The 121,896-nt window shown below is 42.6% G+C and overlaps 1 protein-coding gene and 1 long non-coding RNA gene across 12 annotated transcripts; one reads left to right on the top strand and one right to left on the bottom strand.

The window, feature by feature from the left end:
• Nucleotides 1-229: 229 nt before the first annotated feature.
• Nucleotides 230-101,190, bottom strand: USP31 (ubiquitin specific peptidase 31). Of its 9 annotated transcripts, none has more exons than XM_042922923.1 (18): nucleotides 100,031-100,252; nucleotides 98,605-98,738; nucleotides 74,792-74,929; nucleotides 73,472-73,560; nucleotides 73,288-73,380; nucleotides 72,590-72,725; nucleotides 71,334-71,441; nucleotides 70,183-70,327; nucleotides 63,616-63,796; nucleotides 60,124-60,235; nucleotides 59,416-59,510; nucleotides 57,624-57,701; nucleotides 56,909-57,038; nucleotides 52,036-52,155; nucleotides 49,331-49,556; nucleotides 43,969-44,127; nucleotides 42,373-42,525; nucleotides 37,306-40,237 (listed from the first exon to the last, which is right to left on the bottom strand). In XM_042922923.1, exons 4-18 carry the CDS (start codon nucleotides 73,540-73,542, stop codon nucleotides 38,670-38,672), a joined length of 3,375 nt encoding a protein of 1,124 aa, XP_042778857.1. In that variant the 5' UTR covers nucleotides 73,543-73,560; nucleotides 74,792-74,929; nucleotides 98,605-98,738; nucleotides 100,031-100,252; the 3' UTR covers nucleotides 37,306-38,669. The 9 variants fall into 9 exon arrangements, with proteins under 9 accessions (XP_042778863.1, XP_042778857.1, XP_042778859.1 ...); XM_042922925.1 differs by having other exon boundaries at nucleotides 99,950-100,034; XM_042922920.1 differs by lacking the exons at nucleotides 98,605-98,738; nucleotides 100,031-100,252 and adding an exon at nucleotides 100,564-101,190.
• Nucleotides 100,277-112,682, top strand: LOC122210305. 3 transcript variants are annotated; one of them, XR_006197998.1, is made up of 4 exons: nucleotides 100,277-100,374; nucleotides 103,734-103,808; nucleotides 104,810-104,942; nucleotides 112,416-112,682. It is a non-coding gene; the product is annotated as an uncharacterized LOC122210305 (long non-coding RNA). The 3 variants fall into 3 exon arrangements; XR_006197996.1 differs by having other exon boundaries at nucleotides 103,734-103,813; XR_006197997.1 differs by lacking the exons at nucleotides 103,734-103,808; nucleotides 104,810-104,942.
• The last annotated feature ends 9,214 nt before the right edge of the window (nucleotides 112,683-121,896 follow it).

The raw sequence follows: 121,896 nt of genomic DNA, 5'->3' as shown, positions 1-121,896 counted from the left end.
TAAAAACTTGAAAAAAAAAAAGAAGCATATGGGGAAAAAAAACTATAACCATCCTGATAGAGGTATAGTGTAGTATCTCATTGTGATTTTAATTTGCATTTCCCTAACAGCTACTAATGTGAACACCTTTTCACATGACACTCACTGACTTTTACAAAGATCAAACTTGAGAAAGTTTACTTGCCTGTTAAATGGAGATAATAACGATAATAGTACTTACCGCACAGAGATGCTGTGAAAGTTCTCACGAAGCACCTAAGAAGTGACTGGCACGTAAGTATTCAAGAAACGTTAGCTGTTAAATTTCCTGTAAGAGAAGGATTAATAACATAAGCTTCAGAAGCAAGCAGAATCTCATTCTACTATAGCTGAGAACCCCATCCTGAAAGTCACTTTATTTCTCTATAAAATGGGAGGAATAACACTGCTTCCTTATAGGGTTGCCATGAAACTCAAATAGATACCACATGCAAGGCACTTACTATAGTACCTAGCAAGTACTTAACTTGCTTTTCCCTCCAGTATTCAGTCGTTCTGATGCCCCAGTGAAGCCCCGTCTCCCTAACAGACTCTTCATGTCTCTTTTACCATTGTTTTCCCTCAGTCCTCCAGGGTCATTCTGCTGGGGCTGAGTAGGGGGAATCCTAGTAACAAACCCTCCCATTACTACCCCAGGGCCCTCCACTGCTCCAGGAGAAGAAACAACAGATTTGGCTGGGGAGCTGGGTGAAATCACATTTATCTAAGACGCTTCCAAATGAAAACTAGCATTTGTACTTATTGCATTTCACCTCCAAATTTGATTACATTTCTCTCCCGCTGTAAATCTGCCTTCCCTTCTGCCAACTTATTATTAAAGCTGGGACAGAATTGGTGGAGTGATACGTAAAATTTCCATCTTGGCTTTGACATTCCAGGAAGTTACAAACCAATTACAGCTGCTGAGCCTCAGGCCCTCATGACTCACAGAGCACAGCAAGGGATTGGAAGAGGCCAGAGCGGAGACGTGAAGGAGATAGTGAGTTGGAAATCAAAGGTCAATTAAAATAAAACAGTCCATTTTAATTTGAATGTCTTGCTTATATTCACATTCCTTTCCCATAAATGAGAAAGTAAATGAAGCTTGTTCATTTGTGTGGGTGTGGTGTGTGTTTTTCGAGGACAATGAGGGCTTTTGAAATGGTTTCAGAGTCTCAAAGATTTGAAATTTGAAATGTCCCAGGGAGAAAACATACAATCTGGTGGCCTGCCCAAATGTCAGCATCTCTTTGGTAGCTGCCTGACAAAGAGCCATCAGCACTAGCCTTAGGGCACATGGGTCTAATGTCAGCAGGTCCAGCTTTGGGAATGGGCACTTCTGTTTCTGAGCCCTGACTCTACCACAGAACAGCTGTAGGAGGTTGGCCAAAGTGTGAGCAACTTCTCTGTGCCTCTATTTCCTCATCAGTAAAATTAAGATAATTCCTACCCCTGCTGGTTATTTTAAAGATTAAGATAAATCATGTAGCCAAGGTGTCAGGTACAGTGCCTGGTCAGGTGTTCAATGTTATTCCCTCTCTTCTTGGAAAGTGGACCTGAAGCCCAGCCAGATGTGTTCAGGTAACTACAGTTTAACTAGACCTTACCATAGTGGTGTGCATCTCCCTGGTGGGGCTTAGGTTCCAGGACAGTCGGGCTTTTTTTTTTATTATTATTATTAAGTTTACTTATTTATTTTAGAGGGGAAGGGGCAGAGAGAGGGAGAGAATCCCAAGCAGGCTGGCTACTGCCAGCACGAAACCCCATGTGGGGCTCTAACTCTTGAATCATCAGAGTTGAAGTTGAGTCGGGTGTTTAACCAACTGAGCCACCCAGGCGCCCCCTGGGGAGCAGTTGGTTTTAATGTCCTTCATGTGGACTGCTTAGTCCTGTTCCTCCCCTAGAGGCAACTGGTTGGTGGGGTTCAGCACCAAGGACAGCAGGGAGGCTGCTAAGGCCGGTTATCACAGAGTTCCTGTCAGCTCAAGGCTCAGACTTCCTATGAGCTGTACAGCTGATGCGGTGTGAGGCTGGAGTCTTATGGCTCTGGCCTCATCATTTGCTTCCAAGTTCATAGTTCTCTTCTCCAGTTCAGGGCAGGGATTCCACTAGAAGAAATTCCCAAGCTTTTTCTTTTGGCGCTGCTCTGTCTGCAGGCATGGTGCTGGAACTGGAAAAGTGAGATAAAAGCTAGCAGGGAGAACTAAGAGAGGGTATTACCCATGGTAACCTAGGACAGTGTAGCTTGGGTGGAGAACCAAAATAATTTTTGAGAAGAGCCAAGTTGGTATGAATCTGAAGGATGAGGACCAGAGATAAAGGGGAGAATGTGTAGCAAATTCAATAGCCAGAAAAAAAAAAATCAAGTCCAAAATGAGGTGAGGTATGACAAATGGATCAAAGTGGTTCAAGAATAAGACCACAAAGAGTAACTGGGCACCAGAATGCCCTTTATAGGTGATGCATAGAACTTGAAGTAGAAGGTATAGCATTTTAGAGGACCTGGACCAGACTGGTGGAAACAAAAGATAGAACACAAAAAGAACAGAGACCAGCAATGGAGCAGAGCCTGGAGTGGTGGGTGAGGAGCAGTGCAATAGTAATGATTTATTTTCCTTTTCCCTTCTTCCATTGACCTTTCCTGGGACATTGAGAAAAATTCTAGCAAAGGCGGTGTTGATGGGGATTGTGGGTGTTTCCAAAAAATGAGGCAAGAAAGGGGGTGTTTCCCCACTGCTTCCTCTTACTTGCCATCATGCCCCCACCATTGTCTTAGCCAGGGAAGACAGTAAGGAAAAGTCCCAAATTAAGTCACAGTATGCACATAGAGAGGGCTCAAGATCAGCCCTCCAACTGAGGGAGGGCATGAGGTTATTGGCACCAGCCCAGAATTGGAAGGCGAAAAAAAGCAAATCAATATCCACACATAACACACCTCTGCCTGGCAGCAATCAGCACCTGTTAATTCATTTGCAAGTTTTGGTTCCAGAGAACACCTGCTCCTCTATTCCCCAAGCATCTGATGTTGTTCTTGAATCCAGAATGCCAGCTTCCCAGGGAGGAGCAGAGACACCAACAAACACAGCTGGCAGAAGTCACCCAGCTGGCCCTCTCTCTTCCTCCCTACCCTGTATGTACCTTTGCTAGTGAGGCCAACCCCCAAACTGCTCCATTCCCTCTGCCCACAACTGAGACACGCTCTGTAGGAATCCCAGGTATTCTTGTGTCCTGTTTGCCAAGGATTTTACCTGGCTAATGCTCTGAGTGATCAGGTGGGGGCTTCAGGCCAGTGGAAGGGAAATCAGAGGGTACATCCCATCTACCTCCTGGACTTCTGCCTAGGCCTCTCTGTCTCTGGTTGTTCTCCTCCAAGATCTGGAAAAACCTTGAAAAAGTATTTGTCTTTTCTTTCCATATCAGTGGTCCTAGGACCAGCAGCAAATTTAAAATGCAAATTCTTAGACCCCACACCAGACTACTAAAACAAAAACTCTAGGGATGAGCTTCAGTAATCTGTTTAAATAAGCCTCCATAAAATTCTGATGCACACTGGCATTTGAGAAACCCTGTCTACAGGAATCACAGGAAGAGGATGTCTAAACTTCCACCATGGGCAATTGTTCTCTTGTTCACTCACCCCAGTGGGTAGAATCCTGCATTAGTTCGAATTTTCTCTTACAACAAAAAGTCTGTATTGAATGTTCTTTTGTATACATCTTCATGGACTCACGCAAGTATTTCTGTAGGGCACATTCTTAAAAAAGGATTTGATGTACACCTTCAGGTGCTGATAGATATGCCAAATGGACCTAAGAGGTTGCAACAATTTGCATTCCCACCACTGAAAAAGGAAGGGCATGCATCCTCCACAGTCTTTCCAGCTTTAACTGTGTATTCTCAATGTTTTCTTTTTTTATTTTTCCAATCTGAGAAGTGAAAGTGATATCTTGTTTTGATTTGCATTTCTTTAAGAGTGAAATTTAGCATCTTTTCTTATGTTTATTAGCCATTTTAGCATAGTGCTTTTTTGTTGTCTCTATTTTCAGCAGCCAACATGCATAACTTGTATGATAAAAAACAATAGAAAAATGTTCCTCTTCTGCAAAGTGCTTTGCAATCTCCTGAAGGAGACTGATAGGAGTTTAGGGTTGAGTGTAGGGTGACCAACTGTGGTGGTTTGTGGAGATGTGTGGGAGTTTCCCAGGATGTAGGATTTTCAGTGCTAAAACCAGGAAAGTCCCCAGCAAACTAGACAGAATGAGTTGGTCACCTAGCTGAGTGATTTTCTCAGGACATCACATAGCAAACCATCAGCCAGCCTGAGGGAAGCCTCCCAGACCCCTATCCCCAGTCCAGGGCTCCTTCTTCTCTCCTAGGTACCTCTCATGAAGGAAAAGAAATAGACACAATGTAGTTTGTCAACAGGACTTGACAATCTCTCCTGACAGGAAGCTCCTTTTGCTCATTTACCTCTTTTAAATATTTATTTGAGAGAGCACAAGCAAGGGAGGCACAGAGAGAACAGAGGACCTGAAGTGGGCTCTGCACTGAGAGCAGTGAGCCCAAGACGGAGCTCAAACTCACAAGCTGTGAGATCATGACCTGAGCTGAAGTTGGACATTCAATCAACAACCAGGTGCCCCTTGCTCATTTACCTCTTAAACCCAGCATTAATCACAGAGCCCAGCAAAGAGTTGGTAGCTAGAGTTACACTAAAGGCATTATCACAAGATTGAGGAGAAGACTCTCAACACTGCTGTATCCTGATCACACAAAATTCAAATCCATCCAATGATTTTTAAAGGAAATGTAGTTGAAGGACCATGGGCTTTAAAGTGGACAGACTTGGGATTTAATCATCCCAATCCAATCACTTGCAAGCTTTATACCCTTGGAAAATCCCCCTCACCCTCAGTTTTCTCATCTCTAAAATGGGACAAATAATACCTACATCATAACAGAATGGTTGAGACATGAGGAAGATATGAGAAGGCAAAAAGGATAGATTATTCTTTCTCTTGAAAAAAATAAAACTTCAACTGAGTAAATTTTAAAGATCTCATTAGCTTTATTCCACAATTCATGAAGTGGGCAACATCCAGTCAAGCAGATAGAAAGGAACTCTGAAGAGGGGAGCCCGGTGGCCCAGTCAGTTAAGTACCCTACTCTTGATCTCAGCTCAGGTCTTGATCTCAGGGTCATGAGTTCAAACTCCACGTGGAGCCTACTTAAAAAAAAAAAAAAAGAAGATCTGAATTGCTACACAAGGCAAGAAATTCTATAGACAGGAGGGAACAGGAAGAAGGAAGTTAAAAAAGGTGGGTTGGTTATTGCAAGGTTACTTTCCTTTAGGGGATGTAAAGGGCTTGTCATGCAGATTACCTGACTCATGATGATCAGGCTATTCAATGGTTTAAGGTTCCCTTTCTGGGAGAGCCAAAACTGTAATTAAGTTAAGCCTTAATTTGGTGGAGTGGGACTTAGCATAAGTGACTCCATTTGGGGTATGCTGTCTTGTCTTTAACACTCTCAAGGTGGAAGGAACCAGCACTGGAAAGGCTCGCCCAGTTGCCACTAGAGAAGGAGGGGCATCTGCTTCAGGGCTCCGCACTAAAGCACCCCTAAAGCACCGGGGGTCAAGTGAGGCCTTAAATACAGTCTATGCTTTCCTTACCAAAGCACATTCCCTGGTTCAGGGCTGAATGTGCCAGGGGAAAGGGACACATTTTCCTCTAAGAAGCCTCCCATTGCCAAGCTGTGTGGCCATGGGGTTGTGTCCATGTACCCAGAGGGGGCACATCTTGCAAATCCACTCAAAGGCATTATATAAGCTAGCAGCAAGCCTGAGCTGTACCACCCCTGCACTACTGTGGCCCCTCAGATCGCTACTACCCCTCAGAACATGGAGGACAGGTTCCTATGGATCCCATCCCCGAATCAGGCTTACCCTGACAGGTCATCTGAAGAGCAATCTTCTGTCCATTATGAATCACAAATCATTTGCAAAATAGGAAGCTGCCTAAATGCTGGCATGAGCTCCCTGTGAATTGCTGTATGAGGCAGATGGTTGCCAATTAAGGTAGGACTCGGCCATCATGGATTCAGTAGGGCTTCAAACGGGGTGCCTCAAACAGGCTTTGTTCACGCGCCGAGGCTCCAGCTCTAAATGCTGAAGCACCTTTGCCCTGGCCTGCCCTTGTTGTTTACAGAGCTGACAGAAGCCCAGCTGTGGATGTTCAGGGACATCTTTGGGCAGAATACCAAGCCTCGCAGCAGTCAGCCCCTGTTCAATTAAGAGAAGAGAGGACTGATAAATGTTCGGTTTACTTGCATCCCCTCCAATATCCAACACAAGGGAGAGAATAATCTAATATATTCTGAAATAACTTAGACTCATTAAAATCGAAAAGAAGAAAGAAGGGAAGAAAGAATTCTGCAGCAATGAGCTGACACCGAGAACAGGGATTTGGTGATTTCGCACAACAAGCCAAAGATGGGGCTCAGAAAAGACAGGAAACCCACTCAGGATACTTAAAAGTATGACCGCTCAGCTAGCTAGCTAACCAACTAACCAGACAGGCAAACCAGGACCAGGAGATCAGTCTCAAACACCCTGTGAAGTGAGGATGGATGGTTGAGTTCTGTTCTCAATGTTAAACCCGAATGAATTATCCTGGAGGAGGGAGAACTGCTATCAATTAAACAAATAATATGCTGATAAAAGAGCTGTGTGATAATAATAATTAAGCACATTTATTCAGATGCTGTACACACATTTCATGCCCTCTGTTCAAGACATAGGCTCCTCATCTGTCACAGTCACACAGACATGATGTACGTACTTGCTCTGATGCCAGCAGATACAAAGCCCCTCTCCCTTGGCACGCACACCACTCATCCGAGACCACCTAGGGAAAGGGCCTCCACACGCAGACCCCACATGCACCTTCATCCATTCCCCCGCCTCAGAGCCACACATACCAGTGGCCAGCCTCTTCATGCCTAGCAAGGTGATGGAACATTCTGCAAAGCTGGTGGGGTCACTTTACTCCTCAGGAAGGTGCCACCTCCTGTGGCCTTGTGTGGCCCCTGGCTTGGGTCATGGCACTGCAAGCACTGCTCTGCTCCCCCTAAGGGTGTAAGGACCCCGTTGACCTGAGGCTCCAGGTTGGCCATCCACAAGTCAGTACCTGTGATCTATCCTAGGCTGTGAGGACCCGGGGAAGACACAGGAAGACACCCACTTCTGTCCTCTGGGAAGTCCTGCTGCTCTGTTCTCTGTAAAACAGAGAGTTATAAATGCAGAAGGAACCAGCCAGACTGGGGATATAAACAAGGGCAGCTGGCTGGGTGGCCCCCTATGAATGAAGCCCTAGGCTCCATTTAAAGAAGACAGATGCTGCTCAAGCCCTAGATTATAAGAGAAGCTAGAAATAGGATTTTCAAATGAACGCTCCTCATTAAAAAAAAAATGCTATCAGGACACATGGGTGGCTGTCAGCTGAGCGTCTGACTTTGGCTCAGGTCATGATCTCAATGTTGATGGGTTTGAGCCCCACATCAGGCTCTGTGCTGACAGCCCAGAGCCTGAAGCCTGCTTTGGATTCTGTGTCTCCCTCTCTCTCTGCCTATCCTCTACTCATGATCTGTCTCTCAAATAAATAAATAAATAAATAAATAAATAAAATGTTGAAATGAAAAAAATAAATTTTAAAAATGCTATCAAATTCTTTAAATCTCCCCTTTTCCAAGATAAAACAAATCTATTTGCAACTTGGTCTGTTGTCCCAAATATCTGGTGAATTATAGCTTTTGCTGTACTTGAGGATGCTGTTTTGGTTAGTCTTCATCATCAACAGCTCTTCTGGTTATTGCACGTGTGCAAAAAATTCATAGTCACAATGTTTCTGATGGGGCTTTCCACACATGACAATTGTCTTGGACCTCAGCACAGAAATAATTTTCATGCTAACCTGTGCTCCTTCTAGAGTTTTCTTTTTCTCTACCCTCAGTGTACCCACCTGTACCCTGGACTCACACAATGGTTTTAGCCTCCCTGCAGCTTATAGACACAGATATCTTGAAGGGACCCTATGCTACTTCAAGGAAGAATCTAATACTACTTGTTTGAATAACACAGACCCATATGGAAATACTGCTTCTCTGGCCATATAAGCATAAAATTCTGTACTCCCAAAAGAGATGATATCCAAAGCAGAGAAAAGAGCCAAAGCTTTGCAACACACCCACCTGATTTTGGACCTTAGTTCAGCTACTTAACCACCTGTGCAACTTGGCCAAGTTACTTAATGTCTCTGAGACTTACTTTCCTCATTGGCTAAACTCAGGCTATTACTATTAATCTCATTGAATTACTGTAGAATAATTTATCCATTCATTCCTCATGTATTTATTGAGGGCCTACTATGAGCCAGGCACTGTTCTAGGCACCAGGGATATAGTGGCAAGTCACTGTAAAGTTCTTGCTCTCTTGGGACGTATTGGTCAGTGGACTGGGTAATATGTAAAGGGCTAGCACAGTGCTTGGGATGCAACAAATACCCCATGGTTTTCTCTCTTATTTCCTGATCACTTTCTCTCTGTTCCCCAGTTGAGAAGACCTTGGCACTGGGGCCGGAGCTATCCATCTCCTTGACCAGACTTTGGCCACCATTCCTTAACCCCCCACTCACAGCTCCTTTGCCCACAGTGCACCCCCTTAGACATTTGTCAAAAACCTGAAATCTTCTAATGATCCTCTCTCACTGCATACATGAAGAATAAAATGACTGAATTATTTAGGATATCAGTTCAGCTGTTATAAGAGAGGGACCCAAAATAATAGTGGCTTTAAAAGTTAGAAATTAATTTTTCTGTCATAAAAAATCTAGATAGGCAGTCAGTGCATGGCATGGTGTCTGCATAATCATCCAGATACTAGGACCCTTCTATCTTGCTGCTGTGCCTCCCTCATTGCATGGCTTCCATCTTGTGGCCCAAGATGACTGCTCCAATCATCACAACCACATCACAGACAGTAGAAAATGGAAGAGAAAGTGGGAAGGTGTGCCCCTTTTTCTGTAAGAGCATAACTCAGAAGGTGCACCCAATGCTTATCCCCACATCCCACTGGCTAGAACTTAGATCCATGGCCATGCTCAGCTAGCTGCAAGAGAGGCAAGAAAACACAGTCTTTGCCAAAGAGCCATGTGTCTTTCGGACCCGCTGCAGGGGGTGAGGAGTTGAAATCTGCTTACAGCTGTTAACCTCTGCACTGACCTCATGGTAAAACAGATGTTGATGAATGATGGGGCCTTTTACACTGTACAGGATTTGTTGATTGTCATCCACCCAAAGAACCTTCTCAAACATTTGTAATACAGAAGGTCCAAAGAAGAGCTTGACAAGTTAGGGGAATTTCTAAGGAAGGTGGCCTTATTAAGTTCCAAAAAGCCTTCTAGGGTGGCATTTGCTTTTTCTGTTCACAATACAGTTCTCAGTTTGTTAGGCTGAAATATTGTCCAGACTCTGACATTGGACCCATTTCTGAGGTGGACTTACCGAAGTAAAGGCTGGTATGGAAGTTGTAATTTCAAAGCATTCATTTACAATGAGAAATACAATCTTTCATTCAAGCCCAATGGCCAGCACCATCTTTACGGTAGAGAAAGCCACACGGGAAGCCAAACTATAACCAGAAGTTTGCCGATGGGGGGGGGGGGGAATGAATTTGATTAACCTCAAGTGTAGTAGCCACGTTGAGTTTGGCCAGAAGCCAGGGCCTCTGGCTTCTCATTCATCTGCTAAATGTCACCATGGGTGCTCAAGAGAAAGAATACTGTAGGCAAAATCACACTTTGTACTGAAAGGCTTGTGTCCCAAATCTAAACCGTGTGGCCCATTTTAGAGGCAGGCCAAGGTCCTACTCCAGGGTAAGCAATTCTTCCTCCCTGGCCTCTTCTATCACATTGACTGCTTGATTTGGGGGCTTGTGGAAGACCCAGAGACACAGCACTCAAGTTCCCCTTCAAAAGAAGCAAACTGCCGTGGCAAGAATACGAATAACTGACAGCCTCCATCCGGCAGCTCCTTCCAGGTACTTAGATTTGAACCAAGGTAACCCTTTTTGTGGGTTGGTCCTTGGCCAAGACTGAGAAGTATGGCAGTCCTAGGGGCTGGTCATTTCTGTCCAGTGCAGGACTCCTCTAATGGGCAACCTGGGCTCTGGAGTACCCTATACTCTGGAACTCCCCTGGGATTCTGGACATTCTGGAGAAGAGACAGGAACTCCTTGAGAGGAACCAGACATTGAGAGGATCCAAGGAAGAGGTGACCTGGGCTTGCCTCTCTATATCCCCAGAAGGATGTGCCGGTGTCTCGGCTGCAAAGACTCACACCTCAGTGATGAATAGTGTCTTTACTCCAAAGTCCTCTGCTGTGATTGTGGTGTCCTGAGCAGGTATTTTTCCAGTTTCAGTGAAGCAATTCCTTCAAGAAACAGTCTAATGTTATTTCCAAATCCTCAAAGCTGGGTAACCAGGGGGATTTTATTAGACATATTTATTCTACAATCCAGCATCTCACAAGACATCCAGAAGCTTCTTTTAAGCTGCCTCTCCTGCCTCCCAGGCAGAATTCTCATGTTGCTTCTCAGACATTAAAAATAAAATGAAAAAGCTCCTGTTGTGCAGGATGAAACCTTCTTAGCTGAAAGGTTCCTGCTTCCACCCCAGCCAGTTGGTAGACATGCCTGTCTTCCACCTCCTTCCTGTCTGTGTAAGTCCCCTTGTGGCTGGGAGCCTTTCTCTGCCATGGTCAAACCGACTTTCGATCTGCAAGGCTGAGGCAATGGTTGAAATGTAACGCAAAACTACCCTACTTATATTTTCATTTCTATTAGACCTTTATAATGATTCCTTATTGAACTGAAGCTTAAATGGCTAAAGACTGATCATAATAGAACATTTAATTGTTTACTTGTCTAACTCTCTCAGCCCTAATTAAATATTGTTTTTTCACTGAGCAGCTTACATGGTGTTTTTTTCCTGTCACTGAAGAGAGCAAGGGGGCTGAGGCAGAATTCAGATGAGCCCATGCTCACTTGGTGTTCTCATCCTATTCATTTTTCATCCAACAGTGAGGAACAGAGCCCTCTGGAGGGAGAATCACAGAGTTCTGGGGAACAAGCTTTTGGACATGATCACACGCAGGTCCTCAGAGAGGAAGAAGGCGGCTGAAGAGGAGTTACCAGAGACCATGTCACCCTGTGGGGATTCCTAGAGGGGGTGTAGGCTCTGGGTGTTAAAGGCTGGTGTTGGAGCCACTCCAGTTACCTTTCTTCACACGCCCCCTTCTCTCTGCCTATGGTGTCACCTCCGTGCCATCACCCAGGTGCACACCACCCTCCCCTGTCACCAGATCATTACAGAAGCCTCTTGACTGACCTGTGTTTATCCCAGCTTCACTACAATCTGCTTCCAGCACAGCAGCAAGAGGTCTTTCATGTCCCTCTCCATCTGAGGACCCTCCAGTGGCTCCCAGCTCACTTAGAAGAAAGCCAGGGTTCAGACCACAGCCTCCAACCCACTGTTCCCTCTAACCTCGCCTCTTAGCGTTCACCCTTTGCTTATTCAGCTCCAGCACTACTGACCTCCTCAGATATTCTTCACATGCTTCCTCTTTAGGGCTTTTCACTTGCCATCCCCTCTACTGGAACAGAACTCTCCTGGAAACTTGCGGGGTTCACTCCCTCATACCTTTATCCAAATGTCATCATTCAATGGGGCCTCTACCCCTTACATACTCCCTAGCCTCAATCTCTGTCTTATTTTTCTCCATAGACTTTACTACTGACATACACTTTAGTTCACCTACTTATTTTGTTTACTGTTGATCCACCTTACTGGGATATTAGCTCTAGGAGGGCAAGGATTTTCCTCTGTTGTTTTCACTGCTGAATCGTCAGTGCCTAGAAAAATGTCCAGCACTAATTAGGTGTGCAAATACATATTTTTTTGAGTGACTAGAGTACATAAATAAATGTAAACATGCATAAATGAATGAATAGGCATTCATTTCTGGCCATGAATCTCAATGGCCAGAGTCTACTCTAGGCCAGAAGCCTGGATGTATCTGCACTTTGCATTCTAGGATTCTGGGCATAAAGGAATCTTCCAATGGGAGATGGCGATGCTAAAGGCAGAGTGAGATCCAGAGCTCAGAATGAGCCCCAGCCTTCCAGCCATAAGTGCTGATTTAAGCCTAGGGCAACATGATGGAGGAGGAGGGGATGTGAACCTGAGTTCAAAAAGGCCCGGCTTCACAGCATGAGAAGGGACAAGCTGACTCAAGGAGCTTCCCTGGAGGCATCAGATAAAGACAGTTCAGTGAGTAGAGAAGGCATCATTGTGAACACCCCTTGAGTCTGGGGATGCTCTGGGAGCCTGGGGATGGTTTTGGCTGTTAGAGCCCAGAACAATCCAGGAAAATTTTCCAGAAGGAGAAGAGGGGAAGTTGGCTACCTAGGACCATGTCCTTTGTATAGGACTGATTCATAGAATCATGGGGCCAAAGTCAATGACTGAGACACATCCCTCTCCAAAGACTTTTGGAGAGGGGAGTTCCATTTATCCCCTGTTCGCCAAGTCTGGGGTTTCAAACTTCTTACAAAAAAGTAGTATTTTTCCATGAGACTTCAACATTCGAGAACCTCAGTGAGTTCAACCTGACACTTATTTATTCATCAAATTTTCAAGGTACGCACATTTTACATTTTGACAGTTGTGTCAATCCTCCCACCAGAAATATTGTACCAATTTATATTGTCTGTTTCTCATGCCTTACATTGAGTATCTATCTCTTTCTACCTGCTTTGAGGGGAATCATATTTCTCAGAGACTTGTCTACTTGATTTATCCTTCCAAAGTTCTGGTCCTTGATTTGATTAATCAATTCCACAGACTTTTTGCTTTGTGATTAATGTAGGCTCTTATCTTTATTAATTTCTTCCACTTTTTATTTTGCTGTTCATTTTCTAGCTTATTTTGAATTCTTAATCCAATTATTCTCAATATTCCAACGTTTAAGTATATTTATTTTAGCAGTATCAGCTTTAGATTATGAATCTTTACTAAGAATAACTTTAGTCCCATCCCGGTATGTATTTTTATACAGTGGTCTCATCATCTTAAATGTCTAGTCTGTCTTTTCAGTATCGATTTCCACTTTGACAGAGGAGCTATTTTTTATTTTGTTTAACTTCCAGATGGCTATCATTTATCTTAATTTAGGCACAGTCTTGCTATTAATGTGATCAGGAAATATAGTTTGTAAAATTTTAATTTGGGGATTAGTTGTGGATTTCTTTGCCTGTGTACGTACGTTGTATCAGTCAGGATGGGTTAGGTTAAGCTGCAATAACAACTAAATATTCTCAGTGCCTTAACTAACATGGGTAAGCTGGGTGTTCTTCTCATCATATCCATTTAAGGACTGGAGCGGATAGAGGCTCCACTTTGACACCTGCTTCCATGATCACAGGGGCAAAGAAAAGAGAACCTGGCTCTTAAAGCCACTTCTGTGTTCATTTCATTGGCTGAAGGAAGTTTAGATGCCAAGGTTCCACACAGCATGGATGTCTTAACCTCCCAAGGGAGGAGGACTGAGTATTTGTGAATAAACATTCTATCATATGCATTCAACAGATACTTGTAAAGGACTGTGGAGACACCTCCTACTATATACCAAAATTTGTCATAGACTTTGGAATCCTAGCAGATATTGTCAGTTGATGTCCTGCCTCCCCTTTTCATCCTTGACCCTCCTTTTATCATCCACTTTCCAGCCAGAGGAGGCCATGTGACCCAGATGTAAGTGGAAGTTGGTGAGGTTCCTAGGAAAGCTTTTTTTTTTTTTTTTTTTTTCTTTTTTAAGCTTTTGTTTTTCTGATGTTGGTGCTGCCTGGTCTTCTTCCTCCTTCTTCCTGTCTTGAGTGCTAATGTTGAGAAAGGCCAAGAGAATGCCAGAAACATTTGCCTTGACATTGTTGAGCATCTGAACCAATGTCAGCATCTGCCTACTCACAGATTTCTCATATGAAGAAAAAAGTAGCCTCGTGTTTGTATAAACCACGGTGGTTGGGTTTCTTGTTACTTGCATCTGAAAGCATTTCTGAGTCATAAAAAAATTCAGCATGTAAACAAGACAATTCCCATCTTCAGTGAGTAATAATCCATTAGAAGTATTGTTATGAAATTATAGAAAGTATGTTCATTGGTCTCTGCCCCCAGTTCCTGCACAGAACTTCCAAAAGCCTTGTAATTTCCTAACTGATCAGAGCACTAAGAGCTTCTTTTGTTCCAATATTTGATATTTGATCCCAGTTCCTGACACAGTTCCTAAATTCCCTGGAATTTCCTGGGTGATAGCAGTGCCTTTTGTTTTAATGAGAAAACTCTGGATGGGCTAATGGGTGGCCCCTGGATGGGGTCTGGTTACTAGAAAGACCGTGATTAGAAGCTTGGGATTTTCAGCCCTACCACCTCTCTCTGTGCCTTGCCCCTCCGACCATTCTCCACAGAGGAAAGAGGGATGAAAACGAGCCAATAGTTGTTCATGCCAACGTGATGAAGCCTCCATAAAAATCCAATAGCACAGGGTTTGGAGAACTTCCATGTTGGTGAACAGGGTTGGTGAACCCTCCCAGAACTTGCCCTATGTATCTCTTCATCTGGATAGTCATCTGTATGCTCTATCACCCATAATCTTTGTAAATGTAAATAAGTGTTTCTCTTAGTCCTATGAGCTGTTCTAGCAAGTAACTGAATTCAAAATGGGGGTGGTGGTGGTCATGGGAACCTCTGACTCGCAACCAAGTCAACAGAAATTGTGGGTAATCTGAGGACCTACCACTTGTAAATGGCATCTGAAGTGGGGGGCAGTCTCGTGGGACTGGGCCCTTAACCTATGGGTTCTGTGCTACTCCTGTTAGGGTCAGAATTGAATTGAATTGTAAGATACCCAGCTGGTATCATGGAGAATTTCTTGGTACCAGGGGGCAGGAGGGGAACACAACACATCTGGTGTTAGAAGTGTTGTGAGTGTGGTAGTTGTGTGAGAGTAAAGGAGAAAGTCACAAGAAGAGTGCGTTTTTCCTACTCATCTGTGGACAGCTGAAAAGAATGCTAAATAGGTATTCTAAATATGTAAAAGAATTTATATGGTCCCAGATTATCAAAGGTGTTCAAATATATGCTAGGAGACAAAGTAAGATTGTCAAAATGTTGATAATTGTTGCACAAAGAATCTATTTTTTCCCAAAACATATTTTTCTCAATTATTATAGGTGCAACAACCACACTAACAATTACTTAGCCAACTCTAATTTTCACTGGTATCAGTGATTCACCACTGTTATTTTTATAACAGCTTTATTGAAACTATAATTCACATACCATATAATTTACCAATTTAAAATGTACATAGTTTTTAGTATATTTGCAGAGTTGAGCAACTATCACCACAATCTATTTTAGGATATTTTCATCACTCCAACAAGAAACTCTATATCCTCTTAGGAGTACTCCTTATTTCATCCCAACCTCCCCCAACCCCTCCTGCCCCTCCTCCATCCCACTTCTGCCCACAGCCCTAGGCAACCACTAATCTATTTTCTGTTTCCACGGATTTACCTATTCTGGACATTTCATATAAATGGAATGATACATACATTAGGTGGTCTTTCAAGATTAGTTTCTTCCACTTAGCATGTTCTCACAGTTCATCCATGTTGTAGCACAAATTGGTACTTCATTTCTTTTACTCCCACTTATCCCATTGTATGAGTATACCACATTTCTTCATCCATTCACCGGACATTGCATTTTTTTCCTTTTTTTATATGATGAATAATGCTGCTACAAATATTCACGTACAAGTTTTTGTTTGAACACCTGTTTTTGATTCTTTGGGGGTATATACTTGTGAGTGAAATTACTGGATGTTTAACTTTTTGAGGAACTTCCAGGCTGTTTTCCAAAGTGGCTGCACCCTTTTACATTTCTACCAACAGCGTATCACATTCCTATTTCTCCTATCCTCTCCAGTGTTTGTTATCATCTGTCTTTTTTATTTTAGCCATTCTAGTAAGCCTAAAGTGGTATCCTGTTGAGGGTTGAATTTGCATTTCCCTGATGACTAACAATGTTGACATCTTTTCACATGTTTATTGGCCATGGGTGTATCTTCTTAGACTGAGTTTTTTGCTCACTTTTTAAATTTTTTTAAAAATGTTTTATTTATTTTTGAGAGAGAGAGAGAGAAAGAGAGAGAGAGAGAGAGAGAGAGAGAGAGAGAGAGTGGGGGAGGGGCAGAGATAGAGAGACACAGAAGCTAAAGCAGGGTCCAGGCTTTGAGCTGTTAGCACAGAGACAGATGTGGGGCTTGAGCCCACAAACCATGAAATCACGACCTGAGCCAAAGTTGGACGTTTAACTGACTGAGCCACCCAGGTAACCCTTTTGCCCGTTCTTAAATTGAGTTATTTGTTTTTGCGTTTTTGAGTTGTAAGAGTTCTGTATCTATATTAGTACAAGTTTCTTGTCAGAAATATGATTTGCAAAAATTATCTCCCATTCTATGGGTTGTCTTTTCACTTTTCAACTATGTCCTTTAAAGCACAAACATTTTTTAATGTTTACTTATTTTGAGAGAGAGAGAGAGAGAGAGTGCATGAGTGGGGGCAGGAGCAGAGACAGAGGGAGAGAATCCCAAGCAGGCTTCATGCTGTCAGCATAGAGCCTGACGTGGGGCTTGGTCTCACGAACTGTGGGATCATGACCTGAACCGAAATCAAGAAATGCTTAACTGGCTGAGCCAGCAAGGCACCCCAAAGCACAAAATTTTTAAATTTTGATAATGTCAATTACCTGTTTTTTTCCTTCTGCTGTGTTTTTGGTGTCAAGGCCACAAAGATTTACATCTATGTTTTCTTCTAAGAATTTAATAGTTTTAGCACTTAACATTTAGGTCTTTGATCCATTTTGAATTAATTTTTACATATGGTGTGAGGTAGAAGTTCAACTTCATTCTTTTGCATGCAATATCCAGTTGTCCCCACACTGTTGAAAAGACTGTTCTTTCTCCCACTGGGTTGTCTTGATGCCTTTGTTGAAAATCAATTGGCTATAAATATGATGGTACATTTCTAGATTTTCAATTCTATCCCATTAATCAATATGTCTTTCCTTACACTAATACCACACTATCTCGATTACTGTAGCTTTCTAATAAGTTTTTAAATCAGGAAGGGTGAGTTCCCCAACTTTGTCCTTCTCTTTAAAGATTTGCTTTGGCTATTTTGGGTTCCATAAATTCCCATATGAATTTTAGCATCAGCCTGTCAGTTTCTGCAAAGAAGCCAGCTGTGGTTTTGATAAAGATTTCATTGAATCTGTAGATCAATTGGAGAAGCGCTGCCATCTTAACAACATTGTCTTCCAATCCACGAGTCTGTTTATTTAAATCTTGTTTAATTTCTTTCAATAATGTTTTATAGTTTTAGTGTACAAGTTTTGAAACTCTTTTTTAGTTAAATGTAATTAGTATTTTATTTTTTGATGCTGTTGCAAATGCAATTGTTTTTTTTTGGGGGGGGGGTTAGGTTTATTAATTTATTTTGAGAGTGAGAGTGCATGAGTGGGGGGAATTCAGAGAGAGAGAATCCCAAGCAGGCTTAGCATTGTCTGTGCAGAACCCAACGCAGGGCTCGAACTCAAGAACCATGAGATCATGACCTGAGCTGAAATCAAGTCAGATGCTTAACCAACTAAGCCACCCAGGTGGCCCGGAATTGTTTTCTTAATTTCATTTCCAGTTTGTTCATTACTAGTGTATAAAAATGCAATTGATTTTTGGATATTGATCTTGTATGCTGCAACCTCATGGAACTCATTTATTAGTTCTAATCATCTTTTAGTGGATTTAGTGGATTCTTTAGGATTTCTACAGACAAGACCATGTCATCTGCAATTAGAGATAATTTGACTTCTTCCTTCCAATCTGGATGCCTTTTATTCCATTTTCTAGCCTGACTGCCCTGGCTAGAACCTTCAGTACAATGTTGAATAGAAGTGGGGAGAGTAGACATCCTTCTTGAAAAGGATGAAAGGGAGAAAACACTTTCACCAGTAAGTATAATGTTAGCTGTGGAGTTTTCATAGATGTCCTTTTTCTATGAGATTGAGGAAATATACTTCTATTTCTAGTTTGTTGAGTATTTTTATAATGCAGAGATGTTAGCATCTATTGAAATGATCATGTGGCTTTTGTCCTTCATTCATATAGTATATTAAATTAATTGACTTGAATATTCAACCAACCTTGCATTGCTTGGATAAATCCCACTTGGCCACAGTGTGTAATCCTTTATATACTAGTTTTTGTTGAGGATTTTTGCATCCATATTCATGAGGTACTAGTCCCTAGTTTCCTTTTCTTGTGATGTCTTTAATTTGTTTGACTATCAGGGTAATATTAGCCCTACTGGATGAATTGCAAAGTGTTCCCTCCTCCTTTGCTTTTTGGAAAGGGCTGGTATTAATTCTTCTTTAAACGTTTGGTAGAATTAACCAATGACATCTAGGCCTGGGCTTTTCTTTGTGGATAATTTTTAAAATTTTACTAACTCAATCTCTTTACTTGTTCAGAGTCTATTCAGATGTTTTACTGTTTCTTGAGTCAGTTTTGGTACATTCTATCTTTCTAGGAATTTGTCTATTTTGCCTAAGTTGTCTAATTCATTGGCTACAGTGTTCATAGGATTCCCTCATAATCTTTTTTATTTCTGTAAGGTTGGTAGCAATATTGTAAGAAGGAAAAAACTCAGTTTCTCTTCCCAAACCTTTTACTACTATTCTCAATACTTCACATGTAACACCCAAATGAGGGAGAGTTTTCCCCACACCAAGTAATCCTCTAGTTCTCTGTGCATACCAGTGGGATGCCCTATAATTTCACAGCTCTGACACCGTCTACCTGGTGTTAGTACAGGCTGCAGAGGCTAAGGCTGTCCCTCGCCTCTACTTCAGATACCAAATGCACGTCCATTTTGTTACCTGTTCTTCTGGCCGACTGACTATAAATCAGAGGTTCCCACAACCCCCTCCGAAGGTCTGATAATTTGCTAGAGTGGCTCACAGAATTCAGCAAACAGTTTATTTACTAGATAACCAGTTTATTACCAAAGGATACAACTCAGGAACAGCCAATGGGCAGAGATGGATCGGGCAAAGCTATGTAGGAAGAGGCAAGGAGCTTTCATGCCCTCTCCAAGCACATCATCCTCCCAGCACCTCTGTCTTCACCAACCAGCTTGGAAAGCTCTCCAAGCACCATACTTTATTATATAAAAAAATTTTTTTGAATGTTTATTTTTGAGAGAGAGAGAGCGTGAGCAGGAGAGGGGCAAAGGAGAGGGAGACACAGAATCTGAAGCAGATTCCAGGCTCCGAGCTGTCAGCACAAAGCCCGACACGGGGCTCCAACCCATGAACCGCGAGATCATGACCTGAGCTGAAGTAAGACACTTAACTGACTGAGGCACCTCCAACCACTGTACTTTAATAAGGATTTTTATGGAGGCTTCATTAAGTAGGCATGATTGATTAAGCATTGGCCATTGGTAATTAACTCAACCTTCTCTGGTCTCTGAAAGTTGGAGGTGCGGCTGAAATTTCCAAATCTCTAAGCATAGGTGGTTCCCCTAGCAACCAACAACCCACTCCTTCCTCAGGGGCTTTCCCAAAATCACTTCATTAAAGTAAACTCAGGTGTGGTTGAAGGGGCTTCTCATGAATAACAAAAGACACTCCTTTCACATTAGGAAATTCCAAAGGTTTTGGGAGCTCTGTGCCAGGAACCTGATGAAGACCAAATACATATTTCTTATAATCAATCATAACATCACAATGTCCTCTTTTTCATTCTTGATTTTAGTAATTTGAATCTTTTTTTCTTGATTAGTCTAACTAAAGATTTGCTAGTTTTGTTGACTCATTCAAAATGCCAACTTTTGGTTTTGTTGATTTTTCTCCATTATTTCTCTAGTCTCTGTTTTACTAATTTCTGCTGTAACCTTTATTATTTCCTTCTGCTTGCTTTCGGTTTACTTTGCTCTTCTTTTCCCCGAGTTTTAATATCTTTTTATACATAGAATTTATAAAAATCCACAAAACATCTCCAAGTGCAGAACTTTTTTTTTCCCCAATTAATCCTAAGCATAAATCAGGAAGTCTTTTTGATATGAAAATTTAAGTATTCAGGTCAAGCAAATTTTCTTCTTTTCTTTGATTATTTCTTCCCCTCCATCTACTTCATTATGTATTTCTGGAACTCCTTTTACATAAGTATTGAATAATTTGATCTAGTTTCATATCTTGGATTTTATGATTTTTGTCCTTTTTAACCAAATTCTAGAGGAATCTGTTGATAAAGCCTTTTAATTTATTCATCTGATGATGCTATTCCATTTTTTAAAATCATGCTTTCTATCTCCAAAATTCCTTTTGCCTCTCTGATGATACCTTTCCATAGGACCCTGCCTGTGTTTCCATTATCCCTCCCCCAGAATCTCACAGCAGCCCAGGGCTTCACCGTGTGGCCCCTGCTCTGAGTCCTGAGGACACTCCCCCTCTTGCACTCTGAGGAATTCCTGCACGTGTCCAGAGACTTTTCTCAGAAATAGGTGAAGGTAGTTCAATGCCAGGAGCTGAGAGTGAGCTTCATAACGACTCCTCATGTTGATGGACTGTGAGATCAAAAGGAGAAGTAAAATTCTACCTTGTTTGATCATTAGATTGTCTCACTGACCTCAGTTGCAGAAAGTTGAGGTAAACACTCCCCTTGGTTTATGGCATATTATCATATTCAGTCTGTGAAAAGCCTTCTTTCATAAATAATTGAAAGTTCCTTCTCTTATTTATGCATTTAGTTATTCCCCTCGCCTCCACAATAACCCCTTCCCCAAGGGGCTACCTGGCAGGTACTGATCACACACAACAAGGTCCCCCCTCCATCCCTACAGGTTGTGAATGCAGACTCCAGGCGGCACTGAAGGACCCACCCACACACACCCTCCTAGATCTCAGAACTTGTCCCTTGGATCGTCCTGTACTCCCTGGCCCTTTTCTCTATCCTCTCACTGATTCCACAGATGTTATGGGGTTTAGGGAGGTTGGAAGTGGGGGAATCCTTCTATCGTTTTTGGCAAACCTTCTCAAGATCACGGGTTTTGGGGGGTACAACCCTACCCCCACACTGAGCTCTCCTCTCTCGCTGTCTTGACGTCTCAAGTGTGAAGGGACGATGCTTTTATTTGTAGGAGTGGTATAGAGCTTTCTCTTTGGTTTAAGCCAGGACACTTCAGAAAGATACTGGAAGAGAGAAAGAGTCAGACACACAGCTTTAAATTGTTATCTGTTCTGTAAAAATCCTTTTCTCCAGCTTATTCCTTTGCTTGCCTTATGAGAGGAAAAGTCTAAATCACAAAAACCAAAATGACACTAGATTTCTCTTCATTTCCAGGGGGAAAAAAGCCACTCATGGGTAATATTGCTCTCATTCTTCTGATAGACCTGAGCAAAGTAGAAAAATACAAATGTTTCTCTATGAATAATGCGAATCCAATGAAGTTATTCAGTTAATGCTTTCTTCCCACTTGACTGCAAGCCACATGGAAGCAAAGAGCACACTGGGTTTGCTCAACACTCTGTCCCAGTGACTGGCACACTGTGGCTGGCGCACAGTAGGTGTTCAATAAATATGTGTTGAATGAATGAACAAATCTTCAAAGGCTAGGTCGCCAAATGGAATCTACAGAGAAAATGAAAGCCTCCATCAGGGCCATATTTTGATCCAAGAAACAGGGCACAGAGTCTGACCTCAGATCATTGCTTCCTAACAGCAGGGAGACAAGGGGGTCAAGGAATAACATCCCCCGGCCCTGGCAGGCTTTGGACAGCGACCCGAGAACCTGAGGCAGCTGAGAGCCAACCTGAGGGTGAAACAGGAGCCAAAGGGGTGTGTGAAAATCACAACTGTGATACATGCTGTTAATCAGAGGTGTGTGGAACTAAAGAAGCGTTTGGTGGTGATGCTGGAGAGGACGGACTTGGCCACAAGGAAGACTTTTGTGGTACTCGAGAGGAGACGAACACAGATCACCGAGGTGGAAAAGACATGGGAAGATCCTCCCACTCTTTCCTTCTTCTTCTCCCCTCCTCTTTCTACTCTTCCCCTTCCTCTTCCTAGAATTCTGGTGTGTGCCAAAGTTGGTGCCAAAGGAATCATACGTTAGTTAGAGTGGAGGCTATGCCACTGAAACAAACACTTAACAATGAGGTGACTTCAATAAAATAACAGGCTTTTCTTCTCTCTCACACCGTAGTCCAGAGCCGCTGGACTGCACTGCCCTCCCTCACGTGTGGCTTCGGTTCTGCTGCAGGAGCCACCATTTCCCAGCCGACAGGAAGGGGAAAGAGAGGAAGCAGGAGGTCAACCTGCTTCCTTTTAAAAGATGTGATCCAAAAGTTGCATGTATCCCGTCCTCTTACACCCTCCTGGCCAGAATTTAGTCAGAGGACCACACCTACCTACAGGCAGGCTGGGAAATGCGGCCTCTCGCAGGGTCAAGAATAGAACTGAGGACAATTGCCAGTTTGTCTTGCAGAGAACATGCACATTAACCCAGGGAAATAAACTCACTTCTCAACGTCTCCTAACACTTGCCTAAGTGTTGGCAAAAGTTTCTATTTCACGGGCTAGAGCAGGAGACCTGACGGCCCAGCTAGCCCCAAACCACAGTGAATGATCTACCTCAGAGTTTGTCCAAACTCCAGACATTTTGGAACCACCTTCACAATTTTTGCCTTATCTGTCATCCTGTACAAAATCATGTCGTAGCCCTTAGGGCAGAGGTGCACACACCTTCCTCCTGCAGATTCTCTGGACTCACTCATCACCTCCTCACTAGCTCAACAGGTAAATGTGTTGTAGGGAGCCACAAAAACACACTGCTACCCAGGCTTCACCTCAGATCAATCAGAATCTCTACGTGAGGCTTTCAGACTTCAGGAATGCTTTTTTAAAAACTCCCCAGGGGATTCTAATGTGCAATGAGGAAAGAGATCCAGTGATTGAAGATTATTACTAAATTTCCACAGAGGGCAGGAAAGCTTCATTCCTTTCTCCTTCGTAAGAAGACAGTGCCATGCTCACCCCCAGCTGGGGTCAGAGTGCTTCATCTAATAACCCTAAAATCACATTTATACTCATGCTTGGGGGGAAGTGAGGCGAGAGGGATTTCTTTTTTCTTTTTTCTTTTTTTTGGTGGGTCAACCAGACAGAAGAGGATGTACATTTTCCCAAGGCCATTCAACAAATCAACAAGCTCCTAATGCTCGCTCCACAGCTCCAGCCAGATGACCTTTTTGATGTGGCTCAAGGCTAGGTCAGGGAGTTCCATGCCCTGCCCTGACCACTCACCTTGGATGAAGGTCAGGGAAATAATCATCACTAACCCAATTAACACCAAGCACCAGACTTCTTTCTAGACACAAAGAGACACAAAAAATGTTTAAAAATGTACCCAAGGCCTCAAAGTTTTAGGAGGTGGTAAAGCTGGGACTTGAACCCAGGCAGTCTGGCTCCAGAATCCATGATTTCAAAACTGCTCCATTAGACCATCCCTACTGCAGGAAGGAGGTGGCTCTTCCCACCCCTATGACCACAGGTCAGAAAGAAGCCAGTGTGAGATTAGGAGTGGGCCAACATCTGTGGAGCATCTACACATGCAGGAAAACATCCATCTCTCTCACGCAGGTTCGGAGGCATCACACATTCGACCCTCCCCTCCCTGTCCTCTTGCACACCTGTCCCCCATGTAATCCCACCCTGGAGCCTGTTTAACATGTCTCTGCCCTAGCCTGCTTTCTGAGAATCCTCTGGGGGGCTGCCTTCTTTCTGCTTCCGTGAGCCCAGGGGGGCTCAGCAAAGACTGGGAAACAGGTCACCCAGCTCTGACCACAGCTACTTCTGCTCCCATGGGGGTGAGAAGGAGACAGCACATGCCAGACACACGGCCTGAGCTACTGCATAGAGACTGGGTTTCTGTCCTCAGCTCGCAGGGAGGCTCTGGCTGCTGAAGCCCCATTAGCCCGGCCCCACAGGCTTAGGAGAAGGCGTTCAGGGAACATGAGAGTGGTTGTTAAGTAGAAAGTGCCACGCATGTCGCCCCTTTGTTATTCCCTTTCTGCACTGTCACTCTGACAAGCTCTGCCTGACACAGGGGCATTAATTTTTCATGCCACCCTGCCACAGACACACAGATTTGTTTGGAGCGATGATAAATGAAATGCAAATGTGGCTGGGAGGCCAGTGCCGAGATGCCGAGACTACGGGTCACATCGTGCTCCCGCCTCATCCTCCTGTCCCCAGGACGCCTCCAGCCGCTGCTTTACATTTGCTACATCCTGTGGCTCCGCGGAGCAAAAGGTGACTGCTGAGGAGAGGGAATACAATATTCTCGGCGGGTAGCAGGAAAGTTGATTAAGAAAAATCCACTCCCTCAATACAGTTTCTGATCTCGTGTTTATCTTCATTTGAACCATCCTGGGTAGATGTGTTTTAATTGCAAGCCACTTCCATTCCTTTTCCAGAAGCAGGCAGGGCATAAATTATAAAATAAATAAATGATTAAGAAACATCTAATTATTATTATTAGTTTCTTACTTGAAGGTGCTTCCAAGCTGCTTCTTATTAAAGTCATTCATCAAGGAGCCACCGTGCCCTTTCTGGAGGCGCTGCTCCCAGGACCGGTGCAGGACTCACTGCCTCCCGCAGCACGCGGTGCTTAATAAACACGGAGAATATTGATGGCCGTGAATTCCTCCCTCAGCCGAAACTCCAGCATGATGGATCGATGCTTCCTGAAGATGGCGGATATTTCTCCGGCCATTCATCAGCCCTACCACAAATACAGGTGTCAGCCTGAGCAGACGTCAGCCTCTAACTGCGTCCTCCAGAGCACACGCACAGAGAAAAGCCCGCATTTCCCACACAGGGACCTCATCAATTTTGCATGTGCTGCAGTCCCTTGACTTATTAAATATTTATAACAATGTCATTATTTACCAAACAAGCTACCAGGCTGCGCCCAAGGCCCCCAGAGCCAGACGCCTGAGTGTTAGGGGCAGGGACCTCCTTTCAGTGTCCCTTTGCCTCGGGAGAGCCTTTTGAGTAGAGGGAGGTGGAACAGCAGACAGGTTTCTCTGTCCTCCCTCAAAAGTGCATCTGTAAGGTCTCTCCAGGCTTTCGAGAGGGAACAGGGCCAGAGATGTGTCACCCTGCTGGAGACCAAGGCACAAGAAAGCTAAGGATGTTGCAAAGCTGGGAATTCCCCAAACAGGGACCTGCATTTGTCATTCTGCCATCCTGCCAAGATGTCCTCACTGTCGCCCTGATTCACTCTCTAAGTCACTCTCTGATTCCACAAGCGAGAGCTCTAATGCCTCCAGGTAATGGCTGATTATGTCTCCAGGCAAGAGACAAAGAACCTCATTCATTCCACAAATATTTACTGAGATTTCCAAAGATTCTGTTGCAAGGCATTGCCTCCGGGGCTGGGCTGCCTCCCCACACTCACTCCCCCAGGCCTCTTCTCTGCCAGAGCCCACCCATGTACCCTCCCAAACACTGGGGAGAAATGTCAGACACCTCCTTCAATTTTCCTGCAACTTGGTCATAGGCAGGTAACCAAGATCCTAGTCAACAGAAGGAAAGGATTTTTAGAGGGGCCTGGGAATGGTCTCTGGGAAACATTCTTACTGGTCAAGAGACCTAGAGAGAGGTCCCACCTTCTTTACCTGGATGTTGTCAAGCCTCTGCTTGACAAGTTTATGCTTATTAAAGGCCAGATCTGGGGATGAAGGCCACCAGGCTGAGAATGGCAGACGGCACAAGAACCTTGGTCCTTTATGACACCAATGAGGTGTTGATCCAACCCCCTGTACCTGCCCTGCTTAGGGACTTCTTATGAAATTGGGTTTTTAAAATGCCTTTCTTTTGCCATTAGAACACCACAGTAATAAAAATTGTCGCAGGCAAGATCCACTGACAGATGTTAAAGTTTGGAGAGTTGGCCAAAGTCTGAGGAGATAGTTGCCTGGTTTACTAGTATCTCTCCCAAGACATTTATTAAGTACACAGGGAAAATTAGTAATTTTACAGTGGAGAAATCTGAAGACATCACCTTGACCAAGTGACCAAAGTTCTGATATCACCGGTAATGACTCATCAATATCAAGTACTCCCTACGATGCACTGAGAAGGGCATATTTCTTTTGTGACATTCTTGCCAAAAAAGCCCCGCAAAGCCTCAATCTAATTGTGACTATGCACAACAGAAATCCAAATGCAGGGACATTCTACATAACTGGCCAGTTCTCTTCAAAATTGTCAAGGTCATAAAAGACTAAGAGCTGTCACAGATCAGAGGAACCAAGGAGACATGACAATTAAGACCACTGTGGGACCTGAGACTGGACAGAAGTGGAAAAACTGGTGAAACCCAGATAAAGTCTGTAATTTAGTTAATTGTATTATACTAATGTTAATCTCTGGTTTAGAACACTGTACATGGTTACACATTATGCTAACAGTAGGTGAAGAGTATATAGGAATTCTTTGAACTTTTTTTTGCAACTTTTCTCTAAGTCTAAAATGATTACTTTATGGTTTCAAAAAAAAGGAAAAAATTGAGCCAAGGAGGTTCCCTTAAATTCTGTTACCAAAAAGCAAAACTTCCTCACTTCCTGAATTTATATAATAAAAATTACTCAGAGATTACAAAGAAAAGGACTTTATACAATCTAGGAAGGATTCTCCTTCTAGTAACTGTATTGCTAAATGTGGTTCTATATGTTGATTATTCAATTCCCTTACTATCACGTAAGGTATTGGGAGTAATAATGTGAAAAAAAAGAACGCAAGCTTTAATAGGCCTAATTCACCTCCAAGATCTACCACTCATTACCTGTGTGATCTATTTATTCTCTCTGAGCCTCAGTCTATATATGTATAAAGTTGAAATAATGGAGCCTGTGAAAAACAAATAGGGTAATGAGATAAAGAGGGCAACACTGGATACAGGGGTCCAAGGAGGACTTCCTGAGCTCCACTAGGAGAAAAAAGGACTTGTATGAATGTCTGAAGGAAGAGCATTCCTGAGAGGAAATGGCAGGTGTGCCAAGACCCTCTGTTCAAGACATTAAGAGGTGGCTTCTGTGCCTGGAAGTGAAGAAAGAATGATATAAAATGGGGTCGGAGAAGCAGACAGATTTAGGACATAATTGTGGAAGTGGATTAGGACAGGGCTTGTGAATGGAGCTGATGTAAGGATGGGGGGCTGAGAGAAAGACCAGAGTCAAGGATGGATCACTGGACTGGACTGAGCAGCTGGGGTGGATGGTAATGCCATTGACTGAGTCCTAGGATGGGATGGGAAGAGGGATCCAAAGCAACATTTAAAGAGATAATGGCTAAAAAGTTTCCAAGTCTGATTCACAAAGTACAGTATAAAAACAAATTTAAAAATGAAACTAATGAAAAACAAAGAGAAGCATCTTCAAAGCATTTAGGAGAAAAACAAACAACACACCTTCAAAGGAACAACCATGACATTAATAACTAATCTATCAACAGAAATAATAACAGCAGGATACCACAGAATGAAAAGGAAATAACATAACTGCCAACCTAGAATTCTATTCCCAGTGAAAATACCTTCCAAAAAGTAGAGGCAAAATAAAGACATTGCCAATCAAACAGAAAACAAGAGAGTGCATCATTAGCACAGGTTGAGGGGGGAGGGGGGAGAAAGAAACTAAAATGAATTCTTCAAGCAGAAGGAAAATGATTACAGGAAACACACTGAAATACAGGAGGTGACAACCAGCAATGGAAAGTGAGCGTGCTGGTACATCTAAATGAACACTGGCTTTTACGTTAGTAGCGACGTTAGTTACGGGAGTTATATATCTATGCATGTTAAATACACATGGAATTGGAATGCACAGCCACCAATAAAAAATGGTAGAAAGGGTAAAATGGAATCAAAGTGTTCTAAGACTCTGAAGGGTGAAAATTACAAAGCTTTCTCAGACTCTTATAAATCAGGAATGCATGCTGATATCACAAGGATAACCACTAAAAAAAGAAAGAGTAAAAGGATGAATAATAGCAGAGGTGAAAAACTGGAAATTAAAAAATGCTTGACTGATCTAAAAGGCAAGAAAGAAGAGAAAAAGACATAAAACAGGTGGGACAAACATCAAAAGAATAGTAAGTAGATAAAATAAAATCCACTTGTAATTAATGTAATGCATTAAATGTAAATAAACCAGTCATCCCAGTTAAGCCTCCCAATGATCATGTAGGCACTATCAGCCCCATTTTACAGGTGAAGAATTTGAGGCACAGAGAAGTTAAATAATCTGCCAAAAGCTGTCCAGCTAGGGAGTCATTCAAACCTAGCAGCCTGCCTCTGGAACCTGAGCATGTCACCCCCCTCCAAAAGCCCACCCCCCCACCCCCCTCCACCCAACACCGTTTTAGATCAGTGTTCCACAGACTGCACCCAGATTCCTGCAACAAGCTCCTAACCCAGGCTCGCTGATGCTACATCGTTGCCATGGTGACCGTGCTAAGGCACAAACTGGATCTCATCTTTCTCCTAAATTAAAAATTTCTCCTGGATTCTCATTTGCTTCACGACAAACGTAGTAGGTCAATAAAGGTCCTTCTAGATGAGACCTCTGCCAGCCTCCCTTCCCCCTCCATCTACTGCTTCCTGCCTTTTTGCCCGACATTCCAGGAAAATTGGATTCCGGGGGGTTTTTGGAAACTATAAGCAGTTTCCCCAGTCAACAATGTGTGAGCTTTGTTCCCATGACCCCTCCCCTGTAAAGCTCCCTTTAGGCTTAGTCCCTCTCTCCATCCCTATTGTTATTATAATGTAGGAATGGCACTTATTTCCTGAGGGCTTTTTCAATGCCAGGCACTGTCCTGGACTGTATGGGGAATCTTCCTATTTAACCCTCACAACTCCATGACAAGGTACTGTTCTTCATCTTCCAGATAGGAAGGGGACTCAGAATGGTTAAGTGGATTACTCAAACAAATCCATTAATTTGGATACTCACTACTATATGCCTGGCACTCTGTAAAGTACCAGGAAAAGAGCAGTGAACAAAACAGGTAAGCAAGCCACAGAGCTGAGCATATATACATGCGTACAGACTCTATGTTGCATATATATTGCACATAGACTGCATACAGACTATATATTGCATATTTATTGTTTATAGACTGATGTAGCATATATACCATTGCATATAGACCAAATATTACAAATATACTGAATACATTTTATGTTGCAGATAGACTATACGTTGCATATGTACTGCAGATAGACTGATGTTGCATATATATTGTAGACGATGTTACAGATAGACAGCACATAGACCTTGGTAGTTGGTGACAAGTTATATGAAGAAAATAAAGTAGGGAGGAGGGAGAGAACATGAAGCAGGTTGCAATGTCTTAAAACGGTGGTCAGGGAAGCCCTCATGGAGAAGGTGACATCTCAGTAGAGCCATGAAAGAGATGAGATAGTCAGGGGGTCAAGTTGGTTATGGATAATTAACATTTCAGTGCTTACCCGCCACACCATTTACTCATTGCTCTTCTCTCAAGGCATCTCCATGTTCTCATCCCTCTTCCAGCCCACTTCCTGGAATTCTGCCTAGAAGGCTTGTCTCAGAGGTGCCCTCAGGGCTCATTCCTTCAGCATTTGGGCACACAGGAAGCACTGCTAACTGAAGGAATCAGGACTTCAATTTTGAGTGCCACAGTGAAGGGGCACTCTTCCCACCACAGCCTTGTATGGATTTGAAACCCCGGAGCTGGCGCTGCCCATCCTCAGCCACCCTGCACTATCTCCACACGTGCCTTCCCTTCCCCACTCTCTGAAGGGATGACGAATCCAACACGGTCCCTGAGTCTTGGGAACTCGATCTGTATGCTGTGGGCCTCTGTGGATTCTTCCAAAGCAGAGGTGAAGTGCAGGAGAGCCTGGTTTCACTCACATCACCTTCTCACTTCAAGAAAAACTAAGCTGTTAGAAATACAAAGAGCAAGTCAAATTAACATCACATCTCTGAACGTTCATTAAGAAATGAGGTGCCAGGCCATCAGGCTTTATGACGTGATGCAAAAACCTATCGCTCTGGGAGAGAGCCCTGGTCCTCTCTCCAAGTAGCAAGTGTTGACAGGGGATGAGAAACATGGCTAAGACCAGACCAAATCAAGACTGAATTCCAGACGGTTCTAAATGAGATACACCCAACCCACCCAGAGAGAGGTGATCTCCCAGGTGACCTGGGTGGAGATGCCTGAGACCCAGGTCTACAAAAAGGAAAACCAAAACCTTCACTTGGAAGAACGCAGGAGCATGCCTCAGAAAGAGAAAAGGGACACTGAGGGTGGGGAACAGGCCTAAGCCACATCCTGCAGAGTTACAGTGGCCTAGAATCACTCTCTGGGCATACAAAAACATGTGGTCCAGGGCCCAGGGCTTTATATGCCTTTGGCTTTTTCCGGGAAGACTGACAGAGGACAGAAAGGTGTACAGGGAGACCTAATCATTCAAATTTTTAAAAATAATCTTCCAAATTCTATGGAGACAAAATGATCTTTAAATATCTGCAGAACTATTAAATCTATGTATTTCACGACATGCAAATACTTTCAGGCATAATGAAGCTTCCTGAATAATCAATCAGTGTACTACATGGTTAAACTCTCTAGAGAACCTAAAGCAAAACTTTACTATTCAAAATTAGAGAGGTTTGTAAGTGCTGCACCTCGGTTTTAGGGCATGTGGTTCACACGTGTCCTGGATTAGGAAAGGTTTCCCTGCCCTAACCCTAAATCATCATGCTGTGCTTTAGAAAACAAGATCTCCTCTATGACCTCCATTTAATAGTTTCCAGGAAAAATGATGGCTGGTGAGGTACTCATATAAACTGAAACCCCTGCTCACTGAAAATGCACTCAATTCATAATGAATAAGCATTTCAACAGTCAGGCATAGAACACACACGCACTAGACTTTTAAATTCCATTTCATGATGGTGATCTTTGGTGCCCCCAAGTGGTCACAAGTAATGTGACATCCTCAACAGGGAGTCCTGTCCTAAGGGCAGGTAAAGACCGTGGAGAACATTTTATCAGAACAAGACAGTTAAAAAGGAGGTTATCCGGGCACAAGAGAGGGCACAGAAAAGAATGGCTCCTTCACTGGAAAGCCAGACTGTGAGTTCTTGCTCGGCCCCATGGCCGAGGACAATCTGCCTCTTGGAAAAGTGGGAATAATAATCCCCAACTGTGAAAATTAAATTAACCATAGATGTGATTTTTTTTGTTTTAAAATTTTACATATAGAGTATCTATATCCTTCAGTTAACTTGCTTTTTTTCATTTAACACTACGGTTCTAAAGAGTTTTGTAGAGATCAGTGTGGTACAAAGATAATTTCTGCTTAATTTTCAAGGCTAGTCAATACCAAAAATATACATGTTGGTAAGGGGGAGAAAGAGGAATATGGCTTAAAGAGGGCGTCATGTAATAAATTTATTATATTGTTACATTTTCCACTTTTCTCTTAATTCCAACTGTATACTATATAATCAACTGCTGTTCCAGAAATAAAACGTTTTAAACATAAAAATATAAATTTTGCTTTTTAAAAGTGCATACACCTGGAATAATAAAACATACAAATAAATAACAGAAGTCAGTGACACATCTCATGCACTTGTTCTAAAATAATTTAAAATGACACACTTTTCTTCGGCCTCAAGGAAAGACATCCTGCCTTCCATTATTACCGTACAACAAAACAAGAAAATCATACAGAAATCACTACGAATGGTGCATGAACAGTACCAAAGCATTGCGTGTACAGTGACAGGACATGCAGCTTGTGGGACAACTACACAAATTCCAGTGTGACACTGAGTTCAATGAAGAAACGATTTTGGTAATGGGGCTTGAATTCGATTTTAACCAGTGGTGAGAGGCACAGTTGGTGAGCAAACCGATAGGGAACATAAACACATATCCGAAAGGCCTACAGAAGAGAACCTGAGCTTCAGAAAACACTGGATCTGCCTTCCCCTTTGATGTCATGACACCACACCACTTAGAATAGCACCTAGGAAACCATACTGCCTTTTCACCGTCGCGACAGGGAACTCTGCTTCAAGGGGCTTTGCTAAAGGAGGATTTCCAATTTGGATTTCTACTTAGATCTTCACTCCTTGAAATGTTGAAAACACCAGGTAAATTGTGTGTTTTGTTTTTGTTTTTGGTAGGCAGCATAATGCTCAACAGGATGAAACCACCTGAAAAAGCATAGCAGACTACTTTGAAGATGTTGTAAGTGCAGCTCACCACAGATCAAAAGTAAATTTCATTTGCCTCCCTAGGTAACAAACATTATTGCCACATTTTTAGATGAGTATTATTTGATTTTTTTTAATTACAAGAATAAATACTGGGGGTTACTAAAAAAAAAAAAAAAAAAAAAAAAAAAAAAAAGACTCCAAACAAAATGCTTTACAGTCATTTTAAAAGTAAAATCACTCCTGAAACTACCCTGTGGAGAAGTAGAGAATGAGCTAACTAGGAAACTAGGTGGCAGCCTGGAGTCGGCTATTTGTAATTACTACAGAAACAATTGTTCCATCAAAATCAGGACAGGTTCTCCAAGCCACTGAAGGCTTCACTTCAGCATTTTTAAACTCAGGATGACTTCCCTACTCCTCTGTGGGTCTGGTCCTGTGGCGGCATCCAGGGAAAAGGCTCTGGGAAAGATGCACACCCCACAGGGAACTCTGTCTCATCTAGCAAACTAAAGACCACCAAATCCCACCAGAGTGGCAAAAGTGCTGGGCCGCCCACAAAATGCTCCAAGCTCCCAAACAGGGCCTCAAATCAGAAAGGCTCCCTTATTTCAAACAGGATGTTAGTATCAGTAATTCTCAATCTTTTTTCCTTTCTTCTCCAACGAAACAGAGGAGTCTGAGTCACTCCTGAGTGCTTCACATGGCAGTGATTCTCACCATAGGGATGGTGTAAGCACAGTGGTTCTCAGTTCTGGCTACATATCAGAAACCCCCAAGAGCTTTAAAATGTACGGCAATTTCTGGGACCTGCCCCTATACTAATTAGATCAAAAGCTTGGGAGTGGGACCCAAGCATTTTTAAAAGTTCTCTAGATGATTCTAGTGAATGCTGGGTATCAGAATCTCAGACAAGTCATTCAGAAGAGGCTCAACAGAATCTTGGGGAAAGTACACGTATGAGACTCAAAAAGCCTCCCGAGCCTGCAATGGATCTCCCTTCCCTCCAAAATTGGGAAACACCAGTTTTTAAATGAATGTGAGATGGATCTAGAACCTCATCCACTGTAGACTGCTACCATAAGTTCCATGAGCTTATTCTTATTTTGACTAGTGGCTGGGAAGCTCCACAGCTTTCCAAAACAGCTCTAAGTCTCTACAAAAGCATTTTAAAATTGTTAGCACTATTAGAAGCCACATTCTCTCCTTGTGACCACGATAGAACCCTAGAAGATATAAAAAATTAAAATCTATAGAAAATGGCAGGTTATTTTTAGAACAAAATACTTTAGGAAAGTCTTCAGGCTAAATACAGTATATAAACCCGTGTGTGTTCAACATGTCCAATTCCACTCGTGCTTGCAAAATACTTATTTTCATACAATCTTGCCAACGATAAAAAAAAATCAGCAAAGAGAAACATGTGCAAAGCAAAACAAGAAAACACATTCATGCTCTTCTCTACTGATGATTAAGCCACATGTAAAAAATTACAAATTCAAAAATAGAGCTCCATAATCCAAGAATCGCCTTTTTTAAAATTCACATTTAGTGTACCCCACATTTTGTATTCGTTGTTTGCATAGGTGGTAAGAACATGCTTTCTGGGTTAGATGGAGGCCATGCAAAGTTGTTTTCATTACTTGGGGTGGGGGGTGTGGAAATGACCGGTCACGCTCAAATTGCAGCTGCAAAACAAACACTTTGAGAGTTGATCAAAAGGCAGTGTGAAACACTAAGTGTTCATTTAAATAAAAGCATAGGATTTCCCCCCAAAAGATGTAGTCAGGTTTAACAATTATGTACCCTTTATGAAAGTAAAGACGGACAGTCTGTGCAGGAACAGCTACTTTCTGTTTATGATACGGGCACTGTTTTGTCAGCAAGTTTTGCTCTTCTTAATTCCAAATAATACAAGTTCAACATGCCTCACAGAATATGTGTTTTATTGAAACTGTGCTTATGATTTGCATACTATCTCAAAACTCCAACCCAGAAACACTAATTATCATAGCATCCAATAATTCTAATAACCTACATAGGAAACAATAACGTCAGCTGTTCAGTAATTTGTCAGAATGAAATGTAACATCAGATGTCAATCTATTTTTAAAAACATGTTTATTTGAAATAAGTGAGCTTTGTTCACAGCTCTTCTCTGTTCCATTTTTCCTAAAGGCTGCCACTACTGCTTCCTTTACATACTGTTCCTACTTTTTAGCATGATAGCTATTTAGAGGGATGGCAATTTGTCCCCCACCCCCCAATCCCCACATCTATTTCAAACAAATGTGGATGACCAAATTCTAATGGAAAGTGATTCTGTAATGGATTTTCAACCGCTAACTCGTAGAGACAGCTCAGTCTGAAAAAGTGGATGTAAGAGTAAAATGTCTCTGAAGATGAAGAAGGGCACTTTTGGTTTCCAGAACAGGAGAGACTTGCTCAAGAGGACCACAGGCCTTGGCCGGTTCACCAGAATCCACCTGATCTTTTTGTTCGGGGGACCGTCACTCCATCTAGGGCCTCACCGGCATCCCCTGGTTCATCGGCTGTGCTCCCAGGGCTCCTCAGCTACAGCAAATTCCTGAAGCTTTCAGCTTGCCTTTATGAGCAAAGCAGGCCCTCAACGAATGTTTGCAGAATGAATGAATGAGAGAGGAAAGAATGATTGCAAGAGTTTAGGACAGCCTCACAGATAATTACAATGTTTTACCAGACCACAAATACGCCCACATCCATTTCTACTGGTCCAGCGAGGTATGACTTACTTTCAGTTAGGCTGCTTTTAGGATGGGAAAATACAAGGGCTGGGAGATGATCTTGAGATGACGTGAGCTTAGCAGTTTCTTTGTGCTTCCACGTTATATAAGAGATTACAAAGGCAAGGTGTAGGGCTGTCTTAAGGAATGGAATAGCCTCAGTGCACTGCATGTTTACAGGAAAAGAAATCAAAAATAAAGTTTTTTAAAAGCAAACAAACATTACAGAGTAACACTACTGTCAGGGATTATTCTGTGTCCACCAGGAAATGACTGCTCTAGTCAGGCCCACTCAGTTGTCAACCAGAAACCTAGGCCCACCATCCTCAACAGATGATTTTTAACCCCAAAGCAGATGTGCTTCTGTGCCAAATGCTACCAGGAAAATAAAAAGCAAAGCAAACACCAAGTCCCTAACTTACCAAACAACTGAATTGAATCAAGTAATAATTTTCCCATAAGATATTTCACACCTCAAAGAACACCTCCAAACTTCTGGGCAAATCTCCTTTCCTGTGTCTTAAAGGTTATACCTAGTAGTTGGGGATGAGATTTTCATTGTTTACCAAGCACAGAAAGAATAGCTTAAAGTTACCTTGACAATACCACAGTATTTTTCATTTAAATCTGGAAGAAGGACTAAACTCCATAGACATATAATTTACTGATACTGAAATTTTATTTCTAGATACCATAGAAAATTAAAGAAATTTGTAGAGGTGTTTTTTTGGAGTGTGTGTGTGTGTGTGTGTGTGTGTGTGTGTGTGTGCTTAAGACACTAGACATAATGGGAAATCCATTCCTGGAGGATACAAGAATAAAAATATTTGCCACGTGAAAATTAAACCAGATTCTATTAATGCTTAACTGATAACAGCCTCAGGAAAAGGTGTTATTAAAACCCTCTGTGTAGTCAAACTTTAATTCTAAGACTGTTTCAGAGCTTCAGGTAGGAGATTTCAAATGAGATTTACCTATTAAAAGAAAAAGGCTCAAATCAAACTCCTGCTACCGACGATCCCATTATTGGTGCGTCCTTTCCAGGAAATAAAAGCAACACAGAAAAACCAGCGGTGGCAAAACATTCGCAGGGCTGTTGGTGTGCTGTTGGCAGCGATAACACCACTGCAGGCAGCCAGTCAGCGGCAGTTACACTACGACAGAGGAGAGGGATGCTGCTTTAGGAACCCACAGCCACCTGCGCAGTGAAACAGGGACACCCGGTGCAGGGGCGAGTACAGGACTGAGTGCACTGGGCAACAGGCTCACATTCGATGAGATTCACAGAGCACAAGGTAACTTTCACAAGGCTGAGTATCTAAGTCTTAAATATTGCAAGGGTCTAAAATTCCAGCTACCCTCAACATAAAATGGCCTCCGGACTGGCAAGTTACCTGCTAATGCTCAAATAGCAGCAAAATAAAGTTAAGAAACCCACTGGAAATATTTCCCAAGAGGTATTTATGGGGAGAAAACAAAACAAAAGGCAGTGCAGAATTCATAGCTGTGCATGATGTGTATGTGCTCTAATTACTTCACACACAGCAATACTGAAAAGGGAGATTATAAATGGATCTGTGCACCAAGAATTCAGGAAGAACTGGAAAGTTTATGATTTTTTTTTAAAGTTAATATTTAAAAGCATATAAACTTAGCATGCTGTATCTCATGGCAAAGTGACAAATGCTATTCAAAGAGAATCAGGACCATGACTCTCCTGACATTAAAAAAAAAAAAAAAAAAATACATGGGGGAGGGGAAGGAAAAAAAAAAAAAAAAAAAGAGGTTAGAGTGGGAGAGAGCCAAAGCATAAGAGACTGTTAAAAACTGAGAACAAACTGAGGGTTGATGGGGGGTGGGAGGGAGGGCAGGGTGGGTGATGGGTATTGAGGAGGGCACCTTTTGGGATGAGCACTGGGTGTTGTATGGAAACCAATTTAACAGTAAATTTCATATATTAAAAAAATAATAATAAAAAATAAAATAAAGCCCCCCCCCAAAAAAAATAGAAAAATGGAAAAAAAAAAAAAAAAAAAAAGGCTAAGAATTTCCAGGATACCTCCAGAAAGCCTGAAGAACTATGATCTTGCTTATCTGTGAGATTTCTGTGAGGTTCCCTTGTTTTCTCACTGACAATGCCAGACGGAACATGCTCCAATCCTGCTTGTGAGTTCTGGGTAAGAGATGAAATCTTAACCACTAAGAAAAAATAAATGACTTACTGAAAAGCAGTCTGTAACTTTGCCAGGCAGATCAGAAGCACACACGTAATACTTTGTCACACATCACTCCAACACACCATCAACTGACTTTTGGCATCAGGCAACATCTTTCCTCTCCCCAAGGTATAAGAAACGTGGGCATGTGCACCCAGGGCAGCATGGAGCTGTCGGCTTCTAACACAAGGAACAAGCAACACCAGAGAAGGGAAATGGTACAAATTCTTGCATCCGGTTCAGAATCCTTTTTTTTTTTTCCAGGCCTCTTTCAAAGGTGTTAACTGCTCTACTACATTTCAAAATCCCAATGGCCTTAGCTAGCAAATTTAGAAGGAAAACAAAATTAACTAGTGACTGGCTTTCTGGCCGTCCAACTTGCCACCCCTTAGGACATCTCCAAAGAACCAAGATAGCGTGTAGTACACCATCTTTGCAGTTATAAAGGACTTCATTTCTACCTCTAGAAACTTCTATCTGTGGCAGTTGGAGAAAAGACAGTCACCCACAGGCCACCTTCTTGGTTAACCCTCTTGCTGATGCACATCCACCCTAGACTAGCTGAGTATATACCTGAGAAACATTAGTGTTAAAATATTGCCCTTCACAGAGACTGGTAGATGGGGCCAAAGTGCAGAAAGCAACAGTCTTCTCTCGGTTTGTTTGTTAGTGTCACAGTTTTTAGAGCTCCTGGTGCCACACGACAATCAGCTGTGAGGACAAATCCTGCTCAGATGAAACCCAAGTCAAATAACTGATCTCTCTACAGCACACACTAATGACAGCTTAACTGGTTCACAGGTTTCCAAACCCTAGTGTCCAACGAAAGTCATTAGAGTTCTCTAGAAAGAAATATGTACAATTGCTAAAGGGACCGCCCAGGGTCTCGTCTACAATGATTCCAGTTAGCTTGGTATCAATACTTTGCCTATGGCTGTTATTTGGTTCAATGGCAGAATAAGGCGACGCTTTTAACAATTTGCAGTTGAATTCTACACACACACATACACACACATAAACACACACGCACACACACTCGCACGTCAGGCACGTGACCTAAAACATATAAAACAAAAGCATAGAGGGCTTTGGTGGGGGGGAAGGGGTTCTAAATAAATAAACATCTTTACAGATAAAACACTTGGATTGCAGAAACATCACTGAGGTTTTTGAGAAGGCCGTGCAGAGGTTTGCATGCTAGAAGATAACTTTTTCGAGGATTTCTCAGCAGACTGCCTGCCACCAGGAGATGAGGGCACTCCAGAATCTAGCTGGGAAGACTTGGATTTGCGAGCGGACAGCAGGGAATGTTTAGCGGAAGCAGGGTCCTTGGAGACAAGCTGCTCTTTTCCAACTGCACTTGCATTTGGCTGCTGGGAACCTGCAGGCTGGTAGCCTTTCTCTGCCTTGTCATCCACGGCATTCTTACTGGCCAACTTGGCAGAGCTACTGCCGGCCTTCTTGGAGAGCAAGGTTGTTTTGCCAAGGTCAGTTGACCGCCGGGTTTCCTTCTGTCTCAAGGCTGACTTGAAGAAGGATAGCCCCTTGTCCTCTGACTTGCTGTCCCTCTTCAGACCAGCCTTCATGCTTGTGTTGGGGGAGCGCAGACTGGCCATAGAGGAGCTCCTGACGTGCTTTCCGTCTCCTCGGCCCTCCCCCACCCTGGCTTGGCTCACCCGAGGGGAGTTGGGTTTGGAGCTGGAGGTGACGCTGGCTCTGTCAGAAGCCAGGCTCTGTCTGGAGCCCTCTCTACTCAAGCTCCTGTCTGTCCTGCTCTTCCCAGGAGGGAAGGGGCCCCTTGCAGCAGGGCCGGGGGCTTTTTTGGCAGATGCGGAGGAAGGAGTGTAGGCGAGGGAAGAAGAGGACTTCTGCCTCTGGGGCGAAGGAGATGACACGGAGTCTTGGGATTTGGGGGAGGACTCCTTTCTAGGCTGGGCAGGGCCAGGGGAGGAATGCCGTCCACTGGCTCTGGAAGAAGAATCTGCTTTGCTTCGGGAGCGGGAGGACTTTATAGAAACTTTTACAGGAACAGGAGAAGAAGGGGACGTACTTGAAAGAGATGATTCCTGGCTTGCCAAGACTGGTCTCCCCTTCCGCAAGCTTCTATCTGGCTCAGAAGCGCCTTTGGAGCTGGGAGAGCTCTTGGCTGTGCTCTCTGGTTTCTTTGCAAGGGAGCCTGGGTGGCTCGTGGGTTTCACCTCTTTGACTGGAGAGCTGTCTACAGAATCACTCTGATCCACATAAGCGATCTGGTTATTATTATCAAAAGGATCGGAGATGGGGGGCACGCAATCCCCTTGTGCTGAGTTTTTGCTCTGTGTGTCTAAAACACCGGAGTTCAATTTGTGGGTGTCTGATTCATCTCTGAACACGCCTTCCATGACAGCCAGAGGGGCCCGACCCACAGCCTTGTGCTCACGTCGGCCGTGACTATCACTTGGTTCCTGGAAACTGCTAGAAAGGTTCCTCAAGCTGCCAAAGCAAGAGATGGAGACCTTATCATCCACCGCCTCCCCGATCTTCTCCAAGGTGGAGGCAGAGGTGTGGATCGGAGAGTCTCCCGAGAACCGGGAAGGAGAATTGGAGCGCATCTGCAGCTTAGCAGACAGGGACCAAGAAGGTCTAATGCAATTGTCGTTAACGGCCAAGGGGCTGGTGACAGAAGATCTGGATGACAAGCTCTGACGCTGGACGCTTCTCACGAATGGTCGAGTTGAGAAACCTCCTGAATGCAGCAGAGAGAACAGCATTAAGCTACACGGAAAACATGTCTGAGCAACACCTTAAGATACTGAAGATGGAAGGAAGGCAAGCCTGGTGGAATGACAGGAGCATGACCTTCAGGGCCAGCATGTCTGGGGTCAAGGAGCAGCCACACGACTGCAACTTCTTGGAGTTCAGTCCCCTATCTATAAAATAGGGACATTCCAACTCAGGGATCGGCAAACTATCGATCTTCTTTCTGTACGTCGGGGGTCAGGAGACCTCCTTTGGAAAGGCCCGGTTAACACTCTAGGTTTTGTGGGCCAACCACTCAACTCTGCCACTGCAGCACGAAAGCAACCAGAGAAGACACATAAACAAATGGGAGTGGCTGTGTTCCAATAAAACCTTATTTACAAATAAAGGCAGAGCTCATACTTGGCCCATAGGCTGTCGCTTGCTGATCCCTGCTCTAACTCACAGGACTACTGTAAGAACTAAATAAAATCCTGAAAGTCCTGTGCCCACCTGGCACTCCACACATGCACAGTACATGTGAGCTACTGACCCAGCTAAGGACATCCAGAGCCCGAGCCCACAGAAGTGAAGTCTCTGTCCGAGATTACACAAAATTAGAGGCAGAGCTAATACCAGAAACACAAACCCTTGCCCCCAACTCAATGCCACATGCAGCTTGGCCTGTCATTATTGAGTATAACAGCAGATCGGTGAAAAAGAACAGAGACGATACACTCCTATCCTGACTTCAAACTTCTAGAGATGACAATCATAATTAGAACAATACACTCCTATCCTGAGTGATTTCAAACTTCCGAAGAAAATGTTCACAATTAGAACTACATACTTCTATTCTGAGTGCCTTAAAACTTCCTTCCAAAGAAAAGATTCTAAATTAACTTCCATACACACTTGGTACTGTGGCTGCAGTATTTATAAAGCTCTGTCCAGATAAGATCCTCGGAGACAGGCTCTGTTCTGTGGGCACCCCCCGGCACCACTGTGATGATGATGCTTAAGAGGATACTGATCTCACCAACTACACTGTCTAAAAACAGACCAGGGGCAAACGAACTTACTGCTAAAACAACAGTGAATTCTAAGTTTAAAAAGCTGTGTTGAGAAAAACCTCTACCTGAAAAAGCAAAGACTCAGTGGTCGGATTTTCATAAAGTATCAGGAGCTTGTTAGCAATTCTGGCCCAGTACTCTTGTTATTTTACAAAGAGAAAGGCAGCAAGCCAGAAAAGCAAGCGGGCCTGGAGCTACAATGAGGCAGACCTCCCTGGCCTGGCGGCCCCCGTCCACCCTCCTGCAGTTTTCCTTCACTTCATGGTCTCACAATTACCCATCACTAGATGCAGATTACAGCAACCGACATGCTGGCTGCAGGCTTGGGAGATGAGTCACTGTCCTCATTAGAGAAGCTGAGCTCACTCTCACCTCCTCCAGCCTCAATGCTAGGGCTGCCTGATCCTTCCCACACCACCTGGGGTTCCTGTCAGAACTGAGGGCTGCCATTACTCAAGCGTAAGTGAAGGTAAAAAACAAAACAAAACAAAAAAAACAAAAAAAAACAAACCCAAAGACAAAAAAACAAAAAACCCCATAGTTCTATTTGTATTGTGTTTCCCCAAGTATCCGTACTGTGACCATCTTCAGAATTCTTTTATGCAGAGTCAAGAGTTTCTGTTCTAGATGCTTCTGCACTTTTTTAAAAGAACATGCCACAAATTCCTGTAAAGGAAACGGCAGTGGAAAGGGGAAAAGCTGAGAGCCGGGAAGCCCCCACACTGGGCGAGCACAGCAACTCCTCGCCAGGCGGCCCTGGGCAAAGCACTGAGCACTTTGGAAAGCGCTCTGAAAGAAATGTATCCCTTATTGTAGAGTTAAAGCTCCAGCCTCCACACTAAGCCTTAGAAGTAGAAAATAATGAAGTACAAGGAGAAACTCATCCTAGAGCTCACAGAGGAAAAGCGAATAACCAGGTTTATATAAAATGGTACTTATGACCGTACAGCCACACAGCCCTTTTACCTTCTCCGACAATCTTCTTGGGGCCTAGCTCCTAAGCGTGAGGGACCCTGTGCCGTGTCCGTGAGATGCCACTTTGGAAATCTGTCACAAAACCCATACCCACCATCGTCTTCACTCCTCTCTCCGGTCATCTCCACCGACTCGGATAATGAGGCCAGAGAGGTGCGTCTGGAGGACGCCGCGGAGGTCACGCTGGCTTGCTTGCTCCCCGGGAGCCGGCTCACCCAGTGTTCACACAAGGAGGAGCTGGTGGAGCCTGCAGTAAAGGAAGCAGGCACTGGGGTCAGGCTGGAGTCCCAGGCTGGCTCCCCGGCACGCACTCGTGTGAAGGGGCAGCGCCTGAGCTGGGGTGGCCTGTGGCAGTCTTACCTCCCAGACCCCTGCTTGAATATCCCATCAAGATGAAAAGAAGGAGGGCAGACTAGCTCATGTTTATAGTAATAAAATGCAAGTATTGGCACGGACACTTCATAATGCAAAGTGCAAATCTTAAGTGCTGGCAACAGAATCATCTATACTCATTCTGCAAATAGTTATTAAGCACCTATTGCCAGGCACCGTTCTAAGCACACACAGTAAAAATTCTGACACGGAGCAAATAAAAGTGGCAGTGCACCGTTATTTCTTAGCTTGCTTTGTGGAACTGTTAAGTCGTTTTCACAATATTAACATACAAACACATAACATGCACACACCTAGGCTGTATGTCATCTGTACTGTCCATTCCAGGGATGCCCTTAAATTCCAGAGCAACATGAACTGCTCTTGAAACTGAGAACAAGACTCAAGTAGACCTCAAGAGGGTGTAATCTCCAAGCATATCTCAGAATCTGGAAAGCACTGAGGGAAGGCACTAGAGCACTGGAGTTCTCACTCTCTCAACTGGGTGAGCAGCTACTGAGGGGTGGGTGCACTGAGTGGGGCTTCACTCCAGCAGGGGTTCACTCGGTTCAGCGGTTCCTGTTCTCAGCGGCTTCAAACCAATCCCTCGCAAGCTTCAAGGAGATTCAGGGTGAATACTCTCTAACGTGATCCGATGTTACCGTGTCTCCGTTGTCGGTCACAGACTCTTAGACGCTGCGTTAAGGAGCGTGCGTCACCTTGTCTGGACCGTGTGGCTGCATCCAGACTAAACCCCATCCAGCTAAATCCAGCCCACCTATCATTACTATAGCCTTCAACCCTTCCAACCGAACAGGCCGACCTCATCGGGAAAAAGAACGATTTCTAATGGTGCTTTTACCTTGTCTAAAAGGCTCTAACGTACATTTATGTAATCTGATGCATGCAATGACCCCATGAGGCAGATATTATTAGTACACCCACATTACAGATGCTTAAATATGTGGCTTGGATGTGATGTGCTTCCAGATGATGCGACTGAAACATGGCAGCGCCAGGTCTCGTTCCCTCTTGCTTCTAGTGTGGCAGCCATACCGCTTTTTCATTCATTCGTTCCACAAGCAAACATGGCAAGCTCACTCTGAGACTGGCGCTGCCCACTTCCGTGGGAACTCTGCTGGTTCGCACATTCCACCCCCATTTCCTTGACTGCAGTCATTTTGGTTTCCAGGTTAAACTCAAATGTGAGAATTTATCTGATCAACACAACAGACTCATGAGACCTTGTGGAGAAGTTCTCTGGACCATTACAATCTTCTGCTCTAGGAAGAAGCTGCTGAAGAATGGCTGGCCTTACCTGCCACTGAGCTGTTGGCTGACCATGATGGAATAGCTGTCCGCCTCTGGTAGAAAAGGATGTACGCTGTCTGTGTGCAGACCTCATCTTCTGACAGCTGCTGCACGTCACTGTCATCGAAGCAGTACCAGAGGCCGTCCACAGAGTTCTTACAGTAGGCTGCCAAAAAGAGCCCGCCATCAGTACCAGGGGAGGGGGCACCGGCCGCTCCACTCTGCCCACAGACACCAGCTCTTTGGCTCATCTAATGCATTCAAGAGCTTTTTAAGGTCGCACGTAGTTACACACAAAGTGGTAAAAAATCCAAATTGGGTTGTGAGCTCAGGCAAAATGTTTCAAGACATTCCAAACTATTCCAAATGTACAAAATTCTACTTAATCTTAGAAAGCCCAACGTACTTATTTACTTGAGGCAGTGGGTCTCAACCTGAGACGATTTTGCACCGCTAGGGACATCCGGCAACAAATGGAGACATTCTTGACTGTCACAACTAGGGGACAGGGTAGTACTGGCACTGAGTGAGTGGAGACCAAGGATGCTGCAAAACATTCCACAATGCACAGGACAGTCCACACAGCAAGAATTATCCCGCCAAAATATCAAGAGTGCTGAAGCTGGAAAACCCTGATTTAAGTATGTTGTCACATTTCAGTGTTTATTAGAGATAGAAAATAGGACTAGAAATAATGATACTAATAATAGCAGCAGCTAGTATTTGTTTAGTGCTTATTATGTGCGAAATACCTCAATTAATCCCATGAGATTTATTCTGTTATTCCCATTTTACAGAGGTTCAAAAAGATTAACCAGCTTGCCCAAAGGTCAAGCAGCTGGTGAAGGACAGGGCCCAGCTCATTTCAGGTGTATCTAGTCCCTGAGTTTGCACTTAAACCCTATCCCACCCTGCTTCCCTCAGGGGTAGTATGAACAACGTAATGCCCAGTGGAAGCGCCCTGGCAAACTAAGAACACTTGAGCTCAGGAATGCATGTGTGTTTTTCTCCAGTTCAAATTCTAACCCTGAAATAGAAATTAAGAACATTCAAGTACCAGCAAAAGACAAGAACTTAGTGTTTGTGAAGCCACGTGATCTTGTAAACATATATCAAAGGGTGTGATAAAATTGATTCAGAGGAGTACCTTATCACACTTCCTAAAAATACCCACTTATTGGGGTAATAATAAATGAGGGCTAGAATATTTAGCTGAATGCCTGAGGGGCAGGGCACACAGGGTCCCATGAGGCACCAGGAGTGACTCCCTCGACAGGCCACAACGACATTTGTAAAGTATGGAGCCTTAAGAGATAAAGGGGATACAGGCGAGGACGGGTTACAACCAGACAGGTCCCAAAAAAGAGCAGAATAAGAATCTGTGATCATGGGGAAGGAAGCCATGTACAGCCATGGACTCCTGGGACCAGAAAGGGGAGAGAAATAGAGACAGAAGCAGCACGGGGAGCTGGTAAAACAGCAACTTGTCAGTGGGCAGGTCAGGCCTAATGTATAAACGACCCAGCTGGGGAGATGGCGGCTGTTCTGGAGTGGGACATGCCCCCGGGACAAGGTGACAGAGCAGCCCTGCACTAGCATCAGTAGGCTTCTCTCCAGGACAGTCTGTTCCCAGTCACAGCACGGCAACTAAGGCAGCCCAGGAACACATTAATGGTTTAACAATGTATTTACTAGATAACTCACTTTTCTTCCTGGAACTAGCTTCTCAAATGTTTTCTAGACAAGTATTATTCAAACTGTGGTTTGCAGACTGGTCCCAGTCCACAACAAGCTAAGCACTCAAACTGAGATAAGCATTTAAAAACTTTCATAGCAACTGGACACTGCCAGGATATTTTTACTGTATTTTTACATAAGTATTGAGTCGTGAAAAATTGGAAATTTTAAAAAAGAACAGGCAGGTTCTGCCTCATAGAAGTTTGATCTAGAATCCATACACAAGTTAGCTATACACGTACCAGTTGATTATATCTAGAACTAGTACAAAATAAAACCCCAAATAGGGGCGCCTGGGTGGCTCAGGCAGTTAAGTGTCCAACTCTTGATTTCGGTTCAGGTCACAATCTCATGCTTCATGGGATCGAGCCCCACGTCAGGCTCTGTATGGACAGTATGGAACCTGTTTGGGATTCTCTCTCTCTCTCTCTCTCTCTCTCTCTCTCTCTCTGCCCCTCCCCTGCTCAAGCCCTCTCTCTCTCTCAAAATAAATAAACTTAAAAAAAAATCCAAACAAGGACTTAAAAACAAGGTATCTCAAATTCAACAACACTAGGGTATTTAAAATGTTCTCTAAACTAAAACCGTAAACATGTTATATACTGGAAAAGCAGTGGTATGGCCTAAGCATCACAAAGGGGAAATAATGTAGAAAGAGCCTAAGCTTTTCCTAGGTAACACAGGCCCTGAGAGGCAGGCATGAGCAGTTCCAGTGCACGGGCATGGTCACCAAGTTCCAGTAAGATTACCTGCTGTAGGTCACAGAGCTCCGAAGAGGTGTCTAGCCTCTAGCCCACGTTCCTTTCACTAAACTATGCTGCCTCCAAAGTACCTGTGAGTTTTCAGGCATTTTCCAAAGTCTTCTCTATATAAAGATTAACATGAGGGGTGTTGTTGGTTGAGTGTCCGACTCTTGATTTCAGCTCAGGTCATGATCCCAGGGTCGTAGGATCAAGCCCCGCCTTGGGTTCTGCATGGAGTGCAGAGCCTGCTTACAATTCTCTCTCCCTCTGCCCCAGCTCATGCCTCACTTTTTTTTTTTTTTTAAAGAGTAACATGATAGGTTAAAATCCAGCACTGTCCCATTTTTCTCAACAATTTCTTGCTAGAAACTGCATTACTTTCCTGAGAAACAATATTATAAATGGAAGACACATTCTTTACCAAAGCTGAAGCTGGACGAACACCAACCAGGGATGCTGGCAAAGGTGTTACCACACCAGCTAACCAGTGAAATTAAACCATTTCTAAGTCCCTTTCCATCTGAAGAGTCCCTGGGCGTGTAATTCTATGACTCAGTATCAAAGAACATAGATATGACTGGTAACACCCCAAAGGCAAACATCCAATTAGACACACGACATTTATTATACAAATGGGTCCCATCAAATATAAATACAAAATATGCAAGACCAAAATATAGTCTCACCAGATTTTAAATTTGGTTTAAGCCAAAATACTAGGTAAAATATATCTAAACGTTTAATTAATATTAACTCTGTCTTCTGGGGACTTATACTTCTCAATCTCATTCGTTCTTCTCCTTGAGTGTGCTTCTAGAGCAAGCAGAGGCAAAGCAAACTGTTCCACTATGAGACATGCTCCAAGCTGTATCCAGTCACCTTCCCTGTCTCCTGCATCCCATGGGGAAAGCAGGTTGAGAGAATGTGCCAGCAAAGGGGTTCGGGAGCCCAACAGGGAGGTCTCAGGGTTGACTGCTAGGGAACTCCACACAGTTGAAAAACCAGCTGGTAGAGCCAGACTTCCTCTACCCCCACCCCCGACCTTTATGAAGCACTGGCACCCTAGAATCTTGTAGCATGAAGCACTGAGTTCATGAAGAAAGGAAGTGCCTGCAAGTATACATGTCAAATGTGTTGAGTGTGAGGGAAGCAAAACTCCGAGTCCTGGCCGCCCACCCCCACAGATGGCCAGGCTAACAGCAGTGCCCTCCATGGACTCCCCACACACACGAATGTCCAAGGAAGAGCCCCCACGCCTGCGTGCCTCCCCAGTGTTCATCACGGATAATTCCAATTCTGAGACTCCATCTCAAGGAAATACAAAACTAGAATGTAAACTAAAAGATGTTCATCAGTGTTATGGTCAAAGTTAGAAAGCAGGAACAGTAGATATGTTCAACAACAGGAAATGGCTACATAAAATTAGAGTTCCACCAACAGAATATCCTGCGGTCCTAAAAAGTAGTGTGTATACAAATTAAGCATCGACAACTGAATACTCCTGTTACAACAGGTAAGTGTGAAGACTGGGATGCAGGGACATACACACACCCCTCGCATCTCACCACGCTTCGGATTCTGGAACTTTTTTATTGTCTTCCTGTCAGCAGGTACAGTCCTGAAGTGCAGGCCACTATCCCATCAGCTTCTCCTGTGCCTCCAGTTTGCTCTAACCACCCTCTCCACTGGCCCCCTGCTCTTCCCGCTGTGTACACTTCTGTGCACCACACAACCTATTACACATTACTGATCTGACAGATCATGTGGTCCTATATGTCCCTGCTCGATTACACTCTTAGGAGACACAGTTTGAGGCCTATTCATCTCTGATGTGAACCCAGTGCAAGTTACACGGGAGGTGCCCCATGAATGTTCACCTAAACAGAACATACCAGTACAACCACAACAGTGTCAAATAATGGCCAAAACGTCCAGAAAAACACTGGAAGAAATGTTACCTACATACAATGGGATAGTATTATTCAGCTTTAAAAATGAAGGAAACTCTGACACGTGCTGTAACATGGGTGAATCTTAAAGACATTATGCTACGTGAAGTAAGCCAGACACAAAAGGACAAATACTTGCAAGGTTCCACTTATAGAAGCTTCCAAGAGAATCAGATTCATAGAGACAGAACAGTAGTGGCCAGGAGTGGGGGGGGGGGGGGGGGGGGGGGGGGAAGGCAACAGGGACTTGCTGTTTAACAGAGTTTCAATTTGGGAAGAAGAAAAACGTTCTAGAGATGGATGGTGTTGAGGGCAGCACTACAACATAAATGCACTTAATGCCACTGAACCATACACGTGAAAATGGTAAATTTTGATATGTATATTTATCACATTTTTTAAAAATGTTACCAATGGTTATTTTTGAGTGATGAGCCCATGGATGATGGTACTGTTCTCTCTTGTGTATCAATTTCATATAACGAACAGTCCCTTTTAAAAATGAAAAAGATAAATTTAGCTTTAAAACAAAAAGAAAAAATTCTTCCAAATCACCTTAAAGACACTATAAAACCGGTTCATCTAATCACTCCAAATAAGGGAGAAGCGACAACGTCAAGGAGTGGAGTGAAACCCTAAATGGCGGTGGGGGTGACGTAACCAAAGTGAGCCCCTGGTGACCCAGACAACATGATCTACCTGCACACACCACTCCCCAGTCAGGTCACACAGCTACCGGATGGTCCGACTCAGGAAGAGAAGGAAGAATTTGCATTTATTTGCTCTTGGACAGAGATCCAGCAGATGAAAACTGCCCTCAAAGATGGCAGACTGCGTACTAGAAGAGAAAGTGAGGTTCTAAAGCAAAAGTAGCCCTGTCACAAGCAAAACATGTCGAAGGAACGGTCAGCACAGACACCCGGCCTCTCGCACTGCAGACCTGTGTAGTGCCCCCCTTGCATGGTGCCATGATGATTGCACACAGCATACAGGTCATAGACGTAGTCCTCAGGGTCCCTCCCGAGTCCATAGGGCCGTCTCCATGGAGACCAATGGGATGGCAAACTCCAGCTGCTCTGACTTCTCTTAACCACATGAGGTGTCATGTCCAGGCCAGTCAAGGGGAACTTGACCATGTTCTGAAGTTTCATACGCCTGTCTCCTTCCTGTTACAAGAAGAAAAACAAGTTCTGATGATATTTTCATGCAAGTAGATGGTAGATCAATTCTGCGTGAAATGTGGACCCTAACAGCTCAAGTGGTTTGAGTTACCGATCTGATGGTTTCCAAAGATACGTACAAAATAAGGAAACACACTAACAGTTGTAACTATCTGGAGGAACAAGTTTTAATACTACTCAAACCAGAACAAGCAATGACGTACATATAAGGGGTGATGAGCCTCTCGGAGTCTCCATTTCTTTATCTGATAGATGAGTTTAGGTTTTTAACTTACAAACTGACAGTATTGGGCAGTTCATCATGATACCTCTGCCAAAGAGGCATGAAAAGTAATGGAGTAAAACTGTACATGAAAGACAAAGTTAGTGCTGGCACAGAATAGCCACCAGATAAGTAGTATACCCTTTTCCTCCCCACCTCCTCCAACAAGCACAGTAACAGTTAACATTGACTTAATATATTCATTTAGTTGAGAATAATTCATTTAGTTGATAATCTCGGGTAATCTGTATCTTCCATTAGCCATGGGGAAATCCTCTGAAATCCAACTGTCCGCTCACTAGCTATTTTCTGAATGTTTCTTGTGTCTGTGGGAGCTCTAAGAAATTAATTGGGCATGGATAACACCCACCCCAAGGAGCCATGGATCTATTAAGAGAAGGAAAACGTTCATAAGAGAAAGGGAGGATGAGCCCCGGATGGTCAGGAAAGTCAGACCCGAGAATTTGGACCTTGCCGTGCAGTCAAGCACTGAGGCTTTGAGGGAGGAGGGAACGTCATCAAAGCTGTGTAAGCAGTGCACAGCACGGGACAAAAAGGGAGGAGCAGCTTAAGTGAAGAAATCAAGTAGAAGACAACGTGACTGCAACCAGCTAGAAAGCATCACAAGTCTGAACGGGCAGGCTGACAGCAAGAATGGGGACAAGGGGACACACACAGGAGGCAATGCAGAGGCACAACCAAGCTGAAGAGATGACTGGTTACATGGGAGGGATAAGAAAGAAGTCGATGGGGCGCCTGGGTGGCTCAGTCGGTTGAGTGCCAACTTCGGCTCAGGTCACGATCTCGCGGTCCGTGAGTTCGAGCCCCGCATTGGGCCCCTGTGCTGACAGCTCAGAGCCTGGAGCCTGTTTCGGATTCTGTGTCTCCCTCTCTCTGACCCTCCCCCATTCATGCTCTGTCTCAAAAATAAATAAACGTTAAAAATTTTTTAAAAAAAGAAAGAAGTCGAAAACAACACTGCAGTTTTGAATCTGGGTGCTGGAAGGGTGAGGACATTTCTTCTAAAGAAACAGAGGGCAAAGGAAATCGGTCAGCTTGTGTGTGGAAGAAGGCCGGGCTCTGAACCTCGGCTATCTGCATACAGCAGCTATCTGCATACAGTCGGGACACTCTTTACTATGATTAAAAACCTAGGGATCCTGTGCCCGTCACCCCGGACACTCCCACTTCATCAGCAAATCCTAAACATCTGTTGATCTATTCCAGGCTTTTCTCCACAGCCACTGCTCCGGACAAGCCACCAGCATCCCGCCCCTGCATGGTTGCATCGGCTCCCTTCAGATCTCCCTAGCTTCATTCACGTGGCCTCCCATCCTCCACACAGCAGCCAGAATAGTCTCTTCAAAACACAGATCTGGCCATGTTGCTTCTCTGCTTAAAACCCTTTATCAGAATCCCACTCTGCCCACCAGGAACAACCAGCCCCTGCCCTTCCCCCACCCTCTGGAGCTCCAGCCAAACCGGTGTGCTGTCAGTCTCTTGCACGTGCTGCCCCGCTCAGGGCTCTGCACACGTGGCTCCCTCCGCCACCGTGTGTGTGCAGCACGGCCCCCACCTCACTTGGGAGAGGCCTACTCCTAATCTTTCAGATACACACCTTAAAGCCAGGCCTGAGAGACTCCTTGAACATTTCCCTCTCATTTCCCTCTCTTACAGTGGGGCCTGCCCAGGACAACCCTAACCTCAGGGAACACACAGCCTTTTGGGAAAAACTGACTCGGAGCAATACAACTCACATCAGATTTTCTCTGCATATATTTATGAGTCATCTTCCCAACTATGTGACCGCTTCTGGGAGCAGCGTGACACCTGCTATTACTTTAGGTACAAAGAGAATTCTACCTGCCCCAGAAAGGAGCTCTGTGGTTTTTTTAAATCCTAAAGTACACTTACCAAAATTTAAAGCACAACATTTTCAAATCTAAAGCAAATCCTCAAGAACAAAGTAAAACATCTGCAGTATGAACTAAAATGTTTTGAATTGAAAAGGCCCCAGGATGCTCAAATTTTGCTTTGGGTAAGAACAAACATGACCCCAGACACTGGGGCAGAGGCATCTGTAACAACACGGACAGGGATGCTGGGTCCAACAGGGACACCGAAGGACCCCCATGCAGACCACAGCAGGGGCATGAGAAACTTGGTCACAGCTTTTCTCACTGTGACAGAGGACATCCTTACCTGTCGAAATCTCTTCAGATGGATAATAAGCACATCGGGCAGAGTCCAGAGGCTTAACGTGATGCTCCCCTGCTGCAGCTGCTTACAGTGCGGGCACCGCCAGGCGTCATCCGGGGCAAGCTGAAAACAAGGAGCATGACACGACTTCCGTTACGCACCACCTCAGGCGAGGCTTTTATAGGAGGCCGCGGCCCCCGCTTCTTGGTGAGGGCACGGTACAACTCGGGTCTCTCGGGAAACCACATACATAGGATGCAGAGTCAATGGCAAACACCATCAAAAGCGGCACCTGGCCAGAGCTGGCACCCAAAGATTTGCTGAATAAATCATCTCTCAAAAATGCATGACTGAACAGGTAAATATTACAGAGGATGTTCCACATCACAGAAGAACCTCAAATTCCACAGATTCTCAAACTCAACCTGTTGCGCTTCCATCAATATACTGTCCTCCTCCTCCTCCACCTGTCCCATCCTCCTTCCCTCCCTCCCCCTTCCTCCCCCTCCTCCTCCATGTCATACCTCAACAGACACTACTGCCACCCACCAAAAGCAGAACCGGCAGGGCGGACAGGTATCCCAAACCCTTCCCTCTTCCTCTCGTTCCACATCTACCCAAAGTAATTGCCTGCCACCTCTCACACCTGTCTCCTGCACTCCATTCCCACTAACATGGTCTTAATTCAGAGTCCTTACCCTCGCTCTCATCTGGGCTTCTGGAGTCTCCTATCTGATCTCTCTCTCCCAAGCACTAACCCACTCCAAACAATCCTCCCCCATCCTGCTACCAACAAGGTCTTTCTGAACGTCAATCTGAGGCCTTAAGTCCACATATGTCATCTCTGCAGGTGAGGGTTTCAGGAAGGGGATTTATTCAGTTAGAGGTATGCCCATGAGGCATGTCTGATGAGAGATTTAGGTCTCCTCTGGAGTTCAGAAGATGCACCAGATCAGGGACTATCAACATGATGAGGTAAGGAATGACCATGCCTACTGAGAGGGAACAGATAGAAACACAGAACAGAATCTTGGGGAATGCCTCTTTTTTTAAGTGAACCACCAGAGCCTGAGGATGCATAGTCAGAAAAATAGGCAAGTCAGAAGCATTCCCTCTGATGTGTACGAAGGAGAGAGAATGGCAAGATCCCATGGAGAGGTCAGATGGTGATGGAGCAAAGGCCACAGAACTGAGCAAACCAGGGGCCACCGAGAGTTTCAGAGGGCAGTGTCAGAAGTGCAAGTGGGATGGAGAGAGGGAAAGAGCTGAAACCAATAATAGGGAATAAGGCAGAAAAGAAGAGGAGAAAGGCAGGCATGGTAACAGGAAAAGGAAGCAGACTGGGCTGTTGTTTTTTTTCCCCCGTGGCAGGAAGACCGAATCACATTTGTAGGAAACATGGGGAAAAACAGAAGTTTGGGTGGATGGAAGTGACTCAGACACTTAACACTGGCAGAGACCCACAACTGTCATCTGGTCAGTCTGCATCTCTGTGTGACTTATTAATAGTCTATGTATGTGGCCATCCAGCCCAGCGTGTGTGGTAAAGGAGCAGGCTGTAGTCTGTTTTGTCAATTTCCAATACAGATACTTTTATAAGATACAATAAGAACAACCTGACAATGTCTAAGAGCTATGACAGCCTCGAAAAGGTCTCTGATTTCTGTACTTATCTCATTGTAAACTGCTACAAAGAGCTCCTGGCCCTGCCGACCACATTGAGCACCGCTGGTCTCGCTGACTCTGACCAGCAGATGAAGGGCAGCTATCTCAGTAGGCAGCTCTTCCATTTTCAGACCGTCTGTCACAAAGTTCTTCCTCATATTAAGACAAATTCACTCTCCCTGTAATTTCCAATCTTTAGGTTCTGCTTTTCAGATAAAATTAAGTCCAATCCCTTATCCACAAGCCGGTCCTTGAAGTGCCTAAAAATGACTATTAGATCCCCACTCAAGGCCTCCTCTGTCAAATTCAGCATGTCGTGGTTTCCAGATGCACCAGCCCCTATCCACTCTCTCTGGTGCCCTGGTTTGTCAGTCTCTTATTAAAGAGTGAGCATTTAAGGTAATGAAAAGAACGGTGCTATCACCATCTGAATTCTGGGCACTGTTTTAAAGCATCCTTAAGGCAGCTGACAGTGGCTGGCACGTGACACTGCTGATCAATACTGAGCTTGCAGACATCTAAATCCCCAAGTTAGCATCTCACAGCCTGCTGCTGAATCTCACTGTCTCCTCTTCTGTGTCCCTGTCGTATTTCTGGACCCGATGACTGAACTTCCCAAGTAACATTCATTTATGCATTCATTCTAGTGTGGACTTACTGAATCCCTGTCTATGTGCCAGGCGTGGCTTATAGATATTGGGATTATTTTATGACCAGAACAGACTCTCTCAACTCTCTCCCTTACCTGCTGTGTCCCAGCCACACTGGCCTCATTCCTGTTTTTCAACCATGCCAAGTTGCTTGCTTTATTTACTTATTTATCCCCACCAAACAGACTGAGGTCAGAAACACTGCCTGGCTTAGTCCCTGTTATATCCCCAGTACTAAGCATACCACCTAGTGCACAGTGTGTACTCAATAAACATTTACTGAATGAATGAATCCCTACTAAAATGTATCTTGCTAGCTTGAACTTAACCTTCTAGGTCAATGAGATGTTCTGTGGAATACCAATGTTGTCATCTAGTAGATCCACTCAGTTTTAAGCTTTGGGCCATTCTCAAACATCTCCCAAATTAAAAAAAAAAAAAAAAAAAAAAAAAAGCCCAAATACGACGAGGTACTACACAGAGTCTGCCATCAACCTGTTTTTAAAGCCAACTGCCTATTGTATAATTAGGCTCCAAACTGGGAAGAAAAAAAAAAATAGGTCTTATGAAAAACTATTATTAGGGATGTCTGGGTGGCTCAGTCGGTTAAGTGCCTGACTTCAGTTCAGGTCATCATCTCAAGGTTCCTGAGTTCAAGCTCCACAGTGGGCTCTCTGCTGTCAGCACAGAGCCCGATTCAGATCCTCTGTCCCCCTCTCTCTCTCTGGCCCTCCCCCACTGGTTCTCTCTCCCTCTCTCTCTCTCAAAAATAAACTTAAAAAAAAAAAAGAAAAACTATTATTAAAGGACCTAGCTATGAATAGCTTGGGGGAAAAAAGACTGTGAGAATATTAAAAGTATTTTCAAATATTTAAAGGATAGACAAGTGGAAGAAAATCAGGACTTGTCATCACATATCCTTAATGAATGTGTTGGTTGCAGTAACCTGGGGCATATTTCAGAGAAGCCTCGGGGACCACCAGAGATATCCAGGGAGGAAATGGCGTGTCTCCTGAGTACAGAAATGCCTCGTAACTAAGGTATTCAAATAGCAGCTGGATAATCACCTATTTGAAATTAGGCAGAAGAACTCAACCATTAGAAAATAGGAGTTTTGGGGTGCCTGACTGGCTCAATCGGTTGAGTGTCTGGCTCTTGATTTTGGCTCAGGTCATGATCCCAGGGTCGTGGGATCAAGCCCCATGCTGAGCCTGTAGTCTGCTTAAGATTCTCTCTCTCCCTCTGCCCTCTCCCCTGCTCATGGTCTCTCTCTCAAAAAAAAAAAAAAAAAAAAAGAAAAAAAAAAGAAAAGAAAAAAAGAAAAGAAAAAAGGAGTTTTAAAGTCCCCTCCAACCCTGAAATCACAGGATTCACTAAATATAAGAGTGAACAGTAACAATTAGCAGTCAAAAGTATGATACTAAACATCAGCTCAAGATTAGCTGAACACCAAGTGCTCTAGTCAAGGCTGCTTAAGGTGCAATGCCCTAGAGAGTTTTAAAAACCACACAGGCGTTGGCCCCATCCACAGAGACTTATTCATGTATCCCACTCTTCTATTCAAATATTTACTGAGTCCCTACAATCTGCAAAGCACTGTACTGTGGTCTAAAACATGCCTTCTGATCTTTCTTTTTTTTTTTTTTTTTACAGTTTATTTTTGAGACAGATAGAGAGAGAGAATGGGGGACGGGCAGAGAGAGAAGGAAGCACAGAATCCGAAGCAGGCCCCAGGCTCTGAGCTGTCAGTATAGAGCCCTACGTGGGGCTCAAACTCACAAACCGTGAGATCATGACCTGAGCCAAAGTCGGGCGCTTAACCGACTAAGCCACCCAGGAGCCCCCCAAACTTTCAATCTACATCTGCACTGAGCACTCCAAAGTGTGGCTAATGTAGCTAAGGAACAGAATTTTTAATTTTGTTTCATTTTAATTAATTTAAGTTTGAATTTAAGTAGGTCCTGGCACATATGTTTTTGGTGCCAAAAAGTTAAGAATAACTATTTTTGTTACTAGGGGAAATGACTTAAAATCCATAAATCAAGGGGTGCCTGGGTGGCTCAGTCAGTTAAGTGTCAGACTTCAGCTCAGGTCATGATCTCGCAGTTCACGAGTTCCAGCCCCACATCAGGCTCTGTGCTGACAGCTCAGAGCCTGGGGCTTGCTTCAGATTCTGTGTCTCCCTCTCTCTCTGCTCCTCCCCCATTTGCGCACATGTGCACGTGCACGCTCTCTCTCTCTCTCTCAAAATTAAACAAACATTTAAAAACAAGGTTTAAAATCTCTAAATCAAAACAAAAAAATAATACATATATTACTGTTAAAAAAGAAAAAAAATTAACTACAAAGGTTCACTTCTAGAGCATTTCAATCAATCAAGGTTTTCTAGTAATCTAAACTACTTTTGTTAAAGTCCTAAAAGGAATAGCACTAAGACACCCATTATGTGAGTGAAAAACGCCTGGGGACTTTTCTGGGGCATACTTTGCTCTCCGGTGTCATCCTGCCACATCGCCCTCCCTAGCACCCTCACCACCCCAGAAGTGCTGCCAGGCTCTTACCCGCTCCTCTTTGGTGTAGAGCTGGAAACACTGGGATAAAGTGCAAGTCTGGGGCTGATGATGACGCTCCCTCTGCAGACGGACACTTTCTGCATCAGGAATATACTCATCTTCAGTATTTACAAACAAGCTGCAATTGGGGGGGGGGGGGAGGGAAGCATTTATCAGAGAATGTCTTGCAAAACTGACCCCCAAATTGCAGCTTCACAATGTGACTATAAATTCATAACCAAAAAGAACCAATGTGTAACAAAAGCAAACAGGTTATCAATTGGTCATCCAACTTTTCTATGTTCCAAAATAGTCTTGAAAAGCTCTGTATCTATAAAGTTATTTCTTGAAAATAACTTGGGAGTTGGTTTTCATGGGATTGGTCATGAACCATTAATATATATTCTTGTCCTTTGTATCTACAGGCATGCATTTGGCATAATTTACTAGAGTTAATGGGCTTATAATAAAAATCAAAATCATTGGCCCTGAACAGTAATGAATAAACAGCTCGGTCTCATCAGCAGCAAATGTTCTGAGGTTTTTGAGATCCAGACAACAAAATGTATAGGAAAGAAATAACTGATTAAAGGCTTAGCAAGCCACTTGGATACTTAGCTAAAAAGAGAGATTTGTCTCAGCTAATCTGAGGGATCAAAGGGATGCTATTAAAAATGGTAATTAAAACGATGATTCTATAAACACTAAATAAAACAATACTCACAAATCTTTTGTTTCCTTGTCCCATTCTACCACTAACTTCACATGAGCAGTGCCACCTGGTCCACAAGATTTTAATGCCCTAGAGGATGGAGAAGGAAGTCACATATTATGCTCTTAATAAATTATTTTACTTATGATTATATCCTATCTGAAATTTGATATAATGTGATTGCTGAAAATGTTCAACACTGTTCCTCATCAGAGTTTCTAGCAAGACAATTATGACTTCCTATTTAGAATAACTAGGTTACAACTGGACTGAAAAATCCTTAAATTAAAATGTCCAGTACAGAAGGAGACTAGAAGAAATTAGTCTCACATTATGTAGGCTGTCTACAATCACTCTCAGATGTTCTTCATGACCTTTCCAACTTTTTGTCTCATTTCTCACCAACCCAAACAGAGACCAGATAGTAGTCCCTCTGGGAACAAAGTCTTGCTCCTACATCTCTTCTCCCCCATAACCCATGCCTGGGCCCTTGGACTGTGCCCCATGCCAGTCCAAACTGTGCCCTTCCTGCAAGGTACCCTTCAAGTTCCATCCCTGTCTTTTATAAAGCACTCCCCTCAGGTGGCCTTTCTTGTCACCATCTCCTGAGAAACTCTTTCAGCAATAGTAGTCAGTATTAATTACCCATCTAATATTTGTTACGCTTTGCAGTATTCTGGATCAGTATCTAATCTCTTAACTCTTGTCTCTAAAACCAAACATAAACTGCTTTCAAACACAACTACGTTGTATACTTTTTTTGGAATCTTAAAGTGCAAACACCACAATATTTGCTGAAAAATCATAATAAAGATAATGTGAGTTTTTGTATTTATGCAACTATATATATTGCATATATATATATGTGTGTGTGTATATATATATATATGTGTGTATATATATGTATTTATACACGTATGTGTATTCTTTATTAATGCAGTAGGGTGTTGGAAGCATATAGAAGAGCAGGGAGGTAGCAGAGGGAAGCGACTAGGTCTACTGAGGGAGAGGAGGAACAGTGTGAAGGTTCAAGGGAATGGAATGATCCACAGAGGACACCACACATGCAAAGGCACACACGAGTCATGCCACGTGTTCCAACAATCCTCATGCTGGGATACTGCTGAAGATTTAAGATGAGGGGAAGAGCCTGACAAACGGGGTGTGAGCAGGGTTCAAACTGTAGAGCTTCATACACTGTGGAAGATGGGCTTCATCTTTTAGGTCACAGGTTGCCATTTAAGATTTCCAGGAGGAGGGGCACCCGGGTGGCGCAGTTGGTTAAGCATCCAACTTCAGCTCAGGTCATGATCTCACGGTTCAGGGGTTCGAGCCCCACATCGGGGGCTCTGTGCTGACAGCTCAGAGCCTGGAGCCTGCTTCAGATTCTGTGTCTCCCTCTCTCTCTGCCCCTACCCCACTCATGCTCTGTCTCTGTCTCTCTCTCTCTTTCTCAAAATAAATAAACATTAAGAAAAAAAATTTCCAGGAGGAAAGCGGCATGATGAGAATTCTACTTTGGAAAACTTCCATCTCGGCTGAGTATGAAAGTGTAATTATATCTGTAGTCCTGGGACATACATTAATTTGCTTTCCTGACAGGAGGACTCCAGGTTTTTCTGATTTCGAAAAAGACCATAAAACATATCATACTCAAATATGAATGAAAAGTAAAAAGTATACTTAATTTCTAAACGAGCCTGAAGAGCCTACATACATAGGTGGAAACTGTACCAGCCGTCACTAGAAATTATACATGAGCATAAATAAAATTGTAGAAGACGATTTATTGACTTATTTTTACCTTTCTACCGTTGGGTGGCACAGGGGTTTCTCCTCCTGGGGCAGCAAGTATGTTATCCCCACAACACTGACGACACGCAAACTGAATGGACACACCTGCATCAAACAGTAAAGGAGGATTTGACTGAATTTCTCTTCAAAGGCATGTGCGTCACAGTAGCATTTCCAAAACAGATTAGAGAGACAGCAAATGGTTTGGCAAAATGCTTCTCTCTGATATTCTTTAGGTTGTTGAGCCACTCTTACACACTTTAAATATGATTTACCTAAATGCAGTTTACATATCAAATATGTTATGCAGGACAAGTAACATGCTGCTTTAGGCTGAACGTTAACTTCATGTAAGTCTCCCATGGATACCTTAATATAGTAGTCGTAATTTTGAAAGTACACAGATAGCTGTTCTACAAAATGTCTCCAAGCTGATCGTGTGCTAATCTTTATTAGATAAATATATATTATAAAGAAATACCCAGCAGTTCAAGGAAATTCTTGCAGTGGCCAGAAAATGAGGGGCTAAGTCCTTAGTCTTGAAAATCTGAACACAGCTGATTTTACTAAACAGCTTTGCACACAGCTCCTTGGCATCCCAGCGCCATGTCTGGTCTTCCCTAAGTGCAGAGGTCCAAAACTCAAACTTCTCTGCAGGGACTGTTTCATCGTTGGGTACACACGCATTCTGTGCTGGAGCATCCAGATGCCGACCCACCTGAATGCAAACCGTGGGCCTCAGGAAATACTTCATCTTCTCCAAGATTTCCTTCTGCAGAAGGTCCCATGCTATTGTCTTCTCCAAGTGCAGCACAAAAGGTAGTCCAAATCTAACACACATAAATATTGCAATCGCTTTAAAAGTATGGCAATTCTTTTAATACTGTAATTCTTTATTCATGATCTCTTAAAATGGAACAACTATCTAATTGGGTTTAGGACGGTTCTCAAAATAAAACAAACAGGAAATGCAACAGTTACTCCCAGAAGTGGATGAAAAAGTCCGAAAAGAAGCTTAGATTTCTAAATGAAATTTAATACCTCATGTGCCAAAATGGCTTCTAAGGGATATTAGGTCACAAGAGGCCAGGATCAACGAATATGGTAAGGAAAGAGAGCGGGAGTGGACACGCTCCGACAAACGGCATGGGTCCACAAAAAGGGGTCAGGTGCTGGAGGAATAGATGGCTGGAAGGTCTAGCGGGCAGGTGGCTGTACCCTGGTAGTCTAACAAGCAAGTGACACTGAAAGTCAGCTCCCAGCCTAGGGGCGAAGCCAGGTAGCCCCTGCCCATGCTGGGCTCTCAGGAGTCAGAGGATCAGAGACAGTACCATGTACATGTACCATGTAAGGCTCTGGCGGTACTCAGATCACCAAGGGAGCTTGGAAACAACAATGATGCCCAGCAGTCCCCTGAGACTGCACTGTAATCACTCTGGTATGTAGCTCAAGCACTGAGCTTTGCTGAGGAAGCCCCAGATGGTTCTAACACGCAGCCAGGGCAGGACCACTGGCCCAGCCTCACTCTCACTCACACCTGGCCACTCATACCTACTCATTGTGCCCTACATGTATGCTACTCACCCAGCTAGGTCTCTGTGCAGCCATCTCCTTCAGCTTGAACAACCCTCCCACCTCTTCCCTAAGCCACTCCCTAGTCCCCCACATCAAGACCCAGGGGAGGGATTCTTCCCCAGGAAGCACCCTGTTGATCGGCTCCCTGTGCTATCTGGGCCACTGCACTCACTACACCGTGCGAAAGATAAGGTCCGTCTCCCTAACTCCCACCAGTAAACCAAGGCAGGAACTGTGATTTATTTATCATAGTCACCCAAACAGCCAACCCCTAAGAATCCATAAGTGTTTAATGAACAAATGAACAAAGAGATAAACCTTGACTCAGGCTGAAGCCGAGGCACTCACATCAAGAAAGCTGCTCCTGGAGCACCTGGATGGCTCAGCCGGTTGAGTGTCTGACTCTTGATTTCAGCTCAGGTCATGATCTCACTGTTCATGGGTTTGAGCCTCACACTGGGCTCAGGGCTCACTGTGCAGAGCCTGCTTGGAATTCTCTCTCTCTCTCTCTCTCTCTCTCTCTCTCTCTCTCTCTCCCCCTTCTCTCTCTTCTCCCCTCCCCTGTCTCTCTCAAAATAAATAAACAAACAAAAAAGGAAAGCTGTTCCTATGACCTCAGCCTACACACAGCAGTACTCCACAACCAGCACCATGATGGGAGATAAATTACAAGCACATGTAAATCAGCCACTCCTGGTTTTCACATGATCATGTCCTCACTTGTAAGGGGATAGTATTACGCAAGGGACTCCACAAGTTCTTTATTTTATATCAACAGGCTGAGCTGCCTTTCTTTCTGCCCCGTAAACATGCCACGCTCCTCTCGGTCTCAGGGTCTTTGTACTCATGTTCCCTCATCACGGATCCTTCTCCCCGGAGGCTCACACTGTCTCCTCACTCGGAGGACTCTGCTCCGTGCTGCATCCCGGGGTGGACCTCCCTGTCCCCCTCTCCAGCGAGTCTTGCCACCTCCCCACCGGCACACTCTCTCACTCCAGCCTGCTTTCATATCTTCGAGGTGCTGATGACTGTCTGAAGTTAAGTGTGTTTACTTGTTCGCAGTCGGTCTGTCCTCACTGGGACAGAAGCTCCACAAGAACACGGTCTATCTCGTTCACTGCTCTATCCCCAGGGTCGGAACAGTGCCCGACACACTGTAAACACCACAGCATTTGTCAACCAATATCATATATATACAAATCAACATATTTCGCACTTATGTTATTGAACCATCATTAAATAAGGAAATTACTGCAAAGCAACATTTTAAAAGGCTAATGCAATGCTACCCTGACAAACAGCAGAAACAAAGTCCTTTGTCCCTGAAACTTATCCATATCTTGTTGTTACTCAGGTTACATTACTACTGTGACAAAGCTGCTTTAAAAGATAGTCATATAAGGACTTCAAGAGACAAAACAGATAAACATAAGGGGAGGGAAACAAAAGTAATATAAAAATAGGGAGGGGGACAAAAGAGACTCATAAATATGGAGAACAAACTGAGGGTTGCTGGAGGGATTGTGGGAGGGGGGATGGGCTAAATGGGTAAGGGGCATTAAGGAATCTACTGAAATCAACGCTTCACTATATACTAATTTGGATGTAAATTTTAAAAAATAAAAAATAAAGTAAAAAAAAAAAAAGATAGTCTAAACCTCCCATAAATTCTTATCAGGAACAGATTTGAGAGAGATTTGTGACTCCCAAATTTCTGACTTAAGCAGCTGAATGAATAGTGGTGCCATTCGCTGAGACAGGAAATGCTGGAGGACCATATTTACAGGGTAAGAGAATCCGTACAGTTTGGAACCTAACACTGAGGTACATGTACCGTCCAAGTTGATATGCTAAGAATTAAAGAATTAAAAAAAAAAAAGCTGTTAAGAAAGTAGCTGGATACAGGTCTATAGGATCCACGAGGCACCTGGGCCGAAAATAAACACATGAAATGAGACATTAACAATTAGATGAGCTCGAAGAGCCTTTCCAATTCAGACTCTACCATCCTTATTTTATATTCTCCCCCCCTCCCCAAACCCTCAAATCAGGTCAACTTACATTCTTTATAAATATCAGATTCAAAAATTAAAGATTTTTTATTTTTTAAAATTTTTTAAATGTTTATTTTTGAGACAGAGAGAGAGAGAGAGAGAGACAGAGAGAGAGAGAGCGAGCGTGTGCAAGCAGGAGAGGGGCAGAGAGAGGGAATCCCAAGTAAGCTTCATGCTATCGTGCAGAGCCTGATGCAGGGCTCACAAACTGTGAGATCATGACCTGAGCCAAAGTTGTATGCTTAACCAACTGAGCCACCCAGGTGCCCCTCATAGTTTTGTTTTGTTTGGTTTTTTTTAAATTGTTTATTGTGAGAGACAGCAAGTGTGAGTGGGGGAGGGGCAGAGAGAGGGACGGAGGAAGAGAATCCCAAGTAGGCTCTGTGCTATCAGTGCAGGGTTCGATGTGGGGCTCAAACCCAGGAACCGTGAGATCAGGACCTGAGCTGAAATCAAGACTGGGATGCTTGACCAACTGAGCTACCTTGGTGCCTGTCATCCCTACTTTTTAAAGCATTTTAAATTGTTTGAAAACATTAGACTTTTAAAGTTTCAGCACTTACTGGTGGGTCAGTTTTTACCTTTTCCCTTGCTGCCCAGTGCAAGCTCGGTTACACACTAAAAGAACAATCTTGTCGCCTCCTGGTCTTGTCGGGGGCAAGTCTGTTTTCCCTTGCTTTGCTGCTGCCTGTGTACAAGAAGACAGTCGATGATGATCCAAGCCAAATTTCAAGTGGTTTAGATTGTTGTTTAAGTGTATTCCTGGAAAAAAAATTAAAAACAACTTATTCTATCTTTTCAAAATTCTTTCATTCATTCATTACAAAGAAATTTACCCAGCAGAGAAATTAAGAAGCTGTCATTATGTAATTTAAACTACAAACGAAAAAAGAATGATTATGATGATAATGATTATGAGATAACCAGCCATTAAAATAATTTCTTAAGCATCTATCATTTCCTTTAAACTAGCTTTATATATCTTAAAAAGTGAAATTTAAAATTCTTCACTTCAGTGAATACTGGATACAGTTGTATTTTTTATTATTTATTTATTTTGAGGGAGAGCGTGCATGCATGCGCACAAGCACAGGAAACAGGCAGAGACAGAATCCCAAGCAGGCTCCGCACTGTCATCATAGAGCCTGATATGGGAGGGACTCAATCTCACAATCATGAGATTTTGAGAGCAAGTTTGCAGAGATGATCCACCAGGGCAAATTTAAGGGGAGAGCATGCAACCAGGAACCAAATAAATTTTTAAAAAATAAAAAATTAAGACTAGTAAACGTGGAATGATCTTCAATATTTTAATAGCAGTTTCTTCTCCCTGATTAACAAGACAGACTTATAAAAAACAAAGTATAAACCGCACTTAACTAGACTCACAGCCATTATAGGACATGTCAACTTTAATGCAATCAACCACCCTGGATGGACCTACATTTAAGTGAACAAAAATATATGATCGATAGGCATAATACAGGTTGCTAGGAATCAGGTCTTTAGAAATGCCTAAAAGCAGCGCTATCTGTCAATCTTAGCTACTCAGCAATTCAGTACCTAGTACAACGCCCTGCACTTAGTAGAAATTTGAAAGTGCTTGATCAAATAACCATTCATTTCAATGGAATACTACTCAACCATTAAAAAGAATAAAACCTTGGGGTAGCTCAGTCAGTCAAGGTTCCAACTCTTTTTAGCTCAGGTCATGATCTCACAGTTGTGGCATCAAGCCCCATGTTGGGCTCTGTACTGATAGCACAGAGCCTGCCTGGGATTCTCTGTCCCTCCCTCTCTGCCCCCTTCCCCAACTCGTGCACGTACACTCTCTCTCAAAATAAATAAACAAGAAAAAAAAAAAAGGACATCTTGCCATTTGCAGCAACATGGATGGACCTTGAAGGCATTATGCTAAGTGAAAGAAGTCAGAGAAAGACAAATACTGCATGATCTCACTTATATGTGGAATTTAAGACAACGACAACAAAACGAAGGCAGAGATACACAGAAGAGACTGGTGGTCGTAGAGGAGAGTGGGAATGGTCAGGCAAAATCGGTGAAAAGGGTCAAAAGGTACAAACCTCAAGTTATAAAATAAATAAGTAATGGGATGTAATGTACATTATGGGGAGTATAGTTAATAATACTGTATTGTATATTTCAAAGTTGCTGAGAGTAGACCTTAAAAGCCCTCATCATAATAAAAAAATTTTTGTAACTCCATGGTGATGGATGTTAACTAGATTTCCTGTGATGATCATTTTGCAGTATATACAAACACCGAATCATTATGCTGTACCCCTGAAACTAACATGTTATATGTCAACTACACCTCAACAAAAATAATAATAAAATTAAATTAAAATAATTGTTCACTTCTTTAATCTTTTGGAAGTATAGCCTAAGGAAATTATACCCCAACTTGCAAATAGAAGAAAGCCCTTCACCACCACCACCACATGCATAAATGAGAACAACAGCAAAAGGAGAATAAAAAGTGGCTTATAAAAAAGAATTCATAGCAGAATTCTGGCAATAACCTAAACATCCAGCAATACAGGACTTGCCAAACCTATTAAGGGACATCAGCATTACAGCAATTTAAAATAACAAGTATATGGTTAATACCAAAATAAATTCCAGATGAATTAGAGTTAAAAAAAAAAAAAGTATACAGAAGCTAGAAATAAGGAAAAATGGAATCTTCATTAAGCTATTAAAGGGAAGAAAACTTTTTAACCTTAAATACCAAAAAGAAATCACAAGAGGAAAAACAGGTTTCACTCCATAGCCATTTCAAACTTTGGTATGATAAAATAAAAATAAGAGAAGTCTGAATTTGAGACAATAAACGGCCTCACTGCCCAGCTCCTTGGCAGAAAGAAGGCTGGGGAGACCTGTTCTCAAGTGATAAGGGTCCCTAATGAGATGAGGGGGTACCACTCAACTGCACAGAAATCAAGCTCTGTGTTCAAAGAGCAGGCCCAGTTACTACCAGCTGCGTGACTGGGGCAGTTATTCAACTCCCCAAGTCTTCCCTCATTTGTAAAACGGGGAAGGCAGCAAGTAGCCTCATAGGCCTCAAATAACTTATTTATAAAGATTAGAGCAAAGGCTAACACATACTTAGTAAAGTACAGTGTTCCAACAGAGCCACTCTCTGGTTAGAACACAATCACCTTGGACCTCATCAAATTCACTTAAAAACGAAATTTAGTATTAACCATTAACAACTGGGGTGTGAAAGGGGATTTGAGGAAATTTTCAGTTGAACATTAACTGGGCTCTTGCTCTGCATTAGGAACTATACTAAACTGCTGGGTACAGGGGCGCCTGGGTGGCGCAGTCGGTTAAGCGTCCGACTTCAGCCAGGTCACGATCTCGCGGTCTGTGAGTTCGAGCCCCGCGTCAGGCTCTGGGCTGATGGCTCGGAGCCTGGAGCCTGTTTCCGATTCTGTGTCTCCCTCTCTCTCTGCCCCTCCCCTGTTCATGCTCTGTCTCTCTCTGTCCCAAAAATAAATAAAAAAAAAAAAAAAAAAAAAAAAACGTTGAAAAAAAAAAAAAACTGCTGGGTACAGAAAGATAAAACAAAGCATAGCCCCAAGTGCAGAGAATTTCACAGCATGGTGCAGGCAGAGGAGAAAAAAAGATCATTTCCACGCAACATGCTGGTGTCAGAGATTAGCAGAAGCTTTCACCGGAACAAGGAAGAGGAGTAAGTCAGCAGCCTGATGTGGAGGAGGTAAGGTAAGGGTTTCAGGAAAAGGTGATGACTGAGTATTTTTTTACTGTAATGCAATTAAAAGTAGAAAACAAATTGAACAAAAGCACACACATGAAAAAGCACCTGGAAAATAAAGCTCCTAGGTCAAAAAAATTAAAACTTGAATAACAGACTACCTAGAAACTAATAATGTAAATATGGGTGGGTATACCAGAGAAAACTGAATCCTAACTGGCAGTGGAGAAAGCTGATCAACCCAACATACAGAATTACCAAAAGGTTCAGAAACTAGAGGCACCCGTGGAAGTAGGTGTGAAGGAAAAGAACTAAAATAAGGACTTTCAAGAATGGCACCAAGATCATTCAAAGTGGAAAGAATGGTCTCTTGAGGCACCTGGTGGCTCAGCCCGTTAAGCTGGTGTCAGAGATTAGCAGAAGCTTTGACTGGAACAAAGCTTGATCTCAACTTGAGATCAAGTTGAGACTTGATCTCAACTCAGGTCTTGATCTCAGGGTCACATGAATTCAAGCCCCACATTTGGCTCCACGTGGGGCATGGAGCCTACTTAAAAAAAGAAAAAAAGAATGGTCTCTCCAACAAATGTTGGTGCTGTTTACCTACAAAAGAATGCAGCTGGACTCCCACCTCAAACCATACACAAAAATTAATTCAAACGGAGCAAAGACCTAAATGTAAAAGCTAAAACTATAAAAACTCCTAGAAGTAAACACAGGAGTAAACTTCATGGTCCTGGATTTAAGGATGAAATCTTAGAGATGACACCCAAAGCATAAGCAATAAAAGAAGAAAAAAATTAGATCTCATCAAAACTAAGAACTTCTGTTCATCAAAAGACACTATCAAGAGAGTGAAAAGACAATTTATAGAATGGGAGAAAATATTTGCAAGTCACATATCTGACAAGGGTCTAGAATCTAGCATGTATCTCTTACAATACAACAACAACACCAACAACAGCACAATTTAAAAATGGGGCAAGAACTTGAATAGACATTTCTCTAAAGACGATAAACAAATGGCCAACAAGCACATGAAAAGATAATCAACTTCATGTATCACGACACACCACTTCACACCCACTAGGATGGCTATAATCAAAAAGATGGAAAATAATAAATGTTGCCAAGAATGTGGAGAAATTGTAACCCTCATATATTGGTTCAGCTGTTGCAGAAAACAGTCCAACAATTCCCCGGAAAGTTAAGCATAGAATTACCACGACCCAGTGTTTCCACTCTTAGGGGGATGTATGTGTGTGTGTCCCCCAAAAGAACTATAACCAGGTATTCAAACAAATACTTGTACGTGAACAGTCACAGCAGCACTATTTCATAATGTGGAAACAACCCAAATGTCCATCAACAGATGGAAAACAAAATATTCTATATACAAAAAAATTTTTTTTTTAAAGTTGGGGGGCACCTGGGTGGCTCAGTCGGTTGAGCATCTGACTTCGGCTCAGGTCATGATCTCTTGGTCTGTGAGTTTGAGCCCCGCGTCAGGCTCTGTACGGACAGCTTAGAGCCTGGAGCCTGCTTCAGATTCTGTGTCTCTCTCTCTCTCTTTCTGTCTCTCTCTCTCTGCCCCTCCCCTGCTCATGCCGTCTCTCTTACTCAAAGATAAACATAAAAAAAATTTTTTTTAATGTTCTATATACATATAATGGAATTAAAAAATTTTTTTAATGTTTTATATACATATAATATTTAGCCACGAAATGGACTGAAGGACTGATAAATGCTACAACATGGATGAACCTTGAAACATGCTAAGTAAAAGAAACAAGTCACAAAAGGCCACAAATTATGATTCTCTTCACATGAAAGTCTAGACTAGGGAAATCTACAGAGACAGAGAGTAGAATAGTGGTCACTCAGGACTGGGTAGGATGGGTAGGTTGCAGGGAGGTGTGTGTAGGGGAGACAAAATAGGAGCTGAGAAAGGAGCTGGAGAAATGAATTCTCAACAGAGCAAACAGTGGGAAAGTATAAAAGTACACGGCATGTTTGAGAAAGAGAGTGACCTGGGTAGGGTACATGGGGAAGGAGACAGAATATAGTAGAGAGGCTGGAAAGAGAGGCAAGGACTCATCATGAGGGGCCAGGCATCCTTCCAAGGTGTTCAGATGTAATCTTAGACAAAGGGGAAATCCTAGCAAATCAATAAAAAGCATGTAACATGATCAGAAATGTAAGTCGGAATCAGTCTGGTGGCACCATGGAGAAATAATTGAACAGAAGAAAGCCTAGGGATAAAGGTATTACTAGAGAAGTTACTAGAAAAAGCCCGGTTGACACTGGTCTGAGCTGTATCAGTGGCAAGAGAATGAGAAGGAAAACTGCATAGTGTTTGCTTAGTTCTATGTGAATTTTGAGAGACAGGTCAAAATTTGAAGAAGTGCTTGGATCCACCTTGGGTGAAAGTGGTGGCGCCATGATTCCACAGAAGAAGCACAGGAGGATCGGGTCTAAGAAATGCTGAGTGTTAAGACACCAACAGGACTTCTAAGCAGAGATTCCAGTGGACAGGCAGAAGTCAGGGAATGGAACCAGAAGGAAAGAGAGGGTGAGCAGGGGGGTTCAGTTCTAAAAATCATGGCAGTAGAAGAGATACTGATGAGACTGGATGGAGCGATGGGTTCTCAAACCGTGGTGTGCATCAGAATTGCCTGTGAAAAACAAGTTTGCTGGGCCCCACCCCCAGAGCTGCTCATTCAGTAGGTCCGGGGTGGGGTGTAGGAATCTATAGTTCTCACCAGTTCCCAGGTGCCTCTCATGCTTTAATAATCACTGGAGTCGAGAAAAAGGACAGAAGCTCCAGAACCATGAAAAAGACCAGGAACAAAGTTCGAGTTGCCTAGCAACTTTCAAAACAGCCCCCAAATCCTGGAAGCACTATAGAGAGACATGCTGAGTTCCAAATCACAGCCGAAACCACAGGAAAAGGAGGCACTGTCAAAGCTGTACTCTCTTGCTGCCTATGGATGCAAATTTCTTAAGAGCAAGGTATCAAGAAAACATTTTACAGCAAAGAGTTAGAATTTAGAAAGCATCAGAGCCGGGAACAAAATGCCAAAAAAACAACAAAAAAAAAAGATGGCAGCTATGGCATAATACACCTTCCCAAATGCTGTCATAAGATACTTAAGAATCACTTCAGGGAGGATTTAGTCAGTTCTGAGCCTCCAATTGTGGAGAGGAAAGGTTAGATAAGAAATAGTGAGAACTGCCTTCTTCCAGAGAAACATGTTACCATAAAATTTATGCCATCCTAAAAACAAGCATTATGTGTATTTTTACCACAGTTAAAAAAAATTATGCCATCACATAATAGACATCTCAAAAGGGTATATACAGTTGTGAAACCTGCAAACCCCTGTGGAAACAGATGCTCATTTACCTCTTTGACTGAGAATTCCTTCAGGCCTAAATATTTCTGGAGTCTCAAAGGCAAAAATGCAGTCGCTTTCATGGACTGTTTCCAGGTCGTCTGTGTCACAAAAGGAACGATGGAACCCATCATAGTACATTTCCGTTAACACAATCTAAAAACGGGAAAAATGTAAACAGTTGGACAACTGGAAAGTCAATACGAATTGCTCTCCCAATTCTACCATGAACTTCTGCAGCCTGTCAGGATTTGTGGTGATGTGAGAGGGCTCTGAGACATGTCACAGAGCCCACACTATCTGCCTTCAGTAAGGAAATCTAAGAAGCACAGTATCTTCTGTAAATGTGTAACAAACAATATACTCTGATTTCAGAACGCTATGGCACTGAATCCAGAGTTCCTCTAAGTTTCCGTGAAGAAACCCAGGAAATTATAAAAACTAATCCTCCTGTTTCACAAGGGGAAGACACTGAAGACAGGTGGGAAACTTGCCAGAGTACCCGACCATTAAGTCTCGCAGCGAAGACCCAGTCCACATCTGATTCTGAGACTTTCTCCTACCTCGTTAACTTTTTTCATTTCAAGTTAAGAAATGCCATATAACCATGGATTGTGTATTAGAAAAAAAAAAAAAGAAATCAACTCAAATGTCCAACAATAGGAACTAGTTAAATGTATTATAGTCCTACTGTAATTATAAAGCTATTACAAAGAATGATCTGAGTAAATAAGAAACAACATAAAGAGTAATGTGTGTAAGCAATTCCATTTTTATAAAATAATAAATGTAATATATATATAGAAAAAAATAAGAGTGAATATACAACACAGTATTAAAGTTAGTAAGTCTTAGTTCTAAGGTACTTATTAGGACAAGATACTTCTAAGTTATGCTTCTGAAATGGTTGAATACTTCACAATGAAACAAAAAAACAAAAGATGGGGGGAAAAAAAACAATGCAAACATTTAGATGCTCATTACACGCTCAGTAGCACCGTCTAGCGAAAAAGCACTGGATGGGGCCTAAAGAGGTTCCAGTCCCAGCCTGCCACCAACCAGCCCTATGACCTTGAACAAGTCACATGGTTTCTCTGGGCCTCCTTCAAATGAGGGGGTGGAAAATGGACCCCTAAAATCCCCTCTACTAATGCAAACATACCACAAGTCTGTGAGGTGAAACAGGCTGGTGGCATATTCCACAAACAGTCCAAGAAAAATATCCCTGGCACATTTTTCTTCTAATGATTTTAATGACCACATTGTTTTTCTGCAGGTGAACATACAAGTATAATTTACTTTCTCCAGCAAGCTAAGGTCAAAAACAAACTTGTAATTACATCACCCATTTAAACCACATGCAAAAAGAGCCAGATGCCACTGGAGGCTTTACAGATACAACCAGATTTACCCTGGAAACACATCTAAGCCTCCCTCCCTCATTCTGTCTTTCCCCTCATTCTGAAGGGGAAAAAAAGAATTAACAAGGACTTCACAGTAAGGAAGAATATGAACATTTTATCAACATGCCAGTACTTGGCCTATGAAAATATGAGATACTTACTACATTAGGGCCCCACTGCTGGTTGTATTTGTTTTACTGTGGTAACTTCCCAAATGAAGCCACATGAGGCCAAAGTACAAAATACCTTTAGTAATCAAGTGATTACACAGCAGCTTCCAGAAGCTATCTAGGGAGAAGTTATTCTACCACAGAATCATCTTTCTTAGTAAATCTAAAATAGAAAATGTTTTTCCAAATAAAGTCGTAATAGTGAACTGAGTAAAAACTGTATGCAAAAATGTCAAGTCACAAACAGGCCAAAGTATCTGGGGTCAATTTCAATATAACTACTTATCAAAAATTTACCCAAAAAAAGAAGGCAGAGGGAGCACAATGTTCCTTTCTCTCATCTAAACAAAGGACGAGACACTGGCCCAGCTTTAAGCAGAAAGTGAACCATACTGAACATCTATATGTACTATACCAGCAAGAAGATATCCACTCTTGCCACCACAATGGAAAGGGGTTTTCAAGAACCACCAGTCAAGTTTTCTAAGCCTCTCTGACCTTCAACAACCACAGCAATGCTCTTCCTATTGCCTGCATAAGCTTCCCTAAGAATGGTTTAAGAGAGACTGCATAATTATACTTTATAAACAAAGCTAAAAGAAGGTCCTGGTGTAAGGTCACAACTTTCCTTCTAAAAATATATTACGATTAAATGAAGCACAAAAAGTTTTGATGTACATTTTCCTCCTTTGGGTCTTAATTTTTTTTTCCCCTCAACACACACACACAACTGGTTTTACATTTCTCTCTAACCATGCTTGGCAGAGGATTGTTAAAAAATTCCAGGAGAACAGAAAGCAACACTTTTATGACTCATGTGTAATCGGCCTTAGCACACTTATTACCTGATCAGTAGGGATCTTTGTTTCCATAGACACTGCTTCCCGAAGCCTGGCGACAGTCCCAGACAGAGGCACGGCAACACCAATCCTCATGCAGTGAGAACACTTCCCCTGATACACTACGGTAACATAGAGAGGCCTGTACAGATCAAAGTCAGATCTTCTTATTAGTCACTTATTTCAACTTAAATATAGAAGCAAAATGAAGAAACAAACACAGAACTGAAAGGGAAAAATCTCATTTGGACTTCAGTAGGACCAGAAAACAATAATCAACACATCTTTGGAAAAGGCAGTTGAACAAAATATATCAACGCTTGATCCTGTGCTTTGTATGTTCTTCACAACAGCATAATTCCCAGAAATTATGAAAAACTGTTCAAATAAAGCAACTAATTAAAAGTGCAATAGAAAGTCTCTAGAAAATCTAGAAGGCACTCAACAACTCTCCTCCTCCCCCACACTATCAACGGATGAGCAACTGAACAGACTACAACCACAGGGACTGAAACGACTTGCTGGCCCCATGTACCTGTTCACCCTGTAAACTCAGACAGAGATTTATAAATTTCTGTAGGGTTTTAACAATGCCTGTATTCAATTTATCACTAATCCCATTTTTTTTCTAAATAGGTAAGAATACCTAACAGGAGCTGGACAGGAATGAACAGTCTTAATTTTATTAAATCTGTTCTTCTTACCTTGTGTGGGGTAGAGGAATTGGCAAAGAAATGCAGAGGAAAGGGTCAAAAGTGTTGCTCTGCTTCTGACAATGAGGACATGTCAAAGAAGATCTTCAAAAACAAAAATGAAAGACACACACAGTAAGAGCATCTACAGCTATGTTGAGCAGACCATATAAGAGACAATTTGATATGCCCATACCTGTACTGGGCTTGAAAAAGTTCTTGTACAAAAGTGCTACAGACAGGAAAAGATGGTCCCTCGGGCATCATATCAGTCTCTGACGGTGGCTAAAAAAAGGGAAAGTACAATTTCACAGATTAGAAGTACCAACTCTTGATTGAAGGTGAACGTGAAACTGTCACAAATGGCCTTCACTTCCTTTACAAGCTGTGCAGAGGTGCCAGTGAAAAGCATGTGCTAAAGGCACTGGAACGCAGCTGCCAGGACGGGGGTCACGAGGACTCCTCTCCCCACAGGCTCTCCCACACACCGGGCCTGTGCCGGTCTCTCCGCCCCACCCAGCAGCTGGGCAGTCCTTTTGCAGGGTGCTTCAATCTCCAACTCTCAAGGTCTCCCTGCAGCCTCTTGCAGGAAATAACCCCAACCACTGTGCCCTCAAGCTACAGCCCCTGCCGACTGCACCACTCGCTTTGGTGCCCAGTCCCTCTACTGCATATACTTAGTTAGCCTTTTCACGTCCATCCACCTGACAAAGAGTCACCGAACACCTGCTGCCACGTGCAGAGAGCCCTGCAAGGCCATTAGGACACAAAGATAAATAAGACACAGTGCCTGACCTTGAGTATGTCTCAATCTGGTGGGAGAGCCAGCCACAAGCACATGGTCATATGTTAGTACAGAGTGTGCAGGCACAGAAGGACCCTGAATCAGAATATCTTGACGCCTTACCAGAACCATAGACTGAAATTTTGAGGCACAGAGCAGAATTAACAAAAACTTTAAAGGTGGCAAGAGAAAAGCAACTCTTTGGTCTTAATTATTTCTAGTATATAAATCAGTTTTCCATCATATTAAGGCTGCATCATAAAAATTGAGAATGTATCACTGTGTCTTAATAAGAATGTTATTCTAGAGGTTCAGTTTCTATACCCAAACCCAACCGAAACAGCAAAGACATCCACCCATTTCCTTTTCACCTATGTATTCATCTCAGTGATCTATAAGGGTACGTGTGTCATTGGAAAAGAAAGCAAATTCCTGCTTTAAAAACAGCTTAGTGAACTGGAATCACTTGGCTGTAGTCTAAAGCTAGTCATACATGCAATTATGTCCCCTCTCATTAGACTCTAAGTTCCTTAGAGACGGCATCTCTCGTATCTTATGCTGCCAGCACAGCAATAAACGTGGGGAAAATCCTCTAAGTATCCCTGAATTTTATACTCACCTGGAGCTTAGTCTATTTCACTACATTAACTAAATGCAAACTGCAACAACTCCTCAGTGGAGGTTACCCTGCTCACTGCTCCCTGGCTGCCCCAGCAGGGTGCGCACCCTCACCTTCAGAGGAGGCTGGCCGCTCTGCTTCACAGCATGATTGAGGTCCTCATGAACTCGGTCCAAAAGCCACAGCAGAAACTCCTGGGCATCATGCTGGGAATTTCCCCGATATTGCAGTGCGTTCTTTGACACAATACTCTACACAGGTAAATAAATCAGCATGAATAGTCGTGAATTCATGGCTTTAAAGATGAACTATTTATAATCCCAAAGAAGGATGCAAGATCTCAAGGGTGTTACAGAGTACTTCCTAGAAAGACAGCAATATAAAAACAGATGCTTAGCCCCTCCCCCGTTCATGCTCTGTCTCTCTCTGTCCCAAAAATAAACAAAAAAAAAAAAAAAAAAAAAACGTTGAAAAAAAACAGATGCTTAATGTAAAAACCCCACCCCCAGAAACATGTACAGAAAACTTAAATGCACCTACCCAACAATCCTACTTTGAGAAATAGATCTAAAGGAAACCATGAAAACAGCATGCCAAGACTTCTAAGAAAATATTTATTCGTCAGGCTTTATAATAGCAAAAAAAAAATGGTAATAACTTGAACATTTAAAAACAAGAACTGGTTAAATAAGTAACACAGCATTGAATCATAAACCAAAGGATAAAATAAACACATCTACAAAATATAAATGACTGAGTGAATACATAAGTAAGGGGACTAGATAAATCTTCTTTATAGAATTCCAAATAATTAATGTCAGTACTTCCCCCTCTAGGAGTTGGACCTTAACCTCCTACCTTGAGTAGTGACTTGCTTCCGAACACTAGAATATGGAAAGGAGCGGGGGTGGGGGCATGGGGGCTGGTGAAAGGTTCTCGGTGAACTGGTTAATTAAGATCATGGCTCTGGAGCAAAGAACCTGGGTTCAAATTTCTGCCCCACCACTTGTATTTGTGAAGCCTGGATCTACTCTCTTCCAAAGTAAAAGGGAGAATAATGGTTTAGTGTGATGGTTAGTGAGAATGCATGCACGATATTTTGTGTATGAGGTAATAAGCACTCAACTTTCAGCTCTGAGTATGGGATTTGGAAGTATGGAGGAAGAAGGGGACACAACCGCACAAAGGGAGGGCAGTTAGAAGACAAATGAGCTGATGAGGCAAGAAATAATGAGGGTCCAAGCTAAGGCAGTGAGAACAGAAATGTGAAGGCAGACTTGAGAGATTTAGGAATTTAGGCAGTAGACTCCATAGGATTTGTGACCTAATGAATGGGGAGAGTGAGAAAGGAGGCATTAATGTCACCAAGGTGTCTTCTCTGAATATGGGCAACCGATGGTACCCCTCATCAGGATAAAATGAAAAAAGAAGTCTGGGGAAGAGGACTGCATTTAAAGTTCTGTGGAACCTCCAAGTAGAAGTACCTGGTAAACAACTGAAAACTACAGATCTGGGGCCTGGTGGAAGAGTGTGTGCTAAGGACAAAAATTTGGAAGTCAACAGATGGGGGGGGGTGGGTAGTTGAAATCATGAGTACAGCTGAGACTGCCCAGACATAGTCATGAGAGATCAAGCCAGAAGACAGAATAATCCAGAAGACACTATATTTGGGGGCCCTCAAAGGAGACCAAGAGAAGGCCACCAAAGATATGGCAAGAAAATCAGGAGAATAGTCACAAGAGTCAAGAGAAAAGGGTTATGAAGGAGAGAGTGATCAACAGCGTTAAGAGTGATAGAGTAGGACAAAGAACTGAAACTGTCTACCGCATTTTCCAATTAAGATGATTATGGGAGGGGTGGGGGGCGGTGCCTGGTTGGCTCAGTTGGTGGAGAGTGCAACCCTTGATCTAGGGGTTGTGGGTTTGAGTCCCACACTGGGTGTGGAGATTACTTAAAAATAAACTATTTTAAAAAAGAAAAGAAAACAAGGGACAGACTTACAACTTGATAATGAGGAAGAACCATCACACCCTGATGATCAATTAGATGTGAATGGTAACAAAATGATGATTTACAAAAATTCAAACTAAAGGAGGAAAAAATCAAAGGGACATGAATGAGAGGGAATACTGAGGTGTCAATTGGCAAAATTTACTAACTGGCCAAAGGCAGCAAAGGAGAGGAAGAACCCTGACAATAAACAAGGTTTCAGTGACTAGAAAGATGCCACTTGAATGCTACCTCGGAAAAAGGTACACAAAAGGAGAAATGGGTGTGGGAAGTCTTTACTATACTACAGTGCTTCCCCCATGGTCAGATGCCACCTGAATCGTCAAATTCAGTATTTCCTTTCTTGGTCTTCACCTTCCTCAATCTTCCCATAGCATTTTATACCTGACACCTTACCTCACCTTGAAATAGTCTGGCTTGTGGCCTTATGCACTCATTTAGGAGAACCAAAGCTGGAGCCATTGGTGTGCACAGTGGGAGAATGTGAGCTATAGAAGAGAGGATTTCACAGTAAAGAAAAATAGGCCAAAAACAAACAAGCTAACAAACAAAAAACATTAGCACCAGCAGCACTGTTGATGGTGTGGCCAACTCAGGATGGAAGAGAAACAAGTGACTGGTGATACTATTATTAAGGGACACAAAGAAGAAATGATGGACAACACCAAGGTTTTTAGTTTCTAGTCTAGGTAGACAATGAGATCAGGAACAGAGGAAGAGATGGGGGACAGCAGAGCTTCATATATGGTGAATCTGAGGTACCTAAATGATCGCCAGTGAGGTGAAGTCTGGTGCTCAGGAAAGAGAACTGAGCTGCCAAGTTAAATCGGAGAGGCATTCACCTTCTGTATGAACATGGAGGAAAAAAAAGCAGAAAAGGAGGCAACTAGGATCTTGAAGAATGCTAGCACAGAAGGGACAAGTCACAATACAGAAGCCAAGGAAGATAAGAGTGGCCAGGAGAACCAGAGACGGAGGCAGTGATGTAAACTACCGCAGGCAAGCCAAGCAGGGCACTGACATGGTCCCTGGGAAGGGCAAGTTAAGAGGCTGACTGCAATTTCAGTGATGCAGAATACTGACCAGAGAGGGTGGGAGGGAAGAAAAGGTAAGGAAACTGAATGACTGCAAGAAGACCACCCTTCATATGCGAGAGGCTCGGTTATAAAAGGGAAGAGGAAAGATGCTCTGCCCGTTGAGGGGCTTACAGGGCAGAGGGACTTACACACTGAGAGAAGGAGCTAACAGAAGGGAGACACAGCAGAAAGAGGATTCTCCAGTGAGAGGCGAAGGTGGGATTCAGAAAAGAAGTAGAGAAGCGCCTTTAACAGGAGGTGGGAGACACAGAAGGGGAGGAGGTAAGGATGGTTACGGATTGAGAAGTTATAGACAGCAAAGCAGGGAACCTTTGTTTCTGTTTGTTGTGTTGTTCCTTTTTGGAAGAAGCAAAGGACAACTGCCAAGAGGAAGTCTCAGGTGTGGCAAGGTTAATGACAAATGTCATGGCATGTTGCTGGGCACACAAACTGCCTGAAGCATAGCCAAGTGTCTGGCCCGGGAACCCTCTCCCGTATTTACCTCCAGTGGGGGTGAGGGATTTCTCAGCATATGCACGATCCTAAGAAACAAATGAACTGAAATCAGGCTCTTCATTTGTGTCACAGCAGACACCTCATGCACAGTGTCCGTCACATTTCGGAGCAGGGATGATGTACAGTTAAGACTGATTTATGATTCCTGCCGCTATCACTTCAGCTCATCTGGCGCTTAACTGTCAATCGCGGTGTATAAGGTGCCGTACAGAGGCTGCTCAACAAGATTTTTGTTGGGCACGACTCCACAGGCAACAGGACTTCCACAACCACTGTAACTAGGGCAAAAACTACTCTGGGTCAACCTCACCCTAAATCCCTACATCACAGACTGTTTTACAGGGAACCTCGCTGAACACACACACTAACCCAAAGGATCCTTTTTCTGCCCCTTTGCCTCCTTCACAATGGTGACTTATTCCCACTGCAGAGACCCAAGGGACTATTTATTTTACTTCCTACCAAGACAAAACAAAACAGAATAATCTAATAACCATCCTTTAGTGTGTGTTACAGAAAAAAAAAAAAAAAAAAAAAGTGGGAGCCAAGAAGGAAAAATAGTGGAGGGGCACCTGGGGGCAATCCTATACTCAGTAGGTTAAGCATCCGACTTTGGCTCAGGTCACAATCTCAAAGTTTGTGAGTTTGAGCCCCGCATCTGGATCTGTGCTGACAATCAGAGCCAGAACCTGCTTTGGATTCTGTGTCTCCCTCTCTCTCTGCCCCTCACCTGCTTGTGCTCTGTCTCTCTCTCAAAAATAAATAAACATTAAAAAATTTTTTTAAAAAAAAGGAAAAATAGTGGGAATCAAGAAACCTGGGCTGGATCTCTGGCTCCGCCACGAACCACTGCTTGTCACAGAACCACTGATTCCTGATTTATAAAGCGAAGCAGCTGAGTTGGCCATCGATGACACCCCTGGTGTCCCAAATCTTCACCTCAGCTCTTCCCCCAGAGTCCCAACAAGCGATTTGATTTTTGCTTTGGGTCTCATCTGACATTGCTTTGGTTTGCCTTTTATGATTTTTTGCATAATTAAACCTTAGTTTATTTTTATTTATGTCCTAAAATCAATCCTTTTGTGTTTTTGCAGTTTTAAAAAAAGTTCATTATCGCTGGAATAGGTCATCTATAAATAGGAACATTGCTACAATCTGAGAATTTAAATTTGTCACTTCTATGAAAAATAAATATGAGCCTTTTTTTTTTAATGTTTATTTTTAAGTAATCTCTACACCCAACGTGGGCCTCCTGAAATCAAGAGTTGCATGCTCCATGGACTGAGTCAGCCAGGTGCCCCAAATATGAGCCTTCTTAAAATCAACCTTGCATATTTATGTCTACTTTATAGAATGGGGGTATGGTATTTATTTGGAAAAACATTAACTATCCTATTGGTTTAAATCCTATACATCCTACTATGAATAAATTTGACCATCACTCCAATTTTCCTTTCAGTTAGGGTGATCCTTAACTTCCAGTTGCTAAACAATAAAGGTTAAACAAATTTGTAGAGCTTTCAAGTTTCATAAAATTTCTCTTTACCCTTCAAATAAAACCTTAAGGTTTTAATAAAACCTTAAGAGAGCTTTTTTTCCCCTTACAAAGAAAAAAAAAAAAAAAAGGAGCTGGAAGCATGGCCCAGGAAAGAAAAAGAATTAAATCTCTCTACCTGGAACGGTAAAATCAGACATGAGGTTCTTTCTTGCTTTCTGTAGAGCCCTAGTACAGAAGCAGCAGAATCCTGGGCTCCAGGGAAAAGACAGAAACTGGTTCAAGACACACTTTATCTGATCCCAGGAAGAAGACAACAAAGCATGGGGAAGGGACATGGCGGTATTGATTTGATCAGGAGCTGGGTTTACCCTTTCGGGGAAAAGGTAGCTTGCCAAAACTCACCAAACCAAATTATCACCCACCTTCCATGATTCTATGCCAGAAGAAAAGGAGAATTTATTTCCAGTGATTCTGGGTAAGAAGCAGAAGAACTTGGGAGGACAACAGTACTTACATGTTAAGAGAAAGATGAGATGTGAACAGATGAGTTCAGAGATGGCATCTAAAAGTGAAATTTGGTTTCTGGACTGTGCTGGAAAGAACAGAATAACACTTGTCTTGAGAAAAGTTCCATCTTTTGAATCTGACTTTATGGACAACTACTAAGTTGATGAAGAATAATTAACCAAAACATAAGGGATGAAATTGGTGCAAATGGATGAATACTGCAAAACCAGACATGACCCATGAAAAACAGTGATAGAGAGTGCCCATACAACAGAGTTCCATACCAGGGTACAGAATGCAGCCATGCTCAGAGTTCCCTGTGTCCTGAATCCATTCTTTGCTCCTTATCTTCACCTCTGGTGGGGAAGTCTTTTCACGTAACCAAGTTAGGCCGAGAGGCCCTCAGTATTAGCCAGTATTAGCCAGCCGTGGCAACAACAGACCCCTGAAAGAGACTGTAAAGCCTCCAGACTTTCACACATACTTTCCCTATGACTCGAATGCCCTCCACTCCCATTCCTCAAATGCATTCCCTTACTCTCCTTCCTTGGTAGGATGGAGCGGGGAGCTGGGTGGGAGAGGACAGAGACAAAAAAGAAAAGAAACAACAGGAAAGGAGCTTCCATCCAAGATGGAAAGACAACTCAATGAGAATAGTAGAGAATGCCACACACAGCCTGTTTGTGTGTCCATGTTTGACCACAGGGGAAAGGGAGTTATTTCGGGTACAGAGCTCCTTCATCGTTCCAGACAGAAGGGCCTAACATGGGTGACTTAAGTATAGCTGTTCCTTGTATACAAGTTCTCATGATTCAGACTGAGGAATTAAACAGATTTGGACAGCAAGAGATATCTGCACTGTTAAAAGATTAGATTTGGATATTAAACAGACTCACATGTACCATAAAGACTTGGTGGCAGAGACTCATTGCTGAAATAGAGACTAGAAAAGGGTATATTATCTTCTCTTTAAAAAAAAAAAAAAAACGCTATAATAAGAATGTTAAGAAATGGTTACTGCATTTCAAAAAATTACAAGTAAGGTGGAAGTAGGGTCAAGAGTACTAGAGATGGGATGATAGGGAGAAAAACAAACGGAACCCCAAGTGGTTCATTCAGATGAACAATGAGCAAACGTGTCACAACAGATCCTCACGCTATACTAAGGTAGAAAATACAGCAGCAAGAGAAGCCCCCCCAAGTGTATAAACAGTGGCTGGAAGTTTCCACTAGAAATGCAACAGAAACAGAAAGACTAGATTCTGAATACCTGGGTTCAAGTCCTCTTTCCACCACCTTTTACTTCATGTGTGGTTTCTCTGAGCCTCAGCTAACTTTTCTGTAAAATGGGGGTGAGAATACTTTTCTAAAAGAATTACTGTGAAGCTTTAATGAGATTTATTTTACAAACTCTATAAAAGTATTTCATAAAAAAGTTTTATAAAAGCATTTTATAAACTCTTAAACTCTACACAGCTTCTATTATTTAAGCTGCAAAAGTCAAGAAAAAAGAAAGGAATTATCCTATAGAAGCCTGGAAAATGTCAAAGAGAAAGAAAAGCACTGGCTCTTGACCCCTGGCTGCACATTAGAATCATCAAGGGAAATTAAAAAAACAACAACAACAAAACAACGAACTGGGAGCAGCCCAGAGATACTGATTTAATTATCTACAGTGGGACCTGATCATTGCTAATTTTTTTGAAGTGTGATTTTTTTTAAAAAATTCTATTTCTATGTGAAGCCAAGACAGAAAGAACATGGTCACAGTGGAAAAGCCTTGAAGTTTCACTTCCAAAGGCACTAAAATTTACAGGAGGCTCTTGTCATAACTATACTATATTACTTATTACACTATGCTGTATTTGTATCACTAGAACATATAATCCATCTGCCTCCACCACTAGACAGTGATCAAGAAGGTCTTATTCAATATTATTTCCCCAATATCTAGCAAATACAATACATGAAACAAACAGTAAGAGTAATGGCAGTTAATAATTGAGTGCCTATAAAGTATCAGGCATTAGACTATTTATAGATGTTATTTCTTATAAAATTAATCCCCCAAAATTCCCTATTTTGTTAAGAATTATTACCATTATTTACAAACAAAAAAACTTGGGCTCAGAAAAAGTGAAATAACTTGTCCAAAGTTACACCATTCTTCAACCTCCTCTAATTAAAACAGCCTTAAGGCATTTTTGTCCATAATCCTTCAATAAATGATTTTTTTCCTTATATGACTCAGGATCATACAGGGCTTGGTCATTCGGTATGGCATTTCTCAATGCAGACATAAAACATATGTTAGAAACTGAACTACAGCTGTACCAAGCCTGAGGCTTCTGGGAGTTTATTTGCTTTTAAATAAATCCTTGTTAATCGGTGTTTGTTTTGTTGTAATTTGCATTTTTCCTATGACTGAAATATGACCCAGAAATAAAAATGGAGCTTATCTAATTGAAATGTTATTATTTGAGGGGTAAGGAGGAATTTGGACTATGTCAGAAGATCAAGTTGCAGCATGTGAAGAACTATGTCCTGCCTGAGTGTCCCAGGATGCTAGAGAAAGCAAACAATAGAGAGACAACAATCTGGCTCTGGAGAACTACATCTGTCTCTCATCAAAAAGTGTAAAGGGGAGTGCTTTCACCTTAAAATGCTCAAGCTGTTCTGCTGGTGGCGATAAATTCCGATCCAGTCCATCCTTTCCAGCACACCCCAAGTGGCCAAGCCTAGCCAACTCCAAGGTTAAAGTCAGCTCAGGTCGCCAAAATGTGTTTATGTCTCTAATCAAGTAATTTAAGTAACTCAGGAGTATCTTCTTTTTGGTCTGTCATTATCCAACATATTTCTAAGATTCTTGCCAGCCACAATAAAATAAAGCCTTTTAAAAAGTTTGTGGGTTTTTTTGTTTTTGTTTTTTAGAGGAAGGGGGAAATTTTGGCTAACAATACAGTAAAAAAAAAAAAAAAAAAAAAAAAAAAAAAAAAAAGCATACATCTAGTCCCAATTTACCCAAAAGGCCATCATCATATGGGAGTGTAATAATCTTCAACAGTTAAAAGTCGAAACAGATATCTTGGAACCCCCTCTACTTGCTAGATGGGATCCTGCTTGATTCATGAATTATTTAATAAAACTAATTATATCTTAATTTTTTTTAAGTCAAAACAGAAAAACTAGAAAATTCATCTAAATATCTAAGAAACTACAGGAGTGCCTGGATGGCTCAGTTGGTTGAGTGCCTGACTTCAGTTCAGGTCATGATCTCATGGTTCATGGGTTCCAGCCCCATATCAGGCTCTGTGCTGACAGCTCAGAGCCCAGAGACTACTTCAGATTCTGGATCTCCCTCTCTCTCTGCCCCTCCCCCACTCACGCCCTTTGTTTCTCAAAAATGAATAAACGTTAAAAAAACTTTAAAAAATACCTAAGAAATTATTTTTTTCTACAATGGAATTTTATAAAGTTTTAAAATCATTGAGAAATATATAATACAATTAAGTGAAAAGAAGATGCAAAACTACATACATATGAACATGATTTCAAACTTTTAAGATACATTTTTAAAGACCTTTTTGTCTTTTATCCTTCAAAATATACACCAAGACATTAACAGTCATTGCCTCAGAATGGCAAATTTTAGGTGATCTATATCCCTTTCTTCCTTATATGTTTCCATATTTCTGATGTTTTCTAAAATGATTTTGCTGGTAACAACGACCAGGTCGACCAGGTGGAACTTAAGGGGATCTTACGAGAGCACACCCCGGTATTTTGGCCAGGGAACCCAAATCTTCTGCACAGAAGATGGGGCTGGCAAAACACAGATATGTACCTTATTTGTAGTTACGGCTTTGGCCCCAAATCCCAGTGAATCAGACTGTACTATGCTGAGAATTTCTTTTTTCTCTAATAGACAGACCTAAGGAGCCTCAAAGCAGTTTTCTGCCTAGCGTAATCCTAAACTCAAACCCATACCAATCTTTGGATTTTATCACTGGAGGAAAAAAGTGACAGCGGCTAGCATCAAAGAAAATTGGCGGAAAGAGACAGGAAAAGAGTTTACGTCTACAGACACCGACCAAGGGCCTTTTTAAGCCACCCTGGCTTGCCAGGTAGGAGGTGAAAGCTTAGCCCTAGGAAGAGAAAAAGACAGCCCAGGATCAGCTTCCTGATCAAGTGGACAGAAGCAGAGGAGGAACATAGGCTTGGCTTATAAACTCAGCACGTGGCACTGTTCACCAGCCCAGGGGCCAAAATTCTTGGTTGAGTGGCACTGCTCTTTGGGGTGGAAGTGAAGTGCCCTGTACCCCCTTGGAGGTGGAACAGGGTGAGAGAGACAAGAAGTAGGGAACACATAAGGTCAAGCCTTGAATTATGCCGAAGCTAAACATGCATACATTTCTTACATAATCTGCGTGTGTATGTATGTATGTAGTTATACACAAAGAGACAAAGCATGCATCCTCTTGATTCTGAATATATTAGTATCTGGTGATAAACAGATCTCAGGTTTTTAATTTTTGTTTTTTAAGTTTATTTTCAGAGAGACAGAGACAGTGTGGGGGGGGTGGTCAGAGAGAGGGAGAAAGAGAGAGACTCCCAAGCAGGCTCCGTGCCGCCAGCAGACCCCAACATGGGGCTCGAAACCAAGAACCGTGAGATCATGACCTGAGCCGAAATCAAAAGTCGGACACTTAACCGACTGTGCCACCCAGGCGCCCCCTGAAATGTTTTTGACTAAACAGTCAGTTTTATAAAGTTATCCAAAATACTCTGCAAGTAATCTTGTTTTGAACTATTATTGTTACTGCATTTTGATAACTGAAACATCAACTAGTAGTAACCAAGAGGTATCATTCAAAACAGATCCAGCAAGTTTCACTACAAATTATGTGTTCATATTGCCATAAACCCGAATGCCATCAACCCAATTATATCTTAGCTGGCTGACGATGTTTTCAAGTCATGGGCCTGCCATGTCACTTCTCCACACCCAACACTGTGTAGGCCTGAAAGTCAAGCCAGGTTGACTCCTGAGCGGCAGACAGGTATGGTCTCCAAATCAATCCTGGCCTCTGCCAGTTCTTTCAACTCTCATCATGAAAATCAGATTGCATAAAAACCAGCATAGGGACTCATTCTGCCTCTAGGTTTTCCCTAACAAAGTACAATTTAGAACCTTCCCAGCCTCAGCCTGGTCTGACCTGACCAATTCTAGTTGGTTCAGGCCTTGGTCATCTGACGGTAGAAGGGGAAGGCTAAATGGAAGAGGGTGTGAATACACAGAAAACAAAGGGAAGTCTGCGAAATCAAAACAGGGTAACTCCCTAAGTTATCAAAACGTTGAGGGGCGCCTGGGTGGCTCAGTTGGTTAAGCGCCCGACTTCGGCTCAGGTCATGATCTCGCGGTCCGTGGGTTCAAGCCCCGCATCGGGCTCTGTGCTGACAGCTCAGAGCCTGGAGCCTGTTTCAGATTCTGTGTCTCCCTCTTTCTCTGACCCTCCCCTGTTCATGTTCTCTCTCTGTCTCAAAAATAAATAAATGTTAAAAAAATAAAAAAAAATAAAAAATAAAAAAATAAAAAACATTGCTATCATATGGGTACACTTCCACTTTAAAGAACAGATGAAGCTGTCCTACCTCACTAGTAATTGAAGACATCAAAATTAAAACAATAAAATGCTATTTTCTATTTATCAACTTAAAGATTTCTGTTTTGCAACAGTGGGGTACAACAGACATTCTTACACACTGCTAATGGCACAACCTTATAAAATAAGGTAACAATGTAACTTAAGGATCTTCAAAATAAATAAGCATTGACCCAGGAATTTCACAGAGTATATGCTAAAGAAATAATCAAAAGTAACTGTAGTTTTCTTACTGATTCTAAGAATTCATATGTTATGAATAATCACCATTTTCTGCTTGTAAAAAAAAAAGTAAAAGATTTATGTAAAAATTATTCATCACAACAATCAGAAACATCCAAAAATAGGTCAACATATACCTTCATACAATGATCTGGAGTTTTGTGACAAAATTAATCATAATACAATATGAAATGAAAATCACATGATGTAAAAGTGTATATACAGTTTGATATCAATTATGTTAAAACACATCCAGAGGGGGAAAAAGGCAAGAGAGTAATATACCAAATAACTTATATACATTTTCAATTTTCTTTTTTTTAATGTTTATTTATTTATTATTTTTGAGAGACAGAGAAAGAGAGAGGGAGAGAGAAAGAGAGTGTGAGCAGGGGAGGGGCAGAGAGAGAGGGAGACAGAATCCCAAGCAGGCTTCAAGCCGTTAGCACAGAGTCCAATGCAGGTCTCGAACCCATGAACTGTGAGATCATGACCTGAACCGAAAGAGACTAAGAGTCAGATGCTTAACCAACTGAGCCACCTAGATGCCCCTCAATTTTCCACCTTCAACCTTTTACATATTTTCTAAGTTTTCTACAATAACTTGGGTAACACTCTTACCAAAATAGATTTCATCTCATAATGAACTTAAGCAGAAGAAGCCAGGCACATATTTAACGCAAACCAAAAACACAATGAGGGGTGCCTGACTGGCTTAGTTGGTGGAGTACGTGACTCTTAATGTGCAGGGTTGTTGTGAGTTTCAGCCCCATGTCAGGGGTAGAGTTTGAAAAGAAAAGAAAAGAAAAGAAAAGAAAAGAAAAGAAAAGAAAAGAAAAGAAAAGAAAAGAAAAGATGTCATTAAAAACAAAAAACCACACGGTGAAATACCACTTCACATTCACTAGGATTGCATTATTTCATTTTGTTTTTTTTAACAGGCTCTATGCCCAATGTGGGGCTTGAACTTACAACCCTGAGATCAAGAGTCGGAGGTTCTACTGACTGAGCCAGCCGGGAGCCCCTAGGATGGCTTTAATAAAAGACAGACAGTAACAAGTGTTGCCAAAGATGTGGAGAAACTGAAATACTCATGCATTGCTGGTATGAATGTAAAATGGCGCAGCCACTGTGGAAAATAGTTGGACAACCGCTCGAAAAGTTAAACGTGGAGTCATAATATGACCCAGCAATCCCACTCCCAGGCATATACCCAAGAGAAATGAAAACATATGTCCACACAAAAATTTGTGCATGAATGTTCACAGCAGCGTTATTCATGACAACCAAAAGCCTATGTCCCAGGCTTGCTCTTACAGGCTGGGCTAGTGAATGTGTGAGCCAGCTGGTTGGTTTTTCCTGCTAAAATGTTCCCATCACGAAGGTGTAAAGGAACCAATGGCTATCAAACACCTCGATCTGTGAAGCTGGTATCATACAGCAACGAAAAGTTAAGTAAGGAAACTGAGGCTCAGTGACCAGCCCAAGATCTCAGTTGCTCCAGGATTCTCACTGTATTCAAAACTCATTCGTTCAGATTTTCAAAAGGGAAGGGGCAGACCTGCCCCTTAGCTGCCCTCACCCTCCTCCTGGCACTATCCTCTGATACTGACAGCCTGAAGCCTGAACCAGAGTTGGGTATCACCAGGAAGTGGGTGCGGGCAGTTACAACAGCCTAACCAGCTGCCTGGCATCACAACAGAGCCTCAAAGGGTAATAATCAACAGGTCTCCAACCTAACCAACCCATCCTCCCGCTGGATAGATGATAAAAAGATGCCAATGCTCCTTTCTCTCACCCCGCCTGTAGGGAAACGTAACTACTCTCTTCTTTCCTTCCTGTCACTATTAAAATCCTGATATTGACTAGTAGGTATTTCCCAGGAGCTACTGCTTTTAAAGGAGTTTGTCTTCTCTTTAGACTCTAAAACGAGGGAGATTTACCAAGTTGTCACTACACTCTTACAAAGGGACCCTTATTTTGGGTAAGATTAAAGAATGTTCCAAATTCATGTATCTTTAGAATTACTAGGAGCACCTCTTGTCAGTAGCAGTTCTGTTATTCTTCCCCAGCTATAGAGAGCTCTGGACCTCAAAGAAAAGGCTGAATCTCCTCTATCACAGTTTAAACACAAGCCTTTCCCTGCCTCCCTCATTGCTCAAAGTAAAGCAGATACAGAAGTTAATTTCCTGCCCGTTCACTCACTCATAAAGATGCATACAAAAGACAGGACTGGTTACTATGGGAAATTTAGAGAACCACAAAATTAAAAGTCTGTAGAGATGCCTCTGTTTCTTCATCTGTAAGACAGAAATAATAATTTATGTACCTACTTTACACTATTATAAGGAATAAATAAAATAATCAACTGTGCAGGGCATGTGGTAAGCACTCATGTTACCTACAGGAAAGGCTATAGGAAAAAAATTCTATATAATGTGCTACCATTTATCTAAATAAGAGAAAATATGAATATACACACAACACACACATATACATACACACAAAGCAAGAAAATTAATTTGCTTATATTAAAACAATAAAAGAATAATTCATAAAATTTAGGGAGAAAGAGAATAGGGTACAGAGATCAAAGACAGAAACCAGACTTCTCTGAATAGATCTTATGTTGTACATTTGACTTCAGGCCATGTATTTTATTTTTTACATAATTATGCAACAAAATTAAATTTTCAAAAGTAATCCTTCAAAATCAAAAAGAAATAAATGACTTTAAGTACCTAGTTGGTGACAAAGCCACACTGAGAACTATTCCAAGTGACCTTAAAATATAGGAATTTGAGGGGCGCCTGGGTGGCTCAATCTGTTAAGCATCCAACTCTTGATTTCACCTCAGGTCATGATCTCAGCTCAGGTCACCATCTCATGGTTCGTGGGTTCGAGGCTCCAGGCTGACAGTGCAGAGCCTGCTTGGGATTCTCTCTCCCTTTCTCTCTCTCTGCTCCTCCCCATTAATGCTTTGTCTCTCTCAAAATAAATAAACTTAAAAATATTAATAATTTGATTATACAGACCCAGTAGACCATGTCCTACAGACAAAACAAAAATAATACCAAAAATACCAAAAATAAATCTTAAATATTTTTCAAGCACACATACTACTGGTGGTAGTATTGGGATTATTATCCTGAGACTTATGAGGACTGTAGGATAATGCCAATGAAAAATTACACTGTGCTGGGAACAGGGTTTTCAGCTTGGGAGAAAGGAGAAACAGATGCAAGATCAAGGAGTTAAAGAAAAACCCTGAAACCCTTAAAGGGAATTATCAGTAAGAATTCATGATTTTTTATGTCTTTAAAAGAAGTTACATATTTTTTAGCTCTTTCTACTTAGAAGACAAAGAAACCACATGCACTCCTAGGGCCCAGACTGTGGCTCTCTACCATTTGCCAAAAAAGGCAACCAGGGATCCTTAAAGAAACGACTGATCCCAGATCTGGGGCAGGAAATGTGTTAAGATGAGCCGGAATATCTTCCCTGGATTCTAGTTTGACATCACAGACTACTAATATCATGTCAGAAGGATTCAGGAGCCACTTCTACTGGACACAAATGGCACAATTTGGGCATCAATTAGGCTAACGACTGTAACTGAAGTACATCAGATATACAGTTAAATCCATGAGTTCACATGGTTTTAACAAAAAACTCACTAACCACATTTGGAAATCAAGAAATTATTTTGAAAACCAAAATTAGGGGCGCCTGGGTGGCTCAGTCGGTTAAGCGTCCGACTTCGGCTCAGGTCATGATCTCGCAGTTTGTGAGTTCGAGTCCCGTGTCAGGCTCTGTGCTGATGGCTCAGAGCCTGGAGCCTGTTTCAGATTCTGTGTCTCCCTCTCTCTCTGACCCTCCCCCATTCATGCTCTGTCTCTCTCTGTCTCAAAAATAAATAAACGTTAAAAAAAAAAATTAAAAAAAAAAAAGAAAACCAAAATTAAAGGGGAAAAAAACCTAAACCATTTATCTTGCCTTTCTTCTCCAAATTTATGTTGGGGTAACAAAGTAATTGATGAGGGCAGGAGTCGCTACAGAAGTGTTCTAGCTAATAAGAATGTTAAAATTATAACATCACCATTTTTCAACCCTTAATGAACTAATGGATCAAGGAATAATCATCAATGTCTACTAACATAGTAAGAGACCCAACCAGACATTATAGCATTATAGGCTTCCTGATAGAAGTTAACAACACTACCAAAAAAAAAAAAAAAAAAAAAGAGAGAGAGAGAGAGAGAAACCTCAAACCTGAGTCTCATTAAGTCTCTAAATCTACCATTTTACAGGAAGTATGGGAACAGAACATTTTAACTGAAACTACCGGAATACAACAGGCAAAATCAGACTTTGGGAAGCTCTATAGCAGCGCTCTTCAAAATGTGATCCACAGAGAGATGCCTGTCTGTGAACTTTTTGTCACCAGTCATGGACTGGTAAGTACAAAAGATAAGTACAAAAATTGAGAGTTGGCATTCAGAAATACTTAGAGCAAATTAACAGTTTTATGTCTATTGAGTCCATTTTTTTTTTAACAGGGCTAGCTTTATGTATGCCTTTTATTTCATTTTTCTGGAAAAGCTTAAATGCCAAGCTAAGAAATGTATGCCATATTTTGTATATAAAAGAAAAAGTAAAAGCAATTTTTGAGAAGAGAAATAATATAATCTCGGATAAACTTTAAGATTAATCCAGCAGCAATAAAAACTGGCCATTGGAAGAGACAGAGTTTAGAAATGGGGAAGGGTACTTGAGGCCAGAGTTAGAATGACTACCTTCATTATCACCATCTGCCGTTCACTGAATAGTTACTATGTGCAAGTTTCTACACTAAACTCTTAGTTGTACCTTTTCATTTAATCCTTGTAAAAACCAAGCAAGGCTCTGCTACTTACTAGCACTGAATCCCAGTATCCTAATTTCAAAAATGGAATACCAATGCCTCTTCACAGGTCTGTAGTGAAGATTTAATGAAAAAATTTATATGAATGTACAGTTGACCCTTGAACAATGTGGGCACTCACCTCCATGCAGTCAAAAATCTGTGTATAACTGTGGACTCCCCCAAAACTTAACTACTAATAGTGAGAACTGCCAAGTGATCACTTGTAATTGTGATATACAACTTACTGAATAGACTAAATGCTCACACAGAGATGATTAGCGTCACTTGGCATTTTAAGTGGATGCTGGCAACACTTGAGCTCAGCGCAACAGCCAACAGGAGGTGGCCATGAAAATATTACCGGTAGTACAGTATGTACTACAGTTAATTCCATACAGCTACGATTTAATACTACATGTCTGTACTTGTTTACATTTGACTATAAATGGTGCCACGTACACTCTATGTGCTTAAGTTTTGATATATTTTAACTTTTTATAATAGGTTTGTGTATATTTTATGACAGTAAATGATAACACAGACTAGCATCTACATATATTTTATGCATTCATGACATACCTAACTTCTACTTAAGTTTTCCTATATTTCTAGGCCACATAGTTCATCTGCAACTTTAATTGCCACAAATCCCCAAAATTTTTTCACGTGTGTGTGTGTGTGTGTGTGTGTATTTTTAATTCAACATATAGGTGGACTTGCACAGTTCAAACTGGTATTGTTCAAGAAATGGCTTTGTAAGTGATATGGCCCCACACAAATAAATGGTATTTTCATTATGATTATTACTGTTTCTCGAATCAATCAGATGACTCTGTCTTGCTTTTAAATATTAGAATATCTGGGGCACCTGGGTGGCTCAGTCAGTTAAGCGTCCGACTTCAGCTCAGGTCATGAACTCGCAGTTTGTGAGTTTGAGCCCCGCATCAGGCTCTGTGCTGACAGCTCGGAGCCTGGAGCCTGCTTCGGATTCTGTGTCTCCCTCTCTCTCTGCCCCTCCCCTGCTCATGCTCTGTCTCTGTCTCTCAAAAATAAGTAAATTTAAAAAAAAATTTTTTTTTTTTTAACATCTATTTATTTTTGAGACAGAGAGAGACAGAGCATGAGCAGGGGAGGGTCAGAGAGAGGGAGACACAGAATCTGAAACAGGCTCCAGGCTCTGAGCTTTCAGCACAGAGCCTGACGCGGGGCTCGAACCCACGGACCGTGAGATTGTGACCTGAGCCGAAGTCGGCCGTTTAACCGACTGAGCCACCCAGGCGCCCCTAAAAAATTTTTTTTTAAATATTAGAATACCAAGGAGCACCTGACTGGCTCAGTCAGAAGAGCATGTGGCTCTTGATCTCAGGGTCACAAGTTCAAGCCCCATGTTGGGAGTAGAGATTACTATAAATGAATGAATGAATGAATGAACATAAACTTAGGAGGAAAGAAAGAAAGAAAGAAAGAAAGAAAGAAAGAAAGAAAGAAAGAAAGAACGAACCAAGAATTCAAGAAAGAATTTCCTGAGCTGGTGATGCACTTACAGAAGTTCTTGCAGTGGAAGCAACAAAGGCATTTCCCAACCAGTCCCATGAAATCTTCTAATGCCTGAACTGTTTGTTTGTGGTCACATTGTTTGCTACCATCCAAGCTCAACAACCGGAGGGAAGAAGCAACAGATGTTCAGTGACTGGCCAATTCCTCTAGGAACTGCCACAGTCCATGGCATAAAACAATGATTTCTAAATGAAGAAAGATCACAGTCAGATGAAAGACAAGATATCTCGATGTGCTCCACTGCAAAAATGTTGTTTGTTAAACATAAAAGGTCATTTGAGGAACAGCCAGTGAAGGATTAATTAGCAGAGCAAACAAGAGTATTTTTGAGGGAAAAAGCTACAGAGGACAGAACTTTAAATTACCCAGCTTTCAATGATTTCTTTTCCACTATTATATATAAAAGGTTTTTTGTGGAAACCATGAGGTCATTGTTTTCCAGAGTCTTTACTATAGGAAACAGCTGTGGGGAACTACACAAACAGTGAACACTGTCCTATTTAGTAGCCCCTCATTGTGACAAGTGTACAGAGGGGGACAGGAAAAATCCATCAAACCACACTCTAATAACAAAACAAAAGCAGAGTCAAACTAAAAACTTTAGGCCACACAAAGGACGACATAAAACAATTAGTTCAGAATAAGCCTCTGTAAGTCAGGACAAGCACCTGTGTCATTACATCTGTATCTTGACTTAAAGAGATAATTCCAAGAGCAGCTCCTTTCTACATGGGTCACCAAAAACTCAAACGATTCATTTTGCACAGTACCTGATATATGACAGACATTCGACAAATTTAACTAAAAAAAAAGTCTTCCTAGGACTCTTATGTTATATACTGTATGACCTGTCCAAAACTGAATTTACCCGCCCACCTGCAGAACTGTTCTGCATTCTGTGCTTCTGGTCTTGAACAGTGCCATCCCACCACACCCTGCTTCAGTACCTCTGAGTTATGTTCAGTTCCTCCTTCTTATTCACTCTTCACACACCCATAAAGCTGCCAAACACTGTCAACTCTGCTTCAAACATAGATTTTGTATATATGCTCTAAAGTCAGAGGAAAGGAACAAAAGGCAAGGAAAAGGAAATAAATAAGCTGAATCCACTCCAATCCACTACAGCGTATGTGGCTCCTTCAGAAACCACCCCCAACACTCTGCTTAAACTTGTCCAGTGATAAAAATACAATTATGTGAGACAGCTCACACAATACGCAGCTGAATCCAAGTCTACACACCTAGTCCCAAATTGCACCACAGTTCCTATCAAGACTCCCTTTCTTAAATATCCCATGATCACTGAGCCCATGTTCAATTTAAATGCATGATCTTTTCTGCCCCTTGTGCTCCACAAACCACTTCCCCTTTCCAACTATTCCATTCCCATCAAATGATTCCCATGATTTTCTCCATACCTCAGTTCTGAAACCTTGGTGTTTACAACTCCATCCCTTGGACTCTCCCTAATAATGTCATAATGTCCTCCAAAATGTCCCTTGGATTCACCCTTTCCTCGGTTCATACTTATGATTGTCCTTTTCCTGCAATTACTTTCTCCTCCATTGGATTCATTTGTGCTCACCATCAGACCCATTTTTCTAAAGCATCCTTTTCATCAAATTAGTGTCTGCACAGCTCAAGAAGCCTATATTGAAACACTACTGATTGCAGCCTCAAGGCTAAACTGTTGTGACAGACTTTCAAGGCCACCCACAATTTGCCCTTCTCATCTCATTCATTTGTATTTATTTCCCCTTCTCTCCAAATCAGGGGTTCTCAACTGGGGCAATTTTGCCCCCCAGGGGACATTTGGCAATGTCTGGAGACATTTTTGATTGTCATGCCTGGGGTAGGGGACTGGAACACTGCTAAACATCCTACAATGCCAGGATAGTCCTGCCCCCCCCCCCCAAAAAAAAACTGACCCTGTAAAAGAAAATAATTTTAAAAAATGGCAAACAAGGGCAGTCACTAATAAGACGAAGCACATGTCAGCGGGGGTAGGCCCTAGCATGCACCATGGATGGGTCAGAGAATCTTGTCCTCTACTACTCTTTGCTGGGCAATCCAGCAACGTGCAGCAACAATTTAAATGCAACATTTAAATTCCCTTTGACTAAGCAGTGCCACTTCTAAGACTCAGTCTCTAGAAAATGAGACTTGGTGTATACTGAAGGATTGGCTATAATGATTAAAAACTTTATACTACCTAAACACCCACCATTGGGCTTCTATACCACTGCCAAAAAGAATGAGATGGGCTTGGATGTATCAACAAAAAACAAGGAAAGCCATGCTACCCATGGGTAGGGGAATAGGGGAAAGCAAGTTACAGAACTATATGTGGAGCATGAGCCCACCAATGTAAAAGATGTAGACATGTTTATATACACAATTAAGTGGTCTGAAAGGATTATTTTTAAGGCCGACTTCCCAAAGTGCCTAAGTCTGAGAAGCAATGGCATGTATACAGCGTTAGCTGCAGCTACCTTATTTTCACTAAGATTGAGCACCAGAGTCTTAGTGGAGGGAGAACATTATACATTTCAGCACACCCCACCCTACCTCTTTATGTTTTATGTTGAGAACTGTATTTCAGTGGTTGTAAAAACAAGGTAACAGAAGCACGGGTGTGCTTCGGTGTGTGCATCAGCAACGCAGAGGTGATGAAGACTGAAGGCACAGCTCTGGTTCTGTTCTCTCGGTCTCTAGCCAGCAGGGGAACCGCATTCCCTTCATCCAGAAAGGCTGAGGCCATTCACATCTCCCCCTAAGCCTAAAATTTGACGATTCGGTCACCTCCCTTCTCCTTCAGAGATGTGGAGCTTCGCTACAACAAAAGTGACAGCACTGGACAGAGAAGGGAACTGATCAGGAAGACACATACTTTATACTTGGCCACAAATCTAAATGTGACCTACACAATTTTTTTTCTTACTTTTTAAATGAATTTAAGGGGCACCCTCGAATCCGAATACTCCTTGGGAACCACTGTGAAATACCAATATACTAAACATTTTCACACAAACCAGGAAAACTTAGATCATAGGTCGGCAGCATAAAATCAGAACCTCCAACATGAGTCTATGAAAAAGTAAGGTGTGAAACTGAGCCAGTATAACCCCAATTGCTAGCTTATCTGCTACTACTCATTTATACATTTATTCCCTTTGTAACCTGAGAACTCTCACTCATAAATAGGCACCACCAGGCACCGCAGTTCAAGGAAAAAAAATATGGAATAGAAATTTCTATTCATCAATTATCTTTTGTTTTACGGCAAATTTAGAAGGAATCCCCACAGTTCTATTATCAGTAGAGAACTCTGTTCTAGTTGTTTTTTGGCAGCACAATTTGAAAACTGCTGCTATAAAACGTATCTTTGTTACTTGAAAGATGACCACCCATCTCTTTACTTGCTGCGCAAGGGCACTGAGTACTAGAAATCAGCACGTAGGAGAAACTGGAAGCACAGACACTAGCATCCTACTAGTTAGACAATAAGCTCATTTCCTCTTAAAACAGCATTTTGAGCATTCAGGTTTCAGAATGATTTATTTTCTCTCCTTGTTTTACCGAGATAATGGTCCAAGGATCCTTCCAGTGAAGTCAAATTTTACTCTAGTGCTGCTGCAAACACACACACAGAGAGGAGAAAACGTAACACGGCAAGCATTCTAAAGGCTGGGATAGTAAGAAAAACGCCCTAAGAAGGCACAAAACATTCCTCCAACAGAGTGTTTTTCAATCTCAGCCTAACTCGCATTTTGGGCTGGATAACCAACCCCTTACTGAGGGGAGCAGAGCCAGCAGCACCCCCACCCCAGTTGCATCAACCAAGTATGTCTCCAGACAAGGCCAAATGTCCCCAGGAATGGAAGGGTTGGGAAGGCAAAAGAGCCCTTGTTGAGAACCCTGCTCTACGAGGAGGAGAAAAACACCTGCTTAAAAGGAGAAAAGGATATACGTGGCAGCCAGAGAAGTTTCTTAAAGCATACCAAGGTTGAGCCAGTCAATCCATTTCATTTTGGAAAATGAAAGGCCAACCTTAACAACCATCTAGTAGCTCATCCAAAACCAAGAATCTGTCTACCTGGCAAGCTCCTAAACCTCAAATAAATCAAAGTGGTTAGGAATCAAGAAAGAACTCTAATTGGAAAACTTACAAAGAAAATCAGTAGTAACTTAAGGAAGTTTTAAGACGATAAAAGCATACTCAAAGACATACTAAGTGCTTTTCGAGACCTCAAGGCAAACTCTCAAGATGGCAAATTGGTTTCATCTTCTCTGCCAACTCCAATCAACTGGTAGTGACTGCCTGGAGCCCAGAATTGGGCAGGATTCTGAGGCTGAATGTGAGCTCAGGGAAAGAGTATCCGCATGGAACACCAATGTCTGCCACATACAGGCAAAGGGCTGTGGTAACACGTATACCTCGCACTCACCTTCTTGGTGTTCAACTCAACTTTCTTTATGCTTAAAATAATACCCATCAAATATGGCTGTAATAAAACATTTTGGGGGGAAAAAGTAATCCTCCACAGTGTCACTAGGCTTACCTAATTCAGGGGCAAAAAGAGGAGGAGGAGGAGAAGGAAGAAGGGGAGGAGGAGGAAGAGGGAGGAGGAGGAGGAGGAAGAGTCTGATTCCACCACTCTCCTGCTTAAAAATCAGCCCTGGATTCTCAACTTCCAGAGAACAGTGTCCAAACCAGCATAGCCTACAAAGCCATTCACAATCCACATAACATACTTCTCCCAGACTTTCAGCACCCCCACTGCTCTTCATGGTGTAACCAGCCACCAAATGTCTGTTCCTCCAAAACCGCATGCCCTTTCACGCCACCCCCTCTTCTCTGCCTGGCTAATTTCTCTTCATCCTGCAGACCACTTCTCTGTGATGCTTGACTTGTTCTCCAGAGCAAGAGTGTTCCGTGGACCATCAGCATCACCTGGGAGCTTGATAGAAATCTCAGAACTTCAGGCCCCACCCCATCTCCACCAAATCTAAATCAGCTTTGTGACGAGACGTCCACGATTACGTGCACAGTAAAGTATAAGAAGTGATGTTTTGGGGAATGTACCAAGTCTCACTGGACTTAATTCTTCACAGGCAAGTACAGTGTGTTTCTGAAATAAAAGTGCCTCACACTTTGGCGGGCTGCCCCTGAGGCAAACTCCTCCTTTATTCAACTTCTCTATTAAGCCAAGAAAACCCAAATAGCCACCTTCCAGCCTCCATGGCAGCCAGAGGTGGCCAACTGACATGGCTGTAAGTCAATGAGATGTCAGCAAAAGCCTGCTGAGGGGGCGCTTCTGGAAAAACTTACTTTCCCAGTGCCTTCCTACCTTGACAAACATTAAGGATAAAAAGCCAAAGGGACAAAATAGCCAAGGACAACAGAGCAGAAACACAGAAATAGTCTGAGACCCTGTTGAGCTCTTCAAGCCATTGTACATTAGAACACCTACCTCCAGACTTACTGTGTGAGCTATTTCAACATCTTTATTGCTTAAGGCATCATCATTGGGGCTTCCTCTTTCTTGTGCTGAATGCATTCCTAACTGATTGAGTAAACCCTTAATAAATGGGAAGTGAATGAATGAATGCAACGTGAAATCTACTAAGGGTTCAGAAGATTATATTTTTTAAAAATAGGGCCTCTAAGAATCTGTTCAACTTTGCCAAAGCATGCTTAAAAATCAGCCTCCGCATTTCTAGAATTATTGACCCATTTCTGTTCACAGCTTTTTAATGGATTAAAAAAAAAAAAAAGACAACCTTTTAAAAAGCAATGGAAATGTTCACATACAAAAATGCTGGAGGAATTGATTTTTATATTTTGGAAAGAGTAGAAAACCAAACTTAAAACACTGGGTTCTGACCTTGAAAAGTTTGCAATTTGCTGTGGCTACTGACAGGCAACTATAAGCAAAGAGGAAAAAACAGAAGAAGAAAAAAGACTTACAGTAGCGGGTTGGTTGCCATTCTCTCCTACTTTCTTATTTTGAGATCTCTGACACTGATCTCATTTTTTTCCAGTCCCTATCCCAGTCAAGTATTTCCATTGAAATTTCCAAGATCAAACAGCAGTCATTTTTTCTTTTTAAGAAAAACAGAACATAAATAAATATAAATAACATGTATTAAAAGGGGAGGGGTGCACTCTGACAGTATTGTTCCTCAACAAAGCAGGTCCTCAATCAAGTGCTGAATCCTCAGATCATTTTATATTTTAATCAAATCATTTATTTTTACTTAAATAAATTTTAGAAAGGCACTTTCACAGCACCAATGAAAAACCAGTACCATTTGTCACAGATAGAAGACAAATGTAAAAACAAACACAATGAAAACATACCCTTATTAAATCCTAGCTACTGCTGCCTGCCAAGGCCTCTAAACTTAGCTTGTTCTGTTTAAAAAACAAAACAAAACAAAAAGGTGGGGGAGTGAGCATGAGGTGTTAAAGTCAGGCTACCACCAAGCTGAGACCTTCTCTTGGGCATAATCAGGACAGACAGAATGGAAAAGGAATTAACTTTCTCACTGTGTGATTTCATTCTATTTAATACCATACCCATGCCCCACCTCAAAGTATCCCTCCTGCAATCTCAAATCATCTTCCCCTCTTTTTTGCTCAAAATAAGAGCCCATCTCCTTAGTGCAGCCTAAATGGCCCTACACAGCTACCACTCCGCTCTCATCAGAGCTCACTACGCCTCCAGCTCCACCCGCAGACAGCAAACGGGGACCCAAGGGCCATATCTAGTCCACTGCTTGTTTCTGTACGGCCAGAGAGCTAAGAGCAGTTTGCAGAGCTAAATATTTGTAATCAATCTGAAGATAGGGAACGCTAATTTTGAACTCCAATTAAGGTAAACACTCCTCCCATTAGTAGACCTATATTGCAAAATACAGTATTCACTCACCATATTTTTATTTTAGTCAATGAACATTTTGTGGAAGTTTGTTTTTTCTTGTTTTTTAGTACCTACATAAGAGCTTCCATTTTGCATCCTGACCATTTACTATATGGCCCTTTACAGAAAGAGTTTGCTGATCCCAGAGCTACACTGTTCCTCGAGTGCACCAAGCTCTCAGGCTTTCACACTTTTATACCTGGGAGGCAATTCCCCCTGACCTCCTCAAGGCTGGCTCTCCCTGGTTACTCAAGTCTCAGTTCAAACCTCGCCTCTTCCAAGAGCGCCACCCTAACCCTGCCCCTCCCCATTTAAAGTAGCCCGCCAACACATCAATCACATCACCAAGTTTTAATTTCTTCAAACCACTATCTGATATTACCTCCTCACCTTACTAAAATCTGTAATGATAAAGAGAATAAACGCAGCAAATATACATGGTACTATGCACAATGGAAGCGATTTGCATACCAGGTTGAACCTAACAGAAGAGCCAATCTGTAAGTCAAAAACGGTCAAAAATGGGTAATCTCACAGGGTTCAACCCAACATATCAACTTGTTTGCAGCTCACAACCACCTATGAGGTAAGTACCGGATGATGAAGCTGGCACAGAGAGGATGAGAAACTTGCCTGAGGTCACAATGCTAGTAAAGCATTGTGGCGGAACGAGGATTTGAACCCAGGCTCAACTTGCCCACCCCCAAGAACGTAAGTTCAATGAAGGCAGGAAGTCATGTTCATTGCCATATCCCTCCAGGGCCCATCACAGGGCCAGGCACGTAGTAAGCCCTTAATACTCGAAGAATGAATGGGTGAGTCTCCCTTACAAACAGTGGCATCGGTCCTAGACTCGGGGCCCACACCTCTTTAGACCCGTGCGCTGGTTGGCCCGCCGCGCCGCCAGGAAAGGAGGAATGGAAGGGAGACCTGGGGAGCCGGGTGCCCCAGGGACGCAGGGGGCAGGGCCCCCCTCCTGGGGGTGGGGACGCGGCGGGGCTCACCTTGAAGTCGCGGCTGTGCTGCGGGGTGTACTCCAGGGTCCAGAGGGCCCGCACCAGGTGCGCCAGCTGCTCGGTGACCTCGCCCTGGCCCTGCGTGCCGCGGCCCACAGGCTGCTCGGGGTCAGGCGAGGGCTCGGGCCGCCCCGCCCGGTACTGGCCGAGCGCCAGATACTCGGCGAAGAGCTCGGTGTTGCTGAGACACTGCAGCGTGGCGTTCATGAAGCACGTGTTGCCGTGGTTCCGGAGCCCCGCCACCCCGGGCACCGGCTCGGCGGCGCAGGCGGGCGGCGCGGGCGAGGCGGGCGGCGGCGGACACGGCGGCGGCGTGGGCGCGGCGGCCGGCCCGGGCGGGAAGCAGCTGCGGAGGCCGCCGCGGTCCGGGGCGGCGCCCTCGGAGCTAAGGTGCGAGAGCGTGGACAGCGTCTTAAGGACGCGGCTCATGAAGCTGCCCACCGAGCGCGCCGACGAGGGCGAGGCGGGCGCGGCCGGCCCGGGCCCCGCGGGGCCCCCCGCGCCGCCGCCGCCGCCCGCGCGGCCGCTCCGAAACAGCCGCTTGCTGAAGGAGCGCTTCTCCTTCCCGCCCGCCGCAGCCGGCGGCCCGGGCCCGGGCGCCGTTACCTTGGACATGGCGGCCGCCGACGCTCATCACCTCGTCCGCCCGCCCGGCCCGCGGCCCCGCCACGGCCGCCGCCGCATCCCGCCGCGCCGCGCCTCACCGGGCCGGGGGGCTCGACGCCCCGCACACCTCAGAGCGCCGCCGAGCGAGCCAGCGAGCGAGCGGCGGCCGGCGGGGCGGGCGGGCGCGCGCGCGATCCGCCCAGCTGGGCCGCTCACGTGACCCGCCTCCCGGCGCCGCCCGCCCGGCGCTGAAGCCGTTGTGGCTGCCATGTTTATTGTGGGAATGGATATGCCCCTCCAGCCAGACGAGATGACTCTCGGCTCCGGGGCGGTCCCGCTTTGTGAAGTCCAAGAGAGGCCATGTCTAATGTGGGCACGGTCCCAGCAAGGTGGACAGCGCTGGGCTCGTGCCCGGGGATGGACCCCAGGGGTGGGTCTCGGTCCTCTGATCTGATGGCGGAGGCCTTGAGAAAGTGCGGAGATCAGGTTGCCGCCCCTTACCAGACCGTGGAAGAAGTGACAGATATGGCCCTGAACAGTTCTGAGCAAGCCAGTCCTGCCCGGCTCCCGAGGGACCCGGACCGCCTGCGCGCCTACCCGAACGCCATCACCGAGTCTGGCACGCCCCAATAGGCTTGTCTTCCAGGTGGCACGTTGTGGTCGCAGTGAAACCGTATACTCAGAATTACCTTCCTTTGCAGACCTGCCTTTAAAGCCCCGCTGAGCTCTACCTTCATTCATTCATTCAACATACGCCAGGCACTGTAGGCGCTGGGAATATGACAAAGTATGACATTAACACAGTTCCTGCCTGCCCTCTTGCACTTTCTACTCGCGGTTGCTGATAATAGCTGCTATGTTTCAAGCATTGTGCTAAGCATGCAATATTTCCTTTAATTTTCAACTCAATGCCTTTGAGATTGGTACGATGTATCCATTTCAAACCCAAATTTGTTTCAAAGCCTCTAGGCTTGACCTGTAAACGAAAGGTCACAGACCCACATACAATCACAGGGACCAAGATGGGTTATATCAAAGAATCTTGGTGTTTCAGTCATCATATTGACAATTAATACTTCAAATGACTTGGTTCTCAGTGTTGGGGAGAATATAAGGAATGGTGGGGACTGACCAACTACAAGTCAACATCTTTCTAAGGGGGGTGGCTGCCACTCTCAACCCCATCCAGTTGTTCCCGTGTGAAAACGAGGGCTCAGATCATCTAATTTCTTAAAGAGAAATTGGGAATCCTATTTTTAAATGTTTCAGCCAAAAAAATAGTGCAGAAAAAAGAGAAAAGTATGTCTTAGGGCTCCTGGGTAGCTCAGTCATTTAGGCATTAGACTCTTGATTTCCACTCAGGTTATGATCTCACTAGTTCAGGAGGTGGAGCCCTACATCAGCCTCTGTGCGGACATCACAGAGCCTGCTTGGGATTCTCTCTCCCTTTCTCCCTGCCTCTCTCTCTCTCCCTCTCTCAAAATAAAATAAACATTTTTTTTTAAGTACATATTTGGGCTGCCTTCATCTCAAAATTAACTGGTTTGTGACCTCCTCTCTATAGATTCTCCTCTTTGCTAACCTTTGGCCTGAGTCCTGTTTACTATATAAGAGAGAAATCAGGGAAGGGCGAACCCTTCTCCTTTTTAAAACAAAAATCCACCTTACAACAAATTTCAGAGTAAATGGCTTTTGCCAGAGCGACCCACACCAAGTAAACAGGGACTGTATGGTGACACCCCCCAGGGTGCTCTGCACTAGCCTCCAAATCACCAACATCCCCACCTCCTACTCAAATATCCATTCTTCACCACACCTTGAGCTCATCTGAGCACCAGGAAGAAAGCAATCTGATCATTCATACTGAAGTTTGAATGCAATGGCCCTTGGCCTTTGCAGACATGTTTGAGTTTTTTTCAAATATGAAACTCATGGGTGAGGGAGGGACAAAAGGAAGGAATCGCTTTTAGTGGAATTTCAAGCAGTTGGACAACACTTTATCACAATACCCAGCCATTGTGTTATAAGTTTGTTTGCTTGCTTACTAGCTTGTTTCTAGGCAGTGGGAAGGGTCTTGGAGCTGTGGTCTCCTTAAGTGTCAAACTGACTTAGAAGTTAGCCCTCAATTAGTTTTCTCTAATTTTATTTTTTTTTTTAGCACTGCTTTATTTTGGACTTAGATGTTCATAGCACCATCTTGCATGCTCAAAATCCCCAAAAACTATCAGCTCTTAAGGCAGAGGCTAGATCTGTTTTGCTGACCATAGAGCCCAGCATTGACCATGGTTCTAATAAATGTTTGGTTGAATGAATAAACTGCTTTAGAAAGAAATTGAGCATAGCAAAAGCTTTTCACTCCCCACATTTTATGCCCTGAGCCCATCTCCAATTTCAACCACCGCTACAATCTGTGTAAACCATTGCACTGTGATGATCCCCACTTCAAATGCCTCCTGTTTACTTCTTTGCTTTCCTGCCGGAGGGTTTTTTCCAAAGCCAAAGAACTCTCACCAGAGGGGAGTTTGAATTAACAACTCTTCCTCCCCCAACAGGGACAACCTTCACCCAGTGGGAAATACCAGTCACTGGATAAGCTCCCAGGAATCTCAGCCTTTGGAGAGACAACTGTAAGGTGCACCTAACAGAATTCTTCAGAGAGTTCCCAAAGGGATGGAGCCCCAGTTGCCCACCTTCAATAAGGCACCCTTTCTTGGATTTCTCGCTTTCCCTGTCTTCCTCTTCCTACTCTACTCCCTCACTCTAGCTTCCAGGATCACCTCCCAAATACACTACCTGCACCCAGGTCTTTGTCTCAGGCTCTGGTCTAAGGACAATCCAAACTAAGACACTGAGCAACTTTAATCAGGGGTAGGTATTTAAACCCAAGACAGATATGGAATTGGTCAACACTGAGCTTTCTCCTAGCTGCTGTACACGATCCTTGACCTTATCTACCAACAGGCCTTGTCCACGTGACTGTCCAGCTGACTGCTTTCCAGGTCATCATGCTTTTGTTTTACTGTCACACATGGCTGGCAGACAGCAGGTGCTAACAAACGCTACTTTTTTAAATTTACTAAACTGGAAGTCAAAGATCAGTGGAAGTTGACCACGCTGTTTCTCTTTATACTGGAGCCTTAGCCTGAATATGACCCCATTGCCTAAGCCTTCCTCTCCAGTCCAAGCAAGCCACGTGGAATGCCATCTCACTGTGTGCTTTAAAAAAAATTAGGGCTGAGCCCATCACCAGATCTGACTTCTTTGGCTTAGCACCACCAGACAGAGGCAAGCTCGGGCTCATCCGCATTGAACATCGCCTCCTCCCCTAGCCCGGATGCCACTTACACATTTTCCTGCCAGCATGTAGCAAAATCCACAATGTAATCAGTGTAGTTCAGCTGCAAACCTGAGGCTGGTTTCCACTGGAATCCACTAAAATACAGTTCTCTCTGATTTTCTCGTGCTGGAGTTGCCCTCCAGTCCCCAGCAGGATGGAATGTCTTGGTCTTCCTTCAGCACCCTCAGGCAGGTGGGAAGACACGTAGGCCTTTGCTCAAGCTGTTTCCTCTGTCCCAAACACCTTTCCTTGGGCCTCCGCTTAACTAACCTGTCTTTGTTCCTTCTGCAGGCTCTCTTGGCACCTCTCAGTCATGACAGTAATGTTACCACAGTAGAAGTCAGCTTACAATCTGTCACCTGCCCTGGAGTGTAGGCTTCCACCCAGGAGAGGCCATCTTATTCATTATTGGACATCTAGTAAGGTAGCCATCGTAATAGCATACAGATGTATTTGGAAGCCATACATCTAAACTCCTTAGTGGGACACGTGACCCCCTTCCCAGTCTGGCCTCTCCCACCATTACAGGTTTATTGGTCCCACAAAGCCCCAAAGCCAACCTACCTATCTTGGCCAGAACACGGTTGGAAAATAATTCCTAATTGGAGCATGCAGATGGTCTTTCTTTTAAGACCCACACCAAACAACGTAACAACATTCTATAGTAAATCTTCCACGTCCCTCTCTGTACCCACCGCTTACCCCTGCTGAACCAGGGAAACACAAATTAGAAAGAGCAATGCAGTGACTCTCATCATGATCCAAACTTAGTCCATCCCTGCAACCATTTCCGTAAACTGATACCTCGGATCAAAGGGTATGCACATTTCATATGTTGACACCTATTGTCAAGCTGACCTCCAGAAAGGTTTTATCCTGCCAACAATGATTGGGGAGCACATATTTTCCGGTCCCAAGACAGCGCTGAGTTTTTCTGTCTTTTTTATACTGGCAAATTCGAGGAACAGAAGATGTCCTGTTAATGTGTTCCTATTTGTAGAAATGAAGTAGAACATTCCGTACTGTTGTTTCAGCTAGCTAACATCTAAAAAGACTTCTGGGGTGCCTGGGTGGCTCAGTCAGTTAAGCATCCACCTCTTGATTTCGGCTCAGGTTTGATCTCCCAGTTTGTGAGTTTGAGCCCTGCATCGGGTTCTGTGCTCACACCGCAGAGCCTGCTTGGGATTCTCTCCTCCTCCTCCTCCTCCTCCTCCTCCTCCTCCTCCTCCTCCTCCTCCTCCTCCTCCTCTTCCTCCTCTACCTCGTCCTCCTCCCCTGCTCACACACTCTCTAAATAAATAAATAACATAACATTAAAAAAATTAGATAAACAGACTTCCTATTTGGAAAGGATCCCAAATTAGGACAGTGCAGGCTCCCACTGTGAAAAATGGGCAGGAGCTGGGGAGCAGGTTGCCAGAGCCCAGGTGACCTAAAGCAAGGGCAATCAGATGCTTCCACTTGGGCCTTGGCTCTGGAAGTATCTACATAAGGTTAGTTGGAGACAATACAGCAAATTAGTGAATCTGGTGGCTCTGTATTCAGCAGAGGATCCAGTGGTGGCAGTGAGGGTCCAACTGGCTGCTCTAGAGGCAAGTTCTTACTGGTGTCTGCCTCCCTAGGTTTCTGCCCAAGCCTGTTTCTCTGGCTCTGTTTATTGTGTGAGCTAGCCTGATAGGCTTCCTATAAATTCCTTTACTGCTGAAACTAACCTGTGTCAGTTTCTGTTGTTTACAGTCAAGAAAATGACTAAGTGATGCCCTTTTTTTTTTTTTTTAGCAATTTGTACTTTTAGTGGTATGATTTACCTGTCCATATCATGTGTCCATTTCTTCTTTGATGTGTTCCTTTTATAAATGTCTGCTAATAAAAGCACCTGGCAGATGAATTACATTATTCCTTGGTCTATACCAGTTGGTTATTTACCTTTTACCACATTTATAATGTTTTCATATCAAATAGAAAATTTTAGTTATTTTATATGGTCAGGTTGATCAGTTTTTTTCATAAAAGTTTCTGATTTTTTTTTGAATACATGATTAAGAAAACAGCCTTTCCCCACTCCAAAATCATAAGAATACTTAGAATGTTTTCATTTAGTGCTACTATGCTTTATATTTCTTTCCTTTGTTTTACTTGTAATGTTGGCTCCGTATGAAATTTATTTTTGTGTGAGAAATGAGGTAGGGATCTTGCCTTTTCCCCACCCTATATGGCTAGGCAGCTGTCTCAGCACCATTATAAAAAATTATCTAACCTTTCCCCACTCTTTTATAATGTCACTTTTTATCACATATTAAAGTCCACACACATTTAAGTTCTGAAAAATTCTGTTCTAGTTCATTGATGTGTCTCTATAAGATGGGTTTAGAATATATTGCCATGTTTGGTAGGATCATACCTCTCAGTATTTTATTGGCTGTTTGCTTTTTCTCTCAGATGAATTTAATCCTTTGGGGGAATTAATTTATATAGATTAATTTAAAGAAAGTTGACATCATCACAATATTTATCTTCTTATCTGAGAATAAAGTATGTCTTTTAAAAATTATACAAGGACTTTTAATGTCTCTCAAAATAGTATAGTTTCCTTCCATAGGTCTGTGTAATATTAATGAGTTTATTCCTCTCTGTTGCTATTATGAATGGGATATTATATTTTCTGTTGTCTCTAGGACAAAATTTTTTGGTTCTTTGTTTTAATTTTTTTAAGTTTTATTTATTTATTTTTGAGAAAGAGAGAACACAAGTGATGCAGAGGCAAAGAGAGAAAGAGGGAGACACAGAATCTGAAGCAGGCTCCAGGTTCTGAGCTGTCAGCACAGAACCCAGTGTGGGACTCAAACTCACAAACCATGAGATCATGACCTGAGCTGAAGTCAGAAGCTTAACCTACTGAGCCACCCAGGCACCCTGTTTTAATTTTTTTTTTTTTAATGTTTATTTTTGAAAGAGGGAAAGGGTGCGTGCTCAGGAGCAGGGGAGGGGCAGAAAGAGAAGGTGACAGAGGATCCGAAGCAGGCTCTGCACTGATAGCCTGATGCAGGACTTGAACTCACTAACCGTGAGATCATGACCTGAGCCAAAGTCAGATGCTTAACTGACTGAGCCACCCAGGTGCCCACAAAGTTTTTTGTTTTTGTTTTTTTTTTTTGAGAGAGAGAGAACATCTGAGCAGGGAGAGGGGCAAAGGGAGAAAGAGAGAGGGTCTCAAATGAGCTTCATGCTCAGCAGGAGCCTGGTGTGGGGCTCAGTCTCATGACCCTGAGATCATGACCTGAGCCGAAATCAAGAGGTCGGAAGCTTAACAGACTGAGCCACCCAGGCACCCCAAGACAGTTATTTTTGTAACAAGCCACCTTGATTTACTTTAGTTCTTCCTCAGAATTTTCCGTTGATGCTCTGGAGTTTTTCAGGAATTCATATCAATGCAGGAGATAATAACTTGGCCTCTTCCTTTATAATACTTGTACCTTATCTTTATGCTTTTCTCATCTAATTGCCCATCTGGAATTCTGTTAAGTAATATTAATGAGAGTGGGAAAGCCTGCATTGTTCCTGACATTAACAGCAAGGCTTCCAGTGTTTTACCATTAAGCATGATGCTTGCTTTTGGTTTGAGATATATATTATTTATTGCATTAAAGTGGTATCCATTTCTTCCTCCTTCAGAAAGTGTTATTATCAGAAATGGATCTTGAATTTTACCAAATGCCCTCTGGGCATCAACAGTGATGGGCATATATTTGTTTGGTTTTGGTTTTGTTTCTGTGTTTTTTTTTTTTTTAACCTTTGACCTGTATACCCATCATAGGTTTGTTTTTTTTTTTTTTTTTGCTTTTTTTTTTCTTTTGATCATATTTTTCTTTATAGATGTTTGCTTGGATTTTATAAACTTTCAAGTATTCTGCAGAGTTGTGACAAAGCTGACTATGACAGTTTTTGTTAGTTTTGTGGAGGGAATTTAGATTTTCCAGTTCCACAATTTTCACTGATGCCTAACACAAGTTAATCTTTTTTTTAAATAATTTTTTTTCAATATATGAAGTTTATTGTCAAATTGGTTTCCATACAACACCCAGTGCTCATCCCAAAAGGTGCCCTCCTCAATACCCATCACCCACCCTCCCCTCTCGCCCAGCCCCCATCAACCCTCAGTTTGTTCTCAGTTTTTAAGAGTCTCTTATGCTTTGGCTCTCTTCCACTCTAACCTCTTTTTTTTTTCTTCCTTCCCTTCCCCCATGGGTTTCTGTTAAGTTTCTCAGGATCCACATAAGAGTGAAAACATACGGTATCTGTCTTTCTCTGTATGGTTTATTTCACTTAGTATCACACTCTCCAGTTCCGTCCACGTTGCTACAAAGGGCCATATTTCATTCTTTCTCATTGCCACGTAGTACTCCATTGTGTATATAAACCACAATTTCTTTATCCATTCATCAGTTGATGGACATTTAGGCTCTTTCCACAATTTGGCTATTGTTGAAAGTGCAGCTATAAACATTGGGGTACAAGTGCCCCTATGCATCAGTACTCCTGTATCCCTTGGGTCAATTCCTAGCAGTGCTATTGCTGGGTCATAGGGTAGGTCTATTTTTAATTTTCTGAGGAACCTCCACACTGTTTTCCAGAGCGGCTGCACCGATTTGCATTCCCACCAACAGTGCAAGAGGGTTCCCGTTTCTCCACATCCTCTCCAGCATCTGTAGTCTCCTGATTTGTTCATTTTGGCCACTCTGACTGGCGTGAGGTGATATCTGAGTGTGGTTTTGATTTGTATTTCCCTGATGAGGAGCGACGTTGAGCATCTTTTCATGTGCCTGTTGGCCATCCGGATGTCTTCTTTTAGAGAAGTGTCTATTCATGTTTTCTGCCCATTGCTTCACTGGGTTATTTGTTTTTCGGGTGTGGAGTTTGGGGAGCTCTTCATAGATTTTGGATACTAGCCCTTTGTCTGATATGTCATTTGCAAATATCTTTTCCCATTCCGTTGGTTGCCTTTTAGTTTTGTTGGTTGTTTCCTTTGCTGTGCAGAAGCTTTTTATCTTCATAAGGCCCCAGTAGTTCATTTTTGCTTTTAATTCCCTTGCCTTTGGGGATGTGTCAAGTAAGAGATTGCTACGGCTGAGGTCAGAGAGGTCTTTTCCTGCTTTCTCCTCTAGGGTTTTGATGGTTACCCATCATAGGTTTTGGGTAACGAACAACGTAAACTATTTTAGCTAATTTAAGCAGAAAAAGGGTTTCTTGGAAGGGTGGCTATAAAGCAACTCACAGAACACTCAGAAAAGCTTCAGAATCAGACTGGGAAACCAAAGAAGAAAGTACGTTGTAGCCAGAGACCTGCTCCAGAAAATTCTACCTAAGATCGCACCATCGATGATGCTGAACATGCTACTGCCAGCAAGACTGTTACCACCATTTGACGGTGGCAGCCACACTCTGGACTCTTGGTTCTGCCATAGCCACTCTGAATAATCTTGAATAATATCTGATTGTCCTTGAACTTTTGCTATCACGGCTTCAAAATCCTAAGCCCAAAGTGGAAGCATCCACTGATTGGGCTAGATCCTAGTTCTGGTCATGAGCTGCTGAGACATAGGGAAAGGACCATAATGCCCTATAGCTTCCCTCGTGGGAGACTGACCTGCCTCCCCTCTATCTTGAGATTCCCTCCAAAAGGAGCACCACTGAATGCCAGGCAGCCCGAAATGACAAATGCCCACTGTAACCTATTCCTGTGGTGCACCATACTGGTAACATCAAGCGTATTGCTTTGTCTGCTTGATAACATTTCATACAGAATTTTATATCTATTTTTATAAGAAAGCCAGCCTGAAGGCCATGTGTGTGTGCTCAGTATCCTTGTCAGGTTTCCGTTTTACCAGCTCTTTAAACACAATTGTGAAATGTCCCTATTTCTTTAGGTCTGGACCTGTTTTCAAAGGATGTGTTTTCAAAGGACTATAAAATTCACCTAATTTACTCTCTAGTTCTGGTAGAGCAGGCAGTTCTTTGAAATATTTTGTAATTTTCATCCATGAATATTGGCCTGTCTGAATTTTCTTTCTCCTCTTGAATTAATTTCAGTCATTTTATCTTTTAGAAAATCACCCATGTTTTCCAGTTTACTAGCAAAACCTTACAAAAAATTATCTCATGGTTTTATTTTCATTTTAGCTCAGGGCCATGGAGGCAAGTTAAATATATTCCTCAATTTGTGACTCTGTCATCATTGGTGTGGTGATGGCCTCCCCTGCTCCCTACCCATTTCTTGTCTCCAAGGACATTCACTAAGATCCAAGATTGTAGCTGGTGCCCTACCTGGAACCTGTGGGATCCTTTTGCCTTTTCTGTGTGCCCATCCCCAGCTGTGTACTTTACTACAAATGGCTGCACCTGTGATTGTCTTCTGGCACCTGCTTTTGGGCTACTGCCACTGGGTTGTCTGCTCACACAGAAACCTGGAAGTGCCTAGGGTTTATGTTTTCTGGGATGGCCCTCAGCCAATGACAGTGCGGGAGTGTGGAAGCTAGCTTCCCTGCCTCCAGTCATGACAAGTCATGAGGTGGAACATTCCAGAACTCCCTCCAGGATTAGACTAAAGATACTCTTCCTGAGACCTTTCCCCTGATCCCATCCTTCCTTGACTTCTTCCTTTTCCATGACCTGTTCCCCTCACCTCTTAACGAGTTTCTTCTAAGAGGTCTTCCTGAATAAATCACTTCACACAAATTCTCATCTCAGGGTCTGGTGCTGGGGAACTGGTCTAGGACAAGGATGATTTAACTTATTCCCAGCCCTGAATGATTGGCATCCATCTAAAGAATTGCATTCTAACACCCAGACATTGATTGTCCTAGAGATGCAAATGAGATCCTGTGAGATTACAGAAGATGAAATCAGTAATTCAGTTGGGAGGAGATAACAAGCACTTCATTTAGAAAGTGTTAGCCAGACTGGGTTTTTAAGGATGAATAGGAGTTGGCCAGATAGGAAATATAGTGGGGGTAGGGTGTTACAACAAGAAGTAAAATGGACAAAAATTTATAATTATAAATTACTTGTGGTTCTTATGCTTTAGGGATTCAAAATATAGTGAGTGAACGTGGAAAGCCAAACAAGTCTCAGAGAAATTGTAATGCAAGGGATAAATAAGGGCTAGAACAAAGAGGATGTTATTATTCTTGCCTCAGAGAATGAGCTGGGTTTGAAAGAAGTGAAAATGAATTTTCTAGGCAGAGAAGGGAGTAAGGGAACCCCAAGGAGACAGAAACACATGTGCAATGATGCAGTGAGTCTCAAACCCATGAACCGTGAGATCATGACCTGAGCTGAAGTCAAACTCTTAATCAACTGAGCCACCCAGGCACCACTCTCTCTTTTTATTTTTTTTTTAAACATTTAAAAAAATTTTTTTTAACATTTATTTATTTTTGAGACAGAGAGAGTCAGAGCATGAACAGGGGAGGGTCAGAGAGAGAGGGAGACACAGAATCCGAAACAGGCTCCAGGCTCTGAGCTGTCAGCACAGAGCCCGATGCGGGGCTTGAACTCACGGAGTGCGAGATCATGACCTGAGCTGAAGTTGGACACTTAACCGACTGAGCCACCCAGGCGCCCCACCCCTCTCTCTTTTTAAACACCAATGGAACAGGACTCTAGTCCAGAGCCTTAAGTAGGCAACACTGTTGGAATACTTTGTAGTTTACATCCCACGTGATCTTTGGGAACCTTGCTACTCCCCGGTGAGAGGTAGAATCTATGCCCCGCTCCCTTTGGAAACTTGGTGGGCATTTATGACTCTCTTGACTAGCAGAATTCAACAATGACACTATATGACTTCTGAGGCCAGATCATAAAGCACAATATACATTTTGTCTCTCTGGTTCTTTCTTAGGATATTCACTGTTGGAACCCATGCCATGAGGAAGCCCAGGCCACACTGAGAGGCCCACGAGGAACCAAGCCCAAAGTCCTGAGCTCCAGGCCCTGGCTGAGCTCCAGCTGAAAACCAGCACCAACCTGCCAGCCGTGCAAGTGAGCAATCCCGGAAGTGGGTAATCCACCCAGTGATGCCTGTACAGCAGAGACAAGTCGTCCCTTCCAAGCCCTGCCCAGGTTACAGACTCACGGACAAAATAAATTATTGTGTTGTTTTAACCCATTAGGTTGTGGGGTAATTTGTTACTTATAGTTGGGTAACCAGACAAGCTATCTGGATAGATTTTAATTAGATTGTTTTGTTTTCCTCTCTTCATTTTTATATTCGCCCTCTATTTATGGCAACACTGATTATCTTCTTGCTACAGTGATAGGAAATTTAAAAATATATTTATTCCTTGAATGTGGGCTCGACTTAGTGACTCATTTCCAATGAAAAATTGTGGAAAGGGAAAATTAGCAACTTTGGAGTGCAGAGAGCTGGCAGCCACTACCTTAACCAAGGTTAACCTTGATCAAGGATAAGTCATGTTGATATTAAGCAACCCCTTGTGGTAATCAGGGTTCTCCAGAGAAACATAACTGATAGGACATGTGTGTGTATATACATACATTAATATATATAGAGAGAGAACAAGAGACAGGATGGAGCAGAGATTGTGGGAAACAAAAGACAGAAGGAGAGATTTATTATAAGTAATTGGCTCACATGATTATGGAGGTTTAACAAGTCCCAAGATTTGTAGTCATCAAGCTAGAAACCCAAGAGAACCAATGGTCTACTTCCAACCAAAGGCCAGCAAGAAAAGCCAATGCTTTTGCTCAAGTCCAAAGGCAGGGGAAAAACAGCAACAACAACAACAACATCCCAGCTCATATAGTCAGACAGGAGGAATTCCCCTTAATTGAGCGAAGGCTGACCTTTGGGTTTTATTTGGGCCTTCAACTGATTGAATGTGGCCCATCCAAATCAGGAAGAATAATCTGCTTCACTCAGGCTAACAATTTAAATGTTACTTTCATCCAAAAACACCCAGTATACTGTTTGACCAAATATTTGCGTGTCCCATGACCCTAACAATTTGACACATAAAGTTTAACATCAAACCCTAGTACAGTGTGATGAAGAAGGCACTTCACCAATATGGTATTCTTCACCAAAAACTAACTCTGGTCTAATCATAAGGAAATACTTCATATAGACCCAAATTTAGAGACATCTACAAAACCACTGACCAGTACTCTTCAAAAATGTCAAGATCAGTAAAATCAAAGGCTGTAAAAGACCAAAGGACTTTAAGAAGATACAATGCCTAAATGTAGTGAGGTACCCAGATTAGATCCTGCAATATGAAAAGGGTTTTCATGGAAAGCCTGATGGAATACAAATAAAACCTGGACTTGAGCTATACCAATGCTAACTTCTTAGTCTTAACAAATGTATCATGGCTACATGCAGATGTTCACCTTGTTGGGGGAGTGGGCACTGGGTAATTTTATATAGGAACTCTGTACTCTGGACATGTTAAATTATTCCAATGTAAAAAAAAGTGTATTAAAATGCAGTTAAGTTAAAAAGGGGGGGGTAGATGTAAAAAATAATATTGAATAATCAATATTTTTTGTAAGGAAGACTTGAGAATGGTAGAAGAAATAAGAATCCCTTTGTGAGAGAGATTACCTCTGGACATCTTGAGCAGCCACTGATGTGCTTGTTTGGTACAGAGGGCTCCCACTGGGGCTCTTGGCTTCCAGGTCTCTTAGATCAAGCATGTCAGAATGGAGGGGGAGTCTGACCCTCCCTCATGTGACGTAGGACAGATGCCAGAAGTCCTCCTGGGAAACGGTAAGACCATCACAGACCGGAGTCAGGAACAGTGGAATGGAGACCTTGGGGATAGTTGTAGACTGCCTGAATGACACCAGAACGCCCTGGAAAAGTAAAAAAGAAAACCTCTAACTTGTTTGCCAAAATCAGAGGATTGTGAGATCCACTCCAGTGTAAACACTCAAGTAATATTGGAGAGCTCACTATGTGGTAGGCACCTGTTCAAGATTCTGGGGATGCAACAGTCAAAATACAAAGTGTTTTCCATTCCAGAAGGAAAATAAGCAAATGAACAAATATATAATTTCAACTACCAACAATTGCTTTGAAGGAAAACTAAAACCTAGTAAGGAGATAGGGAAGAAGGGGAGGCCTCTCCCAAGAGGGACATTTGAACAGAGAACTGAATGAAGCAAGGGGACAGAGGCTATGGAAAATCTAGGGAAGACCATTCCAGATGGAGGGAGGAGGAGGTAATGCAAAAACCCCGAACTGAGGATGCGTTTGGCGTGTTTGAGATAGAGCAGGAGGTCAGGGTGGCTGCAACAAATCGAACAAAGCAGAAACTGGCCAAAGATGAGTTGGAGGGGATGGGAAAGAGGTCAGATAAGGTAGGACCTTGTGGCCATGAGGAGGAGGAGGAGGAACTCTGTAGATTTAAATTCTCACAAAAATGGAGAAGGTGCTATCAGTGACAATTTGCTATGATGCAACGGGTGATAAGTAATTGTTCTCATGATTCAGAAGTTTGGGAATTTGAGGATAGATGGATTTCTAGAAAAATGTGCAGATTAAACATATAAATTTTCCTCTGTTCCCTACCAAAACATTACTGACATGAGAGTAAAATCCACAAAAGAGAGATCAGAGAGAATACAGTTGATGAAAGATTGCATGCATCAAGTTTCCATCAGAACAGAAGCCACTCTATGTATTTTGAGAAGGAAGGGGGATTTTGAGGCTTACTCCATCCTTGGAAAGCTGAGGAATGCAGGGCAAGCAAGCCACTGTCATCAATCTCAGCCTGCAGCACCAAAGTGAGTGAATCCCAGGACTGACCTAGAAGCTCTGTGCATTCCCGAAGGCAAGACCAGGTGTAGGGTCAGGTAAGAGAGGCAATCGCCTTGGACACAAACTTGAAGAGAGCACCAAAACACTATGTATTAGGTTCTGTAGGGAAACAGGCCAACATATATACCTGTATATCTATCTATCTATCTATCTGTCTATCTATCTATTGATTTATTCTAGGAATTGGCTCATATGGTTATGGAGGCAGAGAAGTCCTGCCATCTGCTGTCTGCAAGCTAGAGAATCAGGAAAGCTGGTGGTATAATTGAGTCCAAAGCCCTCAGAATCGTAAAGCCAATGGCATTAACAACCAGAGGTGCCAATGTCTGGGACCAGGAGAAGAGGAATGTCCCAGCTCAGGTAAAAAAATAGAATTTACCCTTCCTCTGCATTTTTGTTCTATTCAGGCCCTCAGTGGATTGGATGGTGCCCACCTGCCTTAGTGAGTGCCATCTTCTTTAGGTAGCACACCGGTTCAAATCTCTTCCAGAAACACCCTCACAGACACATCCGGAAATAATGTTTTACCAGCTACCTGGGCATCCCTGATCCCAGTCCAGCTGATGCATAAATAAATCATCACAATTTACTTCTGCAAATAAAGAACATTTTAATGCAATATTTAGAGAAAAAAAACAAAATTAAGGAAAAAAATCCATGATGAACAAAAGGTCAAAATTTTAAATAAAAACAGACCCTGATGCTACCCTTGGAAGACCCTGCCTTACTTACCTCTCACCCTAAATCCCAGCGCTGCTCGAGAGCTCTGGGAGGACCCAATGTCTTCTCAACTACCCACAGCACTAAAAGAAGTGACTTTAGTAGCTTGCTGGGAAGCTAGTGAGAACTTCAGGTCCCACTGTTTGCTCCTCTGTCCGCCCACAACTGAAAACAAAAAATAAAAAGGTCTCTTTTATCTTCCAAATTCTTTATGAGTACCTCACGTTAGCAAACACTAAGAAAGAGGTTCCTAGAAGTGTAATTCTAGGCTTCCCCCCTGTGATGCAGAAGAGGGAGGTAAGGCTGTCAAATTAATAACAGATAATCCAGCAGAGAGGTGTCAGGAAGTTTCAAAAGCTGGGGATCAGGTAAAGATATTAACAGAACTGAGAAATATAATATCAAATACTTGCAGAGAGAAAGAAAATAACAAGAGAACCAATCAGTGGCATCTTGAATATGTGAGGGTTATGGGCTGGATTCTGTCCCCCCACAAAATTCATATGTTAAAGTTCTAACCCTCAGAACTTCAGAATGTGACTGTATTTGGAGGTAGTCTTTACAGAGGTGATTCAGTTCAAATTAATTTATTTACAGTGGGCCCTAATCCAAAAGGTTGATGTCCTTATACAAAGAAGAGGGAGACCAGGTGGGGATACAGAGAAAAGATAAGTATTTACACTCAAGGAGAGAGGGTTCAGAACAAACTAATCCTGCCAACATTTTGATCTTGGAGTTTGAGCCTCCAAAACCATGAGAAAATACATTTCTGTTGTTTAAACTGCAGTCTATGTTAGTTTGTCATGGCAGCTCCAGAAAGCTAATATACTCAGAAATTAGAGGCTTCAGCTTCAGCAAAAGATGGGGTAAGGCATGGGGCTCAACATAGGGAACCCACTTGAAAGTCTAACAGTTGACCTTGAACAACATGGAGTTGAATTATTTGGGTCCCCTTATATGTGGATTTTTTCCCTATAAATGCAGTGCAGTACTATAAAATGTATTTCCTCTTAATGATTTTCTTTTATTTTTTTTAACTTTTATTTATTTTTGAAAGACAAAGAGAGAGAGCACAGCGAGGGAGGGGCAGAGAGAGAGGGAGACACAGAATCCGTGGCAGGATCCAGTTGTCAGCACAGAGCCCAATGCAGAACTCAAACCCACAAACCATGAGATCATGACCTGAGCTGAAGTTTGATGCTTAACCGACTGAGCCACACAGGTGCCCCATCCTCTTATGAGTTTCTTTAAAGTTTTTTTAATGTTCATTTACTTTTTGAAAGAGAGAGAGAAACAGAGCTTGAGTGGGGGAGGAAGAGAGAGAGAGAGAGAGAGAGAGAGAGAGAGAGAGAGAGAGAGAAAGAGAGAGGGAGACACAGAATCCTAAGCAGGCTCCAGGCTCCGAGCTGTCAGCACAGAGCCCCATGCGGGGCTCGAACCCACGAACCATGAGATCATGACTTGAGCTGAAGTTGGATGCTTAACCGACTGAGCCACCCAGGCGCCCCATCCTCTCATGATTTTCTTAATAATATTTTTTGTCTAGTTTATTTTATTGTAAGAACATGGTATATAATACATATAACATACAATATGTATGTGTGTAAATCAACTGCTTTTATTATTGGTAAGACTTCCAGTCAACAATAGAGTATTTATAGTTACATTTTTGGGGAGCCAAAAGTTGTATGCAGATTTTCAACTGTGTGGAGTCTGGTGCCCCTAACCCCGGCATTGTTCAGCTATCCTGAACTTTTCTGAAACCTTGGTAACCAAGTAAAAGATTACCACCTAAAGACTGAGGCACCATCTCCAACCCAGCCCATGTCTGTCATTTGGTCCCAGACTGATGCAGATGACAGTCGGCAGGAAATTGGCATTCTTTTCTAGAGAAATAGACAGGGCTTGATAAAAGACAGTGACATTTGGATTCTGACACAAATGGCTGAACTCCTCTGAACACCTTACATTGGAGCCTTCTGAGTTAAAAAGTCACACCTCACATCCACAATTTTTTAATACCTCACTGTTAAAGATGAATAGTCAGCTCAAAATCATCAGATGTTTAAGGAAACCCCTTAACTTTGAAAGACAGGCAAAACAAGCAAAAAAATAAATAAATAAATAAAGAAGAAGAAGAAACTTGAAGGACATTGAGACAAAGCAGAGAGCTGAAGAAAATTTATTTATTTAAAATTATACTTAGCATGTTTGAAAAGATATTGTATCTATAAAACAATGACATTATTTAAAAAAAAACGAATACAGATGGCTTTTGGAAATTAAAGTTGCAATAGAAGAAATTTAAAATTGAACAAAGGAGTTGGAAGATAAAGTCGCAGAAATCTCCTAAAAAGTAGAATTTTTAAAAAGCTAATGAAATTAGAGACATAATTCACTGTAGTTCAATAATCAACTGGGCAGGACTTCTAGAAAGAGACAGTACTTTCCACCAGGAAGTAATAGAAGACAATGTCCAGGACTGAAGAACATAAGCATCTAGATTAAAAATACCCAGCACAATGTATTTGAAAAAATCCTTACCAGGGCATATAATTGGGAAATTTTAGAATGCCAAGAACAAAAATATCTTAAAAACTTTCATAGAGGAAAAAGGCTACAGTGTCACCAAGAGAGAGGAAGAAAGAAAGAAAGAAAGAAAGAAAGAAAGAAAGAAAGAAATCAGAATCTTTAATTAGACTTTCAAAAGCAGCACAAGAAGCTAAACATGATAAAGTGATGCCTTCACACTAATGAGGGGTCATTATTATCAATCTAGAATTCTTTCCCATAAAAATTGTATCAATCAAGTGCAAGGAGGGAATAAAGGTGTTTTACCCAATGCCTGAAAAAATGTACTTCCTATGGCTGCTTTGTCAGGAGGCTACTGGAAAATATAATCAACGAAAATGAAGGATTAAACCATAAGAACTAGAGACAACAGGGACACAGGGAGAGACTAAAAAAAATTTCAGAATGCGTAGAGAAAAAAAATCCTAGTTCAGACTGAGTAAGATTACAAAAAGTCTCCAGGAAAGAAGTATCTAAGGGTGAAAAAAAGGGAAACCATGTGTCTGACTGCATGAAAAAAAATTCTTTTTTTAGTGAGGTTTTGCAATTCTGTTGGAAAGTTTAGGAAGAGTTAGAGACAGTGACATAGAAAACTAAGCAAACAAAAACAAGAAACCACAATAACTCCAAGAAAAACACAAAAGTTGACCAAGAGAGGAAATTCAATCATAGCACACCACACAGATCAGTGTGGAATAATATTTACATAGCCAAAATAACATAAAACACTAAATTAAATAAAAACTGTTTAGAAAAACCATAGTGAGAGGGTTCAAGGAGTACATGGTCTTATGAAAGTACTAAATCCTTTTCTACACTGTGGCTGTCACTGCTAGCTTCCCACCTACTATTCTCCTCTAGGATTTACCAACAGAACTCAGATTTTGTTTGGAGCAGCAATGTACCCAGCTTAAAAATTCCATCTTCACCTCCCCGGCATCTAGGAGTAACTAGACCCAGTTCTGATGACTGAAATGAAACAGAAGACTGTAGAGATTTCTGGGAATATTTTTTTTTCCTGATCTAGGTGCTATCCCTTCCATCTTGTCACTTGCTTCTTCTTCCTCCCAGGAAGGTAGATTCCAGACCTGAGGAGGCAGCAGCCATTGTGTGACTCTGACATGCTAGGATGGTGAAGCCAAACAGGAAACTGATGTCCTTGAGCGGTTGCACTGACTTCTGGACACTAGTAACACACAAGTAGAAAATGGAACTAAAAAACAAAACTAATGGCACCAAACCCATCAAATACTTGGGAATAAATCTGACAAAGATAGATAAGACCTTTATGCTGAAAACTACAAAATACTGCTGAAAGAAATTTTTAAAATTTGAACAAATGAAATCTTAATAAATCTTCATGGTTAGAACACTCAATAGTACAGAGAAAATGTTGTAATGCCAGTTCTCGTAAAATTGGTCTATGGATACAACATGTTGCCCATCAAAATCACAGGAAGGTCCTTTTGTGGAATTTGACAAGCTAATTCTAAACTTAATAAGGACATGCTGGGGCATCTGGCTGGCTTAGTCAGTGGAGCATGTGACTTTTTTTTTTTCTTTTTTAGGAGGCTTATTTTACTTAGAGTAGAGCATGTGACTCTTAAACCCAGGGTTGTGAGTTCAAGTCCCATGCTGAGTGTAGGGATTACTTAAAAATAAAATCTTTTTTAAAAGGACATGCAAAAGACCTAGAATAACCACAGCAATCTTGAAGAATGAAAACTTACACTACCAGGCATCAAAATTTTATAGAAATAACATATATCTATTATTTTATTGAAATCTCTTTATTATCTGTTTCCTTCCACTTTCTTCTCTTTTTTTTTTTAATGTTTATTTATTTTGAGAGAGAGCACACACCTGCATGCGACGAGGGGAGGGACAGAGAGAAGGAGTGAGAGAATCCCAAGTAGGCTCCACGCTGTCAGCACAGAACCCGACACAGGGCTCAATCCCATGAACCATGAGATCAGGACCTGAGTGGAAATCAAGAGTCAAAATTCTTACCCAGCTGAGCCACCCAGGTGCCCCTCCTTCCACTTGCTTTGGATTTAATTTGTTTTTCTCATTTAGCCTCTTGAGGTGGAAGCTTAGATCATTGATTTTCAAATATGCTTTAAAACTTTTTTAAACTTCTAATTTTGAAATAATTACACTCACAAGGCTCCCAAGGAGTTGCAACACTAGTACATAGAGTCTTTGAACCCTTTCACCCAGCTTCTACCTTTGAGGACAACTTAAATAACTGAAGTACAATATCAAAACCAGGAAACTGACGTTAGCATAGCATGGCAACTAGACTACATACCATATTTCGTTTTCATCACTTTTTTTTTGTTTTATTTATTTGAGTAATCTCTACATTCAACGTGGGGCTCAAACTCATGATCCCGAGATCAAGAGTCACATGCTCTTCCAACAGAGCCGGCCAGGAGCCCCTGTTTTCACTACTTTTAACATACACTTTTGTGTGTGAGAGGGGGGCACTCTGCGCACTTTGGTCACATGTATAGATTCGTGCAATTGCACACAATCAAGATACAGAATTGGATACGCAAGATACACAAAGGAACTCCCCCCTGCTGCCCCCTCTGTAGTCCCACTCACCCTCTCCTACCCCCAACCCTGTCCTTTAGCAACCATCAATCTGTTCTCTATTTCCCCCCACACAGCTTTGTCAATTTGAGAATGTTAAATAGATGGAATCATATAGTATGTGACCTTCTGAAATTAGATTTTTTTGAATTAAAAAAAATTTAAGTATAGTTGTTATGCAATGTTACATGAAATGTGCTTTTTTTGCACTAAGCACAATGCCCTTGAGATCTAGCCAAGTTGTTACATTTATCACTATTCATTCTTTTTTATTGTTGAGTGGTATTCCACTGTATGTATGTATCACAGTTTGTTTATTTACCTAGTGAAGACCTTTGGGTTATTCCCAGTTTTCGGCTTTTACTAATAAAGCTATTATAAACATTTATAAAGAGGTATTTGTCTGAAAAATACCTTCACTCCTCTGGAAAACAATGCCCAAGGATGTGATTGCTGGGCTTTATGGTAAATGCTTGTGTGGTTTTATAAGAAGCTGCCAAACTATTTTCCAGAGTACCAGTTTACATTTCCACCAGCCAAGTATGAGAGATCTAGTTTCTTTGTATCCTTGTCAAAAAACATTCTTTTTAAGTATATGCATTAGAGTTATAAATTTCCACCTGAGCCTTGCTTTAGTTGCATCCTCTAG

The sequence above is a fragment of the Panthera leo genome, chromosome E3 (genome assembly GCF_018350215.1).
Source record: "Panthera leo isolate Ple1 chromosome E3, P.leo_Ple1_pat1.1, whole genome shotgun sequence".
In the NCBI taxonomy this organism is placed as follows: Eukaryota; Metazoa; Chordata; class Mammalia; order Carnivora; family Felidae; genus Panthera; species Panthera leo.
The sequence above is the reverse complement of the archived record's forward strand: the minus strand, read 5'-3'. Positions and strand labels throughout refer to the sequence as shown.

Bases quoted from the DNA above. Each gene is read 5' to 3' on its own strand.
- USP31 (XM_042922920.1), bottom strand. From the start codon at position 101,190: ATGTCCAAGGTAACGGCGCCCGGGCCCGGGCCGCCGGCTGCGGCGGGC. The intron at 74,930-100,563 runs GTGAGCCCCGCC...TTACCTGTGTAG, and splicing joins AGCACAGCCGCGACTTCAAG to AGTATTGTGTCAAAGAACGC. The intron at 60,236-63,615 runs GTAAAAACTGAC...TATGTGTGTTAG, and splicing joins ACTGGGCAGCAAGGGAAAAG to ATTTGGACTACCTTTTGTGC.